Source organism: Mus musculus, chromosome 12 (assembly GCF_000001635.26).
Source record: "Mus musculus strain C57BL/6J chromosome 12, GRCm38.p6 C57BL/6J".
NCBI classification, from domain to species: domain Eukaryota; kingdom Metazoa; phylum Chordata; class Mammalia; order Rodentia; family Muridae; genus Mus; species Mus musculus.
Window position 1 is genome coordinate 27,286,979 of NC_000078.6, and position 144,179 is coordinate 27,431,157.

Here is a 144,179-nt window from a genome sequence, read left to right on the forward strand (position 1 = left end):
GAAGGAAGGGAGGGAGGGAGGGAGGGAGGGAGGGAGGGAGGGAGGAAGGAAGGAAAGAAGGAAGGAAGGAAAGAAAGAAGGAAGGAAGGAAGAAAAGAAAGAAAGAGAAAGAAAGAAAGAAAGAAAGAAAGAAAGAAAGAAAGAAAGAAAGAAAGAAAGAAAGAAAGAAAGAAAGAAAGAAAGAAAGGGAGAAAGAAAGAAAGGGAGAAAGAAAGAAAGAGAAAGAGAGAGAGAAAGAAAAAAGGGAGAGATAGACCAATGAGTGAGAAAGGTCAGAGGAAAAGGAAAGATGGCAAGTCTGATAACCTGTATTTGCTCTCCAAACCACCATGATAAAAGGAGAGAAACACCTCCCACAAGTTGATCACCCAATGTATATTATGGCTGTGTGCACGCCCCCCCCACACACACAGAGTATAAATAAATGAATAAATACATTAAAAAAATGAATGAAGCCATGCCATTTGTAGGAAGATTGATGAAACTGGGGGTTATCACATTCACTGAAAGAAGGCTAATTCAGAAATATGAGTAATGCATTGTTCTTTTCCTTATATGTAAAACCTAGGTTTTAGATAGATAGGAATCCGCAGTACATGTAGCATGAAGTAGAGGGGTCAGTTTGGGAAGAAGGCTTTAGCAGCTTAGAAAGCAGAACAGGGAAGACAATAGGCTGGGTATGGACATCACTCACACCACACTTGACAGAAGACTTCATGATGAAACCCAACTTGTAGTACAGTGGCTACAACCTAATGCTTTAATTACCGTATTATGAGATATATTTGGGGCTGAATCAACCATACCTGAGGAGTTCCTTCTCTGTGTTCTTCATGTATTCTGTCTGACCCTTTTGCACAAAACAGTAGAACCGATGCTCAGCCTCCTCAGCCACAGCTTGCAGGGGCACATAGGTGCAGAGGCACATAGGCACATACAGCTATACCAAATAGAAACCTTCCAGAACAGAAGCATTTCCAGCCTTACTCCACCAAGCCCTGATAGAGACAGAGAATTACTAAATGATATGGCAATGAAAGGAGCCACTCAATAATCCACCAAATGCCTTGGGAAACGTGGTAATTTCTCTCAGATGGATGAAGCCCAGCTAACCTGGGGGTCACTAAAGTAGTGGTGGTGAGAAGGAGAATTTCTCATCCTGGAAATTGAGGAAGAGCTGGATGAGGGGAAGCCGCCTGTCCATCCAGGTTTTGCCTCTATGAGTGTCATCACTAGGAATCCACTTTGCAGCTGGCCTGGGAACATTTCAGAGGTGAGCAACCTAACCTCTTTCCAGACTGCTCTAGGGGCATCCTTGAGGTCTATCAATGGACCATCAGGAGTCTGGAGTCATAGGGTGTGCTCTGTGCTCTGCCATGGTTCTTCCAAGGAGTCTCTCTTGGGAAATAAAATCTGGTTTTGGACCTTATTCTCTACAACTCAAAGGTTACACAAACCCCTGAATCACATCATTGGCCCATTAAAAACTCCTGGCTGAGAGCAGAGGCTCCTGGGAAGAAAAGCCACTTACTACCACTATAACTTGTTGTGGGACACAGGAACTCTCCCTGAACCCCAGTGATTGCCTCTGTGAACTACTGACGATATATCCTGTTTTTAAGTGCCTGAAATGTCAAGAGTCCTTATTTCAATCTCTATTACTCCAAAAACTTACTTGTAGCGTCATCTCTTCACATGGAATTGGAAGCAGGTTTCTGGACCCCAGGAATACCAACAAATCACAAGTCCTCAGTATAAACTAACATGTTTATCAATAACCTATGCACATCACCATGTACTTTTTTTTTCCTTTTTGTTGGTGGGGGGAGGGGGCACATGGTCTCTCTGTGTAGCATTGGCTAGCCTAGAACTCACTGAGACCAGGCTAGCCTTGAGTTTACAAAGCTCCAACAGTTTCTGCCTCCTGAGTGCTGAGATTAAAGGTGAACACCCCCACATCTATTTACCCATATTTTCAGTCTTCTCTTAAATGCTTACAATAGTAAATGCTATGTGAAACTCATGGCAATGCATGCTGTTCTAGATCGTTTAGACTAAGGACAGTAAGCGTCTGTAGTCTGGTTGGTAGTGACACATTTCTTTTTTCTGGAGCAACCTTCAACTGGCTGCGTCTACTGGAGCAGAAATCAAGGTTCTGGAGAGCAGGCTGTGTTTACTGTGGGTGAAAAGAAAGAGTCAAATATAGTCTCAATATAAAATGATAACATGAATATTATAATAGATTGTTGCCATGCAAAAAGGCATGCTTCTAAAGTGATGATCTTACAGGTAGAACAAATGTTTGTAATACCATTTTAATAAACTTGCATATCTGTAAACTCTAAACTTAGTCTTATGGTAGAAACAAGTCTGGAGCTAGGCTAAAACCTGTGGTTGGGGGACTTGAAAAGGAGAACAGTAGATGGGAAAAACAGGAGAAGGTGGAAAGGGGATGAGAAATGAGGGTTGCAGAGTGGTGTTCCTGGAAGACATGAATCCACATGTCTCTCCACCCAAGACAGGATGCAGAGGGAACCAGAGGAATGATGGCACCCAAGTCTATCTTAGTGAACCAGTGGATTTATTGGCTTACTTACAAGACCATGGGTGTCTCAGGGAAGCTTCCTCATCATAAAGGACATCCCAGCATTGATGATGGCGTGCAGAAGCTGAAACCCTGGAGCTCCCTCCCCAGACCTGCAGGAATTTTCACCAGTCTCCTGTCTCTGTCTACGGTTATTTCTCATATACCCTTGGGGAGGGGCCTTTCAAACCTCATAACATTCACAGCCTTGTACATTTTTGCTTACTCAGAGCACCACAGGAAAATGCCTTTATGTCAAGGCAGACAGACAGACAGATAGTTCCTGTCTTCCCTCAAATCCGCACATCTCTTAAGACAAGAGCCTGACAGTGACTGCCAGTCTCACATGGAAGTGCATAGAGGCTTCGGGCTGGCTGATACTTCTTGTGGAGGGAGGCTCCTGGCTCTCACCTTTCTCCAGAATCTCATGCCTGCTTATAGTTGTACCTACAAATGTCTTCTCTCTTCAAGGAAATCATGCTTTCAACTTTCAGTAAAGTATCCCCCACAGGCAAACAATGTTTACACTGACTGGAATTTTAAAAATGGCTTTTTCTCATTTTACATAGTGCCTGTGGAAGGCATCTTTATGTGCTAGGCCTGGCAGAGTGTGGCACCTACCCCTATCTGTTTTTAAAATGTAGAAATTCCCATTCTCAGGTCAGCTCTTCATTCTTTCTTTGTTTTTTGTTTTTTGGTTTTTTTTCCAAACAAGTACTTAGCTTCCTTCTGTACATTTGTCATTCAGGACACTCCCTGCACACAACACACACACACACACAAATACAATCACCAAGGCTTCTGCCATGGAGCTGCAGCCCAGCTCACACCAGTTTCCAAGGACAAGCTCTCAGGTGTATGCTTTGCAAGCAGAAAACCCCACTCAGTCACCGGGGATGCTTGCTTAAGGCAAACTTCAATCTTTTATATATATATAAAAAGAAAAAAAGGAAAGAAAGAAAGAAAAAAAGAAAGAAAAAAAAAGAAAAAAAGAAAAAAACTCAACGCTTGTTCATAATTTCTGTATGTTGAGGAGTGTTGGCAAATCTTTTGGAGTAATCAGTTCTAAGAAATTCAAACCCATCGCCTTACGTTAGCACAGTGTGTTTGCATTTTGTTTTGCTTTCTCAGCTTTCATATTATTTAAAAAAACACATGGTTTCTCTGATCCAAGGAGAAGCTATGTGGCTTGCCCTACTGATAAAATCAGGCTTAAATATAACTCCTTAATCTTTTCATTTGCAAATATTACAGATAACTGTTGATAAACGCAGGCTATGTGCTCTTGTCCCATGAAAAAATGAGCACTTTGTATTGTAGTCCAGCTTATTTGCCTCTATCACTTTTTACCCTACCCTAGCTATCCTACCTGCCTCAGTCATCAGAGCTAACAAGGCAGCGGGTGTTGTAGGTCAGTCTTGCACAGTACTTCTCTGAGCACCTTACCGCTCTGGGTCTTGCTTTTTGTAACGTACAAAATTAGAATAATGATAGACTCAGCTCAAAAATTGCAGAGGATTTTATTATAATTGTACGGTACCTAAAATATTGCTTGTAATTAAAAGTTAAACAAAGCAGAGCAGAAAACATTGGCTTCCTGTGTCCTTGCAGAGACCCAGTATGTTCCAGGTGTGGAGCATTCTGCCTAACTGGTGATGGGAGTGTGATCCAGTCTCCAGCTGACCACAGCAAGCCGGATCCCCAGGCCTTGACTCAGATCTTGTTAATTAAACAAAATTAATTTAAATCAATATCATTCAAATAAACCAACAAACTCTTTGCAACACCCTGTGAGTTGTAAGGAAAACCAATTGTATAAAAGAAAATATTCCATGCAGAAATCTGAAGGATGGAAATAACATAAGATAGGATGAACCAAATCTTCTCTCACACATCAAATACGCTACTCTTTTTACAGAACTCAGATCGGTCACTGTAAGGAGATGATTCTCAAAGAAGAGTTGAAAGGGTTCACATGGGTCCTGGTTTTCTTTCTAGTTGTTGGGATAAAATAACCTGACAACAGGCAACCCAGGGGAGAGGGGTTTATCTTAGCAGGGAATGCTGTACTTCTCATAGCAGAGAAGTCAAGACAACAGGAACTTAAAATGCAATTGATATTTGCCAGGCTCAGTCCACAACTCTCCTCACCCACCCAGCCCCAGTCACCACCTTGTCAGTCTCTCCCCGCCCCCGCCCCCCCCCCCACCGCACCAGTTCCTCCAGGCCTGTACATACACCTCTCCCTCCACTTGAACCAGTTCTCCCATGTACCCTGGCATGCCTGACAGGCTCCTACTTTACCCCAAGGACCAATTGCACAGATAAAGCTTTCCCCGCAAAGCGCCTGTCAGGCAGCCTGAAGCCTGCCATGCATGCATCCTCCAGACATCAGTGATAGGCACTGACAGGATGGTGGGAAGAAGCTGCCAGGGAAAGAGGGGCACTTTACTAATTACAGCATCCCTTGGCCCACGGACCTGAGCACCAGTCCAGATTGTCTGTAGAAAGTCTCCATCTTGCAGGTTATGCAAGCTGCAGCTTGTAGTTTTCTTAAAGCTTTTGCCCTATCTTCTTCAACCGGCATGCAAACTCACAAAGGAGAAAGAAGGCATGACCACCAGCTTCAAGGAAAACGGAATATGACAATCTTCTCTAAAAGATGTGCCCACAACATGTGTGTGCACATGTATGTACACATACATGTAGAGCCCAGGCGCTGATATTGGATGTCTTACTCTATTGCTTTCCACCTTAGTTTTTGAGACAGGGTCTCTCATTTAGTCTGAAACTCACCAGCTAGCTTAGACTGGGTGGTCAAAAAGCCCCAAGGGTCTCTAGTCTGGCTGGAGTTTCAGGTACACCCAGGTTTATACACAGGTTGTCGGGTTTATATGCTAGGCACTTTAGCAGTCTCTTCAGTTCCTAAATATGTCTGAAACATGAATGAGCTTTCTCCCCACTTGAAAGAGATAAGAGAGAGGGTAAGACAGAGATGCAGGGAGAGGTTAAGTCACTCCAACTTCAAAAAGCATAGCCACCCATCCATCTAAGAACTAAGATTGCACTTCTTTGATTCTCCAAATGTTGCATTTAGGGTTAAACACTCTAACCTAAGAAACAGCCCAGTGCAGCTCCAGGCTGAACATCCACCCTATTTGTAAGTGTGACCAGCATGGAGCCCTTGACAGGCATTTGCCATCATATGCTGTTTTCTGGCCTGTGTACTTGTAGGAACTCCGGAGAAGTCCTGGTGGGGGTGGTGATGCCTCTTAGATATGGCACACACAGACAGCAGTCCATATTTTATTTCATTGTAACAATGATTTGCCATGATTTTGTCTAGTGAGTTTTATATTCACTTATAATCTATGGGGGAAAAAAACATTAAAAAAATGAGGGGAAAAAGTTGCTAAAACAGTAAAACAAGATGTTGAGCTGGGCATGTGCCTCAGTGGTTAGAGCATTTGGTTAACATCTGTTAAAACATGGGTTTCACTCCCAACATCAGGAAGAAAGAAAGAAGGGTGGGTGGAGGGAGGCAAAATGTTGCAATTCAATTCTTACACCGGAAAATTTAATTAAAAAAAAAAAAAGTAAATCATGACTCAAAGCCAAGAGTTCTGATAACCCTTCCTCTTCCCTGAGAATCTGTGCACTGAGGCCTGGCCCCTTGTCTTTCCAAGCAGATAAGATTTACCCTGGGGTGGGGGTAGGGAAGGAAAATGCTGGGTCTATTGATTGCAATTAACTTTGCCACTGATGGCCGTGTGACTGCAGGGGAGCCACTGTGATTTAGCAAATGGGGTGAGACTCTGGGAGATTGATGGCAGTTGTCAATAGGATGGAGGGCTCTGGCCCAGAGGGTCACATAACTCCATTTTTCCCACTTTGAATGTAAAATTCTCTGGGAGCTGGAGAGCACAGTATTATGAGAAAGATAGGTGAGATCAATGCCTCTGATCAGATTCCTGTCCCTCAGGCCCTCTCCTGGGCCCACAGACAAAGCAAGGCTCCTTCATTGATGTTTAAAGTGCAGGGCCCAGATGCCTTTGCAAGTAAACATAATTGGAAATTCTGTTTGCTTCCTGCTTGATGCCCTTGTTCATTCCTGGCTCCTACTGACGGAGGTGTGGCTGTACCTTCTCCTTCTGCTTTGGCTCACAAAAGGAAATACCCGAGCAGGGTGCTCCAGGGGCTCTTTTGCATTATAGTTTCATCCAGTCCAGTGGATCCAAGTTCTGTCTTCTGGAAATAAAAGCAGAATCGGGGAACAGAACAAACTAAGTGTGGGCTCCTCTTCCTCCTCGCCTCTCAGATGCTCCGGTAATGGCTTGCTCCCTACTGATGAGCTCATGTGAAAGGCTTGCTCTTCCCACTGATTGAAGGATGTGACACAGAAGCACGAGAGCAAGGAGTGACAACAAAATATTAGTGTTGCAAAGGTGGGTGTGCACAAAGGGTGACAACGGGAAGCCTCGCAAGGTCGATGGATTCACCTCTAATTCAGTCAGCTCATTGGAATCCCCCCCAAGAAATCCCTGCAACAGGGCGCGGGAGTCCTGAGAAATCAATATGTTTTCTCAGGGACTTCAGGGTGCGCATAAATCATCATTTACATGACATATTTGTGCTAATAAATCTACCTTGAGGGGAGGCAAAGAAAGGGAACTGGTTAACAATGAACCATGGTTGTAAGGGGTAGGGAAAATAGGAGAGCCTGGGTTTCTATGGACACACAAATTTGTGTGTCTGCAGCCAGATTAGGAGTGTTTTCTTCCCTGAGGGACTGTGGCTGCTGGTCCTCTGCACAGATCTGCTGGAATGCAGCTTCCCTTCTGAGCGGGGAAGTCATGGGCTGCTCATGTGACAGAGGAGGACAAGGAGGTTCTGTGAGAGCTGTGTCTGTGGGTTCATTTGTTTTGGATTCTTCTCAATTACTTTTCCTAAAAGGACAAATGTAGGGCAAGTTTACTTAGTGGTTTGGATAGAAAAAGATGAGTGGGTGACTCAGTGAGTAAAAAGAAAAAAATTAAAAAAAAAAAAAGGAAGGAAAAAATGTCCTTTGCCTCCGTTAGGCTCAGTAGTGTCCAGGAGCACTTCTCACACGTCTGCAGGAGGGACAGCAGCCAAGAGTCTGATGAGCTGCTGACGTTTCAAAACATTGTCATAGCTAAGCACAGTGGTACACACCTGTCATTCCAGCTCTCAAGAAGCTGAGGCAGGGGGATGGCAAGTTGAGTGCCAAGCCTGGGCTTATAGTGAGATCCTGTTTTTAAAACTAAGGGATAGGTCCTGGAGAGACAGCCTGTCATGAAACCATGAGGATCTAGAACACATGGAAAACCTTGGTGTGGTAGCCTGCATTTGTAATCCCAATGCTGGAGTCACAGAAATAGGTGGATCCTGGGCCTTTCTGGCTAGCCAGCTCAGACTGTTTGGTGAAGCTCAGGCCAAGTGAGCTACCCACAAGGTGAGGCTGAAAAGAGAGCTCAGTGGGAAAACCATGTTTGACCTGAAAGCCTGGTGAATGAAGTTCAATGCTAGGAGCCCACCTAAAGATAAAAGGAAAGACCCACCCCCAAAGGGCTGTCCTCTAGCCTTAGCATGCACTCCCCCACATCCATCACATACACACCCAAAGTGCTAATAAAATAAAATAAAAGGTGGATGGCGTTCTGAAGAACAGCAGCAGAGGTCAGCTCGAACTTCCCTCCACATGCGTGTGCATATACCTGCACCCATCAAAATAAGAGTAAGGATACACCACACACACACACACACACACACACACACACACACACACACACACACAGGTCCAGGGAGACACACAACTTACAGCTCAGTGGTATGTATAGGACCCTGTGATCAGCCCCCCAGCACTTGGAAACCCAGCGAACAACAGCATCTTTCTAGATTTTTCTAGACGTTTGTGGTTTTTTAATCTCTTTGAAGAATAAATGTTATACTTTCTCACAAAACATTTAACATCAAAAAGCAAAGAATTGTTCAGAGAGAGGGTGAAATCCAGGTGACCACCTCTCAGGGTGACTTAAAGGATGAATTAGCAGATGTTCATTTTCATTGTCAATGTGACACAATCTAGAATCAGCTGAGAGGGGAACTGCAATGAGGGACTGTTTAGAGGAGGCTAGCCTGTCATCATGACAGAGATCATTTGATGATGGGAAGACCCACCCAATATGAACTGTACCATTCTAGAGTCTGAATCCTGAATTACCAGAAGAGGAACAAGCCAACTCAGTAGATTTGCAGGCATCCATTCATTTTCTCTCTGCTCTTAGCAATGGGTATGATGTGTCCCCTCCCTCAGAAATTCTACTGTTGGGACTTCCTGGATGTGCTCACTGTGTTGGACTGTAACGTGGACCTGAGTGAAAATAAGCCATTTCTCACTTAAGTCACTTTTGCACAAGCTTTTTGTTCTTTGTCTTGCTTTAACCACAGCAACATATTTACCTGAGGAAAACTTGCTCGTAGCCAATCATTTGGGAAATTCGAAGAGAAAAGGCAGAAATAGCAGAAATCCCTGTAACACCTGCATCCAGAGGGGGACAAAAGACATTTGTTGTTTGGGGTGGAATACATATGCTTCCCTGTACTTCTCTCTATCAGTGTGCATGAGAAATAAGTGACCTTCACACGCAGCAAATGAGCAAACCAAAGTCCTTTCCCTTTTGAGGTTCTGGGTCTTCTGCTGTCTACCTGTCCCTTTAACAAGGCATCTCTTAGAAGTTGGGATCACCACACCTCCCCCTTTACATGGGATCACAAAAGACCCTTCCCCTACAGCAGACCCAGAGCAAAGGCTGTGGTTGGCTAAGTGTGCCACTTGCCAGATTTTGTGCTAAATTTGGAATTAATAAAGTTTTCAAACGAGCTATTATTTTGTTATGGGGGTAGGGGTGGGGATATGCCTTGATACCATTTGCCCACATGTTTAAATTGTTTGGCTGCATAAAAAGCCAAGTTTTAAAATAAGAATTTTTTGGCAAGGCAGAATCTCTTGATAAAAAGCATGTGTTAAGAAGAGCAAAGCTGGAGTAGGAGGACATGTTTTCACTCTGGCTCTGAGGACAAATAATTTATCTTCAACTGAACTATAAATCAAGCCATGTTTGCCTAAAGAGAGCTGGGCCTGATTTTAGAAAATTATAAGATTCGATCAGACAATTATGTATAACCTGTGTTTTATATGTGCATGCATATATTCAGGAAAGGGTATATAAGTGTTCAGTATGTAAATGCAGATGAAACACACAAGACAAAACTCTTACATACAGAACTCAGTGGGACTAGAAACTAAAGCCAACTCCATGCGAACCTGAGACTTCTGCTCTTTTCTCATTGCTGTTTTTCCTTTCCAGCATTCTGCTTCTTGACTGGAAGGGAGAAGAAAGCCTGGAGACAGACATAGAATGAGCTCAGACCTTTGCCCTCCAGTGTGAACTAACCCGCAATCCCCAGAGCAGTAGAGGAAGTCCTGAGACATCTTCCTGCCACCCATGCTATAGAATACTGGGTACCCACATTCCTTGGCACCCTTTCCTCAAGATGACAAGGTTGGCCTCCCTATCTATCCTCTAACAACCAAGAGTAGTTATCACACCTTAGAGTCATCCATTCACTTAAAATGAACAGTGGATTATATAGGAAGAGTGAATTTTAACTTTAGGTGTATGTATTCAGTAGAAGCTTTTATGTGAGAAAAAAGACCCGGTCATATAGCCCAGCTGGGAGAGGGTTGATTGGCATGCATGAGACTCTAGGTATGCTCTCTGGCACATATAAAGCTGGGCATGGTGGTGCAAGTCTATAATCTCATCACAAAGAAGTTGGGAGGTGGAACCAGGAAGATCAGAAGTTCGAGGTCATCTTCAGCAAAACAATGAGTTTAAAGATAGCTTAAAGATAGCTAGCTACAAGAGATACAAAAACAGAACAAAACAAACAAAACAAAGAAAGAAAAGGATAAAGAAAAACCAAGGAAGGAAAGAAAGAGAAAGGGGGGCTATCTACATTTACCAAAGAAAAATCCCTGCACCTCTCAATTTCGTTACTTTAAATTTCACACACAAACAGGATGCTCACATAGAATGACAGAAACAAAGGAGTCTCCCGTCCATCACATCCTATTTCCGAATGCTGTGACAGCATCTAAATTTGAATCTATTTCTGTTGTTACGTACAGCAGTGTCCTGAACGGAAAAGGCCAGATTTGGAACAATCAAAGCCTGCTCAGTAAACGTGTGAAGCCCAGGTGCACAAGACAGATCAGGGGCCACAGACCTTTACTGGGCACTCCAGCAGCCCATGATATCTGTCCTTGTCCCAGTTTACCTTGGTTATCTGCTATTTGCAAGATGTGAAGAAAGAAAAGGGTCTGTAGATGATATCACTGAGCCAGCTGTCCTCACAGTGATGGATTTGGAGATTTTGATTTGGGGTATCTTTCTCTTAGCTGTCACATTGGTAGGGTAATGTGGCATGCCCAAGCCTTGGTTCAAGGATGTGGAAGTCATGTATTATCTAGCTGCAACACCCATGCCTGTGGCTTCATTGAGCCCTGAAGGTACCCACTGCAAGGCAGGAGACCACCTATGTGTTGAAGCTGAGCTCTGAAGAGGCTGTGAGGCTGATGTAGCTGAGACCTTATTATAGAACAGCTGATGGAGGGTAGATGAAGAGAGCCTCTAAATAAGGTCAATGCTCAAAGAAGATCAGAACATCAAGGAGATGAGAGATGGTAAGAATGGAATTCACTGGTAGGGAAAGCAGGTGAGCATCCATGGGAGTCTCTAAAAGAATAGTAGATATTGTTTTACCAACAGAAAGATAAGCATCACTGTCAAAGACAGAAACTGGTCTCAGAAAATTAAAAAAAAATGATGCAGTGTCTCCCATACCTTATTAGACTTTTTATCCATATCTGACTTTTTATGGTTTACTGGTTCTTGGGCCAGGGAGGGGCAGGGAATCAAGCCAGTGAGTGTCTTGTTGGCTAAATAGTTAATCAGATCCAAGGTAGAATGGCTTAGCACTAATGGGCATACCATGCCGAAGGCTCTGTGCAGCTGCAGGGACAACCTCTTGGTTCTTGGAGAAAGACACACCTGTGTGTGGTCACCGAGTTGCCCCAGCCCACTCTACACATTCAGCTTTCAATTTTATGTTGATTAATTCTCATTTCCGCATGGTCTGTATTTGCCAAAAGGATTCTTTGGTTAATTAGGGAAACAGGTTTAGGGGATAAAAATGCATGAACCAACAGAAAATAATTGCATGTGAGATACAAGGCTTTCACAACATCATCTGCTCACCCTCTCTCTGGATCTCTCCCTCCAGCAGCCTCTGCCAATGTCTGTCCACTGGGAAGCATATTTTCGAAGACAGAGAGTAATTAAGACATTTTTGGCGTTGAGTGGAAGTTCCTCATGAGTTTCATAGGCATCCCACATGGGCTTCAGACCCTCTACCAACACCTAGTAAGCTGGAAAGCCAAGCTAAAATTGCAGGGAAAAAAGCAGAGCCTTATAAAGCAGCCCAAAACTAACCATGTAGCTTAATCCTGCCACTTACAGGTGTTCCTCTGTGTGTGTTCTGGTTCCTGTGTGCACGTGCACATGATGTATGCACCCGTGTGAAGCCATAGGTCATTTTTTAGTCACCATCCACCTTACCTTTTTTTTTTTAAAGACTAGGTCTCTCACTGGCCTCGAACTGACCACTGAGACTAAGCTAACTAGCCAGAGAGCCTTAGCATCTGTCACTTCTCATAGATGGGGTTACCAGTGCAAACCAACATGTTTTAATTTTTTTAAAGATTTTTTTCTTTAAGATTTTTAAATTTTGTTTTAGATTTTAAATATTTATTTATTTGATTTTATGCATTTTTGTGTTTTGCCTGTGTGTGTGTGTGTGTGTGTGTGTGTGTGTGTGTGTGTGTGTGTGTGCACTCCTACACCATGGGCATGCCTAACACCCTCAGAGAACAGAAGAGGGAGTTGGATCCCCTGGAGCTAGCGTTACAGATGGTTATGAGCCACCATGAGATTCAAGGAATCATACCCAGGTCCCCTGGAAGAGCAGCCAGTGCTCATAACCATCTCTTCACCCTTTTTTTTTTAAAGTATGGGTTGTGAAGATAGAAGTTAGGTTCTCATGAATAGCAAGCACTACCCACTGTGCCAAGCCCTCCGTCAGCATAATCCTGTCCTTTCACAGAAGAACAAACTGAGGCAGCAGAGATCGATTGAGGAAATGCTGCTGAAGTAAAGTCTACAGAAGGGAGGTGAGGCAGGGCTTGGCTTCTAAAAGTCAGCTACTGCTCAATTAGACAGGAAAACTGCTCAAATTTTAATTCACAATTGTGGAGTATGATCATGGACATATAGTACTTATATAACTGTACATACATACATGCACATGAATATGTATATATGTATTTATATAAAATTAATATACATAAAATATGTTCAGTGTACTTAACAAAAGTAGTTAAATTACTAGTATATTACCCTCATACAAATCTCAACGATAATTGATGTGATATTAAGCTAGTTTGACAAGAACTAAAATCATTTTAAAGGTGGATTTAAAAAAATAAGAAAGAAAAAACACTGAAGAATCTTGAGCCACTTCAGTCTTCCCTATGTTTATTTATTCAACAGGCCTCCCATCAGGCTTCAGTTTGCTAACCATGAGGTAAGGTCAGATAAAGCAGAACTAAACCCACATTTAAGCCAGGGAAACCCAACACAGAAATAAAGCGTCATGAGGGTCATGGACCTTGGTGGTTTTGTCTGTTCACAAAGTGCTCAGTTTCTGAGGAAACCCCCAGGTCCCCAATACTGATATACAGAGATGATACACACACCTACTGCTTGCCACATACCAAACCTGCAATCCATCACTTATACCATCCTCCCTGAAGAAGCAGTGTGAGGCCTGGAAGAGGCAACGTGTAGTCTTAGAGAATTCAGAACTGCTACTGCTTGATGCCACAGTAACACTGGGGCTTAAGACTATGAAGGAGATGCTTCCCCAAGGAGAGGGAAAAAAACCCCACAAACTAATGGATGCAAGACTTTCAGTAACTTTCAGATAAGCTGCTGGAGCATTAGGTGGCAACATCAAGTCCTAAGCACTCAAAGTCCTCAGACGAACATACAGGTGTGTACCTCGATGACATCACAGAATTAGAAATTAAGATAGCTTTCAATATGGGAGGTTGTGGATAAGTCAACACCTAAAAACATAAGCAAGCTCTATGCAGTAATGCAAGGAACTTGGAGAGTGACTAGAGAGGTGAGGACAAGTGATCTTGAATTTTAACACATGGAGATGAAGATGTCAAGATTGGATGCTCCACCCTGTATCTCCCTTGCTTTCATAGTTAGATGAACATGTTGTGTCATCACCTCAGATGGGAAAAACACTATCACAAAGTTTTGGTGCTAAGATGATGGGTTTAGTGATTAAGTCAGGCTCCAGAGCAGTATTGAGATTCAACAAAGGAAAGGTTTGCATTGTCAACTGTTCTGATCATCTTCTGAATTACCATCAAGAGTGGTAAACCCAGTGCATTATTTTCCTAGTTTTTAAACCCACCTTTTGCTGAATGTCCCCTGTAGATATTCAGTCTTCATGGATGGTGGCAATGTCCTGGTAGGGGTCTCTTTTTAAAAGATCATTAATGAGAAATCACTGAGAAATTAGGACCTGAAATGCAAATTTTTCCAATTCTACATGGGTTAATAATCTGAAGTCTGCTAAAAAAAATCATGCTTTTGCAAATGGATTACACTTGTAAGGTGAGTCACAGACATTCCTACTAGGACCTCATCCTGTCCCCTTAGTTTTCACACTCAAGTCTCAGAGACAGGGGAAAGAAAAGAGCCTTGATGTCCCTTAGCTCTCAATTAGAAATCACAGGTCTTCCTGATTGATCTTGGTGAGGCTCATTGTCTTCCCAGCTGCTGTTCCTCATCTCTGCTAATATTTATCTCCTAACCACAAGGACTCAGAGCAGCTAGTGTGTGTTTCTAGGGACCGGCTTTCGGGTTGAGCACAGTAGCGCATGCCTGTCATACTAGGACTCAGGAAACAGAGGTAAGAGGGATTAAAGGCCATCCTTGATCTCAAAACATTGAGGTTAACTCAGGCCACATGGGACTCTTATCTCTTGATGAATTAATTAGTTCATTAATTAATCAATTAATAAATTAATGGTAGTCCTGAGTAGGTAACTCAGTGGAGAAAGTACTTGCCTTGTAATAACAAGGACCTGAGTTTGATCCCTCAGGATCTACATAAAAATGATTGTGCATGCTTGCAATCCTGCAGCTAAAGGTTAGGCTCAGGAGGATTTCTGAGGCTAGCTAGCTAGCCAGCCTAGACTAATTGGTGAACTCTGGGCTAGTGAGAGACCCTGTCTTATTGGAGGTAGATGGAGTTCCTGGGGGCCATACTGGAGATGGTTCTCTACACATCTGCACATAAGCCTGCACATGCATGAAGAGCATGCACAGAAACGTGCACGCACACATAAGCATTAAAAATGTAAGGAACTTACTTCCACGGGTGCTTGTCCGCATCCCCACCGTGGCCATGTCAAGAGCACACTTTCAAGGCTTTTTCATCAGCCCTGTTCTCCTGCACCCATCAGCTCCGCATTTCACCTGTGCACACCCTCAGGGCTGTGCACAGTAGCCATGGCTACTCTCTCTTCCTGGGCCAGGAGTCGTGATGACCCACAAGCCCATCATCAAAAGCAATTTGAGCAGGAACTCAAACAGGGCAGGAACCTGGGGGCAGGAGCTGATGCAGAGAACTTGGTGGGGTGCTGCTTACTGGCTTGTTCCACGTGGCTTGCTCAGTTTGATCTCTTATAGAACCCAGGACCATCAACACCACTCATAATGGCTGCACACTTCCCCATTAATCACAGACCCCTACCAGGACATTGCGACAATCCATGAAGACTGAATATCTACAGGGGACATCCAGCAAAAAGTGGGTTTAAAAACTAGGAAAATAATACACAGGCTTGCCCATAGCTAGATCTAAGGCTCCCTCCTCTCTGATGATTCTAGCTTGTGTCAAGTAGACATAAAACCTACCTGTACAGCACTATGCATAGTTATCTTGCTAACTGAGTTATATATAACTCTTTCAGCCGCAAGCATCCCTCCCACAGCTCTTACCTTAGACTCCTCCAGAGTATACCACTAACTGCTGTTAAGGCTTATATCCCACTTCCTTCTCAGCACACTCTGGCCCTTCTTACTGGTCATTCTCTGTGTTATTCGGCTCCAGTAAAAGTTCTCCATGACTTTATTATTTTCAAAGGCTTCCTTGTGTGACATCACAAGATCACCTGCAGGAAGGCGGCCTCCCAAAGCAGTTGCTTCACAGACATCCATGTGCACTCCTATAGTGATGGAAAGGGTCCCCACAGGTGACAAATATCTGCAGTTTGCATGCAGTACCTGAGAATTCATAGGTAACCTCTAAGGATAGTATGTCACCAAATTTGTCAGAGAGGTAGTTTTCATTAGTCCCATCAAACCACAGTCATTAAAGTTCCTAAGACTTATGGTGTTTGGCGAGGAGAAGCATGAATTCAGATCTTCTACATCTAGCCTAGGGGTCACTTGCTTCTGGGACGCCCCAGCTGAAGTAGTATTGCAAAGTCAGCCCTTTAAGTACTGAGTGGCAGGTCTCCTGGTCAGTTCAGACCCTCCCAGGAAGTCTCGGAACCTGTAGTTCTGAATCTGCTGGGGTCAGGGAGAGTCCCCGGAAAGCAGCCTGACCACACACTCAGGCAACACCAGATAAAAGGAAGTGTTGTTTGAATAAAGACTTGTGTCTGACGGCATAGAAACTGTGTGTTAGTGTCCATCTTAAACACCACTTGCTGTTGATAGGGACCCTCAGAGTTTGAAGTTGGAGCAAGCGCATGTACTCAGATGTGTTCTGATTCTATCTTAGTTTCCCCACTTAATCCACAGTTGTTAAATCTAACTTTGACATTCCCTCCTGCCTCAGAACAGTTACCTCAGCCAGTCCCATATAAACATCTCTCAGAACCATCTCTCAATTCAAGAGAATGTGGGTGGCAGGATAGCATTATTTTGACTCTTACCTTCACTGACTCTTAAATAAATTGCCTGCATCCTTTGGAAGAGAAGTTGTGGGTCCAGTCTCTGTAGTGAGCCAAGAACAGCAGACTTTGCACAGACAGTTCAGCATCTTAATTTACAGAGTGATCTGATGGATGAGAGGATGTGAATTCTCTGTCTCGGTTTCTTTCATCCTGAGACCCCCTAGGTTCAAGATGGTATGTCTCAACTAGGTTCAGCTCCCCAAATCCATTAATATGTTTTTAAATCACCGTGCACAGGCTCATAAGGTCTTTTTATAGCTTACTATGAAGGATTTTAGCTGTCTCCTCAATCCATTCCTAGTATTTCCACTTCTAAGTCCAAGGTTTAAAAGTGACTTTGAGAGCCAAAGGAAAACACAGTTAAGTCAAGATGAAAGAAAGGGAGAGATATGGCTCTGTAAATGTAAGGGGTCACCTGACCAAGGCTGGCAGGGCTGTCCTCACTTTACAGCCTTTCTGAAGGAGGAAAGAGGAGAGAATTCAACCACCAGCTTACATAGAAGTATTATACATGCTCGTGTACACTAAACACTGTGTTGAGAAGTCACTAGACAAAGTATGTGTGTGTCCATGTGAACATGCATGTGCATATGTGTATATGTATGTGTACATAGGTGTAAAATGTACACATGCATATGTTTGTTTGCACATGCATGTATAGATGTGTATATATTATACATGTACATGTATATGCATGTGTAAATGTGTCCACATGTGTTCTATATGTATACAGGAATGTTTATGAATGCATGGATGTAGATGTATAGGTATTGTATGTGTGTGTATTTGTGTGCGTATATGTTTGTGCTTATACATGTGTGTACAGGCCTGTGTAAGTGTACGTGTGCAATGTTTATGAGAAGGCATGTGGAGAAAACACTGTGGTCTGCTCTTATCAAGCTGTCCTTTAGCATGCAGCACTTACTGCGTGGTATATGGCTGGATTGCTGGCTTGTGACACCCACAGAAAGAACCATCAGTCATCAGCAAAGACAGGTCTCCAGCAGCAACGGCACTAGGAGGGAGGTGGACCCAGAGCATACCCAGCAGGCTGCCAGAAGCTGCCACTTCACTCAGCACCCATAGGAGCTCAGCCAGATAATTCAGAAGAGAGACAGAGACCTGCCATCTTCCTGAACACCATATACCCTGGTCTGGGTGTACCACAAGGTCAACATTGCTATTAATCCTGGCACTATGTAGCAGGACCCTCTGGCAGAGTGTGGGGGAAGGCACATGATTGACGTTTTGTGCTACTTCTAGGTAAGTGCTTCATGCATAAATGACCCAACCATCCCACAGCCATGAAAGGAGAGCTGAAGAGTGACTTCCACAGAAAATAAAACAGGAAATGAACACCAGGCTAATTTCTGACCAGAGTGGTTCCTTGCAAAAGCTGCTGTCTGGATGCTGTCATTTCCTGTGTGGATGTCTGTGGATGATCACAGAACCTTGACAGGCCCCAGTGAACCAAAAAAGAATCTTATGGTTGCCTAGACACAGAAATGAAAGGAGCTAGGCTGTAGCATAATGGTAGACTGTCTGGCATACACAAGGGGCTTGGTTCAATCCCCAATACCTAAAAAAATAAAAATAAAAAAAAATAAAAAAAAGAAGAAGCCAGGCATGGTGGTATGCACTTATAATCTCAGCACTCAGGAGGCTGAGGCAAAAGGATCATTATTACTTCAGGCTCAGCCTGGACCACAGTTACACCTTGTCTACCCTGACCCAACACTGCCCAGGCATACACACAAATGCACACATCTGCTGGGGGAGGGGAGTAAATATGGTTTGCTTGAGCTCACCCAGCCAGTCAGTGGTAAAAAGCACCTGAGATCTCTGCATTGCAGCTGTTTTCCCAAGGTCACTGTAAACCACATCTCAGCTTTATCTGCACCATGAACCATAGTATGAATTCAGCAAGCACTCAGTAAACACTTGGAAATAAATAGTATCTGCAAGGGTAGATGCATATATGGGTAATATAAAGAAAATGGAGTTGCAAGGCTTGCAAAATCTTAAAATTTACAAAACCTATCTCAAATAAAAGAAGAACTTTAGCTAAATATTATTCTCTTCAAGTCATCTGAGGCAACTAGGCAATGGACATTAGCCTTCCCTCCCTTTCATGTCTGGCCGACCTTTGGTGTTTCCCACATCAGTCCATAAAAGACTTCACAAACAGTGGTAAAAAGTGTAAGACAAGGCTGAAAAACAAAACAAAAACAAAACAAAACAAAAAAAACAGTCTGTAAAGTGTTTGCCAACCCCAACTGGCCTGGGATAGTCTAGCTGGTAAAATATGTGAAGACCTGAATTCAATGCCCTGGGCTGAGAAGATGCTTCCTGTAGTAAAATGCCTGTCACCGGAACAAGAGAACTTGAGTTGAATCTCTGGGACCAGAGAGATGGCTCTGATGGTAAAATGCTTAAAAGAAGGGAATGAAGACCCAAATTCAATCCCTGATAGTCACATAAAGAGCTAAGTGTGGTACCCTGTGCCTGTAATCCCAGTGCTTGGGAGGCAAAAAGATGATCCTCGATGTGTAGTGGGGTAGTAATTAGTTCTTCATTTCTCCCTTCCATCTACAAATGTTCCTTCAGCAAAGAATTTCTGTGTACTTACAATGTTCTGATGTGAATTCTAGGTATATAATGGTGGCCAGAACCTTAAGAACCTGTCCTCCTGTGGGTCTCACCAACCAACCAGAGTCATGCCTATGAAAAGTAGTGTTGAGAATTTCATTATTCAAAAAAAGTCAGACACTGGGAATAGCCCAGTGTCTGCCACTGCACTGACAGATGACAGTCACAACCTACATGACAGTAAGACTATGGTCAGCCGTAAGTCAAAGGCTTTCTTGGACCCAGGAAAACCTTAGCGACATCATAGTAGGTGCAACAAGCCTGTTGCCAAAGGGGGAGGTGTTAGATGTGTTCCTTCGAGGTACTTAGAGCATCACAGTGAGAGAGTAGGATGTCAAACGCAAGTGACTCCCTGGAGAAAGGAGTGGTTATTTGGTACTTCAGGGGTGTGAACTGAATGTGATATAGAAGGAATGGTTGAGATGGAAGGTGATGATGTTTGCAGCACACTTCCTATAGGAGTGGGATGCTTTTCTTGTTCTGCCTCTGCAAGGGCTAAAGAATGCCACAGGTCTCACCTCAAGTTCAAGTGAGAGCAAATGTCAAAGTCTGGATTTGAATCATGAATGTCCTCTGCATAATGTTAACTCCTCCCCAACTCTGCCTCTTTGACTGCAAGGATTCTCTTCAGACAGAGAAACAAACCAGAGAGCATCTACCTGCCTCTGTCTGATGTGTGGCTGGCATCAGCCTCATCCCTGACAACCATCTTTGACTTGTGAGGTTAACATCAGGGCAAAAGAACATGTGGACAGTGTTAGAAAATGCTGGGCTCAAAGGTCACTAACAACTCCCAGATAAATCCCCCTGGAATCTCCCTGGTGTAAGGAATGGGAGAAGATTCACCCCTTGCTCACTTTAGTTCAGGATCGCATTTTCTTACTTTGTAAAATGGCAGCTATTTATTTAAACAAAAATTTCTGCTAAAAAATATGTATAAAATTTAGAGATAAAACAAAACAACTGAAAGTCTCAAAAAGGCCTTTTCTTTGGCAATAATTTCTAGAGCTTAAACGTGCAGAATGCCAGGCTTTGGGACTGGCTACCAGCATTCAGAGTCAAGGCTATAGGATCTGTGCGGATCAATTTAAAATTTCATTTGAGACCAGGGGTGACAGAAGCAACATTAACAGGTGGAAAGTTCTGGACACTGTAAAGCAATACGATTCACAAGTAAATCTTGGCACTATGGGATGTGAGGAGCTAGGGCTTGGCTTGGCCTGGGGGGGGGGGGGAGTGACAATCCAACAGGTTGAATTTTTTTTACCCAGACTCAACCAACCTGGTCTTGAAGCTGGGCTCTTATCAAGTCACCATGAGATGCTCCCGTGATGGCTGGTATACTCCCAGCCCCTCCTCTGTGAAGGTGTCTGCATCAGCAGCTTAGCTTCTAAGCTAAGCTTGCTAAGGTCTCTGCTGAAGCAAAGCAAAGAAGCAATGGGGTTTCTAGTCACTCTCCTTCTCTGAGAACAAACACCTTGGTTCTATTGGTCATCTCATTTCTAACAAATTCAGCAAAGCACAAGCTCTGTCACCAGCTACATTTAGCAGCTTGGGCAAAGAGATAACTAAGAAAAAGCCATGACAACTCTAAGCTGAGAGAAACCAGAATGGACCCAGAAAGATGGACAAAAGCTCTTTAAAAAACATTTTCCTTGTACTGGTAGTTTAGCTCAGTTGTAGAGTGCCTGTTCTGCATGCACGAAGCCCTGGTTTGGTCCCTTGCATTCACAGACTGGGGGTAAGGGCTCATGCTTACGATTCTAGTGTGTTGTAGGTGGAGGCAGGAAGATCAGAATTCAAGGTCATTTATCATCGCCTATGGTTTGAGACCAGCCTGGGATTAATGAATCATTCTCTCTCTCTCTCTCTCTCTCTCTCTCTCTCTCTCTCTCTCTCTCTCTCTCTCTCTCTCTCTCTTTCACACACACACACACACACACATTTTAGAGCTCTGAAGTTTCTGCTGACTAAAATGGACATTCACTTGTATAAACAGTGTATATAGGTTTAGCCAACTGTTGATACATAAATGAATTGTAGGTAACATGCCAAGCAAGAGAAGACTGTGTTTAGCTGCCATGCTGATATCTGTCCTACCTCAGAGAAGCCAGCCACTGTCTGTGAGGCTGACTGGTGGATGGCTCTGAAACTGGCTCTATCCTGGCATTGCTCGTCTTTGGGAATCAGCTGTTCTTTTCTACCTGGCACGGGGTTGTTCTCCACACTCCTCAGGGAACATGGAGAGAACTGAAGGAGAGCCAAGTAGTGGCCTGGTCAGAGCTGTGGAATCACTGACTTTGACAAATATGCCATCCCTGGGTGGGGTGAGATGGGGGCTCTTTCTCAGTGAAACTTCAAGGGGTCCCCTTGTACCTGGCACTGAACAGAGAGACTGAAATGAAGTTCTCTCAGCTTTGAGTATCCTGGGAATTGGCCACTGGGTTTTCCCGTTCAGCCCAGCTACATTTCTGTGCTTTACCCCTAAGATGTAATCCTCCAAGGGTAGTGCCACATGCTGGTGTTCATGAAAAGGCAAGTTGATTCTTACTCTACAAGAGAATGAATCATGAGTTTGATGTTGTTCCCCAGCTTCCCCAGAAAGCACTTGATAGAGCGTTCAAAGCTGAGAACCTGCCCCTAAACACCACACTCTGCTTTTGCCTGACTCCAGATAGCTCAGCTTGTCCTTGGACATCACAGGCAGGTGTGCTTCCTGAAAAGCCTGTGGCTACCCAGGCTTTCCTGCCCTGGGGACATCCCCTCAGGCATACTATCCTTCTTGGCACCCTTTGCTTTGAACTTTATAGAGAGCTCTGATGAGGTCCCTATCCATAAAAGACTAATTTATTTGAAACTCCCTTTCCTCCCAGACCTAGCCAGGGCACATTCCCTGGCAAGTGGGAAAGCTTTCAGAGTGACCCTTTGACCTCTGTTGCTGTTATTTCTGGGTAGGTTATAAAAGTTTGTTGGGTTAATAACAAAATATGTTAATTTTCTGCATTTAAATAACTTTAAGGATAGTCTAAGGTATGGCATGCTTAGAATTCAATAGATGAGGCAAAATCCTCATTTAGCTTTCAACAGGGAAGAGGGGAAGGTACAGACAGAGAAACGGACAGTCAGGAAGGATGAGGAGGAGAACACAGGAGGAGAAGGGGAGGGGAGAAAGAGGATGAGACAAAGGAGGGTGAGGTGAAGAAAAGGGGGAAGTGAGGAAGAGGGGAAGAAAAGGAAGAAGATGGAGAGAGGAGGCGAGGGAGGTAAGGAGGAAGAGGAGAGGAAAGAGGAGGAAAAGGAAAAGGAAGGGAAGGAAGAGAAAACAACCCCTAGTGTGGCTAATCAATGGAGCCACTCCAATAGGCACAGCAGGCTGCTCCTCCACTTTGATAATCGGTCACCTGCCTAGAAGCAAAGAGACAGAGTGAGCACTCAGGTTCACAGGGCTAATAAACCACTGAAGCCAGAAACCCAGAAGACAGCTTTCAAACCCAGCTAGGTACGTATGAGAATGCTTCTCCAGGCCAGCCTTCTACTAAGCACAGGTTTGAATGAGGTTTAAGATAAGCTACTTGAGAGTCACTGTGTCCATCTGACTCTAGAGCTCTATCCAAACTGTAGGAAGCCTTCATGGTGAAATGCCCCCAGGGCATGTCCACTCTTTGTTTATAAAGCAAGCCAGCTGCACAGAAACACTGATCCACCCACCTGGCATTAATATCTGTCTTCTGAAACCGTGGTGTCTGTGGCAAGCAAGCCTTTCCTATGTGCTGCAGCTGTCCTTCCGTACTTACACTGCAGTCTAAGCTTCCAAGAGCTGAGGACGTGTGACCTCTTGTTGTCCACACTCCAATCCCACATCACAGAAAAGGAAAATCTAAAGAGCTCAAGGCTCTGAAAGGTCCCTTGAGTCCTAGGACCACCCAGTGCGGACGAATACAGATGGCCACGCCCAGGCTCCTTGGAGGCTGCTCCTCCAGGTTGACAGAAGACTCTTCCCAGTGCAGGAATGCTCCTGAGATAGGATTACTGTGCTCATCCATGACTTCCTAGTAAATCTTTGTCCCGGGGACCCTCCCACCTTACCTGAGCCATGGACCCAACAAGTTATCTTGAGCACCAGAGACCACTGCCTGAGACTCAGCACAGCAAGCCCTGGTGGACCCTCATCACTGGGATCCAAAGGCGTGGGTTCTCCAGGTCTCCAGGAGTGGGGGTTGCGGGGGGGGGGAAGAGTTAGGAGGAAACTTTACACTGCTAATGACTAGTTTCATTGTTAATAATAACATTCCCATGCATAGTTGTCTATATTTGAATAGTGAGATAGGAAAGACTGTTAGAGGATGAAACAAAGCCTTGTGTTGGACCGACAATGACAGTGCGGAAAGGCTCTGTTTGCAAAATCTCCCCGGGGGCTCGGTGGAGGGAGGTGGCGCGCAGAGGTACTTGAAGCCTGGGTTTCCGTGGGTGTGCTTACATACCAGGAGTCTAACCACTGAAGGAGCTTTACCCCGGTGGAGAGGAAGATGAAAACCCTCACATCTTGTTTTGGCTTGTGCGCGCCCAGGGAGGGTGGGGATTTGGGAAAGAAAGCCTGCATTTATGCTCAGCCTGACCGTGATTTACAGCAACTGACAAGCCAGCCCGAATCCAGCCCTGATCTACCCAACTCACAGCTCTAGCTATGCAATGGAGAAGCGTTACCTGACAGAGGCCTCTGAAGGTAACAGCAGCTTCCCTTCCCAGAATTCCCTGGAGCAAGGAGAAGCGGAGCTGGAGAAGTTCTGAGCCCATGGAGAGGGTATATCCTGGAAGTGGGGAGACAGCGCAGCACCGGTGTTCCAGAAGGTCCTTAGCTGAGCCAGATTAGCTACACAGACATTGCTGTCTGGAACTTTCTTTCACACATGGGGACTTAAAAACTGTGTCTGCAAGAATTCTGACAAATTTCCCGAAGCACAGCAAAGTGTGCTGTTATCTACTGGTGGCAAAGAACTAGATTTTAGAATTCTGGGAAAAGAAAGACTCTTTTCTGGCATATGAGAACTGGAACTTGGCTTGGGTGGCCCTAGAGTGCAGTTGCCTAGCTTGGACAAGAGCAGAACTAGCCCCTCCCCCGTCTTCCTGAAGGAAACAAAAAAGCTGAAGAAAGGGAGAAGGAGGAGGGGAGACTGAAGTGCTGCAAACTGGGGTCAGAATGGCCAGGCTGACAGAAAAGGGTCCAGAACAGACTAGGGCTCTAGAGGAGTCTTGTGTAGGAGACACCGCTGAGCTTGGTAGCAAGTTAAGAGTGTGGTATGACCTATTTAAAGATGAGGTGTCAACTGGTGGCTGGGCTCCTGGAGCTTTAATGGTAGTGTGTGACAGGTCTGGGTAATGGGAGAGGAGGTGGGTGCGTTTTACTTTGAGAGACCAGCAGTAGAAAGAACGGGGCAAAGTTTGTGTGTAGGGTTAGGAAGCCTTTGAGAAATCCAAAAGGACGGGCCACTGGCTGTTTGCCTCTGGAACCAGGAAGACTTAGGAGTGAGGTCCAGCCACTTAGGAAGATAGCCTGAGGCAGAATCCCAATAAAAGCTACTTCTAAAAGACCCTACAGAAAACAAAGCAGGAAGCCCAAGGGGACAGTGCTTGATAAGCAGGGGAGGGGTGGGAGGAAAAGCTAACCTTGAGGCAACCAGTGGAATGCTAATGGCTTCTAAAAAACAAGGCTCTCTAAGTTCCCTGGAGGTCAGGTATGCAGAGACACCCCCAGAGTACTTAGTGGCTGAAATCAAAAGCCTGAAGAAGGGACCAGAGAGAAGGTGGGAATGAGCCTCCTGGGTGCTTAGAGTTCGTTTCCTGTTTGCAGACGTGTCCCGGCTTAATGACGGGAAAAAGCCAGCAGCACAGGGAGGACACAGCAGCTCAGGGAGAGCGGCTAAGATTTTAGGAAGCAGCGATCAGCCAGCCAAGGGTCCAGTAGCGGAAGCTGGGCAGCGGGTGGGCCTGAGAGCTGAAAGAAGAACTCAGATGAAGACCAGTTTGCAGTTTCTGAGCCAACAGGAGGGCAGAAACTACCCCAGGGGTTCCCGGGCCTGTGACAAAAAGCTGAAGATCCTCCTGGATGTTTGGAGCCTGATTGCTGGCCCCACAGGTGAACACAACGGACTGTATTTTTGCATAAAAGTTAAGAGCCACTCTGTGAAACTAGGGCGAGCTGCCAGAAACTTCCAGGCAACTCTGGAAGTAGGAGCCAGGCTCATCATTAGATTTAGATTCTAAGGACTTTTCTTTTTATTTGTAGTGACTTTTTTTTTTTTCTGAGTCAAATTTCCACAATATCATAAAAAGTCCATTTTCAAAAGCTGTTTCTTGGTCTTGTCTCTTTATTTTTAACTCTGTCAGACAGGAGGATGCCAGGGTGCTTATGTGCTTAGTGACTGGCTAGTGTAGTCTACTTGGCAAGCTACAGGTCTTACTGAGAAACTCTGCTTCCAAAACAAGAAAAATGGCTTCCAAAGATGGAAACCGAAGATTGACCTCTGGCCTCTATTCACATACATGTGTAATAAACACACTTAAGAACATGTACACACACACACACACACACACAAACATTTTCAAATATCCTCTCGCTAAGTCGGTTCAACCAGAAGCCAGAAGAGATGCTCTGGAGGAGCTGGCCGTGTGGTGGTGATGTCATTAGTGATACCGAGAAACCCCCGAGAAGCAGCCCAGCTCAGAAGGCTTTGGAAGCCACAACTTCCTTACACTGATTTGTAATTGCACCCCGCCCCCGAATCCCGAGCCCCAGCATGCTTTTCTCCTTGAAGGTTGGCACTAGGAGCTATTCTGGATAGGATCCCAACACTTGTCACCAGTGGAAAGTTAGATTCATGCCAAGATGGCACCAAGCATAGAGAGGGCAATTTCTATGTGAGAAGTTGCTGTGCCACAGGGTAAGTTTTTGTGTTTCACATTTCAGATTGTGGGACATTCATGGCACTTATTGTCAACTGTCAACACTCATCAATGATTCTGCTTTGATTAGTAAGCTCTTAAGCATAGATTTTTCGTGTGTGTGTGTGTGTGTGTGTGTGTGTGTGTAGAATGAATGCTAGCTTGTGTTGGACTATTTTACTCAAGAATACCTTTCAAGGTTGTATATTTTATGGACATTTTGAGGATAAGTGAGACAAGCACAACTTTCTTGTGGGGTGAGTGAACTCGCCTTGTCTGCCATAGGGAAAGAACTGAGCACATACCCTTCCAGGCAATCCTGACTTTCACCCTTTCTCCTTCCTGGTCACTTTCTTTTCATCCCTGAGGCTGTTGAGCACAAATGAGGTTCAGACATAGCCTTTGTTTCCCAGGGCTTGGGAATTAATAAGAAAAATCACATTATTAGGATAGATAGAAAATGAAGGAAATCTTTATTGATCCTTATAGAATAGTTCATGTTTCATAACTACCCACGGACAACTGCCTAGTGTACCCTTACTACCTCAGTCCCCACCTGACAACCAAGAAGCCCAACCCCCACCAAGTCTGACAAGCCTAGGAGTTTCTAATGGCAATGACCATGGTTTCTCAGCAGCATCCTGCCTTCCTTGCCTTAGTTCATTGAGCTCTTCAAGTGACCTTGCCAATTAAAGACAACCCTCCTCATTTTTACAGTGGTGACCTGAATTCTTAATTCTTAATATTTGGTTGAGTCACAGCGTTACCTGGGAAGCCTACTGCCTCTAAATTCACACAATCCTCTAGTCTGGGCCCCTAACCCTGTTGCTATAGCCATACTGTTTGGAAGTAGATGGTGATGGAATATCTAATCTGTCCTCTACTTCAAATTTGGAGCTTTTGGTTACTGCTGCACATGGAAGGACTGATTCTTAAATGCATGAGTTAATTAATGAATGAATACACACATGCATGTATATCAATGCATGCATGAGTGAATTTATTTCAAAATAAAACACATAGAGTTTGTTACAGAGGCTTAAGCCTGTAATCCTAGCCCTTGGAAAGTAGGGATGATACTATTGGGTTTGAGGCCAGCATGGGCCATATAGAGAAATCTGGCCTCATAAAATAAATGAAAGCATAAATAAAATACTAAAAATTCAGTAAAAGTAAAAATTGTATGAATATTCCCATTCTGATGCACTCCTATAGCTCATGAGGAAAGGTCCTTTCTGGTGAATAAGGAACTTGAGCAAATCTTAAAACATGGACAAAAGATAAACAACAAAGACTGGCACTTAAGACAAGATCTCAAAGACTTTACATCTCCCTGTCAGACAACAAAATGCTGGACTAACTGGTTATTTTCCTTTTCCTTCTTCATAATATGTATGAGACTAGCTGAGTAGCCACAAGGACAAAAATAAACAAATGATTTCTCACCCAACTCGAAGGACAAATTCCACCTAAATCAGAGATTTCAATTATATGTCCTGCAACAGTTTGCTTTCTGTAATTGAGACAAATGCCATGACCACAAGCATCGCATCTTGTAGACCAAAGGGTGTATTCAGCTTACAGCTTACAGTTCATCATCAAGAGGGGCCATGGCAGAAACACAGAGCAGGAGCCTGAAGCAGAACCCAATAGAGGAACTCTGCTTTCCAGCTTTCTCACATTCAGCAGCTATTTTTATGACACAGCCCAGGCCCACCTGCCCAGGGGTTGAGCTGCCCCCAGTGAGGTTGGTTATTGAGCATCAATTAGCAATCAAGAAATGCCCCACAGCCATGGACATGCCCACAGGACAAGCTGGTGAAGGCAATTCCTCAATTAAGAATCCCTCTTCCCAGATGTGTCAAGCTGACAACCACAATTAGCCATTATGCATACCAATGGTTCCCAACCTGTGAGACCCCTTTGGCAAATTGCTACCCCCCCAATTATTTACATTATGATTCATAACAGTATTAAAATTATAGTTATGAAGCAGTAGTGAAAATAATCTTATGGTTGAGGTCACCACAACATGAGGAACTGTCTTAAAGGGCCATGTAATAGGAAGGTTGAAAATCACTGGAATATATATATACATACATATATATATATATATATATATATATATATATATATGTATGTATATATATACACACACACACATATACATATATGTGTATATGTACATATATTCCAGTATATACATATTTATATATATGTATGTAAACATACATATTTATATATGTAAACATACATATATATGTAAATATGTATGTTTACATAATTCTATTAGATGTGTTAGATATTGGGTTTCAGTGATTATTTTTTCTTTAAAAAAAAATCATCACAAATGATTCTGTGTTACAGAAACATATTTTCCATACTGTATTTGTTATTTGTTGAGCACATTTACTGATATCTCCTTACATACTTGATTTGGCATAGCTATATAAAAATATAAGATCCACATATGTGTGGAAATAAATGATACTTTTGATCGTCTTGAAGCACACTTGATTTGCTTAATATGATTATTTCTAGTTTCACTCATTCTTCTAAAAAGAGCATGACTCTGTCTTTCTGGCAGAAAACATTCCATTGTGTGTGTATACCTCATTTTCTTTATCTATTGCCTCTGATGGTGGATACCAACATTGGTTCCATAGCTCAGGTTTTCAAAGGTTCTTCAATAAACACTGACGACATGGAGTCCTTAGGTTACACATTCAGAAGTGGTATATCTGGTATGGTAGCTAGTCGTATGTCAACTTGACACAAAATAGAGTCATCTGACTAAAAAGGGAACCTTAATTGAGAAGACGCCTCTATAAGATCTGGCTGTTGGACATTTTCTTAATTAGTGATTGAAGGGGAGGACCCAGACCATTGTGGGTAGTGCCATTCCTGGACTGGTTGTTCTGGGTTTTATTAAAAGCAGGCTGAGCAAGCTATGGGGAGCAAGCCAGTAAGCAGCACCCCTCCATGGCCTCATCATCAGCTCCTGCCTCCAGGTTCCAGCACTCTTTGAGTTCCTGTCCTGACTTCCTCAAGGAAAAGACTAGGATATGGAAATGTAAGTCAGATAAACCCTTTCCTTTCCAACTTGCTCCTTTGGTCATGGTGTTATGTTGCAGCAATAGAAACCCTAACTATGACAATCTGGTCAATCTGTACAATTTTCATTAAAGTTAGCAAAGTAGTTTTTAAAGAATTACTTTGTGAACAACTTTGTTTCTCCCAATTTGGTGAGTGTGATAGTTCCACACTAGGGAAGACTTTTAAAAGTGTGTGTGAAGAAGGAGACCATATGCTAACTAATTTCTGTAGTCCCAGCTTTCAGTAAGGTCTGAATTCATGACCGGCCTAAGTCATCAAGTTATACAATGGAACCTTGACTCAAGGTAAACAAACAAGCAATCACAGGACTTTGAGTTCTCCTGTACAAGGTGAATATGAGTGTTTCCTTTTGTTCTTCTATGGCATTACACCACAATGCCTCTGGACTGAGTCCATTCCTGACTATACACTTAGTTATTGTTAATTGTAAAGAGGGATCAGTCTGTAACAATGCCTGACTTATAAACTTAACTTTTATTTGAGGTGTGTATCTTGTGGTCTTGTGTGTGTGTGGTGTGGTGTGTGTGTGTGCGTGTGGTGTGTGTGTATGTGTGTATGTGAGAGAGAGAGAGAGAGAGGGGGGGGGAGAGGGAGAGAGAGAGAGTTAGTTCATAGTCTATACAGGGTTTGGTAGGTTGGTACTGCCCAGAGAAATCTACTAGGGTCTTGGAATTCATCCCCTGGGCTCAGGGAACCAGGGAAGTCAGCACTTTCCTAGGCCAACAGGTATCTCAGAAGTTTGTTTTCTCTGGGTCCTAGTAGTCCAGGAGAAAGGAGTTTCTGGGGGCTTTCTGGTCATCTGTTCTGAACCCTACTTGTCAGCAATGTCATGCCTGCCTTAGCCTTCATCTTCACTTGGCCTGTACCCTGTGTAAGTAGTATCTATGCCCCAAGGGTGTCATTCAGATTAATTTCAGGGGTTTCCCCCATGATCTCAACTTCCCTCCATCATTTTCCAATACCCATTTACAAATATGGTTGCAATCCCAGATCGTGGGAAGATCTCAACATGTATTTGATGAGGAGACACACCTGCTCCAGACAACCCTGTGTTGTGTGGAGTTTTGCCCTGTTCCACCAGAGCAGAGGTGCACCCTTGCCAGACAGGACTGCTTCTGAGTTGTAGCTGTGCAGCTTTTAGGCTCATTTTGAGTTGAGTTCACTCATTCTGTGATTCTTGCCCCACTTTGGGAGTTCTCCTTGAAGGGAGACATGGAGGACAATGTATGCTGGATTTCTGTACTCAGGGCTTCAAAAGAAAAGCACAGGACCAAGGTCCTCTCTTCCCATTGATGACTGACTAGGCCATCCTCTGCTATATATGCAGCTGGAGCCATGAGTCTCACCATGCGTTTTCTTTGGTTGGTGGTTTAGTCCAAGGAGCTCTGGGGGGGTACTGGTTAGTTCATATTGTTGTTCTTCCTATGGGGCTGCAAACCCCTTCAGCTCCTTAGGTCCTTTCTCTAGCTCTGGGAATGCCAGGGCCAGGAAGCAGGAGTGGGTGGGTTGGTAAGCAGGGGCAGGAGAGAGGGGATAGGAGGAGGGTGTTTTTTCCGGAGGGAAAACCAGGAACCGGAATAACATTTGAAATGTAAATAAAGAAATTATCCAAATTAAGAAAGAAAGAAAGAAAGAAAGAGAGAGAGAGAGAGAGAGAGAGGGAGGGAAGGAGGGAGGGAGGGAGGGAGGGAGGGAGGGAGGAAGAAAGAACATAAAAGCACAAGAGAAAAGTTACTGGAAGGTTTTGGCTGTGTGTGATAGTGTCCAGTGGAAGGTGGGAGATTATGAGTTCCAATTCACTCTGAGCTACACAATAAGACCTTTTTTAAAAATTAAATTTAAAAAGGGGGGATGGAGGGATAAGAGGAGTAGAAGGAGGAGGAGCAGGAGACCATAATGGTCTTGAGTCTTTTAATCTTCTGTGTGACACTCTACTTTGTCTTATATCCCTCTTTGACTTCAAGTGAGCTCAATTCCCATTATGCTGTAGAAAGCCAGAAGTGAAGGGCTTATCTCAAAAGCTGGAAGAATTCCTGGTGCTGGAGTTAAAGAGTTTGCAGCTCACATGGGCACTAAGTTACCTCCTTTACGGAACGACCAAGTGCCCGCAGGGACCTGCTATGAGCCAGTGCCCCTTAGAAGAGGATTCCCATAGGTCCTCCTTCCAAGGGTTCGATCTATGGGTTACTATTCACATGATCCCTTGAGTGACTCATACTTTTAGCATTTAAACAAAAGAAGCAAGTGCCAGTTTATTCTCCTTAAGATGGCTTTTCATGGCCTGAGACTCTTTGGAGAGAGAGGTAACTGCCTCCATCCTTCTCTGTTCTCAGGTCTCAAGGTATGTTTCCTGAGACTTAAAGGCAAGCATCCTGGTCTTACTGGGCAGCGACTCTTCTCAGTGACAGAGACCGAACCCAAAGGGAAGCAAGGCTTTCTCAATCAGGCCCAGGGAGATGCCACAGTGTGATTCTTCAAAGCACTGCACATGTAATTATGAACTAGGGACTTTCACCCCAGTCATCTGCCGGCCCTAAGTCCTGTGCCCTTCTTCAGACTTAACACATCTCTGGAAAAGACAAGGCAGGCATCTGGGAGAGTGAAGAATGACATCATTGCCCTTCTTGGTCCTTGATCACAGCTTGATCTCAATATGACTGACATGTTAGTCACCTTTTAAATATTCAACTCAGTGGCCTTCAATAGTTTAGAGTGCATGCAAGTGTCACCGCTATCTAATTTACAGCTCTTCATCACCTCCAGAGGAACCCTGCATCTACAGGCAAACACTCCCCTGATTGGGGAGTAAAGAGGCAGACTTGTTTGGGAGACCAGACCCACTTACATGTTGAAAGCTATGCTGGGTGAACAGACACTGAATACACTAACTTAGGGATGCTCTGGAGAACTCACTTGGTGTTAAAGGAAACACAGTGACTTTTCTTTGGTTTTGTTGAAATTCAGCTCCTGACAGAGCAAACAGGGGAGGGAAGATTTGAAGCCCACTCAGTGAGTCTTCTCATGCCTCTGGTAACTGAGGGCTCCCAGAGAAACAAACAAAACCTACTGGGAGTGCTAAGTTCCCCAGGCTCAGCTGCTTCAGCACCAGCCTTCTTTGGAGCACCAAGCCTATTAACATAGGCTACTTGGTAATTTCACCAATGGATAACAGAGTTTGGAGATGTGGTTAAGTGGTACAAAGGATGAGGGGCTTCTGAAAATGTGAGTCAGCCTGGAGCATGGCACAAAGTTTGACTTTTTCACTGCCCTGCATCCCACTGAATTAGATTAGGACTTAGATATGTATTTCCCTGTGGTGGTCTCAGTTAGCCTATGATTCAGCACAGGTCTGCTACTGTCAAACCCACAGCCATTCTCATTTTCAATATGCATTGTCAATTTCCAGGAAAGCCATGCCACCCTAAGCCCCTCAAAGGAAAGTACAAACACATGATAAGAACCCTGCCCTCAAGGAGGGTCATAGTGACACCGTCACTTTGGGGCTGGTGCAGAGGTCTGGGGAAGAAGCCACATGTCCCAGTAAGCACAGAGAATGGATAACAGAGACTAGAGGGCAACTGAGTCCTGGAAGGATCTGTAGGTTGAGAGGAGGAAGAAGTGATTTCCTCCTAGCTGACTTTACTCCTCACTAGATGCACATGCATACACACCCATGCAAATGTGCACACACACACTCATATACTCACACAAGCACACATACACAGACACTTGTACACACTCACACAACTAACAAAATACCTCTTGTTACTAAGCACTGGCTTCTGCTACGTGTTCAACTAATGTTCCCCACCCTGCATGCTTTCTTAAACAGGAAGAGGTATATCACTATCCCCTATGTACTCAGAGTAACTGACACAGGCAGCTAGCATGAAGCTAGTATGAGCATGTCCGGCTTTCAGTATCTGCATCCTTAAGCAGGTTCCTGAGTGTTCTGACTTGGGAAGTGTGACATTTCTTTGTGCCTATTTATATTTTATTAACATGCACCTGATAGGTGGCACTTGCAGGACACCGGAGCAGTGCAAACCATAATAGTCCTGAGAAATAATCTATTCTTTGTTTATAGAGGACTTAAAATGTATAAACAATTGGTATACCTTCCTTACTCTGAGTTGCAAAGGGCCTTGCATTTATCCATGAGCATGGCAAACACCTGTGTGAAGGATGGGAAGGATTCCATTCCATTTCCAGGGCCTCAGAGGCATGCGGAACACCACAGCTTTCCTCTCCTCTTATGAGCAATGCAACACTCAGAAGCTTGAACAGAGAACTTAGTGCTGTGCAAAAGGCCCTGGGATAACACTTGGCACTAGTCTCTAAGAAGTCCCAAGGTTTCTGCAGAATGGGGCAGTATCTGACACTCCCTCTGCCTTCATATGCATGCATCTTCACTAAGACTAGAAACCATGACAAAGCCAGAGGCTCAGGCCTTGCAGGGGGTCCTCTGCACCCATTCAAAAGCCTTTAGCCCCTCTTGAATGCCTTTAAGGGGTGGAGAAAGTACCCTAGGCTACACAGGGCAAAGGTTCTTAGCTTAGAGCCTGACACCAGCTCCCACAGACAGGATCTTGTGAAGACACCTTTTCTCCCTTAGGTTTTGCTTTTACTTTTATTTGTTTGTGATGCTGGAGACCCAAGGCCCAACCCCAGGAAAACCTCTTAGCCTCAGCTGCTTCCCTAGGCCATTCTCTTTCCTAAGTTTGTTTGTTTGTTTGTCTTCTCTTCTTGATTCCATTTTTTATTTTGTAGGATTCCCTCTACTAAGGAAGAAGTGGCTGATTCACTTTCCAGTGGGGCCACTGCTGGGTGCCCCTGCTTCCCACTGTGGAGGGCTTACTGCCAAGTTACCACCTTGATGCTGATAGATGCCTCCATTTTTCTCACTTCCCCTTGATGTTTTTGCCTATGCAATGCTTTTTTTCCTCAACAACATTCCCCAAAGACCAACTGTTCTCTCTTGGTTAAGTGGAAATTCTGCAGATGGAAGACAATGCAGGGGGATTATAGACTACTAGGAGAGTGTTGCTGTGGAGCTGAGGAAAACACTTGGAGGTGAGAAACCTGCAATTTTCCCTTTCCTCTAACCTGATAATCTAGAGGAAGACAAGGTCCCAGGGTTGTTTAATCTCACAGCCTGACAGGATGCAGCCTGGGGACAGGTGTAGTAGCCATTTCAGATACAGGTGACTAAAGCATCCTCCTATCTTCCCCTAGAGCCAGTGGAGGGCTCGGTGGAGTCACAGTCGAGACTATGACTCATACAAAGTCCTGAAAGCACAGATTTGACAAACTGGTCACCATTTTCTGGTAGCAAACCTGCCACCAAGTAATATGAGAGCTATACTGCATTATGTTGCAGAAGATCTAAAAAATTTTTCGTATTCACATTAACATAAGGCTTGGTTCTACCCATACCTTTCTTCTTAGAAAGTAGATCCCTGGCCCACAGAGGTCATTGAGTCCCTCTAGAGACAGAATTACATGTGGTTGTGAGCCTCCAGACATGGGGAAGATAGTGATTGTTCTCAGCAGCCCTGGACTGGACCACATGACTACTCTCAGCCAATGCTGGGGAGGCATGGCACTGAAGTACCTGGGCCAGCATCAGTCCTGGGCTTTGGACTGTGTGACTATTACCTCAATAAGCAGGAGTGCCCTAGTAATGCCCTAGTCTCTGAAGTGATAAATGAGGGAGAGAACAAGCAGTCAGCCTTTCTATTGGGGGCACTGAGAATACCAATGTATGATGACTCTGGTTTTCCTGTATTCTGGGTAGTTTTTCTTGTCAACCTGATCCAAACTAAAGTCACTTGAGAAGAAGAACTTTAGAAGAATTTAAATGGCTGTCATTAGCTAACTGGTGGGGGTACATGCTATTAATCCTAGGACTCAGGAGGTAGAGATAGGCAGATCTCTGATTTCAAGGTCAACCTGGTCTACAAAGTAAGTTTGAAGACAGCCAGAGCTACACAGAGAAAACCTGTTTCAAAAAAAAGCCACCATTTCAAAAGAGAGAAAAGAAATCATGTAGAAAAGAGTAATAGGTAAATACTATATCATAAGAAATGTGACCAGGGCTATACTCCATCTCTCTGTGATAGGGTTTATTTGTTCTTGGATCTGCGTCTCTGGACGCTGTGAAGTTTTTCTTATCCAACCTTTTGAAGTGCTGAGGTGAGGACAGAAGTGGTTGGACCAGGGTCCAACCACTTCTACCTGGGTGAAGCTCTCTCTCATCTGCGTACTCTACAGTCTATTCCTGTGACTCCTCAGTCAGAGCTTGCATGTAGACTCGGAAGGACCTGCACTGAAGGTGACAGTCAGTCCCAGGCCCCTGTCACAAAAGTTCATGGGTTCTTGTGTCCTGAGACAAAGGATTATACCAGGAACATATGGTAAGACAATGAAAACAGAGACGGTTTATTAAGAAACAGAAAACACCTTTTTCTTTTTCTTTTAAGTTTTTAATTTTGTTTTTATTTTTCTAATTGTTTTATTTATTTACATTCCAAATGTTGCCCCCTTTCCGGGTACCCCCTCCAAAAGTTTTTCACCTCATCCCTCCTCCCCTTTGCCTCTGAGGGGGTACTCCCTTACCCACCCTTGTTACTCACCCACCCCCACTTTTCCCTCCCCCTCCCCTTCCTTGTAACCCCCTTCCCAGGGCATCAAGTCTCCACAGGATTAGGCATATCCTCTCCCACTGAGGCCAGGAAAGAGAAAACACTTTTAAGATGGGAGTAAGTTACTGAGCAGGGAAATGTATTTGCTCAAAAGCTCTGGGGACAAGCCTCATGTGATGCATGGTTCGCTGTATGTAGAGAATGAGTTTCTGCTCTTTCTTTGACAACTGACTTCTTATTAGCAATGTTTTCATCTTGAGGTGGCTCTAGTTTTACCTCTGTGTTCTCTGAAGTGAGTGCCTAGGTACAGCAGCCTGGCTGACTCTTATCAGAGTAGGTGCTTCATCTTCCCCCAAGCCCAGAATCTGTTCCCTAGAGAATGTGTGTCACTAGTTAACAGGGAGCATTATGCAATGGTTTCAATGTGGGGTCCTGAGCCCCACACATCACTCTCTCCAAGCTCTTAGTATTTCACTAGTTCCTGTTTGATAATAAAGAGAGTAACAGGCTCTCCAGCCCACGGAAGAGCCTTTCTCTCCAATTCTATTACCATGGTTACTGCTGTGTTCCCAGGCACATTACCATGTCTGGTCACTGGGAGGAAGAGGAAAAGGAGACCATATAAGTGGGTAAGGACACAAGTGTACAGGAACCTGTGGAAGCCAAAGGAGGGCATTGGGTTCTTCTGGAGATAGAAGATACATGTGGTTGTGAACTTCCAGATATGGGTGCTAGAAACCAACCTCAACCAACTCTGGAAGAGCCGCAAGTCCTCTTAGCCACTAAACTACCTCTCCAGCTCTGACACCCACATTTCATAGTTCCTGATTCTGAACATCTAATTGTGTGATTTTTTTTTTTTTTGGTTTTGACCTCATTATTTCCAGTAGTCTAAAATTCTCTACAGTGTAAACCTATAAAAACTATTAATGTACACATAGAAATGCTTATTCAATGATACCTCACATAATAAAGAAGGTTTTCTGCACGATTACTGATCTTAGTAAATTTCCAGAAGGGTTTGGAAGAAGATCTTCTACACCTTTTTCATGGATATATTAGAAAGCTGGTATAGAGCCCGGGAAATAACAGCATACACCACATATGTACAACCTCAGACACAGACACTTAGAAGTGGCATCTACCTGTTTGTGGGTTTATTCTTTCCACCTTGGCGGCTTCCTCCTCCTTCTTCCAGAAGAGGACCCACACCTGACTCACCCTATGTAAACTAAAATTCAAAGATCCTGGTCCATGAGAAGACTCTCTCCCACATTGAGTTCAGAAGCGAGGAGGAAGCCCTGTCATGGAGAGTGGGAACAATGGTGGCCCATTTCAGTGTTCACAGCTGCAAGAGTGTCAGAAGAGTACCCCAATGTAGCTGCCTGGGTGGCCACTGAGAGCTGTTTGCTCAAGCACTCATTGGTTTGGTGGTACTGGCTTTGACCCAACTTCCTTCTTCCTCTCTATTTGCAAGCCAGGTTCTGTACGTTGCTGACCATCAGCTGCCTGATGAATGTGTCTTCTAGTCTCTAACTGGAGATAATTTCCACTGCAGCTGAGGACATGGAGGTAGGGAGTGTGGTGCTGGAAGACAGGGCATTCAGTTCAGCTCCAGACATGATCATGGGATTCATGAGCTCCAGGACTACAGACATGCATGTGCGGAAGCCGCTGGTCTAGACGATGAAGAAATAGCTTTCCGCTTAGGAAGCCCGAGTCCATTAGTGAACTCTGTTAGTAGGTCAAGAAGAGTAATGGCTAGTAAATATTTTATTAGCATCGTTTGAATCTTACTAATGGGAAAGCCAAATATTTCAGAGAGTCCTATTCAGCATGACTCTATTCCCTAGCATAGGGTGCTTGCTGTTTCCCAGGATCTGGAGGAATACTCAAGAGATGTCCAAGGAGAATTATATGGACATCCGGGATGTCCACTTGTCTGCTGTTAACCACCATTTGCTCCTACCATGGCCAGCCCCCATCGTGCACCCACTGCTAACCATCTAACTATGGAGTATAGCACATTTATGACTATACTAATATGTTAATGTTTTTCCATGTTAGAAATTAAATAAATGACTTTCGCCAGGGTGTTTTTAAAAGTTAAGTACTCTAGTACATTAAATATAATAATAAGACTCATTACACAATGTCTTTCATTCTGAAGATTATTAAACCCTTTACAAACCAAAGGAAAAATAACCAACCATAATAGCAACAAAGATATAGTGCTCACAGATGCTCTATTGATCATGGGAATAGAGCACAATACAAAGCAATGGTGCTTTCAGTGGGGAAAAAGTCAAGCTTAAATTACCAGAAAACAAACAAACTAACTAACTAACAAAAAACAGTAAACTCCTAATTTTTCCTTCCAATTGATAAGACTGGGTGATCGTGTTTCAAGAGCTGGCTGTATAGAGATGAGAGCCCAACAAGCTGGGAGAAAAGGAAAGCATGCCAGAGGGCATGTTAGTAGGAGTAGTGGCCAAGTTTCCCCTCCCTCATTATCTAAAAACTATTTCTTCTCACAGTACAGCAAACTGAGGTCCACAGCGCCAGCAACACAGAATCACATACAATGGGATGCTCATGAATTGTCTTGCCTGTGTGTCACTCATTAGTATCAGCCCTCTCAGAAAGGAAACCTGTTCTCTGTTTCTCTGAGATTGACTCCTTTGATGGTAAGAGGTGATTCCAACATTTAACAGCATATCTATTTAACCCTCAACAGCTGGTCAGAAGTTCAAATCTTCTGTGTGCAAAGGCAGTACAATGATCCTGGGCATAAATGCCTGTGATCCCAATACTTGGGAAGCCAAGGCAGGAGAATTGTCATGAGTTAGAGGACAGCTTGGGTTATGTAGTGAGTTCCAGACATCCATGGGCAATACTGTGTCTCAAAATAAATACAAGTAAATAAGTACATAAGAAGTTTGTTATTGAATCATCTCCTTCCCCCAGAACTACATAAAATACATTCTGGGCAGTAGCTAGGGAGTAAAATATTTAGCTAGCACACCCATATACGTAAGACCAGCATATTATTAAAGTTGTGAATCTGAAAGAGATCATGCAATCATGTAAAAATAAAATGACTGGGAAAGATGGCATCTAGAGTCAAGAATCTTCTTTAAAGATGAGCAACTAGGAACCATGTTTGCTGAACAGAAAGATGAGAGGGAGACCCTGACACTGAACACATTCCATCGGGGTTTATACAGGAGAGGTGAGCGGGACTCAGAAGCAGGGCTTGCAGGAGAGCATGCTCATCACTTCTCACGCCTCTCCTCCAGCCCTGCACTAAGTACAGAGAATTACGAAGAGAGACAGATGGGCCCCAAGACCTTCCCATCTTTGCTAATAACTGATTTTCATTTAATTATTTTTTTCATATGCAAAGCTCTAGATCAGATCGTGTGGTCTCTATCTTGAACTTGGACTGTGCAGTTTGCCTCTCGGTTCTCTGAAGCGAGGCTGGTTCTTGATTGGGTCTAGTTTAAGCGAGAAGGCCCAGCTTCCTGGGGGCAGCTGCACTGGCATGTCCATTTCTTTGGGAACTACTTTGACACCATTGTCACTCGCATAGAGTGTCATTAACATCTAACCACTTTGATATACAACATTCTTCCCCTGTTCCTACTGGCTCTTCTGTATGTCAGTATTGACTGATTTTGAGGTGACTCCCACTTTAATCATTTCTACTTAGGAAAAAAACATTCCCTTTACATTGTGTGCAGACTAGCTCTTCATATTATTATAATTTAAAAATCTGTTCCCTAGAATTTAGGTAGGAAAAATTATTTTTAAATATTATCTTATGTGTATGGTTGTTTTGCCTACATTTATGTATGTGCAAAATGTGCTGGGTACCCTCAGACATCAGAAGAGGTACTTTCTGGAACTAGAGTTACTGATGGTTATGAGCCATTCTGTGGTTCTGGGAGTTGAACCCAGCCTTCAGGAAGAGCAGCCAGAGCTCTTAACAGCTCAGTGATTGCTTCATCCCTGTGATTGTTACTCTATCTATCTATCTATCTATCTATCTATCTATCTATCTATCTATCTATCTATCTATCTATCTATCTATCTATCTATTTTTGCTTTGTTGTCTCTATTGAAACAAAATGGAATATAGTCTGCTTTTTTTTTTCCTGTATAAGAAGGCCCAGAATCCACATTCTCTATCCCAAACTGGATTTCCGCCTTTATTATCTTTTTCGAGGACCCAGTTTTAGGACCTCTTATCATGCATCTTCAATTCTAATGTAGTTTAAGTTAGTAGGTGTCCAAAAGCTTTAAGAATGTTAATTAATCAACACTCATAGGAAATAAGAATTATGATTTGCATTTTATAGAAGGTTAAGAAGCTGTCTTAGTGTTTTACTGCTTTGAACAGACACTATGACCAAGGCAACTCTTATAAGGACAACATTTAATTGGGGCTGGCTTACAGGTTAAGAGATTCAGTCTAGAATCATCAAGAGGGGAGCATGGTAGCATCCAGGGAGGCATGGTACAGGAGGAGCTAAGAAGTCTACATCTTCATCTGCAGGCCTCTAAGAAAAGACTAATTTCCAGGCAGCTAGGACTAGGGTCTTTAAAGCCCATTCCCAGAGTGACACATACCTACTCCAACAAGGTCACATTTCCTGTAATGCCATTCCCTGGCCCAAGCATATACAAAATATTACAGAAGCCAAACACAAAAGACTGTAGTGATACTAGCTCTGGGACACTGTGAAACTATTGGTATGTGTTACAACATCAGAACTGGACAGAAGACAGTGTCCATGTCTACTTTGTAGATGAGAAATGCCCAGTTCAGAATCTCTGTGAATATTCAAGAACTGCCCCCTCGTTCCCTGGCCCTATCCAGTTTCCTGTTGCCAATAGTGTCACTCAGCCAAATAGCAATAGGATGATCCAGGCGTGGAATAGTTATTGTTTGATTTCTAACTCTCCCACTGTATCCCCACTCTATAGATGTCCAGGCTGAGGATGGGATGGGCAAAAAGAGGCTATAGAAGTAGGAATCCTTTACAAAGCACAAGTGTTCTGGGGCACAGAGAAAGCTAGGCTCCAACTGCAGCGTTTCCTGTCTCCCAACTCCGCAGCTTTCAGTGCTCATCCTGTGGGCCAGGAAGCAAACTAATTGCAGTTCTGGGGCCTTTGACCCTTGCAGGGTGCTTGCTAGCCTTATTCCTGTTCCTAGTCAAGGTCGCCTCTCCTCTCTGCAGCCCAGCTCTTTATGTCATATGGCCACTGCTGATATGTCCCTCAAACTGCCTCATCTGACCAGAGCCCCAAAGGTAAGATATGCACTCCAGAAACAATGGCAGAAGTGGGGCACAGCCAACATGCATGGTGCATCCGCTTATGTGAGTGCTCGTGTATATTAATAGAAGTGTCACTGGGTGAGTCAGAGAAACTGTGCTTTGATACAATGTAGGTCTGTAGGATTCCTCCCTAATTTAGGGCCCTGGTTTGTAGAAGCTTTGCGACTCAGCTGGACACACTGAGAGGATGCATCCGTGTGAGCCCTTCCCCTAAACACTCCGGAAGGCTATGGAGAAAGCAGGTCTACATATCGGTTCATTTGTTTTTGTCTGGAAGCCAGAGTCCTCCCTCAAGGAGTGTCAGTGTCTCTGTAAATGATGGGTCATGCTTTTGTTTCTTCAAATAGAGAAACTTGGCAACTGAAATAGCAATACAGAAAGAAAGTCATGTCAAAATAGAGAAGGGCTGTAGCTTCGTTGGTATGCAGGTTAACATACCTGGGCTATTGATTAGTAATTGATGTGGGAGGTACAGCTCACTGGAGGGTGGTGTCAGCCCTGAGCAGGTAGATCTGGGCTGTATAAGAGAGCATGCTAGGCAAGCCAGTAACCAGCATTCCTTATGGTTTCTACTTCAAGCTTCTACCTTGAGGCACCTTGGTTTCCCTAGCTGGAAGAATATAAAATGTAAGCAGAAATAAACCTTTTCCTCCTCGACTTGCATTTTGGTTATAGCATTTATAGTAACAACAGAATATAAGCTGGAACCGTTGATCTACTATGTAGCTGGCATGCATGGGGCCCTGAATTCCATCCCGATGAACCAGGAGTGGTAGTACTCAGCTAAGTCAGGAAATGGAGATGGAAGCTCAAGGACTTCTACAGCCACACAGGGATCCAGACCAGCCACCAGCTACATGAAACCTCATCCTCAAAGAAGGCGAATCCAAAGAATCATATCAAATTTGAGCTCGATAATTTGCTGACCTGGGGAGCCACATTCCTGCTATCCTGTCTTGTGATATTCATGGCTATAGCTCTGTCAGGGCACAGCAACTGGGGGCTTCAAACCCACAGACTTGCTCAAAGCAACAAAACCAGAACCTGTGGCCACAGAGTGTTGAGGTGGATCTTCAACATAGTGCTGAGGGTGGATCTTCTGGTAATGGCTAACTTCCTCCATGCAGAGGATGTTGTCTCTAGTGTGTTCATTTCTGCACCTGGGGTGTGAGAGCTGTTAATACCTGCAAACCAGCACTTATTGTAAATATATAGTGGCCATTCTTATTGTGCTGAAAGGAATCTTAGGGTAGCCTGCTTTGATCACCAACTCTCTAATCCAGGACAAAGTAAACTATCTGATCTTGTACAGCCAAACTGGTAGCTCAGCAGGATTGAGGGCCATTCTACCAAATGTCACCTGGTATTCCTTATAGAATACAGAAAGTAGGATTTCTCCTCCCTTCTGAATGGAGGCCTCTCACCTTACCTCACTAATTACCTTGCCTCAGATCTTTCCTTCAAAGTTTGTGAGCAGGCATTTCCAACAAGGATGTTATTTTTATTATTATTCTTTTAAGTATGCACAAGTAAGATGATTGATCCAATGAAGACGTGTTAGGAAAGGGCTGTGTCTTTCCTGTCTTTAGCCAGAGTTATATGACAGGAAATGAAGCGAATGAGCACAGTGCCTTCCTTCAACAGACTCCTCAGACCAAGCTTCCGAAGATGCCCACAACCTCTCTGAAGACCACTGCAGTGCAAGGGACTTTCCCAGTCATCAAGGCATGCTCTTTCCATGAAGTTGCTCACAGATTTCAAAGGCTAATGTTCAGAAGTTTTGTCACGATGGAGTTGTTTAAAGATGTTCAAACATTATTTCTGACTCTAGCTTTTTAAAGGTCCTCTACGTCTCCATGCTTTATTGACAGATAGCTGCAGAGGTTCATGCTGCTGCTTCTGTCCCTCCACGGAGTATCAGAAGGACTACTCTCCACTCTCTGTAATGAGTTACCATACAGGCCCTGAATACTGACACCCCACTCATTCCACGGTGGATTTAGAGATCTTGGTTATTTTTTTTAAGCCGGTGAATGGAACCATCAGACATTACTGAAACCTAAAACTATGGCTGAAAACCCACTGTACAAGGGAGAGCAGACTCCTGCCCCTGCATTTAACTGCATATAGTTAGTTGCTCTTTGCCCCCTTATGAGGAAAGAAATACAAAGAAGTCAGAGATGCTCAGCTCTTCCCTGTTGTCAGGCTCTGAGCCCAAACCAGGAGTCTTGTTTCTGTCTCTTTTTGACTGGTTTTGTAGCTCAGTTATCCACACCTACCTATCTTTCCAGTACCCTGGTTCTGGGGAGCTTGTGGGAATCCCATTATTCTCCCTGTCCACTTGGTGGGTTTGGTGCATAGGTTTGGGGTGCAGGCCAGTGAGTCTGGGCAGCCAGCACACTACAGTCCTACCCCCGCCCCGCCCCCAGGACTGACTTTGGCGGGAGCTCCAGGAGAAGCTGCCACTGGAGGATCTCGTGTTCCTGAATGACCCTTTAGGTTAGAAAGAAGAACAGTTAAAACCACCTTCTTCGGGGTTGGGGATTTAGCTCAGTGGTAAAGTGCTTGCCTAGCAAGCCCAAGGCCCTGGGTTCGGTCCTCAGCTCCGGAAAAAAGAGAAAAAGAGAAAAAAAAAAAAGAAAAAGAAAAAAAAAAACCACCTTCTTCAGACTGTGGAGTGTATGCTCCTAACGCTGCAGGTCACCTTAGGCTCTCACTCCCAGCTGTACCGAGGCCCCAAGATCACAGGCTCAAGACTTGGCCTGCACCCACATGATCTAATCAGAAAGAGCCAAAGACACTAAGTCCAGGCTTCTCTTCACACCATCCCTTCAGCAGTCCTCTGCCACCGCCTCTTCTACCCTATGGATGTTGGGGTTACTGACTACACCTCTCTCCTCCCTGACCCCCTTTTCTTAACCAGAATGCAATCAAATATTATTCTCCTTGCATCTTATATTCACCTTTCTATGAGTAACTCTCTTAATCCATCTTCTCTTTACCCTAGTGCAGAACACTGTCTCACTGTATCCTAGGTGGTGGTGGACCTACAGTCTGGATCAGTTCTAGGAAGCATCCATTGTTTCAGGCTACTCCTCCTCCCCAAGGCCCTCTACCCACTCCATACAGACACCCTATAACTCCTGGTCCACTAGGCTCAAACTCTCAATTTCAATAAACTCTTTGAACCAGTCTAGCTGTCTCTGCAAACCCACTGGATTGAACTCTGGTCTATATGAAGATGAAGACTGCCTGCTCAGGAGAAGTCCCCAGGCACCAGACAGAAGAAAATGTTCACCCTATCTGATTACAAATCAAAAGGCTCTAGAGCTTGGACCAAACATAATTGTGTTAGGAAAGCATTCCTGAGGGAAGAGCAGTTCGGCAAAGTGGTCTCCCCAGAACTCAGTTCTGCTTAGAACTGGGAGGTGAATGACTGAGGACAGGATTTCATACTTTCCTGCTTTCTTGTAAATGACAGGATGAGCCCGACTGGAGCTTTTTCTGATGACTTAGCCTCTCTAGCATTGAAGCCTGAGTTTCACAATATGACACAACACAGAGATGAGCTGGGGATGATTTGAATTCAGATGCGTATCTCAACGCTCAACACAAGGCAGTCTCTGGCTGTGAGCTCTTTGAATGCTTTCTATACTGTCCCTGTGAAATTAACCTTTCTTTTTTCTTTTTTACCTTTCTTACTCCCCTTCCTTCCTCTTTCTCTTTCTTCATCTCTTCACATTCCTTGTGACTCTGGCTTCATGTTCTCAACTCACCCCTCTACATGTCTACTTATACTTATAACCTATGTGTTTAGCAAACTAAAAACCAAACTCTCAGGAGGGAAGGAGGAACAAACAGTATTTGAGGAGTTCGTTGTGTTGATGCCACTCTTTGAAACCTAGAGGTACAGGGGAAGCCAGGCGGTTGAGCACTTGGGTGGAGAAATTTCTAGAATAGGAAGCAATAAAGGTTCTGTCTGAGCAGAAAGCTTAGCAGTCATTCCAGTTGGTTTGTTGATTACGCACCATAGTTGTGTGTGTGTGTGTGTGTGTGTGTGTGATATGTGTGGCAGGGACAGAGAACAGCTTTGTAAAGCTGGTTCTCTCCTTTCTGTGGATTCTGAGGATTAAACCCCACTCAGGCACAGCAAATGCCTTTAACTCTGTGAACCACCTCGAAGTCCCCAAAAATGTCTCAAGGAGGAAGTGTCTCATAAACAAATCTAAAATGTAAAGAGGGCAGCCCAATATCCAGTTTGTGAGTGCAGGAAAACTTAGTGTGAGTTTTGGTAACTCCCTCCGTGTACTCCCCGGTGTGTTAGGTGTGTTACCTGCCTTCCTAGTGCTTCAGCTGCTTAAACTCCATGTACATCTTCTCAAGGATCCCGGGAAAAATATGGCTATAGATGTATGGCCACATATATGGGGAAAGATGAACAACTCAGGTTCTTCCAAACCTGGAACTATAATCAGCTGTGGTGACCAGTAAGGACACAGGAATCCCTTTGCCTTTCTTTATGACAGCAAGGCCTGTGTACATGTTTGCTGGACTAAGGACAAAGAAAGCTGATGTCACACGCCATACCCACTACCAGGCCTCATTCTGGGGGGCTTCCATTGATATCTTAGTGCAAACTGCACCCCCCAAGGGAGTGGATTCATTTTTGCTTGATTATATTGCCATTCAAAGCAAAAATTAAGTGTGTATGTGTGGAGTGAATTAACAGATGCCTAGTGAACTTCAAGAGCTAGCAGTGACCTCAGCCTAACTAAAGGGTGGCGTCAAGGGGGCTCCCCCTTGTCCGGGACTTTGCTCTGTCTAACTGTAGGCTCGGGATGCTTCTTGGATGATTTCTCTGCTTTCTCCACTCTTCTTGGTGTCTGGACTCTGACATTTCAGGTTACAGTCTTCCCTTCCTACTTCCTCCCCATTTCCCCAACTCAACCCTGGCCAGCAAAGCACCAACTTTTGAGTTGTTTGTCCTCACCCTCAACTCTTGGGCCCAGAACAGAGCAGCTTCGCTCCAGAGGCAGGTAGCCAGCAAGCCTTCTCTCTGGGGTCCCAGGAAGGAGGGGCATTTGTTCAAGGAGGAGGTAGAGAATGGAAGGTCCTTCAGGCAGGGGTGTATGAAGTCAGAAAGACAGCTGGTTGAGCTTCCTAGAAAAGGGGATCCAAAGGGTCTGACTTGAATCTGGCGCCTACTATCTTCAGATTGACTTGACTGGTTCTCCTGCCGCTGCCTTCCCAAGTGTTAGGATTGCAGGCAAGTGATATCATGCCCAGTTTATGCAATGTTGGGGACCAAACCAAGAATGTTGTGTACATCAGGCAAACACCATAGCAAATGAGCTGCATCCCCATCCCTGAGGGACCACATTGTCTGATGACTATATGCCACCCCTTAGATTCAGTGCAGCTGTGTGTTCACAGGTCACCATAAACTTTGTCCTGGGCCCTAGCAGATAATGTACAACATGGCAGAATGTTTCCCTGGGACCTCGTTCTTTTCCTGTTGACCCTGGAGTATTAAAAGAAATAATTCTATTGAAATTAGTGCTTTGACTGATGTCAAAAATTGGATTGGCTACCTCAAGTTCACCAAGTTCCTCAATTCTTGTAATTGTTTACACTCTGGTAGGGAGGGGGCTTTCCCAGCTGTAGTTACCAGCCAATTTCAAAGTTGGTACAGTGGTTATGTGAAGGAATAGTCATGGTGTGTGACAGGCAATCCCCACCCACCCTGCAGTACATTCTACATCTGCTGGGAGATTTTATCGTGTTCAAAAGCATAGGGAAAAAAAAAGTCTTATCAATAGAAATTTAGCCAGAAATGTCAATGAATTTATTTGTTGAATTCTTACAAAAAAAACATCTACTTTAAGATGAAAGGCTGTATGTAGTCTATCTTGTTTTCTTTCAAAATAAAAGTCAAATCCTATGAAAGGGTGACACCCTTTGAAAGTCATCTATGAAGTAAAAATGTCTTATATAAAAACCAGAGAGCTGTCCAACACATGGAGCTGGGTATTTGTTCTTTTGCTTAAAGTTGACATTGGTCTTACCAGGGGCCCAGAAGTGGGTGTGTGAGCCACGCATGTGAGTGTGTAAGCCGTGCCCATAGAGATCCGTCATGATACGACACAGATGTTTCTACAAAACCAAATTTAATTAATATGCAACAAACACTCACCATGTAAACACATCTTTAAAAAAATCTGATAATAATTCCAAGGACCACTTACAGGCTTTCATAAAAACATCTTATAGCAAGAGTTTCAATACAGAATGGTTTCTATGTCAAAATACATTTACAATGTAAATTGCTTATAGAGGGGGAAAAAAAAAGACACTGAGGAATGGAGTTTGCTGGCATTGGATTCAACATCAGCAACTGCCCCTGAATAATCCCTTCATCCTCTAACTCTGACAAACAGGCTAACCTACCCCTCTATACTTTGCCTATGCTTTTTATTTACTCTATTGGCCAGTTAAAAATACCAAGACACGATCACCATGCTTATTCCACTGTGGGCAGCTCGCAGCCTGCCCTAAGCATCACTTCCTGAGGGCCCCAGTCCTGCCCAAGCTGTGGGTCCTGGTTGGATGCTGAGACACCAAGACTTTTCAAATCTCTCAGCTTCGAGACAACACTTTAGGAGTCACACAGTAGTTACCCAATGCAAAGTGGGAAAGATAAACAAAAAACAAAACAAAACAAAACAAAACAAAAAATCAAAAACAAAACAAAAAAGTCACATAAAAGCCACATGTGGAGATTGATCACACGATTTTTATTGGTCTTTTGAACAAATGTATTCCTCTGTGAAAAACTCCTGCAAAAAGAGACATTGGAGTGTATGAATTCAACCCTGAGCATTAACACTGCATTCCAAGGAGGGCGGTCACGAAGCTGGTTTGATTGAAGCACAAAGCACAAGCCACTGATACTCTCTTGTGTGATCAGGTTTTTACAAAAAAATACATAGTTTTCAATAAATAATGCTTAATTTTACAACTTTGATACAGCAACGTCATACAGTTTCAACACACTACACTCTGCATGCTAGATAACCTCTACCAGAAGACATGACTTCACCATGCATTTGCTGCCCTAGTGCTACGGGACACTTACGTAGTCCCCCAGCGCACTGCCTCAGGTAGCTTCTCCTTCTCTCTGTCTGACAGCAACAGGTCCTGCGCTGGCATGCAAACTCTATAAAAGTCCCCCCATAACCCACTCAGACTTCTAAACAAAAGGGCTTTCCAGCTATTCCTCTCCCAAACCTGGAGCAGCTGTGAAAGTTGCTTTTTTTTTTTTTTCCTTTTTTCTTTTTCTTTTTTTCTCGGCCTTGGAAAACAGAACACTTGTTAACAGTGCCATGCTGATAACTACTCTCAGACTTCAGGTGGCTCTGTCCCGGGAAACAAAGCATCACGGGATGGGTTGCCACGACCACTAGGTGTCCCATACCTGAGACACAGGCCTCCGTTTCAAAACAGTCCATTCAAACAAGGGTGTTACAGAACAAATGGGAACAACTGATACCCACAACATATGTACAAGAGCAAAAGTAGACAAAGTGGGGAGTCCATGACAATGGCATAGGACGCTTCTCCCTGTGTGATTCAGGGGACGAGGCATAAGGTTTTTGAACACAAGCTGGGTGAAGAGAAATGGGATCGAGGGCCCTTTGTCAATATCCATTTGATCAAAATTCTTTTTACGCTATGTCTTGATTATTTCCAGTCGTTCTGTTTTTGAAGGGGAGGGGAATGTAATGTGCCTACTAAACTTAAGTGTCACGTTTTTTTTTGTTGTTGTTTTTTTTTTTAAAATCTCTTTGAGGACCCTGGAGGAAATCCTATGTTCAAATGCATTTTCAAACTTGTCCTATTGCTTTGTTTGGTCTTTTTTTTTTTTTTTTTCACAGAAGAGACTACATAAAAGAAGTTTGATCAAACAGTGAGGCTGGAGCCTCCACATGGGCACATCCAGGTTGCCTAGTGGCCGACTGCTCATCAGGAGGCACACCTCAGCTCCTACCTATTGCTCTTTGTGGCTGTGGTGAACTGTGTTTGTCAAGTGCCGGCAACCGGAAGTTCCCAGTGTGTGGAAACCACCCTGTCTGGGCACAGGCAGACAGGCACTGGGTCTTCAAAGAATATCGCTATCCAAGAAAATTATTACTTCTATACATGGAACGTTATGAGTGGATTTCCCTTTGTACGCCATGCTATATTTTATGCACGTTTTGTGCTTTTATTGAGTATAAAAATAGGTCTCCTTTAAAATTCTGTTTAAGTTCACTAAAAAACTACTTGTTTGTGAAATTCTCTTATAAACTCACTGCATCCACATGGAATAGATAAACTAATCAGGCAGCTAACGCATCTAGGTAGTGTTAAAAAAAAAGAAGAAGAAGAAGACGATGGGAAAAAAATGAAGGTGTGTTAGGAGTTGGGAGTTGGGGAAAGGGAGGCAGCAGTAAAGGAATGAATGGGAAGTGGCTTGGCTTCAGTACTTTTATACTGTGGTGGAAAACATAAGCAACACACAAAGGGGGCATGAAAAACCCCAAACCAAAACCTGAGTTGTTATCAAAGAGCAAAAAATGTTGAGCTCATCAAACCCAAAGAGATATGGCAGGATAAATCAATAGGAATGGACAGTGAGAAAGAATTGATAATCAAAATAAGCCAACTCTCAGAGAAACACGTCAAGAATCGTTACATGGAGACGTTTACTTTGGGGACTTATGAATTCCTGTTCGGACACATGTAAGGCTCAGTCCTGTCGTGCTTGCAGGCCACAGGCTATACAAAGGGTATCTGAAACTGACATTCCTAATGAAGTTTTTTTTTTTTTATATATAAAATTTGGCCCTTAGAATAACTGAGAAATATCCTGAAAAACCTTCCCTGAAACTGTAATAAACAAAGTTTCTTTATCTACTGATAAAATCGACAACTCAGTAAGCTAGTTTCGCTGGTCTTCCTACATAAGAAAAAAGCACAAATATAGTTGCCTCAGAAATCTGTTAAAAGCAGAGAACCTTGCAGGAAAAAGAGTATAAAGATTCTAGAAATGAGAGAGTACAAGAAAACCTCTCTTCCAAGTGTCCACAAAGATACATATGCCCATTAGGAGAAAACAGTGAGACTATACAGAATACCCCATCAGAGAATAAGAAAGCCGAGTGATGGAGTATATTTCTATTGAATGACTACTTGAAAATTGAGCAACTTATTTGCCTTATTTCCCAGATTCCTTGGGCAAAACTCATTTGAATTCTGAAGTGAAGAACAAATGTTCATTTCTTACACTGTTCTAGTATCAAGATGATTGTGGTTTCAATTCCCAGAGAAAAAAAGTAGACCTTGCCTTTTGATTTTTTTTTCTCTCAAAACAACTAAGTCAGATCCTGACTGCTAAGAGCATGCATATTTAAATCACTTCCCCTCCATTAACATTAAAAAGAACCATCCAGGCCCAAAAGAGCTGCAATGATTTTTTTTTTCTAGCTAAAGGCTAATCATTCTACAAATAATTTGCCCAGTGACCGTAGTCATTCATAACATGTATTTGCAAAGCACACTTTAAGCACACTGCCTTTCATTCGTATTATCTTTTTAATAAGGATGCATATCGAGAATGTAGAAACTGGAAATTATTTCCACAGCTTAAAGAATAAGAGAACGCTGGTTCAGGTGTTTTTGTTTTTTTGTTTCTTCAAAGATGGAAATCTCGCCAAAAAAAAATGCACTCGAGTCTGTGAACTAGGTACAGGAGCAGGGTACCCAACCGGCTAGACTGCTATGCACACAACGCCCACGCCCACGTTACCATTTTAAGATACTGTCAATGCTCAGTTAAAAATAAGACTTACTTAGGAGGAAAAAAAATGCAGCTAACCTTTTATTGAAGCCTGGCCAGTAGCTGGAATACCTTGTGTATTAGACATTCAATAGAGTTCACTGGGAATGGTCTTCACAATGCATTCGTCGAAACCGCTTTAAATATTGTTAAAAGCGCATTCAAGCGCCTTTCCTGAGTTCTAACTGGGATTTAAAAAAAAAAAAAAAAAAAAAAAAAGAAAGAAAGAAAAGATTTCTTTTTTTCCTGATCTCCAACCAAGAACTGTCTCTTCTTTTCCTACCAAGAAACTCGGCCACATAATTTTAAAATACAAATTGCAGCTATGCTTCCATTCTGAAGCCAGATCCTCACTCCTTTTCTAATTTATTTAAAAGTTCCTTCCTCACCATGGAAAACGCCCGACGGGAAACGGGAACACATGCAAATGTTAAGAACTCAAGACACTCAGAATGCCTTTTCCTTAGGCTTCAGAATCTGTCCCCAGTAAACCGCTGGTGAAATTATTCGCGGCTTAAAGGTCCCCGCGTGGCTCACAGCAGGGCGCTGTGGGGGAGGGGTGGGCGAGGGAAGCCCGAAAAAGCCACACCGGGTCGCCGCCCCACCCACGCGCTATGAGATCGCGCTGCTCCGTGAGGGCGAGCTCTCTATCTGCAGTGCCTGTCTTGCGTGGGGCACCGACCTGGATCCCTACTGGTCAAGTCCCCGCGGTCAGCGCCCGCGCCGTAATGGTTTCTGTGGGTCTAGAGTCGGGCTGTTGGGCACCGAGTTTCAATTCACTGCTGAAGGGCTCCTCGGTCGCGTGCGTCGCGGCCCTGGGGAGTTGGGCTTGCGCGCGGGACACCACGAGGGACAAGCTGGCGGGGGGGAGGGGGCAGTGGGGGAGGGGAGGGCTGGACCGGGCCCCTGGAGGCAAATGCTCCATCAAAGAAACCAAAGCCATCCTGCACCGTGAAGGCGGCTCTAGGCGCATTTGCTTTCCTCGTGCCCCACCCGCGTGGATAACGCTGAAGGGCGCGGCCCTCTCCACTCGTATCTCATTGAGCGCGCGCGCGCGCGCGCAGCGATGCCGCCCGCGGATGGGGGTGGAGATTTAAAAAAAAAAAAAAAAACCAACAACAACAGAAAAAACCCAAAGCCAGAAGCGGAGGCCTAGCCCTGTGGACACTAGCTCCAGACTCGCCAGGCACGGACCAGCGCGAAGCCCACGGCGGGGATGGAGACGCAGGGCGGGGTGAGAAGGGAGGACACCGGGCTGCAACCTATGGCAGCCTAAGGGCTCCAAAAAGCGGCATCCGCCCTCCGCCACCCGCGTCCGCTGCGCGGTGAACACGCGGCTCCCGGGAGAGACTAAGGGCCATGCGAGCTTCTATCCGATCCTGCTGATTTATTAAAATCAAGACACAGACTTCAGCACACACAAAAAAACCCAAAAACCCCGGCGGTGACTTCGACAGTGCATTGAGTCTGCTTCGCCACCATTTGCTACTAAATATGCAATGGTCTGTTTATTTAATTATATTGCACAAAATGAGAAAATTTTAAACTATGTGCCTTTCCTTTTTCTTTTTGATAAAAATCGCGTATCCAGTTTCAAACCTTCTGTCTGGGGCCCCGTCCACACATCACAGCGATGAGATACATAGGTCCTACTATGATACAGTACATACAGTCTTAAACTAAGAACAGCTCTGAGGTCTAGGTCACCATTTTCAATAAATCTTTACCTACAAATATTGAACAAATCTCTACTATAGCTGTACAAAAAAGTTTGCTTTTTTTTTTAAACCACAAGGCCTTTAGATGCAAGGATTACTTTTAAATTTTTAATCCTTTTAAACCAGGACATAACGTACCAACATATTTGCATGCTAAAAAAACAAACAAAAAAGAAAAACAAAAACAAGAAGAGAAAAAAAGAAAAAGAAATCAAAAGGGAAGAAGTGCCTGAAAGTCTTACTGAAAAAACACAGCAAGATTGTTCCCTTTTCACTGTACAAAAATACGCCTGAAAATATATTAATTTTTAAAAAAGATTGAGGTCTGTTATGTATCAAAAATGTTTCAATACCTTTTTGTACTGAGGTCTAGGCTGTAAGGTATTCAATCAAGGAGGTATAAGGGAACGAGTTACCAAAAAAAGGTTGCCAAGTAGAAATCACATTTGTAAAACCATAAACAATTTGATCTGAAAAGTAAACTCTGGTCTTAAGTCAGTTCACAGTTATGATTTTTGTAAGCGTTTGTACAGACTGCATTTTTTCAAGCTCCCTGCAGTTTAAGAAATCGGATGCATAGAAGACATCAGCTTTCTCCCTCCAAAAAAGAAAATAAAATAAAAAGGTTGCAATGGTCCCTTTTTGTGTTTTTCTTTTTTTAAATCACCAGTTCCTTTTTAAATCTCTTAAGAAAAAAAAATCAACTCCCTAGAGTAACAGTTGTGCCGTCTAAAGGGTCCTCTGCCGATGTCTTTCAGACTTCAAAGAGCCACAAGCTTCAAACAGCGCCTTCCGGAGCGGGGCCTCCTCCCCTCCCCCGCCCGGTCCCCTCTGCCTTTGTTGCAATCACGAATTTCAGGAAAAAGAAATAGAAATTACAAAACACGTTTTTTTACGGGTGGGGAAAAAATCACAACTCCAGACTAGGTGTGCAACTACCTTGAGACACGATAAAGGACGGGAAGAGTGGGGAGACCAAAAAATTTTTTAAAAATAAAAATTAAAAAAAAAACTTGGAAAATCTGTTTAAAACTACTCATTTCACTTTAACTCCAACAACATTTCATCACCGTTTCCAATTTCTCAGCGCCACATCTCTCTGACCATGAGCATCTTCTCCCCCTCCCCCCACCATCCTCTTTATCCTGACCGCCACGACTGCCTCCCGAGGAGCCCTGCGCCTCTCAATACGTGAACACCAGGTCGGAGAAGTTCGCCTCCAGCCAGTCCCCCGCGATCATCTCGCTCAGCTCCGGCGTGCAGTAGTCGGGGAACTCGAAGTGGGAACCCAGGCTGCCCTCGCTGAAGGAATCCAGGTCCTTATCCACCAGCGACAGGGACAGGTTCCCCGCCGCTCCCGCGCCCAGTGGCTGCTCGCAGGCGCTGTGCGCGCCCTGGGAGAAATTCAAGCTCAGGTCGAACATGAGGTCGTCTGCATCCTCGGCGCCGCTGCCGCTGCTGCTGCCGCTGGATGAGGAGGTGGACACGCAGCGGGAGGACGCGGGCGACAGCGCGGGAGGCGCGGGCGGAGGCTGCTGCTTGGTGATGTTCTTGAAGCTGTAGTAGAGCCGGCCGCCCGCGCGCACTTCGTCGTACAGGCTCGCGCCCTCGGGGGACTCGGCGGCACTGCTGAGCGTGGGGCTGGCGGGGACCTTGGCCACGCTGTAGCGCCTCAGCAGCTGAGGGGGTTGCTGCTGCGTCGGCGGCGGCAGCAGGTGCGAGTGCGCGGGCTCGTCGTCGTCGTCGTCAGCGTCCGGCTTGGGCCGTAGCTGCAGCTCGTCATCTTCGTCGTCGTCTTCATCGTCGTCGTCCAGGAAGACGCACTTGGCTGCCTTGCCCGCGGCGCAGTCCCCCGGCTGCGCCGCCTTGCCCGCGCCCGCCTTGCCCGCAGGCGCCTTGAGCTTGGCGCACTTCTTGCCGGGGCCCTTGGCTGCCTTGGCGCCCGCCGCGCTCTTGTCGGGGCTCTGGCCCGCGCTGGGCTTGGCCGCTGGGTCCGTCTTGGGCTTTTTGCGCGGCCGGTACTTGTAGTCGGGATAATCAGCCATGTGCTTGAGGCGCAGGCGCTCCGCCTCCCTGATGAACGGGATCTTCTCGCTGTCCTTCAGCATCTTCCAGCGCTTGCCCAGCCTCTTGGAGATCTCGGCGTTGTGCATGTCGGGCGACTGCTCCATGATCTTCCTGCGCTCGATCTTGGACCACACCATGAAGGCGTTCATGGGCCGTTTGATGTGGCCCGACGCCGTCTTGCACCAGTCCGGGTCGCTCTCGTCCAGGGCCACCGGGCTGCACGCCATGAACTCGCCCTCCTCGGTGTCCAGCGCGTCCCGGGGCAGGTTGCTCTCGGCTTCCGAGCTCTCGGCCTGCTGCACCATGGTCCGCGGCGGGGCTGGGCGCTCGGTCTCCTGCGCGGGCGCCCCTCCCCCTCCCGCCCCTCCACCTTCTCCGGCAAGTTGCAAAGTCCTTGGCCGCGCGCGTCCGCGGCTGCCCCCCTCCCCCCCGGCCCCGTTCCCTGCTGCGTCGGCGGCTGCGGCGGCGACCGGAGAGGAGGCGGCGGCGGCCCGGGACCCGCGCTCTCTCTCTCACTCGCTTGATTTCTCGCTCTCTCACTCCTGGCAGCCGCCGCAAGCGCCGGACCCCAAGCACTCCCAGGCGCGCGCGCTTCTTCTGCAAAAAGTTGAGGGCTCTCTCTCAACTCGTTATCAGGGTGTCATATGGGTGACATCACTACTCCCACCAGCCAATGGCTGGTCCCGACTCCGCCTATCTCCCGTTATTAACCACGGGCCCCACCTCCAGCCCCGCCTCCTGGCCAGTTTGCAAAGATGGGGGGCGGGGGGAGTTGTCTAGAAATATGTTATTTTTTCAAAAGAAATCCGCGAGTGCGCACAGCTGCGCGTGTCCCCCGGGCGGATGCAGGACGGAGCGAGAGACGCCAGCGCGGACTCAAGGGCGCGGGACGATGGACTGAACCCCAGTGCAGATGCACCCACCCGGGCACCGCGAGTGGGTGCCCCTGCTCATCCTGGGCGCGTCGCGCCCTAAACCCGCGCGCGATCGCGCTGCGCCGCTATCCAGCAGAAGGTGGCGCTTCGACACCGCGCGGCACCGTGCACGTGGGCTCATCCTCCGGTTCTTTTTCTCCCTCTTTCTAGAGCCCGGTCGCCGGGCCCTCCCTCCCCCCCTCCCCGCGCACCCGCAGGGTTTTGTCCCGTCTCTCCCCCTCTCGTTTTCCCTCCTGGATCGCGCGCATCTGCCGGTTCGGCTGGAGTAACGGTCTTCGGAGACCGCCGTGTCCGGGCGGCTCCGGAGCGGTTCGGAAAGGAGTTCACGGATTCAGGCCGGATCGGTGAAACAGCCCGGGACTCAGCATCGCCGCCCCTCCCCCACTTTCTACTCCATAGGCCTCCCCAACTCCCCGCGTCCCGCCTCCTCTGTCCATCACCTACGCCCTCCTCCCCTGCAGCTCGGTCCTGAAACCCTAGCTCTGCCTCCCAGCACGCACCTTCTGGGTCATTTGCTATTTTAACCCAACGGTACAAACCAAAGCTAAAATGAAGTGCACTCTCGTTTAAAGCGAAGATATTTCTTATTTGCCTGCTAAGGCTGCCGCTGGAGCGGTGGCTCCTGCCTACTGGTTTTGCCGGGCTCCTTGGAAACTCGCTTCTCTTTGTGTTGTCTCTTACCCACCTATGGCTCTTCTGAGGACAATGAAACGAAGCCTTTCTGCTTTCTGTTTAACGTGGCTGCTCACCCTGTTTTCCTCATACCTACCCACTGTCAGTTCTGGGGGCTGGTTCTTAAGATCTACAGCCCCTCACCCCACCCGGAGTTGCTCACCCGAGAAATCGGCCGCCCGGGACTAGTGGAATTATCTAAACATATTTCCTTTCAGGTTGGTGTACTGCACAGGGTACTACACTTCTCATCTCCCACACATCCCCACTCCGGACATAGAATGGTGCCAGGTCTTCATAGGCCATTTTATTTTTAAAAAGGGGGGAGGGGTCCCTGTATTTCACCCTTATCGTATTCACCCCAAAGAAAAGCACCGATCCAAGCACGTGTATTATTGAAGTTAACCTCAGTCTTAATAATGTTGGCATTTTATTTTAATGTTTAAGGCTATTGGAACCTAAAAAATTTACATACTGGTTAACCTGATGTCTGGAGATGTAGAAAAACCCATGTGGAGTGTAAAAATCCATCTTTGAGGCAAACCAGACATTCTCTCTTGTTTTCCTCTTAGCTGCCTGATTTCCCAGCAATGGGGACATCAGGCAAGGGTGGGGTGGGGCCAGCGAGTCCCCATCACAAGGGAAATCTACACTCTAAATACAGGGAGCTATTTCATCTCAGCTTCCAATTGTCAGGCATGGGGGTATATACTGTCATTCTTATTATTTCTTTTATTTTCTTGGCATCTCCCCTTCCACATCCCTCTCTGGCCTGTTTCGGTTGTTGGTTTGTTTTGTTTAGAGACAGGATCTTACTCTACACACCTCAGGCTAGTCTCGAACTCATTTCACCTCAAGAGCTACCTCTTGTGACCATCTGCCATCTTATTATACAGTAACAGAAAACGTGTTTGAAAATCTTTGGCAGTTTAAATTCTGCACCTAGTTTTGCTACGTTCCTGATATGAAATTGTGCACAGCTTCAGAAGATGAATGACCTCAGGAGAGGCAGACAGAGTCAGTGTGTGTGTGTGTGTGTGTGTGTGTGTGTGTGTGTGTGTGTGTGTGTGTGTGTGTGTTTTCCCAGAGGGCAGTAGCGCTCCTGGGGGTGGCGGATACCAGTCAAAATCACACAGAACTTGTGTTCAAAGATTAAAGAGTCATTTGTTGGAGAAAGAGGATCCCAAATAAGAGGGCTGCATTTTGCTGTGGGAGTCCAGAGGCCTTGCTGGGTCCTTTAGTAAACAGTTGCAGAGATTGGGGGTTCCGGAAGGCAGCTGGAGGAGCAGGCTTGAGAGCAAGTCTTGCTGTCTTCTCATTTAGGAAGGCTTTCACAAAAGATCAGGTAGATTGATATTCTATAATAGTGGTCTACCCACAGGTTTTTTTTTTTTTTTTTTTTTTTTTTTTTTGTCATCCCTAGTTATTCAAGGACTGGGAATGAAAGAAAAAAAGATTAGAAAAATCTGTAAACATCTTTTATTTTTCTAATTATATTGTATACACTTTATTCTTTCCTAAGAGAAAAATCTAAGTCTAACTTTTCTTTTAAAAAGAAAGAAGAAAGGGAATGTGTTTGAAGCCCTACACGATGCTTACAGGAACAGCATACACTTTTCTAAAAGAAAAATCAGATTATTAACAACAGCAGGAGTAAACTACTGAAAGGACTGTTGACTAAGAATTACTTAGCCTTTAGTAGTTTTTATCTTTTATTTGGTAAAATGAAAATGTTTCTGCTGTTTTTTGAACTACAGAGTGTAATCCAGGTACACTCCATTTCATATCCAATACACACTTCCTTTCTCTGCCCATGGCTGAGGTATGTGGTTTTCCTGTTAGGGATACACATTGCTGAGTACATAATTAACTCTCAGAGTCTTAATGGTCACATTTGTCTGGGCCCCCCATGACTATACTTTTATAATTATAACTTATCTTTCTCTTTTAGCACGAATACTAACATATAAAAGATATTTTACAAAATCATTTAAAGTTTAAAACATCAGAATAAATATAAAATATTCCTTTTCTTCTCAAAAACGTAATTGATTATACAGATAAATCTTACAATCATTCCTGGTTAAACAGTTGACTCATTTAACTAATGGAAACATGAAGTCACTTCCCCCTTCTCAGTCTTTTAAAACAAATAAACTAACCAGTACATTGACCTTCTTTTTTCCTTCATCTTTTCTCCCTAAACAAGTTGTTCTGTTGTGGCTGTGTCCTTACAAATGTCCCTCAGAGGTGTCTGTGGACATAGATTGGACTCCCTCTACCTTGGGTACAACACGAACACAAGCACTGAGTGTGTATGCACACCACACTTGAACAGAATGAGACTGAGAAGCCGCTTCGGACTCTTCACCTGATCCTCATGTTCACACATGCTGAAAGGCTAAGGCTTCTCACAGATTATACTATAGATGTAAGATCTGACTGAAGGACTGTAAATACAAGTCTCTCTGCTCTGTTCTTCCTCCCACCCCCCACAGGCATGTATATACAGGCACATAAACACATTTGTATGCACACACACATGTATGTATATACACATATATATTCAAATACACATACACACAGGCAGGCATTCACACATTGCATGCACACACATGCATACACACACACACACACACACACACACACACACACACACACACACACACACATACACACACACCCCACTCTATGGATATCATGTAGGGGAACTACATAGTGCACAGCATTTTCAAGCCAGCTCTTTTCACACAGCAAGCTGTAGATAAGGCCATTAGTGTTTGCATTTTCACACCCACTGGTTCTCTGCTGTCTGGATGTGGCACAGCCTCAGGACATCCTGAGGACATCCTGGCTGCTCCCAACAAGGTTGGGCGTGGTGAGTAGATCTACTGCAAATACCTTGTGCAAGTGTGGTGGGGGAGGGTGCAGGAGGAGGGGGAAGGGATACATGTGTGTGTATAAAATAGATTGGGGAGAGACTTTTACTGACCACCTCAGGGGTTTGGTTAACACATAAGAAGTTAAATTGGTAATGTTTGTATTAAGAGGCTGAGAAGGGGGAGTGTCTCCTAAACGTGTGTGTCTTGGTGATGCTGTTGTAATATAGTACTTCATAATGAAAGCATTCTCTTAAGTTGCTGAAGTTTGTAAGGCCTAGTATGCTCCCAAAAGGAGGGCCTCTGAGCTAAAGGAGTGGGGAGGGAAGAGGGCCCCTGCATATTATGCTAATTCTTCCTTGGGGATGGAGAGGCAGGCTAGGCAAACCTCAGAGCCAGAGTCTATGAGGGACCTTAGAGGGCTGATCCCCCTCCCAGGAATGTGGTCCTTGAGCACGGATCTCCTTTTGACACAGTGTCTTTGCATTGTGTATGAAAGAAAATACACATACTTTTGAACATGATTGTGACTGTGATTGTGTGTGAGAGCACGGGTGGCCTGTGTGTGCACAAGTGGAACTCATAAAGAAACAGCTTTGAAGGCATAAACTGAAGTTCACCAGACCAGATTTCTTTAAGCCTGAATTCTATTCACTCAGTCATTCTTCAGACAGCAAAAGAGTCTGTGCTCTTAGCAGTGAGTGTGTCATTGTGGGTAAAGACCAAGACGGGGCACGGACACTGGAAAAGAAGTGGCCTTGTACTGCCCTTGGACTAGGTGGCTTACTTGCAGAGAGAAGGCGCTTCTTGCTATGGGTGGGAAGCTATACATTGCTGTACCAAGGATGACAAAAACATTTGCTGGCTGAGGGGCAGAGGAAGGAAGACAGCAAGGGGGTTGATCTCTTGTCACCTTAGGCTACTGTGTACAGAGGGAAAAAGAGACAGTTTGGGGGGAGACCATCATGAGATGTTTCCGAGGTCACTCCTGTCTGAATTGTTAAATAAAGTCTATGAGCTAGTAAGACTTTTTTATTTTTTATTTTCTTACATTTATTTGTTTGCTGTGGCTATACAACGCCAGAAAACAACTTTTGGTGGTCTGCTCTTCTCCTACCATGTGGGATTAGAGGCTTGAACTCAGATTCTCAAACTTAGCAGCAAGTGCCTTTACACATTGAGCCATCTTGATGGCCCCAATTCCTGTCTTTAGTATTTCATACTTTTTTTTAATTTCATACTTTTAATACTAGGAAAAATATTCTAATTAAATTGTAAGGAGGAAGCATTATTTTTGTGACATTCTCTGCATCATGGATATTGCATGTTTTCGGACAGGGCTACCTAATTGTGGCATTGGTGTTTGAATGTTGTTTACTGCTTCAACTTCTGTCCCACTTAGATGTGGCAAACATTTATTTCTCTGGAATCCCCGTGACAGGCAGGCTCCACCCCTCCACCTCTGCTGGGTTCTAGCACTGGCTCCTATCTATGCTACCTCTTTCTGACTCCTAGACCAGCAAATTTGAGTTGCTAGGAAGAGAATGGGGCCCCAATGCTCCTCAGAACCCAGGTTGAAGTTCAGTTCACTTGTGTTGAGTATCTCTAACCAGGAGTAGTGATGGCTAAGTGGCTGGAAGTACAAACCCACAGCAGCATGGGCCTCATTCCTATAGTGGGGATCCCTGAAGCTCTTCATAGTAGCTTGGTTCGCATGTCTACAACGGCACACTTATTACACAGAATTCCCTACTCGACCCCTTAAAAGGGCTGTACTATGGTCTCTTTCCTCTCTGTTAATTTGATTTAGGTCCTTGCTCACCACCCTCTGCTGTCTACTCTGTTAACTGTCCTTCAGGCCAGCTCTAGACAGACCCAGTCATTCTATCTCCAGGTGAAGTTGTGTTTCTTTTCTCCATGGGGACTCACCTTTATCCATTTCCTCTTGAGTTGGGATCAAAAACACTATCAGTTCAAGAGTAGCTATAGGCCAAACCTTTGTGGTTGGCGAAGGAAGATTAAAGTAGAAAGGAGAGACCTGGAGACATTCAAGTTCAAGTGAAAATTCTCATTGCCTAATAGTGGAGTTTACTTCTACTTGTCCTCGTGACGGCTCCTTTTGGAATGAAATTTCCATTCCAGGCCCATCCCATAGTGCTATTTAGGGATAGGTAACATGTTTGGGTGCACAGATTCTGCACTGAAGGGCAGTATTGCTTAAAAGATCACGTGTGCCTTGAGTGTATCTGAATCTGATCTAGACAGACAGGTGAAAAATCTGGATGTGGAGGCAATTCTGCACCTGTGAAGACACCTGACATGCTAGGATGAGGTGGGTCTGTGTATCAAGCATGTGAAGAGGAAATGAACCTTTGCCATGAGACCAAGAACAGTGAGGGATGGAGTCTTGCCCCTCCACAACAACAATGCTGCCATTTGCACTCTCAGAAGGTGACCTCATATGCTGGTGGTGAGTTGTAAGATCATTTTGTGAGTCAAGTCCAATGGGACTGAAGGAATTTGGACACACGGAGATATACATGGAAGGAATCTGATAGGAAGAGATGTGGGAGAACACAACTGTTTAAAAGTCAAAGGCACAAAGACCTAGAGACCTAGACCACCCCAACTCTTAAGCTATAAGGAATCTGCTCTACCTCCAGCTTGATTAGGTTTCTAGTTTTCAAGGCTTGGAGATGAGATAGTTCTTATTGTCCAAGTTCTAGAATAATCTGACAGAAGAAGTTCTTTAATTGAAGTTCCCTCCATGCTAATCTTTGCATGTGTCTTCAATCCAGCAACCATCTTATTGATACCTCAGTTTTCTCCAGATTACGTTAGCCTATGTAAAATTGACAAAGACCTAACCAGTGCAGCTTCTAGGATGTACCTATGAGAGAAAACACACCATACTCTTGTTTCTGAGTTATTTTGCTTAATATGATCTCTAGTTGCATCTGTTTTCCTGCAAATGAAATAATCCATCTACTGCCAAAAAAAAAAAAAAACCTTTGGTGTGTATACACCACATTTTCTTTATCCACCTCTTTATTGATAGACACCTAGGCAGGTCCATAGCCCATGTGTTGGACAGTTCTATAGTTAAACATTGATGTGCAAGGATCTCTGTGGTACATTGACTTTGAGTCTTCAGGGTAAATGTCTAAAAGGCTCTTGTTGGCTTGTATAGTTTCACTTGTTAACAGCACTTCTGGGAAGAGGAAACCTTGAAGAATTTCCTCCATTAGATTGACATGGCAGCATTTCTATAAGGCACTTTCTTGATTGCTAATTGATGTAGGAGCCCACTACCCCTCTGTGGGTAATACCATCTCTAGACAGGTAGCCCTAGGCTTTATGAAAAAGCAAGCTGAACAGAAGCTTAAAAACAAGCATTAGGCACTGCTGTTACACAGCCTCTGCTTGAGTGTCTGCCTTGGCTTCCTTTGATGGTATGCTGTCACCAGTAAGATGAAACAAACCCTTTCCTCTTCAAGTTTCTTTTGGGGGACATTTCATCACATCAACAGAAAGCCAACTAGGGTGCTGCATCATATGATAGATCTGTATCAGGTTCTTTGAGACATGGGCACACCAACTTCCACAGTGGCTGGACTAGTTTACATTCCCATTGCTTCCATTGCTGTAGTAACCTCCCACCCCCACCCCAGTAACCTATCCAGAGATAGAAGAGTAAACCCTGCAGCACTGTCCTCTAGTAAAATGTTTTGCAAGAATTTCTGCTTAGCCACTCCAGCCATCTTTGTGAGTGTAGGCATTGATATGGGAAGGTCCTGTTAGCACAGAGGAAATCAGCATCACTATGTCTAGTTGTCACAGCTTCAAAGAGCATAGGCGTTATAGTGTCATTTGGGAGGTTTGGGGTCTTAGGGAAAAGTTTGATGAGAACTGAAAAAACAATTTCCGTGTCACTCAGGCCAAAGTGCACACTTGTACCATGGCCTCTTCTTGCTCTTTCCTCTGAGGACTATGGGCAAGGACTCAGCCTTTTTATTCTAACTTTTTTTTAAAATCTCTCTGTGCCTGCACTCTTTATGTGTGCAAGTGTGTGTGTCACTGCACACACATGGAAGTCAGAGGATGATCTCAGGTGTGAGTTCTCACTACCTTGCTTGAAACATAACCTCTTTGTTGTTCATCACTGAGGTTAGCCAACATAGGAGCTTCTGGGACTCTGCTGTCTCTACCTCTCATCTCACAGTAGGATTGCTGGAGTTATAGATGCATGCTACTGTATCCAGTATTATGTGGGTTCTGGGGATCCAAACGTTGACTCTAAGATTGTGTGGCAAATGCTTGACCTACCCAACTGTCTCTCTGATCCAGCACCTGGTTTAGGAAATCCTATCTTCCAACCATTCCTCATTGCAGGAAGAACTTAGTGTTGTGTCAGTCCTTAGTCACTGCATGTGTACCTTAGTTCCAACTATCATCATGTTGACACTCCAGTTTCTCCAGAGATCAAATCTACATAGTTGGCCCCACCCAAGTCAGGATCATGGATGCCAGGGATGTGCCTGGAGCCGGAGGACTATGCAGGAAGTTCCTCTCAGTTATTTATAAAGATCTGTTTCAGGCCTGAGATACTTCCATACAATGAAGTTCCTCTTGCCCAGCTCCCTAGTGAATTTTGGAGGCAGGAAAAGGAGACAAAAATGGAAGACAATTGGTGTGAATTTCAGTTTGCAGACACTGTGAGCACAGGTGTTAGGGGTGGAATCCCTGGAACATGGCGTCCAGTGGAGAAGTCATTGCTTTCATTGGGCTCCTTTGAAGGAGGAGCATCATTTTCCATTGGCCCTACCAAGGAGGTGAGTGCTTCCCCTGTCCCTGGGGGATATTCTTTTTCCCCCTCTCTCACAGGCATAGCACACTGCCCAAGACCTACTTACTGGTTGTCCTTTACCTTGAACTTGGCTGAAACTGTATTTTCCCACGGGACTTAGTTTGGTGCTCTCAGTATCTCACCAGTGTTATTGTGAATTGATCCCAGCTGGTTTTTGTTATTGTTAGTGGTGCATGACTTCTCTCTCTCTCTCTCTCTCTCTCTCTCTCTCCCTTCTTCCCTCCCTTCCTCCTTCCCTCTCCCTCTCTTTCTTTCTGGCATGGAGAATTGAGTGCACCACAAGATGTTTCGTGTGTCACCACTGATGTATTTTTTCTACTGCTGCACCTTTATTTTCTTTCTCTGAAGGATAAGTTTAACCCAGTGATTTCTCCTTATAAAACAAGGCTCTGGGAGCCCCTAAGACTATACAAATCTGCACAAGTCTGTGTATTTGTACACGTAATTATAAATGTGAGGGTGTTTGAAGAGAACACAAAGCAAGTGTTATGCTCTGTAGTGGGTGGATGCTTCTATAAATAGGATAGAGCATGAGGGCAGGGAAGCTGGTACCCATAGATGCTCTGCCCTGCTTCCCTGGACCAGGCAATAAGGCAGACCAGTGAGTTAATACAGAAATCCTGACCTTAGGGAGGCAATAGATCTTCTCATACTAATGGTGTTCTGTTTTGTTTTGTTTTGTTTTGTTTTGTTTTGTTTTGTTTTGTTTTGTTTGTTTTTCAGTTCTCTCATTCTGTCCTGTGGGGAAGTATATCCTTTACCCATGCATATTTGGTATTTTCCTCAGGATTTAAATGTGATGTTCCTAAATGCATATGGTATGCCTATATTTAACCTCTTGCAGGCAGAGGACAAGAGGGTATTTAATAGCATTCTGGGTGAATGAATGGCTGCACAAGTATAATGCTGGGTGTCTAATTTTGGATCTAACTGTGAAGAATAAGATCTAGGGTATAAAAGGAAAGGCATTTGCAGTATTTCCTGGGCATGTATTTCCTTGCTCAGCCACCTCAGGGGAAGTTTATTGTGTCAATGCTAATCACAACAATTCTATAGAATAATACTATGTCCCGTACCAAAATGGTCTGAGAACTGCTTGTACAACATACTGAAGTCGAAACACGTGTAAGATTGTATATATGTATATACACATATCTCTCCTCCCCCACTGAAACAGATAGCATCTAAATCTACGTATATCTTCCAGAAGAGCAAACCAGAGCCATGAAAACTCTCCCATGCTAAGAAATTCTCAGCCTGAAGTCTGAAGACACTTTGTAATCAATTAGCTGCCTGCTGCCCTGTGCAGATGAGCCCACATCTCATTCCCTCTGCAATACTCTTTACTAGTTGTGTGGACATACTTAGGGATGTAGGCTCTGCTTTCCAGGATGTGCTATCAACCAAAAGCTGTTGACACTTTGATACATGCTGCACTCTGAAGCATAAGGTCTACTGTAGGACAATTAGCCCAGAAAAATCCAGCCAAAAGCTTTAACATTGTGACTCAGAGTCTCCAATTGTTAAATCTCAGGACTGAGGACCAGGCATGCAGTCCCTAGGGGACATCTTTGTTTCTATGTTGTCCAAATGGCTGAATACTTTGTACCTGTGTCTAAGGGTTCTGTGAGACTCATATCATCCATAACATTATTTTTAAACATTATGATTATAAAATAGCATCACAGACATGTGCTGTAGCACTGGGTAACAGGAGATGAATCTAGGAATAGTGGGGTTTGGGACATTTCCTCTGGATTTGTTTGTGCTGCATAGGGAATCGGTTTTCTAATTTATCTAGGGAGTAGAAAGCAAGGAGATGTACCACGGAAGTCCATCCTGCTGTCTCACCTTAGGGAAAATGTTCTTGAGTGGTTAGGAGCCTAGCTGAAGTTCAGCCATAAACTTCCAGTGGTATGGGATTCTAGATGCGAGTGATGGCTACATAGTCAGTGGTGCCTCTGGGGTCTGTGTCCCATCAGGCAGCATCTGCAGGTACACAGCAGGCTGAATAGGCACTTGGCTGGTACCCCACGTTTTCATTCACATTGTTTATGCTGATGGTAGAGTTCTGCACCATCAGCTACATCACAGACTGCCAGTCAGCGGGAGACAATACATAAAGAAGAGAAGAAATGAAGGAAGGCCTCTTCTAGGAAAACTAGGCCTTCAGTGGTAGCTTTTTCCTTCAACTAAACTTAGGGGTCTACAAAACATAACACAATGCCAAGCTTTGCAAAACGTCACTTTTCTCCACGTCTGACTTTCTGTTCTCCCCTTCCACAGAAGCTGAGAAGAGTTGTGAGGGTGTAAACTGGGACATCTGATTTAACTGGATCTTACAACAACAGCAACAACAACAATAATTTTGTGATTATTACTATGTGTGTTCGATGGGTATGGGTTCTAGAGTGCCATAGCATGCATAGGGAGTCAGAGGACACATATGTGGAGTCTGTACTCTCCTTCCATGCTAACATGGGTTCTGAAGATTGAACTCAGGTCTTCAGGTTTACATGGTGTGTTTACCAACAGAGTCATCTCAATGGCTCCTAAGGTTTATCTCTGTCTAAAGACTTAGAATGAAGACCAACTGAGACATCCGGACTCAAGGACTAAACAGTTATCAGATGCTTGGCCTTTTTGATGGCCATCTCCTGATAGCCATCACTGGATGATGGACCATAGCCTGTGAGCTACTTTAATAAATCCAATTTTGATATATGCAGAATCATTCCAGCAGTTTTGTTCCTCTTGAGGACCCCAACTAATACAACCACTAAATAGACATTGAGCTAAAGTAGGAGGCCTTCTCATCATTAAAACCCTGAACAAACTGACTAGAATAGCACAGATGTTTAACTAGCTTAGAATGAATGAATGAATGAATGGATGGATGAATAAAAGTAAGCAAGCAAGCAAGCAAGCAAGAAAGAAAGATATTGATTCACCCAGCTGGAAAGAGCCATCCATGATACATAAACATGTGTTTGCAACTCATGAACCTGGTTGTTGTTTCTCCTCAGAATGTAAAAAATATCCCCTTTCATTAAATAATCTAGATTCTTGAACAAATTTCATTACACTGACTTAGTGAAAAGAGAGCCATTGCAAGTAAGATTGACTCTTAATGGAATTATATTGATAAGGAGACTAGTGGGCTGGCTAAGCAGATAAAAGATTTTACTGCTTGCAGACCTGGGTTCATCTCCCAGCTCACAACCCCTTATAGCTTTATCTTCAATATTCTTTTCTGGCTTCCAGAAACACCTGCACTCAGGTGCATATAATCATAGGCACACACACACTTAAAAAAATAATAAAACAACCTGCATCTCTTAAGGTAAAGTCAAGGAGGATGTCCAAAAGCTTAAGATTGTCCTTGGCTCTGTAGATCCAGGAAAGATCTCTCAAGTCAGATGTGGTGGCACACACCTTTTACCCCTTTATTCAAGAGGCAGGTAGATCTCTGTGAATTTGAGGCAAATCTGGTTTACATAATGAGTTCTAGGCAAGCCAAAGCTACATATCAAGATCTTGTTGGAAAGAAGGGAAAGGAGGAAGGGAGGAAGGGAGGAAGGGAGGAAGGGAGGAAGGGAGGAAGGGAGGAAGGAAGGAAGGAAGGAAGGAAGGAAGGAAGGAAGGAAGGAAGGAAGGAAGGAAGGAAGGAAGGAAGGAAGGAGGAAGGAAGGAAAAAAGTCTCCAAACCGACACTGGGATACCATTCTGTGTCTAATGTGTCCATTTTCTAAATCAGACACAAGGCCTGCATGTCTGAACACAATATTCTTTTTAACTGGATTTCCTGGTTTTTGAGTATGACTATGTGGCCCAGTGGAGCCAAAGCTTGCATACTTCTTGGTGAGTTCTGAGTGCTTTGTACTGTGTCAGGCAGTGACACACTCATAGAAGAGAAACATGCCTGGTCATCCTCACTCCTCCCTGAAGTCATCATCACACAGAACAGAGCCAGTCCTCACTCATCCTAGCATCTTTCTCACAACCTGAATCCTAACGAAGAACAAGAACACAGCCAAAGCCAAGTAGCATCTAATTACATCATCAGTTGTTGCTGTGGCTGACCCTGGGAAGGTCACATAATTGCTTTTGTGTCTCCTCCCCACCTACAGAGTAGGAAGGATAAAAGCCTTAGCTTTCTCCTTGCTGATCTAGGGACTAAGCTGACAACTCCTTGGAATAGTGTTGTGATGTCTGACCTGGCATGGAGATGCAGGGCTGCACTTCAAAAGATCTTTTAATTAGGCTAAACTCCGTGATACATGTATCTGTATGCTTCCATCTGTATGCTTCCTCTTGTCTGTACATTTTATTTATACACACACACACACACACACACACACACACACACACACACACACACACACACACAGGAGACCACAGGCAAATGTGTGACAAAGACAGGCAGAGAAAGAGTTGAAAGGTGTGCTACTGTGTATAGTGAATGTGTCTGCACCTGTGTATGTGATCCTGCATGTGTGTGTTCCTGTACTGTGTGTGCTCCTGTGTGTGTACATGGATGCTCCTATATGTGTGCTATTGTGTGTATGTACTCCCACATATGTGTTGTGTGCTACTGTGTGTATGTGCTATGTTCCTGTGTGTAATTTGTGTGTATGCGTTATTGTATGTATGTGTGTGTGCCCATGTGCAGTATGTGCTCCTGTGCTGTGTGTGTGCTACTGTATTCATGTGTGTTGTGTTCACATGTGTGTTAACTATAGGCACATGAATATATAGGGCAGAGGACAACCTTGGCTCTTGGTCCTCAGCTTCTGTTTTGTTTGAGACAAGCATTTTTGTTGTTGTCCACAGATGTGTACACCCAAGTAGTTGGCCCACTGGCTTCTGGGATTCTCTTGTCTCTGCCTCCCGCTAATCCTCCTACTAATGCCATATAGTGTCTACTTTTATCTTGATTCTGGAGATTTGAACTCAGGCCCCGATGCTTTTGAGCAAATAGTTTTACTTACTGAGTGATCTCTCCAGCATAGACATTGCCTGAAGAATCAACATTTACCACGGATGGTAAATCTCACACACTTCAAGTTCTTTCCTTAGGGCTCAGATGACCTGGGTATTCGTGGACAATGAGGCTGAGGGGCTGCTTCGGTTAATTCTCAAGAGAGTGTGCCACGGGACCTGTGTAGACCATACCATACTGTAAGATCAAGAAATACACACATGACATATTGCAGAGACACATGTCTCTGAGTGCACATCTCAGTGCAGGAAAACAACGTGACTTCATTAGAATGAAGTGCAAAAGCCTGTTTCCACTACAGCCTCGAGTTACTGCTCAAGGGCAAATCTTCATGCCAACGTTCACACATGCATCACCACCTTTCTATCTCAGGGATTGCTGGCATGACAGCACTATAGAGAGAAAAAAATATATATCTAAATGAGGACTCTCATTTTAATGAGGAAAAATGATTTATCTGCACTTTCAACAGGCAGCCCCACACTGCCATTATTTGAGAGTCAGACAAGCAGGTTTCACTTTAGCAGAGCCAGTAGGGTGATGTTGATTTAGGTGAAGACTGAATGCGAATGCATCTTGCAAAGACTCCACTGGGAGTTCCTAGCAGCCTCTGTCTGTTTCACACACACACACACCCAGCAAGGGTGGCCCTGCATTAGCCAGCTGCCCGTTCAGCCAAGGCACTAGGAAAGGACTCGCTGGACTCCAGAGCCACCTGCCTGCTCTGAGGCTCTCCAGAGTCCCTGGTGGATTAGGCTTCTGCCGCTGCATTATGGTTTTGCTTCTGCAGCTGCCTCCTCCCTGGCCCATTCTGCCATCCTAAGTGTCGGCCTAGCCACCTGCGGTGCCACCTTATCCTTGCTGGCCAGAGCCAGCAGGTACTCCTCAGCAGGCAGCAGGCGCTGTGGCTGCAGGTGTGAGAGGCCAGGTGTTCCATGAACCTTGGCACCTCTGCATGCAGAAGGAGCCAGGGGGAAGAAAGAGGCTGTGAACGGCAGAGCTGGCGGCTGGCCAGGCTTCCCCTGGCATGTCAGCCGTCTGACAAAGCCAGGCTCCTGCCAGAGCAGCAGGCAGGAAGCCCGGTTGCCCAGGGCCATCGATCAAGCAGTAAATAGATGCACCTTGTAGGGGTCCCAACCCCCAATCCTTGAGGCTGCGAGTCCCCTGACCTATTGTGTAGTTCCTCCCTGCCTTGAAATAAGCCCTTCAAGTTAAAATGTGGCCTTCCACTAGCAACATGGACACCATCTGGTTGTTGCTTATAAATGCAGAATCCTGACCTCTGTTCTCAGCTAGCAGTAGCAATGACAATGGCAAAGTCAACAACATGATGAAGACACAGGTGATCACATGTCTAACCCCACGCTACCTTTCCCAAGCCTCTATGGTCTAGGCCCAACCTCTTCTCACCTTAAAGGCTTCCTGCATTCTGGTTATGCTCAGGATTGAGACAATAGGGTTCTGAAGAAGGGCCAGAGGAATCTCCTCTTCTCGGAAAGTCCTGAGGTAGCTGCCTAAGGAGGAATTATCTTGGCAGGGAGCTTCATTTTTTTTCAAATAGAATTCGAGTGGCTGACACACTGCATATTAAACATGAAAAACCGAACAGAGACAAGACCTGGAAGCTCTAAAAAGAGGGAGAGAGGCTAGAACGAGCCAATGGAAAGCCTGGCAAGGCCTTCAAGAGGCTGAAGCAGGAGGATTGTTGTGAGTTCAAGGCCAAATCCTTGGTGACATCTTGTCTTCTGTAAAAGCAAAAGCAGAGTTGAGTGGCTCTTCACAGAACATCCCTTCATGAGGTCCTCTCAGTGGAAGGAAGCGGACCACTTGGGTTCCTAGGAGGTGGAAGTGGGAGGTATCCAAGGCAAAAAGGCTGAGAATCCTGTCATAGTTCACGGTGTCTACAGCTTAAAAAACGGATCAGATACATTTGCAGAGTGTGCTACTGTAATAACCTGATATGGAGAATTACAGCCCTGTAGAATTCCTTTATGCAATTCTATGCTTAAGAAAAGCAGCCCCCAGGTAGCTTAAAAACAAGTGATATCATCCTGTAGAGTACCCATTTCTCTTCTCTCCTTCAGGCAAGTTGAGGCTGTGCAGTCCTTCAGTCAACAGGAACCTCAGAGCTGATGCTTACAAGGGTTAAGACTGAACTCTATGAAAAAGCCAGAAATGCAGTTCTTCCAAGTTGGCCCTCTGGAGAAGACCACACTGGGTCAGTGCTGGAGGCCTTGCCTCTCCAGTTTCTGTGAGTAGTCTTTACTGTTATGTATTTATTTACTTATTTATATGTTTGCGTGTATAGGTCTTGCCTGCATGTATGTTTGTGTACTGCACATACCCTGGTGTCTGAGAAGATCGGAAGAGGACATTGATCTCTTGGAACTGGGGTCGTGGATGCTTGTGAACCATGGTGTGGGTGCTGAGAACAGAACCCGGGCCTTCTGGAAGACCAGCTGGTGCTCTTATTGATTGGGTCATCTTTCCAGCCCCTGCATGCCTTGATTTGAAACACCTACATGTCAACTTAATCCTTCCTCATGGATGGAAAGATGATTTTCAAAATATTTTAAATCATTTTGTGTTAGTTGCAAATCCAATAAACATCCCCAAGTGGCCATCACCTGCCTCTGCTTATAGCTCTGAACTTTGTCATCGCATAAGTGATTGTGAGAAAAACTCACAGATGCCACATAAGAAACTACTTTTTCTTTTTTTCCAAAATAGTATTTTTATTGATTCCTTGCGCATTTTACCTCATATATCCTGATCATATTCATTTCCCAGTCTTCCCTGTCTGTCCCTCCTTTTTCTAACCTCCCCCTCCAACATCAACAACAACAACAACAACCAAGTCCAATTTGTGTTATTCAAATACTTAGTGGAACATGGTTACATTCCCAGTGGCCCACTTCTAAAGAAAATTGAGTCTTTCTCCACCTGCACCCATACCCAAGCCACTTCTAAAATCAGGTTTGTGGATTTCTTCTCTGGTGATTTTGGTACTTTATAATCCTGCCTAAACAGAAAAGAAATTGTTACCAGGAAGCACAAACTGAAGTTCCCAAGGAAGAGCTGTGCATCGCTGGTAATGGTCCAGAGATGCCCAGGCCCTTCCTAAGCTGGACTACACTGCCATGACCACAGGGGATGGTGAATTTAAAGGAAGAAGTCCTTAGGGCCGACTGTGTATCTGCTTCTTCTCATTTGTCCCTATTTTACAACTAGTTACCAGGCATTTTGAAAGTGAGAAAACTGAGACTTGGGGTAAGCTCATTGTATATGTCATGGAACAATGGTGTGTGCAGCCATACTGGACTTGCCTGGCTGGAGAGCCTGCATTTCATTCTAATAAGCACTGGAAGGCTGGGAGGTCCCTGATACAATCTCTAGTACAGTAGCATTTTGAATAGCTTGATTCCCCCTGGAAGGATTTTACTACCTGGAGGGAGACTGAGAGGAGGCAGGTTGTTCTGTTCCATGGAAGGAGCCACAAGCAGGCTCAAGGAAAGTTTCAAAAAGCTAACAGTGTGTGGTCCTGGGTTTGAAGTGGGGTAGGGTAGGGTTTCATTGGAGTGGGAAGTAGGCTGAATGCTTTGTGTGTAAGGAGATGCCCACTCTCAGTCAATTTGCTTTACAAAATCCTGAGTCATATGTCTACCAGAAAAAAAAATTTAATAAGTCTGTTGAGAAGAAAATCAAGGAATACTAGTAGGTCTGTCTGTCTGTCTTCTTCCCTGGTTCCCATCCTTCTTTCCTCTTTCCCTCTAACTTTCTTCTTTCTCTTTCTTTCTCCTTTTCTCTCTCTCTTTCCTCCTTTTCTCTCTTTGGCCCTTGTGCTCCCTCCATCCCTTCCTTTCTTTATCTTTCTATAGACCCCTCATCCTTTTCTCCCCTTTCCAATTGTTTTTCCTTCTTCCCTTCCTCCTTCTCCTCCTTACTTCTCCCTTTCTTCTGCTTTCCCTTTCTTCATTTCCCCCTCCTTCTTTCTTCTTTGTCCTCCTCCTGCCTAGTTTGCACTCTCTCCTCTAATGAATCCTGGGACCTGTGTGACTACTCAGGACTGGGCCTCAAACCTTTACTTTTTACCCTACAACTTTGCATCCTCAAAGGAGCCAAATGTCCAGTGGCATATCAAGATGCTGAGGACGCTAATGGCATTAACCTCACAAGAGGCTTTCCAGAAGTGAACCTGTATCCAACAGGAAGCTAGATATACTAACTTCATCAAAGTGAGTATGATCATTTGGTTTTTTTTTTGTTTTAATCTCCCTGTCAAGGGATTTGAAGACTGATTAAAATTTCTCAGGCACTGTTAAGGTTGCAAAACTGAACCACTATGGCTTCATCTTGAACTTGAAAGCATGATTCATTCTTATAGAAGAACAGAAATATTGGATGTTACATATTCAAAGTCAAACGCCATGGTTTCTATCATCTGTCCAAGGTCAGGGACCATGAATTCTATCATCTGTCCAAGATCAAGGGCCATGGATTCTAGGGACTATTCAAGTCAAGGGTCACCGATTCTAGAATGTGTCCAAGCCAAGGTCACAGGTTCTATACTCTTCCCAATGCCAAGAGTTATGGATTCCATAGTCTTTTCAATGCTAAGAGCTGTGATTCTATGCTTGGTCCAAGGCCTGGGCCATGGATTCTATGCTCTGTCCAAGGCCAGGGCCTGCTTTCTACATCTTCCACTTCTTTTTATTGGTAGGAGGGGCCTCAGTTCATTACATATGAATCCATTCATGAGTTGTGAATTTTGATCTGCTGTTTTAGCAATCCATTTGAAGTCAAGTCTACATGAGAACACTTGCCAATCCAGAAAACCTCTTAATGCAACAACAGAGAGAGCAGACCTGAGCAGTCATTCCCAGCACTGTGTATGACAGGAGAAGGAACTCAGCAAGGAACTTCACTGTGTAGCCACACCCAAGTCAAGAATCTGTGTAAGACACAGTTAGGTTTAAAGAACATCAAAGTTGTTGGATAAAATTCTCTATAAGCAGGGTCACCAGGAAGGCCCAACAGATAAGGACACTTGCCACCAAGCCTGGAAACCTGAATTGATACCTGGGTTCCACATGACAGGTGGGCAGAACCAACACCATGAGTTGTCCTCTGAACACCACAGAAGTGACAGTAGTATGAATGCACCCATACATAGATCAATGCACTCATCACACGCGTGTGTGTATGCACATACTCACACACACACACACACACACACACACACACACACACACACACGCATGCACGCATGCATATGTGTGCACACACAAATAAATAAGTAAATATGTTAAAACCTATAAGCTGATAGTATCTTGCAGAAAGAGACTTATTTTAGGTTATTTTCTATTGCATTTAGTCATAGTTGGTAAACTGAAGCTGAAGAACACATGCAGACTTTGGGGTCTCTGATAAGCTGAGACGAACAAATAATGATGTCTTCCTTTAGCAAACAGAAAGATGCTGGTCTGGGTCCAGCCCTGACTTGCTTTATTTCTCTGTGAATTTTCTCTCAGCTAACTAGGTTCTCCTGGTAAGGTTTTTTTTTGTTTGTTTGTTTGTTTGTTTTTCTGATTTAAGTCATTTGAAGTGGGAAGAGACACTTTTAATCTGGATCTTTTGGGGTGGGAAGATTCACCTTTTTGCTGAAAGTTTATATAAAGGACACGGAAGAAGGAAGCTCCCACTCTTTGCCTGATTGTCCTTACTCTTACTGGCAAGTCCTTTCCTTCACTAGCATTAGTGCCTACTTCTTTAGGACTCTGATGTATACTGAAGAGCAGCTGAGACATCCAGTCTCATGGACTGAACAACTACTCAATTCTTGGACCTTCCCTTGATAGATAGTCATTGCTAGACTAGCTGCACCATAGCCTGTATGCTATCTTAATAAATCCTAAATATATACATGTACATTCTATAAGTTCTGTTTCTGTATTAGTTAGTATTCTATTGCTGTGAAGAGACACCATGACCCCAGTACCTCTTATAAAGGAAAACATTTAATTGGGACTGGCTTACAGTTCAGAGGTTTAGTCCATTATCAGTATGGTTGGCAGCATAGCAGCCCCTAGGCAGAAATGGTACTGGAGAAGTAGCTGAGAGCTATGTTCTGATTCACTGGCTGAGCGAGAATCTAGGTTTGGCATGAGGATTTGAAGACTCGAAGCATACGTCCATTGACATATTTCTTTCAACAAGTCCCCCCCCCCACCTCTCCTAATCCTTTCCAATAGTGTCACTCCCTGTGAACAATCAACCAAATCTCTGAGCCAATGGGGACCATTCTTATTCAAACCTCTAGGGAATTCTGACTAATACAGGTCCTGAACATGTTGACTAATGGTCAAAGCCCATCCACCTCGATCTCTTAGAACCATCATCTGTCTGGGTTTTTCCTGCTTGCAGTCAGGGGATAAGCCTCATTTCCACCTTGAACCTCATTTCTACCTCTTCTCTCTACCCAGAGCAGAGGTGATTAGAAGAGGGAAACCCCATCTTGCTCAGCACCATCTCCTAGACCACTTATTTCCAGTGTTGTAGTTGACCTAAGTTCTTAAAACTTGAAGCTAGGAGAGTAGCCAGCTATTTCCTTTCTCATACCAGAGGCTGGGTATAGAGAACACTCCACTTGCAGATGGTAAGAGAAGCAGTCACAGGAGCAGGGATAAATATCAGTGATATATTGGGCATTGTATACAATCCGAGAAGTGTGAGAGTTCACACCCCAAGAAGATTGGCATCTTTCATCATACTATGTTCATAGTGAAGGTATCATTCTTTTGTGTGTATGTAGTGTGTGTGTGTATGCATATATAACTGTGTATGAAGGCCAGAGGTCAACATTGGGTCTCTTCTTCAATCACTATTTTTTGAGACAGGCTTCCTTATGGAAACCAGAGCTCGCTGATTGGATAGACTATTTGGCCAGCAGTCCTCAGGATTTTGCTGTTATCCAACCCTTGGGGCTGCAGTTAAAAAAAACGTGCAGTACTCCAAGGCCTATAATTGTATGTGTTCTATGGAAGCAAACCTACCTATGTCACAACAACTACTATGTCACTAACTGAGCTATCTCTGTGGTCCCATGATTTCAGTCTCATATATATTAGAGCAGTATACCCTCTCCTCTCATGCCATCTCTCTCTGTCTCTGTCTGTCTGTTTCTCTCTCTGCATTACTTTATGAACTTCATATGTCTAGGGTAATGCTCATTACATTGCAATTATATATTGGGTAAGTGAATAATTTTTCTGAGTATTTTAAAACAGTCTCCAAATAATACCCCCAAGCTCTCCCCCTTTTTGTGCCCAGTGTGTTTTTCTCTTTGTTTGGGTGTGTGATATACAGCATGGACCTCAACTGTCCTCACACATTTCTGTGGGCATCTGTGCTCCGAGGATGCAGGCAGACAGATGCTAGTATGCGCCGCACAAATGGTTGTCTGCAGGCACTGGGTATAAATCAGACTGTTGAGCCTGGAGTCAGTTCAGTACACGCATATTACACTATTGAAGATTTGCTGATTAAATCACCCAAGCCGAAAACAGTTACAGTAATCCCAGCCTCCAATTGGATTCCGGTGTCACGGCAAATCACTCGTGTGCTCTGAGCTCATTTAAGCCTGGGAAATAAACATCGCGGGAGAGTTGTTTGCGGTCTGTACCGCTTTACTGCTCAGTCCTTGCATTCATCATCGTGTCGAGCCAATTGCACATCCGAACGCCATTAAATAATGTTGTTGAATAGGCTTTCTTCCTCTGCACAATTGACTATAATGTGACCTAATAGATTGTGTTAATACTCCAATGGAAAGACTCTCTATTTTTCTTTTTCTTTTACTTCATGAGAGATGGGTGCTGTGGAGGGCTGAGAAATACTCTTGCAAACTATGGGATGAAAAGAATGGGCCAACATGACTGGAAAGCCCATTGAAAGTGCTAACAAAGACTATAAGGACAGGGAAGCACCCTGATAGTCCCCACTTGGACAAATAGTAGACTCAGGGTGGGGAAGTTGGGCTGTACTGTGGCTACTGTTAGAGCAGTCCACTTCAGTGACATTTCTGGGCTCTTGTAACCTTAAAATGAGAGGTACAGTCTGATTCCTGAGACTTTATGGGCAAGAAATTCACAGGTTCCCTACTTGGTGATAGCCAGAGTGTGGCGGTTTGAGTGAAAATGCCCCCCTCCCCATAGGCTCATAGGAAGAAGCATTATTTGGGGGGTGTGGCCTTGTTGGGAGAGGTGTGACCTTGTTGGTGGAAGTGTGCCATTGGAGACCTGCTTTAAGGTTTTTAGAAGCCCATCTCTTTCTTCCTGCTGCCTAGCAATCCAGATATAGAACTCTGAGCTACGTTTCCAGTGCCACATCTGCTTGTGTGCTGCCATGCTTTCTGCCACGATCACAATGAACTCTGAAACTGTAAGCCAGCCACCATGAAACATTTTCCTTTATAGGAGCTGCTGTGGTCATGGCATCTCTTCGCAGTAATAATACACTAAGAGCTGGAGGTAACCTGGAATCACCTTGGAAAGCTTTGGCCCTGGGATGCAGACAGAGTTACTGGGCAAGGCATAGACTTATGGGCAGATAAAAATCGCTTTCTTACTGTTACTTCCCCATGATGGGGACATCCCCCTGGAATGTTCTTTGATCACTGAATGAGACCTAGAGGAGAGGGTTGCTCTCTGATGTGAAGCTTATTCATGACAGGCAAAGCCTAGTCCTGAGTGTGGGTGTAGATTATTTTGCTGTTAGATTTCATGCTTGAACTGCTGTGTCAGAAGGGACGTTATCAAAGTCACCCTCGTTTTAGGAATCAAGGCAATCTCAAAAACAGAGAGCCCCGCAAGTGGCCCTGACATCATTTCTCTGGAGCCTGAGGGTTTTGGCAAGTCCATGTGTAATGTGGGAATCACTGATGGTAAGGAAACAGAACGTGTGCTGCTGTTACCTAGTTATACTTCTATTGCTGTGATAAAATACCCTGGCAGAAGGATTTATCTGGGGCTTATGGTTACAGAGGGTTAGAATCCATGATGAAGGAGGGAAGGCACGGTGGCAGGCAGGCAGCTGGATTGGCAGTGAGAGTGTGCTTTTTTGTTGTTGCTTTTTTTTTTTTTTTGAGAAGGGGGTTGGGGTGGGGTGGATGGGGAGGGTTCTTTGTGTAACCGTGGCTGTCCTAATGCACTCTTTAGACCAAGTTGGCCTTGGACTCTACCTGTCTCTGCTTCTGCCTCTGGAGTGCTAGTAGTAAAGGCATGCACCACCACTACCTGGTAGAAACACACATTTTGAGTTGGAAGCAGAAGGCAGAGCATATTCTGGAAGTGATGGCCTTTGAAGCTTCAAAGCTCACCCCTATTGACACACCTTCTTCAACAAGGCCACACCTCCTAATCCTTCCCAAACAGTTTAACCAATGGGGAGCTATGTATTCAAACATATGAGCCTATGGAGCTATTCTCATTCAAACTACCTCATCTAGCTTCTTGGAATATCCATAATGAATGCATACAATGCATAATACAATAAAATAAATATAGACAATAAAGAAGGAAAAATATGACATTAGAGTGCTATAAACTAATAAAATATAGTGGAAAAAAGAAAATAGAATCAGGCAGGTGAGATGGCTCAGTGGGTAAATGACCCTACCAACAAGCTTGATTATTCAAGTCCGATCCCAGAATCGACAGGGTGTAAGACAACTGACTTCTACAGATTACCCTCTGGTTTCCACTTGTACACTATAGCATGGGCTCAAATGAATGTACACACATTCCACCCACTAAAATGTAATAAAATATAAAAAGGCAGAATTAATCATGCATATTACTCAATTTGGAAGCTAAAGTAGACAGAATATTAACATATGAGAATCTAAGAGACTATATAATGCCAGAAAGTAATAAAAAACATGAAAATTAAACATGAAGAAAAAAGCAAAATAAAAATATGTCTGATATATTTACATATATATTGTCTAAGAATGAAATGCAAGGAAAATTTGCATGTCACATCTATTTACATACAATTCTTCATATGTTTATAGTAGTGCTATTAAATAAATGATACTCAGTGAATTTCTGAACCATCTGTCAGGATGAAAACTCTGAAGGAAAATTCTTCACAGAGCTGTAGGTAGTACCACCCCAGAATGTTTCGATTTGACACTCTATGAAATTCTATGCATTCTCATGAAGAATTTTAATATGCAGAAATGATATGCATCTTTTAATTTTTAGTTTATGTGCTGGAAAGTTTTATGTCAAGTTGACACAAGGAACAGTCACCTGAGGGGAGAGAAACAGCAATTAGAAAACACCTCCATAACATCAGGCTATAGGCAAGCATTTTCTTAATTAGTGATGAATAGGAAAAGGCCCATCCCACTGTGGGTTCTATAAGAAGGTAGGCTGAGCAAGCCTTGATGAGCAAGTCGGTAAGCAGCACTTCTCTATGTTCTCTGTATCACCTCTGCCTCCAGGTTCCTGCCCTGATTGATTTCTTATACTGACTTCTTTCCACGATGAACAGTGATATGGAAGTATAAACCAAATAAACCTTTTTTTCCCCCTCCAAGTTGCTTTGGTTAAGGCATTTCATCACAGCAATAGAAACCCTAACCAAGGTAAGGTGGAACAAGTATAGTGGAGCATTGCTGTGATGATCATGTTATTTTGAGGCGGATTGTGGAAGACCTTTGGAGCTTTGGGCTACAAAAGCTATTGAATGTTGAGAGCTCAGTGAGCTGTTCTTTAGGAATTTGGAAGATAAGAATATTGAAGGCAGTGCAGACAATACAGGGCTGGCATTTAAGTTTTAGAAAGAAGCAAGGCTCTTTCTTACCTTGCCATTTGTGTGAAGAATCTGTGTGCGTCAGCTGGGGGTGAAGAATCAGCTCTGATTAACAAGAGACCAGAACCACTATAGGAAAACCTTTGCTTTGCTGGAACAACTGATGCTGGTTAGCTGGAGTTACGAAATTAACATCGATTAAGAAGAGACCAGCATTGTTGAGATGAAATCTTCTGGAAACTGTTTCCTCAGGGTCAGCACACAGAATCCGTGTTCCTGAAGAGGCCAAGGTTCTACCTTGTGCTGACAGCCAAACTTAATAGTGTAAGAGTCACCTCCAGGTGGTACCAATTTTAAAGGTCTGGAGGGGTCATGGAGAGTAGCTGAGGCTTGGCACTGTGTGGTAGCGCTGGAGTCCCTGAAGAGAGCCCAGGAGAGGCTAATGGTGAAAATACAGCCCAGTTGCAACAAGGGAGCCCAGCAATTTTGGAGATCCCAATTCCATGGAATGACCACAAAGAAGAGCAGCAACTGTGGAGTGGAACCAGCTGAAACCTAGAAGACAAGCTGTGTGTGTGTTGCAGAGGACAGAGCCAGAGAAGTGACCCAAGCTCCTTGGTGGAGCCCAGAAACTTGTGAGTGAATCCCAGGTAACTGAGCATTGTGTTTTAGTGTTTGGGATTGATTTTGTTTTGTTCACATTGTGAGTGTGCCCTGATTCCTCCCTCAGGAAGTAAGAAAGTATTTAGCTTAATTTTGATTTTTATGGGAACCCACAGTTGAGAGAATTTGAACTGCTAAAAGAGATTTGGAGTTTTAAAGAGATGGGATAGTTTAAAGGGACTGAACTTTTAATATATTCGATTTTGTAGAATATGTGAGACTCTTAAAATTATTTTTAAATATATTTTTATTTTATGTGTATTGGTGTTTTGCCTGTATCGGTGTCTGTGTGAGGCTGTCAGACCCCTTGTAACTGGAGCTGTAGACAGTTTTTGAGCTGCCATGTGAGTACTGGGAAGTGAATGCGAGTTCTCTGGAAGAACAGCCAGTGCTCTTATCCCCTGAGCTACCTCTTCAGCCCCCTATTTTCTTTTTAAATATGTGATCTTGGAGATGCATAAGAAAGGAAAAGTTCTGGCTTGATGGTGGTGTGGTTGTGTGTTAAGTTCCCAAGGCATCAATTCTGCTTGCTAGTTTTATGTCAACTTGACATAAGCTAGAGTCATCTGAGGGAAGAGACTCTCAGCTGAGAAAATATCCCTAGAAGACTGGGCTACAAGTACACCTGTAGACATTTTCTTACTCAGTGATTGGTTAAAGAGGGGCCAGCCCATCGAGGATGGTGACATCTCTGGGCTGGTGGTCCCCGGGTTATAGGAAAGCAGACCGAGCAAACCACGATGAGCAGGTCAGTAAGCCACATTTCTCCATGGCCTCTGGAAGCCTCTGCATTGGTTTCTGCCATGTTTGTGTTCCTACTCTGACTTCCTTTAATGATAAACACTGATTTGGAAGTTTAAGCCAAATAAACCCTTTCGTCTCCCAATTGGCTTTGGTCAGGGTGTTTCAACACAGTAATAGAAACCATGACTAAGACAGTTAAATTTCATATTTGAACACTAACATTGCTGAATGTATAGTTTTGAAGAAATGTGTTTTGATGGAAGCCAGTCTTAGGTAGATAAATTCAAGCACTGTAAGAGGTTAGAGAGAAGTAGACAGGGATAGGAGGGCACTGGGATGGTATTTCAGTTGATTGACAGTCAAGGCTTGCAAAGTAGGGGATTCCCCTCACCAGAGTGAAAAGGGTATGCCTCGACTAGATGGCATGCAAGGTTACACAGCTGACCTGAGGTTTTTGGTGTAGACATCTGAGAAATCGAGATGTGTCATCCTGGAGTGGGGAAGAATTGTGTCAAAATGTATTCATGTGAACTTCTTTTTACCATTAGGAGGGACTTGACAGGCTAAATGGTGGGGTGTACACTGGTAGTGTACTTGCCTGATATGTCCAAAGTCCCAGGCTCAGTCTCTAGAACCTGGGTGGGCAGAGACAGGGAATGAAAAACAAACCTTATTTTATAATAAACTTTATACCACAATAGGAAACTGAAGCCCAAGTGGCATAACATATCACTCACAGCAAGGCTTAAAAACTGTAGGGCTTCAGCCACAGAAAAAGATGCATTTGTCCAAATATGTGGGCTTTGGCTTTGTGACTAAGTAGCTCTGTTTTTCATGGGAGGTGCACAGCTTAAGGAGAGATTTCTATGTGCCATTCATATCTTCTCTAGCCATTTTCCACAATGGCAGTCTGCTGCTGTAGTTAGGAGCTAGAATAGAATTTCAGTATTTAGGTTGTATAATTGTAGAATTTAGGGGAGCGTCAATTGAAGGAGCTTTAAAAAAAGAGCAAATTAAGATAAACATTTTGGTATCAACTATTGAAGACCATTAGAGGCATGTTTACTGTGCATTACTTTAGGGAGAAATAAGGGAGAGTGCTCATTCATGGGGACCTCTTTGGATCCTTCAAAGAGGCATGAACTTGGGGTATATCTCTGAGACTAGGGGTTTTGTTTTGCTGCATTGTCCTCTTTCTTTGTCCAAAAAAAGAGCTGGTGATAGTAAATACTTTGTATGCATCTAGCTTCTAGGAGAACTGATGTAAAATCTGCCCCATGTTATGCAACTAAGACCCTGCATGTTCCAGAACTAGGAAGCTGTGGAGATACTAGAATGGGGGTAGGGGACATAGATACAACAGTGACATCTTAGCTCTCCCAAATATAAACAATAAATAAGGAAGATGTTTATGTTGTTATTGTTGTTGTTGTGGTGGTGGTGGTGGTGGTAGTAATGGTGCATGCATGCATATATATGTGTGTGTGGGTTTACTTATGTATCCACAGGTCAATGTTGAATATCCTGTTTTGTCTCTCTCCATTTTAGTTTTTGAGACAAAGTTTCACACTGAACCTGATGCTCATTGGTTTAGGCTAAACTGGTTAGCCAGTTAGCTCCAGAGATCTGCCTACTTCTGTTCCCCCAGTGACAATATTAAAGGGCAATACTGCCATGCCCAGCTTTTGTGTGGGTTCTGGACATGGAAATTAGCTCTTCATGCTTGTGCACCATTTTACCCAGTGAGACCCCCACCCCACCTTTCCAACTTCATAGTCCTGTTGTTTGTATTTGAGAAGGAAATGCATCCTGCTCTGCTGTGTCTGTGGACCTATGCCGGGCCCTGACAGATTACCCTTCTACAGGCAGTAGAGACTCATCAGCAGATGAGTATCCCTCAGAGGTGACATTTTGGACTCAACACTGTGCCTTTCAGCATGAATAAAGGCTAAGAACCTGGAGCACGCATGATGATATTGATTAGGGGTTTGTGGCATTTTCCAAAGAGCAAATACAAGTTCAGAACACATGGCACTTTTCTTTCTTTCTTCTTCTTCTTCTTTTTTTTTTTTTTTAATAAAGGAGGCGTGTAGAGACTTCCTTTCCTGGAATTTAATTTCTCAATTTATGTATTTAAGTTTGGCACCTAATTGGCCTCTCTGAAGTCAAGGCTATAAATACCTGACATTGTGACAAGTACCCTATGGAGTTGTAGCAAAGGAGACAGAGTGAACAAGCTTGCCTGAAGAACAAGGGCTTGGGAAGGACTCCAAAGACAGGGAGCCCTGGCAGTGTACCCGGAACAGGAACAGTATGAAGTATATGTGGGTCAGGATGGAAGGTATAAGGTTGAGATGAGAGTGTGGGTGAGTGAGGATATATGGTCAAGAGTAGAGAGGGGAATGCATGAATCAAATGTTTTGGCCAGAAACAAACACCTGAGAGAGACAGCTCAAGGAAGAAAATCTCAGAGGCTCAATCCATATTTGGTTGGGTCAGAACAGCATGAACAAGGGCATGGCAAAGAAATACTGCTGAACGCATGGCAGACAAGAAGCAGAGGGAACAAGAGGGGATGGAAGGGTGGGGTACAAGTTTCAAAGACACCCTCTCCAGTGACTGGCATCCTCCAAATCTGCACCGTATGCAGTCTCACCACCTTACAACTATCTAGTTTAAAATCTGAATTCACCACTGAATTGACCAGGATGAGTATGGAGCCCTTCCAATCCAATCGCTACTTCTGCTGAGTGCTTGTGCCGAAGACTTCTCCTTCAGTACATGCGGTTTTTAGGGGATACTACAGTCTAGACTGTAACAGCAAGAAAACGGCTACAGGAGCCAGGTAGGACAGAAATCAGAGATTGGATGACCACAGTGGATGGTTCCATAGGAAGATACAGACAGCATGGGATGCTTTGTCCTTGTGTCTATAACTTCTGTGTCTGTGGTAACGCCTTGAAAACCAATTTTGAATCAGTTTTGTGTACAGACAAGTACAGATGGAAGTAATAGAAAGAGACCTCTAATTATGGCTAGTATTCCTCCATACATTTTACTTACAGATGCTCTAGCTTAGGTGTGTGTGTGTGTGTGTGTGTGTGTGTGTGTGTGTGTGCGCGCGCGCGCGTGTGTGTTTGTATTTAGGTACAAATGTGTCTAAAGAACAGAATTCAACTTTGGGTGCCATTCCTCAAGACACCTTGCTCTTTAGAAACAGGGTCTTTAACTGGTCTGGAACATATCGATTAAGTTAGGCTGTCTGGCCAGAGAATCCCAGGAATTATCCTGCCTCTGCCTTGCTAGGGCTGGGTTATAAACTCATACCAACATGGCTAGACTTTTTTAAAAGTTGGGTCCTGGGGATCCTCATTCTTGTAAGTGGACACATTACTGACTCCACTATCTCCCCATCCTCTAATTTATTTTTTATTCAACTTGGGGTGGGCAGATAGAATTCTGATCCTTATTTCAATCCTTGGACATATTCAGGAGTTTTATTTTCCCAGAGTGAAATAGGCTGTAAATTTTGAGTTACTGGAGCTGGAATGGGCTCCATAGGATGTGCATAACGATGACCGTCAGTTTTGGGGGCTGTGGGAACCCTACAGAACACATTTCTGAGCTGGATTTCATGAGGTTCTCTTGTGGATAAAACTATGCTTTCATTTGAAGGGCTGTTGATTCTGTCTGCTTCCTAATTTGTTTGGAAGGTATGCTAAATCCCCATTTGCCCCGAATGTGAGTAGTCATTCTTTCATTCAGTGAATGTGGGCTTCCAGGGCTTTCTAAGGGTAAGGTGTTATAAAAGACATCATTTATCTATGACTAGGTTCCTATCTATTTTTTACCTTTGAAATAATAATAATAATTTAATAATAATAATAATTTACCTTTGAAATTCCTATTGCAGCGTAGACATGGCCACTGTGTTCCTAGGGAGATTACAGATGGAGGAAATCTGGGTTCCTAAATTCCTGGGAGTTCACACACCCGTCCTCCCACGCAGAGTAAGATATAGCACAGCATGGCCCCAGCCAGAAATAGCTCCAGGCTCTGCATTCCTCCCTGATATTTAGAAACAGCAGTTGTGAGAACTGTCTGTGGTCAATATAGCCCCATTGATACTCCATTTTCTCCTGCTATGATGATGATAGCAATCATTTCCTAAAGTTTATTTTCTAATTAGCTAGTACAATTTCATTTAAATGAGCCCAAATCCTATGACCTAAGGATAATTACTGTCAATAGTTTAGTTTCTTTTTTTTAATTTATTTTTTATTAGATATTTTCCTTATATACATTTCAAATTTCAAATGCTATCCAGAAAGTTCCCTGTACCCTCCCCCTGTCCTGCTCCCCTATCCACCCACTCTTGCTTCTTGGCCCTGGCGTTCCCCTGTACTGGGGCATATAAAGTTTGCGTGTCCAATGGGCCTCTCTTTCCAGTGATGGCCGACTAGGCCATCTTTTGATGCATATGCAGCTATAGACATGAGCTCTAGGGGTACTGGTTAGTTCATATTGTTGTTCCACCTATAGGGGTTGCAGACCTCTTCAGCTCCTTGGGTGCTTTCTCTAGCTTCTCCATTGGGGGCCCTCAATGTGTTCCATCTTATAGATGACTGTGAGCAACCACTTCTATATTTGACAGGCACTGGCCTCATACGAGACAGCTATACCAGGGTCCCTTCAGCAAAATTTTGCTGGCATATGCAATAGTGTCTGGGTTTGGTGGCTGATTATGGGATGGATCCCCGGGTGGGATAGTCTCTGGATAGTTCATCCTTTGATTTTAGTTCTAAACTTTTTCTCTGTAACACCTTTCATGGGTATTTTGTTCCCTATTCTAAAGAGTAACGAAGTATCCACCCATTGGTTTTCCCTCTTCTTGATTTTCTTGTGTTTTGCAAATTGTATTTTGGGAGTTATATGTTTCTGGGCTAATATCCACTTAATAGTGAATGCATATCTAATGACTTCTTTTGTGATTGAGTTACCTCACTAAGGATGATATCCTCCAGATACATCCATTTGTCCAAGAATTTCATAAATTCATTCTTTTTAATAGCTGAGTAGTACTCCATTGTGTAAATTTACCACATTTTCTGTATCCATTCTTCTGTTGCGAGACATCTGGGTTCTTCCAGCTTCTGGCTATTTATTATACATAAGGCTGCTATGAACATACTTGAGCATGTGTTCTTCTTACCAGTTGGAACTTCTTCTGGGTATATGCCCAGGAGAGGTATTGCTGGATCTTCTGTTAGTATTATGTACAATTTTCTGAGGAACTGCCAGACTGATTTCCAGAGTGGTTGTACAAGCTTGCAATCCCACCAACAATGGAGGAGTGTTCCTCTTTCTCCACATCCTCGCCAGCATCTGCTGTCACCTGGATTTTTGATCTTAGCCATTCTGACTGGTGTGAGATGGAATCTCAAGGTTGTTTTGATTTGCATTTCCCTGATGATTAAGGATGTTGAACATTTTTTCAGGTGCTTCTCAGCTGTTCGGTATTCCTCAGGTGAGAATTCTTTGTTTAGCTCTGTACCCCATTTTTAATAGGGTTATTTGAATTTCTGGAGTCCAGCTTCTTGAGCTCTTTGTATATATTGGATATTAGTCCCCTCGGGTTGGGGTGGGAAGAAAGCCTTGACTTTGGGTCCCAGGCTTAGGTCACACCCTTTGTAAGATTGGAGGTCTCCAAAGGAGGGAATCTCAAGACACTATGAATGCTAATTATGGCAAAGTTGATGGAGAGTAGGGCCAAGTTATGAGGGGAAGAGGTCAAGGTCACACTGTCCAGCCTGACGTGGAATAGAAAGGTCCCTAAATGTAGATGGGTAAAAGTTGGCATGGCTGTGGGTACCTAATTCTATGTCCTTCATGATTTCAGTCCATTCAGGAGGCTGACTGTACTCTGAGCTGACCCTCCCCTTTGTCGAAGCACATATAAAGGCTGATGTGGTACTTGGAGGGAACAGGATTCTTAAGAGTTTTAGGAATAAGAGAAGCACAAAGCTGAAGTCTAGCATTGAAGCCTTGGCTTTTTTTTTACTCTGACTTTCTTTTCTCTGAGCTATCTTGGAGCTGTGACTGAAAGACAGCATGCAAGGAGCCTGGGCTCTAATGTGCTCATTAGACAGGGGTATGGCAGAAGCTAGCCTCTAGGACCCACTGGTTACAACTTCTCTCTAGAGTGGCCAGTCTGCAATGTTTTCCTCCCTGCTTTGAAATAGTCTCCCACCCCACCCTTGCCACACCCTTGCCTACTTGGGTCTTCACACTGTCACTTCCTCTCTCGGGGAATGGAAGCCCTGCCACTTGTCCTGTCAGTGAGTCACACCCCAGCCACACTCTTGTCTACTTTGCAGGGATGACTTTTTCTAATCGCAGATATCCATTTCCGCTCTCTGTGAAGAATCTTCGAGGTTAGACACAGAAGCCTGATGTCTCCTGAGAGTCATTTTGCCCATTTGCTAAAAATGACCTCAAATATTTGGTATATGTCTTGAATGTAACCCAGCCCTCTGGTCCTATCCCAAGGGTCACAACTGGATGATTTCAACTAATTATTCATATGCTAGTGTGGGCAAAAACAAGCCAGTGTTGGCTGAGTGGGAATTCCCCTTCCATAAGTGAGTTATGAGGATAGATTTCTGTGCTTCGATATGTCCCTTATAAAGATGGGAGCTATCTATATTGTTCTTTATTTTACCTTGAAGACCTAACTGTATCTAGAAATGGTTGGGTGCCATTAAACATTTGCTTATCTCTTTGAGTGAAGAATAGAAATTAGATCTAACTTCTAGCCTCAAGAAGTATTGTGCATGTGTATGGCCCAGTCATGACTGGAAAATATGTACCTATTTACCCACATATGCTTTATAGCAGAGAGACAGGAAGCTGTGTCCTCTGTGTCTACCCTAGGGGCAACAGGGCTCCCAAGGTGGAGGTTTGAATCAGAAGGGCACCCATCTACTTCCTATGCCTATTTTGTTTCCTTGGAGCATGACTGTCTCTGACTAGGACTCTGTTGCCTGCCTTTGTATCCTTTTCCTCCAGCTGGGCTGCCTGGTCTGGCCTCAGTGGGAGAGGATGCACATAGTCCTGATGAGACTTGATGTGCCAAAGCTGGGGCAGGGGTGCTTCTCTTCTCTGAGAAGAAGGGGAAGGGGGAGTGGGAAAAGGAGGGTGGGACTGAGAAAAGAGGAGAGAGGGGGGACTTCAATTGGGATGTAAAGTCAACAAACAAACAGACAAACAAATTTAAAAAAATGGCACCCATAGGCTTATGTATTTGAATGTGCCGTTACTTCTGAGATGCTGAGTACCAGCAGTGGGCAGAGGCTTCCTGCTAGCTGCACAGTGCATGCCACATTGTGGACATCAACTAGGGCACATTGTCTTTCCCATCATGCCTGCCCAATGCTTATCTGTGTCCTGAGTGGGATAGAAACATTTTACGTGCAGTAGCCATCACAGTCCACGTTGTGACTTTGCTTGGCTATGGGTAAGTGTCCTGTGAGTATTTAGGGAAGGGCAAGGTTAACTAGGAGGGTCAGTAGGTTTAGAATGATGGCCTGTGTTTGAACTTAAACTTTCAGTTATGATGCATTTTTCTAGGATGAACCCTCATTGTTAGGCTGAGCAGCATCTGTGGTTTTACTCTGTCTGTGGCATTACAGAGCTGAGAGATTCCTATTCTCTTTCCACTGATTCAGGAAATTGTTGGTCACCATATAAGATACAAATAAAAATGCTGTCTCTATAACCACTTTCTCTGAAAATTTAGAAAAATGCATGCATAAAGTTTCTCACAGTCTTTTTAATTTTGTCTTAAGCTCCACGTTTGTTTGTGAACTCTTTGTTTCCTGTAGGGCATTTTGTATGATTTTTTTTTTCTGTCTCATTCACAGATCTTTTTTTTTTTTCCACACAAAGAAACCAGAACTCTTTTTTTTCTTTTTTTATTAATAAGGTATTTTCTTCATTTACATTTCCAATGCTATCCCATAAGTCCCCCAAACCTCCCCCTTACTCCCCTCCCCCCTCCCACTTCTTGGCCCTGGCATTCCCCTGTACTGAGGCATATAAAGTTTACAAGACCAATGGGCCTCTCTTTCCACTGATGGCCGACTAGGTCATCTTCTGATACATATGCAGCTAGAGACATGAGCTCTGGGGGGTACTGGTTAGTTCATATTGTTGTTCCACCTATAGGGTTGCAGATCCCTTTAGCTCCTTGGGTACTTTCTCTAGCTCCTCCATTGGGGGCCCCGTGATCCATCCAATAGCTGACTGTGAGCATCCACTTATGTGTTTGCTAGGTCCCAGCATAGCCTCACAAGAGACAGCTATATCAGGGTCCTTTCAGCAACATCTTGCTAGTGTGTGCAATGGTGTCAGCGTTTCGGGGCTGATTATGGGATAGATCCCTGGATATGGCAGTCTCTAGATGGTCCATCCTTTCATCTCAGCTCCAATCTTTGTCTCTGTAACTCCTTCCATGGGTGTTTTGTTCCCAATTCTAAGAAGGAGCAAAGTGTCCATACTTTCGTTTTCGTTCTTCTTGAATTTCATGTGTTTTGCAGGTTGTATCTTGTATTTTGGGTATTCTAAGTTTCTGGGCTAATAACCACTTATCAGTGAGAACATATCATGTGAGTTCTTTTGTGATTGTGTTACCTCACTAAGGATGATACCTTCCAGGTCCATCAATTTTCCCAGGAATTTCATAAATTCATTCTTTTTAATAGCTGAGTCGTACTCCATTGTGTAAATGTACCACATTTTCTGTATCCATTACTCTGTTGAGGGGCATCTGGGTTCTTTCCAGCTTCTGGATATTATAAATAAGGCTGCTATGAACATAGTGGAGCATATGTCCTTCTTACCGGTTGGAACATCTTCTGGATATATGCCCAAGACAGGTATTGCTGGATCCTCCAGTAGTACTATGTTCAGTTTTTCTGAGGAACCGCCAGACTGATTTCCAGAGTGGTTGTACAAGCTTGCAATTCCACCAACAATGGAGGAGTGTTCCTCTTTCTCCACATCCTCGCCAGCATCTACTGTCACCTGTGTTTTTGATCTTAGCCATTCTGACTGGTGTGAGGTGGAATCTCAGGGTTGTTTTGATTTGCATTTCCCTAATGATTAAGAATGCTGAACATTTTTTCAGGTGCTTCTCAGCCATTCAGTATTCCTCAGGTGAGAATTCTTTGTTTAGCTCTGAGCCCCATTTTTAAATGGGGTTATTTGAATTTCTGGAGTCCACCTTCTTGAGTTCTTCATATATATTGGATATTAGTCCCCTATCTGATTTAGGATAGGTAAAGATACTTTCCCAATATGTTGGTGGCCTTTTTGTCTTATTGACAGTGTCTTTTGCCTTACAGAAGCTTTGCAATTTTATGAGGTCCCATTTGTCGATTCTCGATCTTACAGCACAAGCCATTGCTGTTCTGTTTAGGAATTTTTCCCCTGTTCCCATATCTTCGAGGCTTTTCCCCACTTTCTTCTCTATAAGTTTCAGTGTCTCTGGTTTTATGTGGAGTTCCTTGATCCACTTAGATTTGACCTTAGTACAAGGAGATAGGAATGGATCAATTCGCATTCTTCTACCTGATAACCGCTCATTCACAGATCTTTTCTTCAGCTATTTCCATACAGTCAAGTAGTCACTGAATTGGGAATTCTCTGCATTGTACTTTTCCGTTTCAGGAGACTTCCTGGTTTTCTTTTCACTCACACTGATCCTTATTTTGGACAGAATTTTCTTTCTGAGATCACTTCAAGCCTGCCATGACTTTATGTGTCATAAGAAGGGTCACTGTGGAAGACGTTTCTGGGATTATTCTGTAGCTGGGCCCTCGATGGAGCCACCTCTTCCTGTTGCTTTGCTGCTTCTCTGCAGTTATCATTTTCTCTGATGGTGCTCATCATCCTTCTCTCACCGTGGGTTCTTCCTTTCTCTGGGTGGGTGCTGAAGGCAATCGCCCTTCAGAGCAACCAGGACTGTGTGTGTGTTTCCCCAGGCAGTGCAGCATCAGCCTCACTGTAAGTGACCTTCACAACTGGAGATTTTCAGATTATAAATTCCCACCGCTGCTTCCATCTCCCCTCACTTCTCTCAGCTCTGAGAACTTCCTGCTGAGACATGAGATGGTGAGGGCAGTGAGCTTATTTTTGGTCTACCCTTGCTACAATGTTATGGCTCCTCTGGGCTCTTGTTTTCAGAGGGAAAGCTGTCTTTAATGTGTTCATGTTGATTCCGACTTCAGTTTCTACATTTTTTTTTAAATCACCCTATAAGGTGTTACAATTTTAAACCCCTACATACTGCTTCTGTCAGTTTCCCAAGCTCAGGGAGAACTCTGCCTTCAGCTTACTGTTGCAGAATTAAGGCATCACTTTTTTTTTTTCTATACCCATTTTGGTTTATAACACCTGTACAGGTCAAAGGGCAACTTTTAGGTGTCAGTTTTCTCCTTTCACCAAGTGAGTTCTGGTGCTCTAACCAGGGTCATTGGACTTAGTGGCAATGTCCTTACATACTGTAGGGAGCCATCTTCCTCCCAAACAGGCAATCATATTTCTTTTTATAAGTATCCAGAAACAATTGTGTGGACTCAAATATCTTCCAAAGCTTTGACTTCTCCATTTGATGGCTCCTAGGAAAACAAAGGCTCAGGTCAATGCTACTGAGGACACAAAGAGAAAGCTGTAGCTGGATGTATGAGACTTGTACACCAGTAGCTGTTTACTGTGGCTCTGCCACTCAAGGGGACCTTTCATTTTCATGTCGCTGGACCTCTGATGTCAGTATTGACTTCCTATTTTCCAAAAGTCCTTTCTCGTTAGGGAGACATTCCTATACTGAATAGATTTTATTTTACCTGGACTGAGGCCTGGAGGAAAAGGCTTATGGACTCTGTACTAAGGAAGAACACCCACAAAAGCCTCAGTCAATCCTTGGGGTGCTATGTTTGGCTGGCGTACTGCCCTTCACCTCTTTCCAGCCAGCAAGGCACACAGACTCAGTTATACAGGATCCTAGAAGACTACTCTTGTGGATCTGTAAACACGGGCTGCTGGAAAGTTCACAGGCCTTTTTGATTCTCATAGTCTTCGCTCGGGAATAGGGAGAAAAATCTTATGGATAGTGCTTAGGAGAGAATCAAATAGAATGTTGTCCATGGTTGCTTTCTACTAATTGTCAAGTAGGTTATTCAAATTGGTGTATGCTCATTGCATCTATACCTATTCCATTTGGTTCCAAAAGAGGTACCATACCCGACAGGAAGAACTTGTTGAATGTAAGTGAGTCATGGCAGTGTGCAGAAAGGATGAATTAGTTGGTGTCCACGTAATACTTTGTCCCCAGCACATAGAACAGAGTCTAGACAAGCACATGATGTACACAATGATATCTGTTAAATCAAAGACATGATTAAGCAAGAAAGGTAAACACACCAGATATCAGGGTGGCTTTAGAAGGGAAATTCATGTGTGCTGAGAGATTGCTTAGAGCAGGCAGCTTATTTTAGCTCAGTGTCTGTGCTTGTCAATTTAGCATACAACATATAGCAGATTGGGTGGCCTGAATATCACCTTCTTTTATTATTTCTTGCATCCATTTCCATTATTTTGTATGGTTACTAAGGTTGGTTGAGTAAGCCCCAGTCTGCCTCAAGACCCAATCTGGATTTATTATTCCATGGAACCAGCCTACACAGTTGGACTTCAGGTTTATAAATGTGTGTTTTGGTTTTGTTTGTGGCCTTCATTCTGTGCTGAGTTGATGTGTTGATCATTTATCCTGTAGTTTCCAGTTCTGCATTCAGAGCACTTGGTTCTTCGTTTGTTTCACGTGTGTCTTGTTCTGGATTACAGACACTGGTATTCTCCCCATTCCAAAGCCTGGGAACTGAAGTTCATAGATTTCATAGTCATTAAGCTAAACATATAAAGATGAGAAGGGATTCACTTTGAAGCCCATATATATGCTATATGCTACAATTTGCTACCTCCTCTGTCCACAGCTATGAAACACACACACACACACACACACACACACACACACACACACACACACCCCAATCTATCATCTATCCACCCATCTGTCAATCAATCAATCTGTCTGTCTATCTATCTAATACCTATCAATCTATCACATATCTCTCTCTCTCTCTCTCTCTCTCTCTCTCTATATATATATATATATATATATATATATATATGAGAGAGAGAGAGAGAGAGAGAGAGAGAGAGAGAGAGAGAGAGAGAGAGAGAGAGAGAGAGAGAGAGAGAGAGAGAGAGAGAGAGAGAGAGAGAGAGAGAGAGAGAGAGAGAGAGAGAGAGAGAGAGAGAGAGAGAGAGAGAGAGAGAGAGAGAGAGAGAGAGAGAGAGAGAGAGAGAGAGAGAGAGAGAGAGAGAGAGAGAGAGAGAGAGAGAGAGAGAGAGAGAGAGAGAGATTGATTCTCAGAAAGTATTTCAGAGAATCTCCTAGAAAGGCTTCTGATCACAGCAGTAATGGTTTCCAGGGACCTAATGTGGGCTCATCTGGAAGGATGAGTGACGAAATTAACCTTCCTTCCAGTTAGAGAAGCAATAAAGGAAAAAATTCTAATTGCCTGCATTAAATTCCTAGTAGAGTTTGAGCTATATGTGATATAGAGTCTGTACACTTCAAAAACAAAATAGATACTCCTGTAACACACTGTAGAAGGAAGGATCTAGAAGACCAATGGAAGCTGTCTGCTTTTTTAAATTTGTTTTATGAATGCCAAGAGAGGTATTCCTCTGATCATTTTATAAAGGAATAACATGTTTGATGTGTATAAGAGCCATGGTTCCTAAGTGTGTGACAGATCACAGGGATCAAAGAGCTTTTCTACTCATTCACATTTACTTTCAAGTATCTATAAACATGTAAACACTCCTGTTAAAATATAAGTAACATAGGCTTGAGAGAGAGAGAGAGAGAGAGAGAGAGAGAGAGAGAGAGAGAGAGATTCTAAGACAAGAATGAGACCTCCTTTTCAATGTCACCAGACACTTTTGAGACCCTACCCTATTTCTCAGTTAAATATTGTGTGCTCACAATGAGAAGCTTATTGGAGAAACAAGTATGGAATTACTAGCCCCAGGGTGGCACCAGGAACTGGAAACTCGGTAATGAGAGTAGTCCCTGGAGGAAGGGACCCAGGGGACAATACCAGCAAAAGCAGAGTGCTGGCAGAGTCTTAAATAGAGCACACATTTCTCCTCAAATCCCTGGATTGCCCACCCCACTTGCCTGGCCCTGTGATTTCTGCTATGCTTACATTTTTATCTGACATAATTTGGCAAGAGGAAAAGAAACAGTTTCATGAGGAATCCAGAAGACAGGGCCACAAATGTGTGCAAAGCTAGCTTTACATTAGATGGGGCCATGGATATGTATAAAAGTTTTACAGATGATAGGATCCCAGATACCTGCAAATGAAAGCTTTACAGGAGAAAGGGACATGGATGTGTGCAAACAGAAGCTTTACCTTATACACAATTTAGTGGACTAGCTTCTTCATGTTGAGTTGGCTTTCAGTGAAGCCATTTATTGAAAATTGACAAAGGGTCTTTTCCTGAGGTGTCTCACCCTGCTTCAGCTATGCCTAAGATGTCTGCAAGTGGTACCCACGCAGCTTGCACTCCAAAGGCCACTGTGGTTCTATCTTCTCTATCTTTGCTCCTCAGCTGTTTGGATGCTAAACACTGTTGGTCATGTCACCAAATGCCACCCCCTACCCCATGCCCTTGTCCTTTCATCCTCTTAGCAAGACATCACATCCAAGAACTTGCAAATGCTTAGTCACCTGTTTGTTAAAGTGGATCAGGTTGTAGATTTACATCTTTTTACATTTTGAAACCAGATGAGAACAAACCTTACGTCCATTTATTTGTTTGTTTATGAGAGAACTTCTTGCTATGCAGCCTAGACTAGCTTGGAACACTTTCTGTAGTCCAGATTGTCTTTGCCATCATCCTTCTGCCTCAGCTTCCTCAGGAATACTTTCAGTTTTTATTAATGGTGCCACTCTAGGAATGTTTTCTGTAGCTACAGTTGATTCCACTCACTGCTCAAACATCCTCCTTATTAAAGGCTCAGGCAGTGGTGAGTGTCTGAGCATGTGCTGTGAAGCACATACGTTAGCTGAAGAAGCCCTGTGGAGTCTGCACACCCTTCTTTATGTCAGTGAAGTCCACAACATTTATTTTTAGATGGGCCTATCATTTATATCATTTTCCTATGGAATCCAGCAAGCTTCATTAAAAAGGATTTTCAGGAACCATCCCTCTATCTTAATATACATCAAAATAGTTTTCATTACCTTGCAATATTTCTCAACCTCCCCAGCTCCATGTGTGTATAAGTTTGTGTGTTTGCATGTGTGTATGCATGTGTGCATGCATGTGTGTATGCATGTGTGTATGCATGTGTGTTTGCATGTGTGTATGCATGTGTGTATGCATGCTCTGGTGTGCTTGTGGAGGTCTTCCTTAAGTGACCACACTGTTGAGATTTCATCGCTCCCTGCCAGAGATAAAAGACACATTGTCCTGGTAGATGTTCTGATTTTGGTTCTTGCAAACTTTTTGCTCCCTCTTCTGCCATGTTCTCTAAGCCTTAAGTAAGGTGCTGTGTTGCAGGTGTCTCAGGTGAGGCTGGGCAACACATGGTCCCTAGTTCTCTACACTTTGAGCCATTATGACTTTCTGTAATATTCCCTGACTGCTACAGAAAGAAGTATCTCATTGATGAGGGGTAATAATGGCACACATCTGTGGGTGTACGTCTACGTACTTAGAACATAGGTAGGAATTCCTAATACTGGGAAGTTTAATAGTACCTAAAGTAGCTATGTCTTTCTTGGCTGATCACTGAAATTGAGACTAGGAAACTCTGTAGGCTGACACCCGAGGTAGTCACACTTCACTGCAGCTCACTGCAATCCCTTTCCTCTTGACAGCTACTTAGTTACCAATTTCACGCTTACATTTTTTCCTAAACATTATCTAAAGGACATGTATATTGATTTTTCTAGTGCCTATTACCTTCTTTCTTTATTTTTTCTTTATGCTTTTGGCTTGGAGGGATAGGATCTTATTGTATAACACAAGTGGACCTTGAATTTATTGTGTAGCCTAGGCTGAGGTCAAACTCACAGAACTTCTTCTGCCCTCAGTTCTGGGATGCTGAGTTAACAGGTCTGCACCACAAGTCTGAATTTTGTATTCATTTTGTTCTTGTTTTAATGTGGCTGACAATAACGTATTACCTTATTCTGGCTTTTTTCTATTATCCAAATTTTCTATTTCTTTGCAGGAAATGTTCTAAGCCACTTAATCTTCCATTGAGCTTGGTTTAGCTAAAACTAGACAAGTTAATCCTTAGGTTCACTCACCTGGGCTAGAGCCGCCGTAGAACGCATGTCTGTGCCAAGCCAAGCTCATCTGAGCCGTGTAATTCTCACCTTTCTCTCAGGAAAGCATTGATTTCTCCCCACAGGGAACCTCCTGATTTCAAATGGGCTCCTGACCTGCTCTGCATACTCAGCCTCAGTTGCACAAACATAGCTGCTTTTAAAAGATATTCCAACATGAAAAGTGCAATTTATTTCCACAAGCAAATCAATAACTCTCATATTTTAATTTTGAATGTTTTTTTAACCTAAGGGACCAGGGGAGTCCATCTTGCCTCTTGGGTTTCCTGAGCACAGCAAGCTCTGTCACTCAGCAGCTATCAGCGACCTAGAATGCTTTTGGTGTTTAGAGACCGGTCCACATCATTAGTTGCCCAAACTGAAAACGTGTCCCTGGATTAACCTGAGGAGGGGACTTTGAGACTGTGATCTACCAACTGCCCCAGTACAGGTTCGGAGCATTCATCTCCCAGGATGTGGCTGTTTACAGTGAACTGTAAGATTAACCCTTTCTCACTGTGAAGACTAAAACCTAGTTGAAAAATGCCAGAATACCTATGTGGAGCTTGGGTACACTGGCAGGACTCAAATATCAAAGGCCACCCTCCCCAACAACTCAAACAAAACAAAAACTGTACAGCTCTGATTGTCAAGTTGGAATTTGTAACCCGTGTAAAAGCTGTATTTAAAAGCTTGCTTTGACATGGATTCATTATGTTGAATTTTCCACTAATTACTGACATTTTCTTGAATGTGTGCATGTGGGAAGCATGGGGACGTGACTGCTCCCAGTTAAACGTGTAAGCAGTAACAAGCATATTATATGTTTTCTTTGCTTTTTGGTCACCCTAGGCTTCCTGAAAATGAGGCTTTTCCTTTTAGCATCTCAGTAGAGTGCTTTGTTTTCTATAACCAAATAAATGCATGCAAAGTAAAAGGGAAAATGTCCTGCATGTGTGTCCATGTACGTGTGAATGTGTGCATGTATTTGTGTATATGCATGCATGTGTGTGTGTGTGTGTTTGTGTTCATGTGTGAGTCTGTGTATGTATTTGTGTGAGGGCACATGTGTGTATTTGTTTTTATGCATGTGTGTGCATGTGTGAATGTATGTACGTGTGTGTACATGTGTATTGCATGTGTTTGTATCTGTGTGTATGTGTGCATTTTGTGTGTTCTCAACTGTGGAGTACTGTTGACTCATTTCATATAAATGGATTTCTCCTAGTTATATAGCCTTTCCAGCTAATGTGTGAGTAGCTGACTGAAGCTCAGGATGGCTTCTCTGGCATGGGAACTGGATCTCCGAACAATTCTACATCACATAGTTTGTAGACAAGGAGTTGGGGTCTTGAAAAAGGATACCCAAGGACCTGGAGGAACAAATCATTCAGAAAATTATCCTGAAATTCACTTTTAATCTTTGAAGACATGAAATGTAACTGTAATGGAGACTCTCAATGTACTTTTTTATTCGATGTTTGCTGCAGGGATTTTCCCAAGATCTACTTGCCAGATCCACCCGCACTCATATGATTTCTTGAAGGTAGTAAACTCACAGAGCACTGCTTCTTCTGGTTGGGCTTTGTCACTGGTCAAGTGAATGGTTTGGGAGGACCACTTGCCCCTTTAGGTGACAACATCTCCATAGCAACAGAGGAGACTCTCCATACATCCCCACTAGCTCCTGAGAGGAAAGAAGCTTTGTGTCTCAGCTTCCCTCCTGGAACTCAGTGCAGAGGTCAGCCTCCTGCTTGACTTGCTCTGTGCTATGTGCTGTTTGATTTTTAATCCTGTTCCCTTCCTGTTTCTAACCTAGTTATCTTGTTCTAACATTCCCAGTATATGCAGCTTACACTTGTTGAAAGAAATGCCCTTCTGGGATAAGACCCATGCTTAGCAGAGCTTCACATGAACAGAATTCACAGTTGGGGAAGGATTTCAATGCATTCCATCTTAGCCAGCACCAACGGAGGCAGCACAGGCAGATGCAGTGAGGCTGCTCCGGGGCTCTCCAACCCTGAAACAGAGACCACAGGAAGAGTCAGGCCAGACTCATAAACAAGGCCAATGGTCCTCTTTCACCAGAATTTGAGCTAATTGCTTCTGACAGTTCTGCACTTGGCCAAAGCCATAGACTGAAGGTAGATTTCTTCACAAAGTTCACAACATCACAAATCTTTTAGTTTTGTAGTCTTCCGATATTTACCATAAACAACTGCCCCCTTTCAGGGTTTGTTCCCTCCCACATTTTGGGTGACTCAGAAATTCTGCTTCAGGTTCTAGAATGGCTGGTCCACCCTCCCCATTTCAGCTACCATTTCTTCCAACAGGACTTTTATGTTGCCTTTCACATACATAAAATCATTCTTTTTTAAATAAACATCTTGGATTTACTTTTGTGTGTGTATATATAATATGTGTGTGTATGTATGTAAAATCTTATTACAGATGAAGATATTGAAGGTACATTAAAGAATCATTTTAAAACAAGGCAAAGCTAGAACACGAAGGCCTACAATGTGACATCATAAGCCTACAACTTTAATACTCCACGAGTCATTCAATACCAAGGTTTCTGTGGTTTATACAAAGCTAACCTATAAATTTTGGCCGAAAATGGTAAGATCCTGTGGAAAGAATATGGACTCTGCTGGCAAAAGTAAACAGACAGAAAATTCTTCCCAGCAACACAGGAATGTCTCCCCAGGCACAGCAAGTCACCCCCAGTCTTCGCTCCCTGCTCTGTGGAATGATAATGATAATCCTTGAAGAATGTGTGCTTGCTCACTTGTTCTCTCTCTCTCTCTCTCTCTCTCTCTCTCTCTCTCTATCTCTCTCTCTCTCTGTCTTTCCGTCTTTCTCTCTCTCCCTCCCTATGTGTGTGTCTCCATGCTGTCTGTTCTTTACCCTTGGCTGTTTTGCAGGGGAGAGGAAAGCAGGGCATGGCTGTGGTCGGAATCAGTGCTACAAACCCAGACAGGAAATCAGTAATCCTTTCATTTCCTTCCCGGGGCTGTCCTGTAAAGAGTTCTTATCACTATATGAGAAAGACCTACACCAGGGACTCAAACTCAAGGACTTAAAAACTCAAGGGGAATTTGTCAGTGTCCCAGCCAGGAACCTGACTAAAAGAGGAACAGGATCACCTCAGAACATCTGTTGTTCTACTTCCCTGAGCCTCCACATCTTTATTTACTATTCAAAAGAGATTAAGAAGAGCAGAGTTCAAATATTCTCTCTGCTTGTCTTCAACCCTGGACTCAAAATACACTCACTGAAACCCAGTTACACACCAGTGGTTATACTGGGGTCACTAATTGTATAGAAGAAATACAGGACATGAGTCTAAGATGGCCACCAAGAACACCCATTCGTTCTTTCATCAGACACTCACAGAGGGTAGAACATACCATGAGCTGGTGATGTGAGACCCAAGGGAGAAAGTCCCAGGCTTTGCCCTTCAAAGCTCACATGCCATCCAAGGAGACAGAATAAAGACAAAAAGGAAATGAGGTAACAGGCTTGTAATTTCAACACATGGGAGAGAGAGGGGAGGATTTCAAGTTTGAAACCAGCCTGGATTACACAGTGAAATACTAGCTAAACAAAGTAAAAACAGAATGGAATCAGTGTCCAGAGAAGCTAGTTGTGAAAAAGCAGTGCATTGTGGGAAGAAAATGCAATGCATTGTGGGGTTTGTTGTACATGTCATATAGGTATAACAGAGGTAAAAACTTACAGAAACATGAAATTATGTCATCATAAAATCTTATATTATATATTAAGCTATGATGAGTTGGGGGAACACAATTAAAATAGTAGATGAATCACTAAACGGGAAACCACCATCACTAATCAGCAATTTATGGAGATAAAAAGCAAACTTTAAAACATTCCAATCTAGGTTTTTAAAACAGCAAACAACTTTGTTTAATAATTGGGGAGCAGGGCAGGGGGAGGGTATAGGGGCTTTGGGTATAGCATTTGAAATGTAAATGAAGAAAATATCTAATAAAAAATGCCTTAAAAAATAAAGGAGGAAATCTTAGAATAAACCAAAACAATTGAGATGGAGGAGTTGATCTCAACCTTATCAATAGCTGTGGGGACTTTCCATAGTCTGCTAAATTCTCTCTCTCTTTTTACTGTCAGTCAGGGAACAAGGCACAGGCATTTAGTAATGAACACTGTTATTGGCTATACAGAAGATACATGCAAAGTAGATGACAGAGGCCAATCCAGCAAGAAGATACTGGTGCTGCGTGTGTTCCCAGATAATAGGCACAAAGGAAAAAGACTTAGACAAATAAAATTACTGCTGTACTCACCAACTTTTTTCCTTTGGAAATGGATAGAAGCAGAACACAGAGAGCCACTGAGAAGACAAAGCTTAGCCACCTTTGTGTACTAGGCCTGTCCGCAACCTCCCATCCAACAAACATGAAATATGGTTCTTTCAAGCATTCCCATGAATGCTATCACACAGTCCGTAAAAATTACCTGCCCTGCATGCTGAAGCCTTTAGACTACATGGGACATGGTTTTTTTTTTTTTTTTGTATTATTGCAATGGTTTTATTCTTTTTTGGGGGGGGTATTTATTTCATTTACATTTCCAGTGCTATCCCAAAAGTCCCCCACACGCTCCCCCACCCACTCCCCCACCCACCCACTCTCACTTCTTGGCCCTTGCGTTCCCCTGTACTGAGGCATGTAAAGTTTGCACAACCAATGGGCCTCTCTTTCCACTGATGGCCGACTAGGCCATCTTCTGATACATATGCAGCTAGAGACAGGAGCTGGGGGGAGGGGGGGGCCGGTATTGGTTAGTTCATATTGTTGTTCCACCTATAGGATTGCAGATCCCTTCAGCTCCTTGGGGACATGTTCTTTAAACATCGGCTATATTCCACTAAAGTCCAAGGACAGAGAGGTTCCTGAATATTTCTGGTTATTTTTACTTATGATTTTTTTTAAAATTTATTCTTCTTCTTCCCTCTCTCTCCTTATACCTCCCCCTCTGCAGATACTCTCCTGCAGAGTTCAGACAATACTGGACATTTAGTTCCTTCCCTCTACCTTTATATAGGTTCCGTAAATCAAACTCCGGCTCAGTGAACCTTCTACCGACCCCCAACCATTTTTAAGTGGCATGCTCCTAAAAATACTGGAGCCAAAGGGGGGGAAAATCACAAAGTTACAAAATATTTCACAGTGAAGAAAAATGAAAATGAATAGAAAGGAATAGGAGAGCTGAGCAGCCCAGAAATTGCTCTGGAGGGATTGGGTCTAGAGCCCAAGTGTGTACTGTAAGCCCCAGAAGTTCTATTCATGCCTAGAAAATAACATTGACTTTGCTTCTAACCCTCCTGTATGCTTTAAATGTCTCTAGATCCTGCTAAGAAGTAACAACAGAAAACTGTGCCTTGCAAGGTCAGCACAGACAGTTAATGCATTGATTTGCAATTAGTTGGTTTAACACAAGAATGCCTAGGCACAGGGTGGGGGGGGGTACCCCAAGGGAGAAGTTAGGGCAAGGACTGAAGGAGCTGAAGGGCTTTGCAACAACAATATCAATCAAACAGACCCCTCCCTCCAAGCTCCCAGGGACTGAACCACCAACCAAAGAGTATACATGGAGGGACCCATGGCTCTAGCTGCATATGTAGCAGAGGATGGCCTTGTAGGGCATCAATGGGAGGAGAGGCCCTTGGTCCAGTGGAGGCTCAATACCCCACTATAGGGGAATGCTAGGGCGCTGAAGCAGTAGTGGGTGGGCAGATGGGGGAGCTTCCTCACATCAGCAAGGGAAGGGGGAGGGGGATAGGAGATTTGTGGAGGGGAAACTGGGAAGGGTGATGACATTTAAAATAATAAATAAAGTAACCAATAAGAAATGAAAAAAATTAGTGATGAGTGAAAAAAAAGAAAAAGAAAAGAGAAAATGCAGAGGCAAAGGCTATTTGTACATCGAAGTCATAGAATAGTTTAAGTAGAAAAAAAAGTCATGCTAGTACATCCTTATGTTAGAAAGATCCCAAGTGAATGCACTTGTAGTGATTCGTTGCCTCTTGTAAGGCAAGTGTCATCCTGTCTTTAAATATACGTTGTAACAGGGAGGGGAAGACTCATCCTGGATTGGCCTCACTGATAATTCTCTCCTTCCTGTACCCAAAGCCAACGCTGCTGCTGCTGCTGCTGGTGGTGGTGGTGGTGATAAATAAAATGGAAAAGAAATCTGGAGATATTTTTGGACCCCTCTGCAGTGACTTGAGACCTTCCAGTGGTATGAGCACCCTGGTGAGTCACTCAAGCCCCAGGACCCACACAGTTGCTCTCTGTGTAGGAGACCTGGCTTTTGAGTGTTGCTTCCGCTGTGGCTATACTTGCCCTGCCCTGCCCTTCCCTGACACCTGCCCTCTGCAGAGGCGGCTGGCTGTGTCACAGGGCCACGCCCTTAGCTGGGCTGCACCCTGGAGCCTGGAGTCACTCTGGTGTCCTGCAGGGCCAGGGTGGCCTCCTCATCCTGGGCAGGAATTCTCCCCCACCCAGGACAGCTCTGCAGCTGTTGCTCTGCATACCTGGCATGCTTCCTCCAGGGCAACTGCTGGGCCCTGACCCAGAGGCTCTGCTTGGCTTCTTGGCTGTTTCTGTCAAGCAAGTCCCAGGTAGCCAAGGTGCAGGAGAAAGGGTGATAACTGTGCACAGATACCACGGAAGACTCTACAGTCTCAGAGGGATTAGTGTCAAGAGAATGACCTTGTCTCAGCAAGCTTGGCTGTTCAAGTCTGGACTCAAAGGACCAGTCCTGTACAACTGATACGAGCGAAGCACAAGAATGATAATCCCAGACACCGTGACTTTGTGACTGTGACCCCAAGCCACTCTCCACCTGTCCAGTCTGTGCCCTTCACAGTCAAAGGCTACTGTGAGTGCAGTTTTCCCGATAGACTTACTGACCAAGGGCATCGGCATCCACAACAAAAAGAAGCAATTCTGATTCATTCTTATTTTAACACATTTATTTCGTAAGTGAACATCCAGACAATCCAGTCAGTGAACCCAAGTATAGCAGTATACAGTTTAAAAATTATCTTCTCAAATGTTCACTTCTTAACTACCAGAGAGAATAGACTCATTTCTTTATTCATCCATTTATGTACTGAGACAAGGTCTCATGGAGCCCTAAGCGACCCCCCAAAACCCCTATGTATTTGAGGATTATTCTGGTCTTTGGAGCCCCTGATACCACCTAGTATTACAGTACGGGGACCACCATTCCTGTTGTTTTTGATGTTTTTCTTTGTTTGTTTGCTTTAATATGGCGGTGTGGAGAGTTGAATCCAGGGCTTCTTGCATGTCAGGCAAGTCTACTCCTGAGCCATACTCTCAGTCCTCCTAGTTTGAAAACTGTGGTGAAGTTTACTATCTTAGCTCTAGTGATTTTCCAGGGCACAGTGCAGCAACCCCCTGAACAGCTCCAGCTAGGAAACCGTCCCTGATACACGGCTCTGGACCTCTTCTGCAAGCCTGACACTGCCAAAATCCTTCACTTCCTCCCCTCCTCCCCCCAGGCATCCCCAGATGCCTCCCTCCTGCACCCTCTGTAAATCTGACTCTTCAGACAGCAGCAAGAAGCGCCACATAGAAACAGTTGCCAGAGCTGTCTGCTGAGCATTGTGGTAGGTGTGAACACCCGTCTTTAATATACTGACTCTCTGCACAGTAAGGATTTAGAGGCAGTTCATGAACTTTTGGGTGTCTGAGGCAAGTCCTAAACAGAGTGGAATTGCATAACCTCAGGGCCTCGGGGTTTCTCTTTGTGAGAACGCCTCTTTATTCAGTTTGCTCTTTTTAATTTCTGTCACAACACTAATCTATATTATATAGGAGAAGAACAAAACGTCTTGATGATTGGGACACGTACTCTGAGCAGCTAGTCCCAGGGCCCCACCATGCTGTCTAGAAGGCTTGTCTGGAGCAGCTCTCATCTGTGACTCAAGCTAAGACACTCACCCAGCTGAGAGCTGATACTTGTTGCTGTTTAGTGGTTCCTAGACAACCTCACCTGCTACCAACATTTCACAGGACTCTGTAATCCCAGCAACCTTTGTTTTTTTTTTTTTTTTTAGTACAACATACATTTTCCTTTTCTCCACCCCTCCCTCCCTTTCAGAGGAAGGCAGAGGTATGTTTTCAGTCTTATGATTCTGTGTGTTTTCAATCAGGTAGATACACATTTTACCTCTCGACCTCTGTCTTCAGACAAGATACCTTTCTTCCTGTGGATTGACTATCCAGGAACTGATCAGACTTCACTGTTTCTAGAATCTCCTTCGCAGGTTTCTTGCTTTTGTTTGCTTCCTCTTCTGTAATTGAGGGTTTTTGTTTTTGTTTTTGTTTTTCTTCTTCATTTTACTGATTGCACAATTTGTGCAATTTTGGGTGAATGGGTGAAAATTCTATGTTAAAAATAAACTTCTCACGACATATCAAAGATATGATGTCTTTTTATCATCAAACAATGCTAATGAGAAATCTGTCACATTTCCATCTACACACTATCTAGTTGATTCTCTCTGTTTTGGGGCTTTTTCCTTCCTACCCCAAGTCTCTGCTGCTCTTGTCTTCAGGGTGTTGGGGTTTTGACCTTGATTACATTTTGGACTCCGATCATTTCCCAAGCCTAAGAAGGTCCTTCTGACTCTTCAGCTATTTTATTGTCCTGTTATTTCTTAAAATGGTTTCTTGTAGTCTTTGGAGTAGAAACCCCTGTTTGCTGATGGTTCTCCTGTGTTGATCTTGGCTGAGTTTTCTTTTATATTTTCAGTCTAAGTTCTGGAAATTTAAAAATTTTTTATTTCAAGTCCTTTGACTATCAACTAAGAAGCATTGCTATATCATGTTGTTTCAGGAGCTTTCTGTGTGTGTATGTGTTTGAGTGTGCATGAATGTACGTGTGCATTTGTGTGTATGCACATGAATATGTATGTATGTATGTGTGTGTTTATGTACATTTGTATGTGTATAAACATGCATATGTAGAAAGCAAAGGTCAATTTTAGATTTAGTTTTTCTTTAGATGCCACCCACCTTTGTTTTGAGATAGGTCCTCTTACTGAGCCTGGGACTCACCTAGTAGGCGTGGCTGGCTGGTCAGAGAGTCCCAGGGATCCTTGTGTTTTTGCCTTCCCAGCACTGGGGTTACAATCACATTACCATACTCTGCTCTTTATGTAGACGCTCAGGAGGAGACTGAGCCTTGTACCTGTGTAGTAAGTGTGTCACTGTGTTTACCCTCCAGTCCTCGACCTCAGTTGCTTCTGTTGAACAGCTGTGTCCCAAACTGATGATGTCATATTCTTTCTGAACAAGGGGAGTTTCACTGAATGGTGTCTTTAGGAAAAAGTGAGTTGTTTTGAAACTGCAAATATGAAGTCAGATGTAATCCAGAAATATGAGGTAAGAACTCAAGTCCCCTTCACATATACACACTGCCTAATAAGGATGCCTGGGTTATTAGAGAACATAGACTGTACAGATTTTGTATAATGAGTCAACTTTTCGATGTAGGCTTGAGTAAGTCACATTATCCTTTAAATGTCAGATTCAAATGAATGAAAAATCTCATTTTCAATGTTACAAGATTACTATATTATGTTATGTTATATTTTATTATATAGCATATATAGCATAGTACATGATATCAGGAAAGGCTTGATGACTGCATTCTGTAACATTTAAGACCATCCTGTACTAGACAAGGGTGAGCAGCCACAGAGCTCCTCTCCAGTGCCCTGTGTACTCCAGTGAATGGTTAGCCTTGTGACAATATTAGCACCCTTTCCCTCCACCTGTTCTACCTCTTTTCCATGTTGATGTCATCCAGGCACAGGGCCCTCTATCAGATGATGTGGAACACAGAGTAGAATAGTTCTGGTGGGGAGTATGGAGCTGGGACAGAAAGAAGTGAAGGATAAAGAGGAGGGGACTAACAGAGGTCCCGAAACACTCAGCGTACACATGATTAGTCAAGTTTCTCAGCAAACAGAAGCAATAAGATACTCTACAGCAGGGTGTCTTTGTTTCTCTGCTGTTCTTGTGACAACACCGTGACCAAAATCAACCTGGGGAGGGAGGTGTTTATTTGACTCATACTTCCAGGTCATGATCTATCACTGAGAAAAGTCAGGGCAGGAACTTAAGGCAGGAGCCTGGAGTTCAGAACTGTGGAGGAATTCTGCTTGCTGTCTTGCTTACAGGTTTTCTCTTAGTTGGGTTTCTCATAAAGCCAATAATGTTCCCTGTTTAGGAAGGGTGCTGGGTACTCTTGTATCAATTAATGATTAAGACAATCCCTTATAGGCATGTGCATAAGCCAATGTGATCTAGGTAATGCTTGTTAGATGAGTGTCAAGTTGACAATTAAATTTAGCTAGAATATAAAGCATATTTTTTTTTAAAAATGAGAACATTTTTCTCATGAGCATTATTCAAAGTTCCCAAGACCAGGGATCTAGTATAAGCCATGTCACCAGGTAAGACCACTTACTTAGGCATCAGTCTCAGGTCTTTGCCTAGCATAAAGACTGCCAGGTAAAGGTTTTTGAGGTCCAGCATGCTATATTCCTCTTAAAAGATTTATACTATCTTCTCTTACACAGAGTGTGAAATAAGGTGAATATTCACTGTACAGATCAGGATAATACCATATATGGTTTCAATTTATGTGGTTTCAAGAGTCCAGGGCATATTAAAATATTCCTCTTTAAGCATGACTTATTCTTTGAGAATTTCTTACATGTATGCACTGTAGTCCTACCATGTTCAGATACACTCTGCTTTGTAACTTCTCCCAGAACCTCCAACATGCTTCCCTCTAACTTTCAGCTTCATGTCCTAAAACAAACAAACCAAACATCTACTGAGTCTAATTATTGCTGTCCATATATGAATGCACATCCACTGGAGCATGGGCACGTCCCTAAAGAAAACTAATTCTTCCTCTTTACATTCTTCTCCTCCACATCAACTGTCAATTAGTTCTTGAGCTAGGAGCTCGTATACTTTTTTACCCGCTCCATGCTGGAATGTTGACTGGCTTGATATTTTTTTTTTCAGATGTTGCACAGGTAGCCACAGTTACTGCAATCTCAGTACAATGGTCCAGTCATGTCCAGAAGACATGTTTTTGCTTTAACCCTCCTTAGCCTCTGTTCTTTAGAGTCTTTCAGTCTGCATGTGTATAATAAATACTCCATGAGTCTTGAATAGCACATGATATAGGTATCCCATTTTTGTGCCTGATAGACACTGATTCTCTGTACTTTGACCAGTTGAAGGCACTCAGCTTTTAAAAGGCAAGTGAAAAAATGCCTGGGTTTCATATAATTCAGAATAAATCAAACCCATTAAAAAGAACTGCCAGGAATGTTTAAATCTATGATTTTGTAGAATTGAATTTCTGGGGGGAAAATCTATAAGGAACAACAGCATTCAAATTCCATTCCCTTCCCTTCCAAGGAGGCCTGCCAGGCACCAGGAACATCCAGGCCTGAAGGGGTCCTAGGAAGAGCCAGGTTAGACTACATCTTGCCTAGCCCCTGTTTTCCAGGTTCACCTGGGGTATATCAAGCAGAAGTGAGCTTCACCCTGTCCTATAAGCTCCGTTGCCAGGCCCACAGCTCTGCCTCTTGTCCTAAGGAAGCCTTCGAGACCCCAGGAACATTCAGTTCCACCTGGAACACAACCAGCAGAGATGAGCAGAGTATTGTTTCCTGAGCTCCATTGTCAAGTCCAAGATTCTGCCTGCTTCCAGGAAGAGTCCTGTCAACATCAGGATCATCCAACCAATACCTGGGAAAACCAGATGGCTAAAGACCAGAATAAGAACACAACCAACAAGAATCAGGGCAATATGGTACCACCAGAGCCCAGCTATCCTTCCATAGAAAACCCTGGATATCCTAACAGAGTCAATGCTTAAGAAGATGACCTTAAAGTCAATCTTATAAAGATGATAGAGGCATTTAAAAGACAGAATGAGTAAATTCCTTAAAGAAATATGCCAAAGTAAAATTTAAAAAGCGAAGGAAGTGAATAAAACTGTTCAAGATCTGAAAATGGAAATAGAAGCAATAATGAAAACACAATCGGATGGAATCCTGGAGATGGAAAGCCAAGGGAAGAGAACAAGATGGAAACTCACAAGCATTACCAACAGAGTACAAGAGATGGAAGAGAGAATCTCAGGTGTAGAAGATACAATTGAAACAATATATACATTAGTCAAAGAAAATGTTAAATCTAAAAAATTCCTGACATAAAATATCTAAGAAATCTGGGATACTATGAGAAGATCAAACCTAAAAATAATAGGAATAGAAGAATAAGACTAACCACCAAGGCCCAGAAAATATATTCAACAAAATCATAGAAGAAAAGTTCTTCAACCTAAAGAAAGAGATACCTATACACAGACAATAAGCTTATGGAACATCAAATAGATTGGGCCATAAAAGAATATCCTCTTGCCACATAACGACTAGAACACTAAAAGTAGAGAACAAAGAAATAATATTAAAAGCTGCAAGGGGAAAAGGTTAAATAACATATAAAGGCAGCCAACTTTTCAACAGAGACTCTAAAAGCCAGAAGTGCTAGGGCAGGTATCTTGAAGATCCAAAAAGACCACAGATGTCAGCCCAGACTACTAAACCCAGCAAAATGTTTAATCATCAAGATGGATAAAATAAGATAGCCTATGACAAATCCAAATTTAGACAATATCTATCCATAAACCCAACCCTACAAAGATTCTAGAAGAATCACTGTAATCAAAAGTAGCTAACTACATCCAAGAGAACACAGAAGATAAATCATTGCACACAACCCAAAGAAGGGAATCTCTCTCTCTCTCCCTCTCCCTCTCCCTCTCCCTCTCTCTCTCTCTCTCTCTCTCTCTCTCTCTCTCTCTCTCTCATATTCTACTACCACCAACATTAAAATAACAAAGATTAATAATTATTAGTCATTAATACCTCTCAATATCAATAGATTAAATTATCCAGTAAAAAGATGCAGGCTAATAGAATGGATGTAAAAACAGGATCCAACGTTCTGCTGCATACAAGAAACATACCTAAGCAAAAGATAAAATTACCTCAAAATAACTAACTAGAAAAACATTTTTAAAGCAAACAGACCCAAGAAACAAGCTGGAGTAGCCATTCTAATGTCTAATAAAATAGATTTTCAGCCAAAATTAGTCAAAAGAGATGGAAAAGAACACTTTATACTCATCAAAGGAAAAATACACCAAGATAACAATCTTGAATATAATTCTGGACATATATACCCAAAATACAAGGGCACCCACATTGGTAAAAGAAACTTTACTAAAGCTTAAATATTAATATTGTGATTTAAATACTACTACTACTACTACCACCACTACTACTACCACTACTACTACTGCCACTGCCACTGCCACTGCCACTGCCACTACTACTACTAAAAATACTAGACCTGCTTTGTATAAATAATAATCCGGCTAAGAATGAAATTAGGGAAACAACCCCCTTCACAATAGCCACAAATAATATAAAATATATCGGTGTAACTAACCAAGCATGTGAAAGACATGTACGGCAAAAACTCCAAGTCTCTGAAGTAAGATACTGAAGAAGATATCCGAAAATGAAAAGCTGTTCCATGCTCATGGATTGTTAGGGTTAACATAGTAAAAATAGCCACTGTGACCAAAAGCAATCTACAGATTCAATACAATTCCTACAAAAATTCCAACACGATTCTTCACAGACTTTGTAAGAACAATTTTCAACTTCATATGGAAAAACAAAAAAACCCAGGATAGCTAAAACAATCCTGTACAATAAAATAACATCTGGATTTCAAGCTGTACTAGAGAGCAATAATGATAAAAACTGCATGGCATTGGCATAGAAACAGACAGGTTGCTCAATGGAGCAGAACCAAAGACCCAGAAATAAACCAAACACCTACAGACACTTGAATTTTGATAAAGATAACAAAACCAAACTAAACACCTATCTTGAGGTGCTAGTCCACCCTTCAACACTTCCTTCTCAGACCATTTCCCGTGGTGTAGACATTGTTGGATACTCACATATAGTTTCTTTCTCCCTGTCTCTTCATTCCATAAGGACTCCACTCTGCTATGCCCTGCTTTTGATCCAGATATATTGACTTTTTTTTAAATGACAAAAGGTGGATTGGTCTTTCTTTAGGAAGTGGTGATTGTTTCTGTCATTTCTGATCCTCCACAATGAACAAAGAGAACATGATGCTATGATGCTATTTCTTGGAAGCGTGACTAGTCATATTTCCTTCTTATGTCAAGCTTTAGCCATCTTCTGTCTGTCAGAATGCACAACTTGGTCTTCTCCGATATCAGCCACACCCCTGGCTGGTCTTGGCTTTGACAGTCACCTCTGTACTTTTCCTTGCTTGCTTTTTAGTGTTGACAGTATCCTCTCCTCTTTTTGCAGCTTTGGATGGGAAAGAGACTTCAATATCAACATAGCCTTGACCAGTGGGATTATTAGTCAAGCACTCCTAGTCTTGGATGTAGATGATGAGATGGCACAGGACAGGAATGGCAGAGGTAGGGCCGGTCTGAGGGGAAGAGGTCACACAGAAATCAACAAGCTGTCAGTGAAGGTAAATTTTATTCCACTGAGTTAAGGCTTGCTCAGGACTGTGCAAACATTACTTCTTTTCCAGAAAGATAAGAGAAGAAGACCCACCTTCCTTGGAGGATACAGACTCTTTCAATTTGTTGAAGGCTGGAAGAGAACAATGGCACAGCCAATGATCTTTCCCAAGTTGAGACTGAACTCTAATCTTTTCTGACCTCCTCCTCCCAGTTTCCAGGTTTTGAGACTTAACTGGGGTTCCCAGTTTCCCAGGCCTCAGACTTAGACAGGAAATGAACCTCTAGCTTCCCTGGGTGTAGGGTATAGGTGATCTGTTGCAGGACCTCCAAGCCTCCGAAGTCATGGAAGCCTTGCCTTAGAATGCATCACACTCCGTTTGTGTATGTTCCCCTTTGTTTCCCGCCCTGCATATCTCTCTCCATCCTGCAGGATTATGTGGAAAGCCCAGGGCTGCTCATGAGGTTTCTAGCCTTTTGCATCTTAGGCGGTACTGCACACAGCCCCAGCTCGTTCCTCTCTCCAGGCTCGAATGCACTTTTCTATTTAGTCTGTTGCAGTTCTGAGACTTTTAGGTCATTGTGTCAGCATGGATTTGCTTCATTAGAAATGCCCCCAAATAGTCTCTAAATTTGCTGTACCAATTCGTGTTCCTAGTAGTGACATCAGAGAGCGGCCATGACTGTAGCTCACAGTTTCTTTGATTTGTGTTTGTTCTGTGCTTCTGGAGCAGACTCTCACTGTTGTGCTTCACATTTTTAGGGCATGAGAAATTGTGAACTGAGACTCTGGCTGCATCTTGCTGATATTTGAGTTTCCCTGTCTGTTTATGCTTTCTAGTTCTGGTGTTTATCTTGCTGGTTGTGGCACTTCCTCGAGGTTCCAGTTGTTTATTTCTTTACGGTTTAAGAGTTGCAAATACGTTCACTCTGGAGCATGTCCTAAAACTCTGTTTATGATGCTAAATTTTAATAGAACCCAAATGACCATCCTTCTATTTAAGTTTTGGGTTCTGCTTTGTCTTTTTAATTTTTGCAAATAAGTTCTTACTATATGGCTTAGGATGGGCTTGAACTCTCTTTTTTTTTTTCTTTCCATTTTTTATTAGGTATTTAGCTCATTTACATTTCCAATGCTATACCAAAAGTCCCCCATACCCACCCACCCCCACTCCCCTACCCGCCCACTCCCCCTTTTTGGCCCTGGCGTTCCCCTGTTCTGGGGCATATAAAGTTTGTGTGTCCAATGGGCCTCTCTTTCCAGTGATGGCCGACTAGGCCATCTTTTGATACATATGCAGCTAGAGTCAAGAGCTCCGGGGTACTGGTTAGTTCATAATGTTGATCCACCTATAGGGTTGCAGATCCCTTTAGCTCCTTGGGTACTTTCTCTAGCTCCTCCATTGGGAGCCCTGTGATCCATCCATTAGCTGACTGTGGGCATCCACTTCTGTGTTTGCTAGGCCCCGGCATAGTCTCACAAGAGACAGCTACATCTGGGTCCTTTCGATAAAATCTTGCTAGTGTATGCAATGGTGTCAGCGTTTGGATGCTGATTATGGGGTGGATCCCTGGATAAGGCAGTCTCTACATGGTCCACCCTTTAATCTCAGCTCCAAACTCCGTCTCTGTAACTCCTTCCAAGGGTGTTTTGTTCCCACTTCTAAGGAGGGGCATAGTGTCCACACTTCAGTCTTCATTTTTCTTGAGTTTCATTTGTTTAGGAAATTGTATCTTATATCTTGGGTATCCTAGGTTTTGGGCTAATATCCACTTATCAGTGAGTACATATTGTGTGAGTTCCTTTGTGAATGTGTTACCTCACTCAGGATGATGCCCTCCAGGTCCATCCATTTGGCTAGGAATTTCATAAATTCATTCTTTTTAATAGCTGAGTAGTACTCCATTGTGTAGATGTACCACATTTTCTGTATCCATTCCTCTGTTGAGGGGCATCTGGGTTCTTTCCAGCTTCTGGCTATTATAAATAATGCTGCTATGAACATAGTGGAGCATGTGTCCTTCTTACCAGTTGGGGCATCTTCTGGATATATGCCCAGGAGAGGTATTGCTGGATCCTCCGGTAGTACTATGTCCAATTTTCTGAGGAACCGCCAGACGGATTTCCAGAGTGGTTGTACAAGCCTGCAATCCCACCAACAATGGAGGAGTGTTCCTCTTTCTCCACATCCTCGCCAGCATCTGCTGTCACCTGAATTTTTGATCTTAGACATTCTGACTGGTGTGAGGTGGAATCTTAGGGTTGTTTTGATTTGCATTTCCCTGATGATTAAGGATGTTGAACATTTTTTCAGGTGCTTCTCTGCCATTCGGTATTCCTCAGGTGAGAATTCTTTGTTCAGTTCTGAGCCCCATTTTTTAATGGGGTTGTTTGATTTTCTGAAGTCCACCTTCTTGAGTTCTTTATATATGTTGGATATTAGTCCCCTATCTGATTTAGGATAGGTAAAGATCCTTTCCCAATCTGTTGGTGGTCTCTTTGTCTTATTGACGGTGTCTTTTGCCTTGCAGAAACTTTGGAGTTTCATTAGGTCCCATTTGTCAATTCTCGATCTTACAGCACAAGCCATTGCTGTTCTGTTCAGGAATTTTTCCCCTGTGCCCATATCTTCAAGGCTTTTCCCCACTTTCTCCTCTATAAGTTTAAGTGTCTCTGGTTTTATGTGAAGTTCTTTGATCCATTTAGATTTGACCTTAGTACAAGGAGATAAGTATGGATCGATTCGCATTCTTCTACATGATAACAACCAGTTGTGCCAGCACCATTTGTTGAAAATGCTGTCTTTCTTCCACTGGATGGTTTTAGCTCCCTTGTCGAAGATCAAGTGACCATAGGTGTGTGGGTTCATTTCTGGGTCTTCAATTCTATTCCATTGGTCTACTTGTCTGTCTCTATACCAGTACCATGCAGTTTTTACCACAATTGCTCTGTAGTAAAGCTTTAGGTCCGGCATGGTGATTCCACCAGAGGTTCTTTTATCCTTGAGAAGAGTTTTTGCTATCCTAGGTTTTTTGTTATTCCAGATGAATTTGCAAATTGCTCCTTCTAATTCATTGAAGAATTGAGTTGGAATTTTGATGGGGATTGCATTGAATCTGTAGATTGCTTTTGGCAAGATAGCCATTTTTACAATATTGATCCTGCCAATCCATGAGCATGGGAGATCTTTCCATCTTCTGAGATCTTCTTTAATTTCTTTCTTCAGAGACTTGAAGTTTTTATCATACAGATCTTTCACTTCCTTAGTTAGAGTCACGCCGAGATATTTTATATTATTTGTGACTATTGAGAAGGGTGTTGTTTCCCTAATTTCTTTCTCAGCCTGTTTATTCTTTGTGTAGAGAAAGGCCATTGACTTGTTTGAGTTAATTTTATATCCAGCTACTTCACCGAAGCTGTTTATCAGGTTTAGGAGTTCTCTGGTGGAATTTTTAGGGTCACTTATATATACTATCATATCATCTGCAAAAAGTGATATTTTGACTTCCTCCTTTCCAATTTGTATCCCCTTGATCTCCTTTTGTTGTCGAATTGCTCTGGCTAATACTTCAAGTACTATGTTGAAAAGGTAGGGAGAAAGTGGGCAGCCTTGTCTAGTCCCTGATTTTAGTGGGATTGCTTCCAGCTTCTCTCCATTTACTTTGATGTTGGCTACTGGTTTGCTGTAGATTGCTTTTATCATGTTTAGGTATGGGCCTTGAATTCCTGATCTTTCCAGAACTTTTATCATGAATGGGTGTTGGATCTTGTCAAATGCTTTTTCTGCATCCAACGAGATGATCATGTGGTTTTTGTCTTTGAGTTTGTTTATATAGTGGATTACATTGATGGATTTTCGTATATTAAACCATCCCTGCATCCCTGGAATAAAACCTACTTGGTCAGGATGGATGATTGCTTTAATGTGATCTTGGATTCGGTTAGCGAGAATTTTATTGAGGATTTTTGCATCGATATTCATAAGAGAAATTGGTCTGAAGTTCTCTATCTTTGTTGGATCTTTCTGTGGTTTAGGTATCAGAGTAATAGTGGCTTCATAAAATGAGTTGGGTAGAGTACTTTCTACTTCTATCTTGTGAAAAAGTTTGTGCAGAACTGGAATTAGATCTTCTTTGAAGGTCCGATAGAACTCTGCACTAAACCCGTCTGGTCCTGGGCTTTTTTTGGCTGGGAGACTATTTATAACTGCTTCTATTTCTTTAGGGGATATGGGACTGTTTAGAAGGTCAACTTGATCCTGATTCAACTTTGGTACCTGGTATCTGTCCAGAAATTTGTCCATTTCGTCCAGGTTTTCCAGTTTTGTTGAGTATAGCCTTTTGTAGAAGGATCTGATGGTGTTTTGGATTTCTTCAGGATCTGTTGTTATGTCTCCCTTTTCAGTTCTGATTTTGTTAATTAGGATTTTGTCTCTGTGCCCTCTAGTGAGTCTAGCTAAGGGTTTATCTATCTTGTTGATTTTCTCAAAGAACCAACTCCTCGTTTGGTTAATTCTTTGAATAGTTCTTCTTGTTTCCACTTGGTTGATTTCACCCCTGAGTTTGATTATTTCCTGCTGTCTACTCCTCTTGGGTGAATTTGCTTCCTTTTTTTCTAGAGCTTTTAGATGTGTTGTCAAGCTGCTAGTATGTGCTCTCTCCCATTTCTTCATGGAGGCACTCAGAGCTATGAGTTTCCCTCTTAGAAATGCTTTCATTGTGTCCCAAAGGTTTGGGTACGTTGTGGCTTCATTTTCATTAAACTCTAAAAAGTCTTTAATTTCTTTCTTTATTCCTTCCTTGACCAAGGTATCATTGAGAAGAGTGTTGTTCAGTTTCCACGTGAGTGTTGGCTTTCTGTTATTTTTTTTGTTATTGAAGATCAGCCTTAGTGCATGGTGATCTGATAGGATACATGGGACAATTTGAATATTTTTGAATCTGTTGAGGCCTGTTTTGTGACCTCTTATGTGGTCAATTTTGGAGAAGGTACCATGAGGTGCTGAGAAGAAGGTATATCCTTTTGTTTTAGGATAAAATGTTCTGTAGATATCTGTCAGATCCATTTGTTTCATCACTTCTGTTAGTTTCAGTGTGTCCCTGTTTAGTTTCTGTTTCCATGATCTGTCCATTGGTGAAAGTGGTGTGTTGAAGTCTCCCACTATTATTGTGTGAGGTGCAATGTGTGCTTTGAGCTTTACTAAAGTTTCTTTAATGAATGTGGCTGCCCTTGTATTTGGCGCATAGATATTCAGAATTGAGAGTTCCTCTTGGAGGATTTTACCTTTGATGAGAACAAAGTGCCCCTCCTTGTCTTTTTTGATGACTTTGGGTTGGAAGTCAATCTTATCAGATATTAGGATGGCTACTCCAGCTTGTTTCTTCATACCATTTGCTTGGAAAATTGTTTTCCAGCCTTTTATTCTGAGGTAGTGTTTATCTTTTTCTCTGAGATGTGTCTCCTGTAAACAGCAAAATGTTGGGTCTTGTTTGTGTAGCCAGTTTGTTAGTCTATGTCTTTTTATTGGGGAGTTGAGACCATTGATGTTAAGAGATATTAAGGAAAAGTAATTGTTGCTTCCTGTTATTTTTGTTGTTAAAGTTGGCATTCTGTTCTTGTGGCTGTCTTCTTTTAGGTTTGTTGAGGGATTACCTTCTTGTTTTTTCAAGGGCATTGTTCCCGTTCTTGTATTGGTTTTTTTCTGTTATTACCCTTTGAAGGGCTGGATTCGTGGAGAGATAATGTGAGAATTTGGTTTTGTCGTGGAATACTTTGGTTTCTCCATCTATGGTAATTGAGAGTTTGGCTGGGTATAGTAGCCTGGGCTGGAATTTGTGTTCTTTTAGTGTCTGTATAACATCTGTCCAGGCTCTTCTGGCTTTCATAGTCTCTGGTGAAAAATCTGGTGTAATTCTGATAGGCTTGCCTTTGTATGTTACTTGACCTTTTTCCCTTACCGCTTTTAGTATTCTATCTTTATTTAGTGCATTTGTTGTTCTGATTATTATGTGTCGGGAGGAATTTCTTTTCTGGTCCAGTCTATTTGGAGTTCTGTAGGCTTCTTGTATGTTCATAGGTATCTCTTTCTTTATATTTGGGAAGTTTTCTTCAATAATTTTGTTGAAGATGTTTGCTGGTCCTTTGAGTTGAAAATCTTCATTCTCATCCACTCCTATTATCCGTAGGTTTGGTCTTCTCATTGTGTCCTGGATTTCCTGGATATTTTGAGTTAGGATCTTTTTGCATTTTCCATTTTCTTTGATTGTTGTGCCGATGTTCTCTATGGAATCTTCTGCACCTGAGATTCTCTCTTCCATCTCTTGTATTCTGTTGCTGATGCTCAAATCTATGGTTCCAGATTTCTTTCCTAGGGTTTCTATCTCCAGTGTTGCCTCACTTTGAGTTTTCTTTATTGTTTCTACTTCCCTTTTTAGGTCTAGTATGGTTTTGTTCATTTCCATCACCTGTTTGTATGTTTTTTCCTCTTTTTCTGTAAGGACTTCTGCCTGTTTGATTGTGTTTTCCTGTTTTTCTTTAAGGACTTGTAACTCTTTAGCAGTGTTCTCCTGTATTTCTTTAAGTGATTTATTAAAGTCCTTCTTGATGTCCTCTACCATCATCATGAGATATGCTTTTAAATCTAGGTCTAGGTTTTCGGGTGTGTTGGGGTGCCCTGGACTGGGCGAAGTGGGAGTACTGAGTTCTGATGATGGTGAGTGGTCTTGGTTCCTGTTAGTAGGATTCCTACGTTTACCTTTCGCCATCTGGTAATCTCTGGAGTTAGTAGTTATAGTTGACTCTGTTTAGAGATTGTTCTTCTGGTGATTCTGTTACCGTCTCTCAGCAGACCTGGGAGACAGATTCTCTCCTCTGAGTTTCAGTGCTCAGAGCACTCTCTGCTGGCAAGCTCTCTTACAGGGAAGGTGCGCAGATATCTTGTTTTTGGACCTCCTCCTGGTCGAAGAAGAAGGCCCAAAACAGGGCCTCTCTCAGAAGCTGTGTTGCTTTGGCAGTTCCCAGAAGCTGTCAGCTTCTGTGGTGCAGACTCTCACCTGTGCAGACTAAAATCCTAAGTTCCAGGGAGTCCTGGAACCAAGATGGTGACCGCTGCTCCTGAGGCCGAGGCCGTCTCCCGAGCCAGGTGGACACCTGTCCTCTGGTCCGGATGGTGGCCGGTTATCTGCGGCCCGCCCAGGCTGCTGCCTCAGCGGCTCTGTGCTTCTGCCCGTCCCAGAAGCTGTCCGGTTCTCTGGCGCACCCTCTAACCTGTTCAGACTAATTTCCTAAGTTCTGCTGAGTCCCGGAACCAAGATGGCGACCGCTGCTGCTGAGGCTGAGGTCGCCTCCCAAGCCAGGCGGACACCTGTCCTCTGGTCCGGATGGTGGCCGGTTATCTGCGGCCCGCCCAGGCTGCTGCCTCAGCGGCTCTGTGCTTCCGCCCGTCCCAGAAGCTGTCCGGTTCTCTGGTGCACCCTCTAACCTGTTCAGACTAATTTCCTAGGTCCCGCGGAGTCCCGGAACCCAGATGGCGACCGCTGCTGCTGAGGCTGAGGTCCGGGCTTGAACTCTCAATTACCTTGATTGCACCTTCTAAATGTTGTGAGTACAGATGAGTACTGCTAGATTTATACATTGCAATGTGTGTGTGTGTGTGTGTGTGTGTGTGTGTGTGTGTGTGTGAGTGAGAGATTCTGTTTGTCTATCTATATGTAAGTACAATTCCGTCTTTGAGAATTTCATGAATGTATACAATGTATTTGACCCTATCCACCTCCCACCCCCATTTTCTCCTCCAACTCCTTGAGACCTTCCCTTGCCTCCTCCTTCTCCTAGGAAATCTATGTATAGATATGTCTGACTGCATTCAAAGGCTTTTTGCCTGCTGTATTTTGAAGTTTTCTTTTTTTTTTAAGAAAAAGCTAATATATTCCAGCAGTTATAAAGATGTTCTAGATTTTTAAGCATGTTTTAAAAACCTTTGTCTTTCAAATGTAAAATTAAAACTCTTAAAATATATAGCTGTGCTTGACTATGACCTGTCTATTAACCCAGCACAGTATGAGAGGCAGACTGCCAGTGTAGCTCCAAGTTCAGAAGACACCCTGCCTTTTTTTGTTTGTGTTTTGTTTTTTGAGGCAGAGTTTTTCTGTCTAGCCCTGGATCTCTTGGAATTCACTTTATAGAGCAGGCTGGCCTTGAACTCAGATCCAGCTGCCTGACTCCAGAGTGCTGGGTTCAAAGGTATGTGCCAACACTGCCTGGCTGAGACATCCTGTCTCAGGAAGTAGGATAGAGAGTGATAGGGCAGGGCACTGGGTACCATCCTCTAGCTTCCAAGCACAAGCAGATGTATGGACATCTGCACATACTACAATTATATCATATTCACATACAAATATATATACATGCACACACATGTACATATACATGTGCACACATACATACATATATACACACCCATGTATACATGCATGCATATATATGCACACATGCATATACATATACACATATACACCCATGCACACATATATATGTGTGTGTGTATATGTACATACATACACTTCTGTGCTCTCACACATATGCATACCCATGCATGCACACAAACATGCACACAACCACTCATATGCATATCCATGTATACACTCATGCATGTACTTATGTACATACACATCCATGCATATATATGCACATATATACATTTCTATGCTGTCACACACATATGCACCCATGAATATACACACACACATGCATTTATACCTATGTACACACACATGCGTATACATACACCCATGCATACATACATGTGCGCATGCCTATAAATACACACATATACACCTGTGCACATATATGTACATACATACATTTTGGTAGTCTCACATACATAACCATTTATGCATACACATATACATGTACACAGACCCATGCACACACAAACTCCTGTGCATACACACATGTACATATACACATTCAGACATCTACATATATATATGCACACAGGATTTATTTTATATGGCTATCTCAGCACTCCTGCACTTCCTTTGTGATTTCATTCGCTCTCCATCATTGGAGAGCCCTTCTTCCGTGTCCTAGGGATGTCACGGACAGTTACATGCAGTTTTCCCTGAAACATAGTAGTCTATTATGCACCTCAGCTGTCCTTGAGGCCAATCCATCCTCCATTTCCAGGCTGGACCTGGGGGTCTTCTTCCTCATGACCAGCTCTCTTCATGTCCTCAAGTCTGAGCAGTCATGCTCAACGATCCTTTGTGTTTCCCCTCAGTGGTGATATCCTATATCCAGCTGTCATGAGAACCACAGAGAGTTATAAAAGCAGCAATGTCCTGTATTAACCATGCTATTGCAGACCCTGGGCAGGCTGGGTCAGTAGCTCTGCCTCATTCTGTCTAGTGTGTAACATGGAGGAACAGGGCTTCCTTCACAGTTTATCCATGAGGCTTAACATATGAGCATGTGGATGTGTACACACGTGTGTCAGAACATACAATGTTAGTATAAATCATTGTTCCTTTCCTGTGCCAAGTAGGGCTTCAAGTATCCATTGTTACAATACATTATGAACTTGCATAAGGCAAGCAGCTACAAGCCAGTCTGGCCCTCCTTGGCAAGGTTCACAACGAAGGGCCATCTGTCTGGTTTTGATGCCTGTTCTGGAAGAGGTGGGGTGACACAATGCTCAGAACTGACTTTCCTGGGTTTGAGTGTCTAGAGGGATGCCCCATGTTCACCGGGTCTTGTCTACAGCATGCCCCTGCTTATCCTGAATCCTCAGAGGCTGAGCTGCAGTGTGCCCCACAGTGGGGAGAGCCAGGACAGCAGCACACACCACGCAGCCATGAGCTTGCCAACTGGAGTGTGACCCAGAGCCACTCTGTAGATGTGTTGCGATTGTCTCCCCAGCTGTTCTCATCAGGGTAATTAATGTAATTAACAATCAAGGCTTTAATTAGAGATGCTTAATGAGAGACACTTAGAATTATCACCCCAAAGTGATCTGAAGAAACAGGGAACTTCTACAGAGTGTCTGATCAGTACTTCCTATGTAGCACTTTATTTAACTTTTGTGGCAATTCTTCAGTATCAATACTATGGTTAAGAACATTTTCACAGACACCTTAAGGATGAAGATTTTCATCGTATTCTAAGACTACCTTTCCCACAAGCCCTAGACTGAAGAACAGGGCCTCCTCGTCATCTAGTACTGATTGAATCTTTCTCTCTCTTCCTCTGACTCTCATTTATCTCTACCTCCATCCCATTTGTCTCTCTCCTTGTATCCCTCTTTTATCTCTGTATCTCTATCCCCGTGTCTCTAATCTCTCTCTTTCTCTCTCTCTCTCTCTCTCTCTCTCTCTCTCTCTCTCTCTCTCTCTCTCTCTCTCTGTCTTCCATGTGAGCAGATAACACGAGGATTGTCATTAGTAAAGGAAGGAGCAGCCACTAAGAACTAAGGCTGAATTTCTAAAACTGTATTTATTTACTTGTGTATGGTGGGGTGCTGTTGCTGCTGCTGTTGCTGCTGCTGGTGGTGCTGGTAGTGGTGGTGCTGGTGTTGGTGGTGTGTAGTATGGCCATGACACAGTAAGTATATAAAAGTCAAAGACAATTTTCAGTTGGCAGCCATCTCTTTCCATCATGTAGTAACAGGGGCTGAGCTCAGGTCTTTATGCCTGTTAGCAATTGCCTATACCACCTGAGCCATCTCACTTACCCTGGGCTAGAATGTTAAACTTGTTCTTGAGGCATGAGGAAGCACTAGGTCAAAATCTGTGGCTAAGACCATCTACTCTATGATATTTTGTTTTAGCAATACAAACTGCAGAAGGGTCCTCCCTTTTTGGCATGTTGTCTACTAAAGTCCTTGGTGTCTAGATCTTCAGGTCTTAGAAACTTAGCTAATGGCTTCATCAACCTGCCATACATTCTAGGACCTAAAGGCATATTCAGGAACTATGTTATGTAGAATACATATCTGCTTTGTGTAGCATATGTATCTGCTTCCTTGGGTGCCTCCGAGCTTAGTGAGCCCAAAGCAAAACCAGAGCATCCATGAGTCCCTTCTCATGTCAGGACATTGGGGTCACATTGCTTTCTTTACAGTCACACTTAAACCTACACACAAAATAGACATGGGCCTACTGTGAGCAACGTGAGCTAGTCTCTCTCCTGTGGGATGTTCAGGGGTGTGAACACCCTGGAAATATGAAAAAATGATACTAAAAATCACTCCTTTATCCTAGCTTTCTTTGGAATTTTCTGATCATTTGAAAGTTTCAGCACTTCCTTGGTTTTAAGAAACTAGAATTTGTAAGTGTTTAAGGAACTTCATCCAAAGACAAATTTGAGCACATCTTCATTGGGTTAAAATAAAAGTAGAAAGAAAAAAAATCACGCTTATAAGATTTTTTTTCTTATTTCCATTTTTCTACCTATGACAGAATCATCTCATATCCTAGAAGGAATCCTAAAATATGGTCGTGGTTAGAAAAAGACACAGTTCATATCTAATTTCTAAATTCTTAGAAGTTAGAAGCTTTTAAGTTTGGATTTATGGAATCTTAGATCTAATCTTAATAAAGCTTTTCATAAGCTACCAGATCCTGTCTTATCAGATCGAGCATGTTTGAGCTCTGACCATTTCTGATGGAGAAGGATTGTAGTGGAGCCAGGGTCTCTGAGGTTGAGGTATGGCTGTATGGTGGGAGGTGGCCTCATGAGATGCAGTTCAGCCTGTGACCTTGGGCTCAGAGCAGGAACTGGCAGAGACGAACCCACTGAAAACAGAACCATGTTGTAAAAGTGTAGACGGGCTTGCCTGTGATCTTTCATGGGGTTGACGTCTACAGCAGAGAGCAGTGACCTTGCTTCACTCTCTTCCTGTTCTTAACTAGTAACAGACACAGTCACCTGGGAGCCTCAGGAAGAAGGGGTTGGGGGAGGGGAAGCCACCTCCACAGTGCTTTCCATGGGGCTGACTGACTGCAGCTCAAAGACAGTGTTCCCTTCTGAGGTGTTTAGACACAGCAGCCCTAGCATAGTAGATGTTTTATTTTCAGTTTCACAAAATGATTGTGTGTGTGTGCGTGTGTGTCTGTGTGTGTGTGTGATCTCCAAACTCTTCCAGCTCATGAGAATTCTGTGTATTTTTCTTTTCTTCTGAAAACAATGACTTTAAGGCAATGCCTCTCAATTAGCTCTATTCCAGTGGAGTGGACAAGCCTGGGCTGCTTTTATGGGCTTCCCTTTCCGGACCCCATGAAACCCTGGTTGAGGATGTCTGCATCAATCATCTTGGCTTTTTCTCAAACATAGACCCAGGGAAGGCTCGTGTAGGGAGATCCTTGACCTTGGTTGCTCTCTGTCTTACATTGAAGAACCCTATACAGTAGATGCAGCCATTCTTATTTCAAAAGTAAATTTTACTAAGATCTGAGAGTAGATGTTCCTTCTCCAACAGTTTCTACCTATGCTTACATCTGTTAGAGGCCAATAAGAACTGTTGCTAGAATGCTAACAGTGTGTAGTGGAGATTAGCTGGAGGCATATTTTCGAGTTAGGCAGCATCCCTATCTCATAGAGATATTGCCATCACTTAGATAGTGGGGGGTCACTGTCTGAATTTAAACTCCTCTTTTTCTGCTGGAGGCAATCTCCTGCCTTCCTTGTTGTTTGCATAGCAGATACCCTGCTGGCCCCACATCTCCGCAGTTGTCCCTGAAGATCTTCAAGGAAAACTGTTTCACAGTCCAGTTCCTACAACTTTGGCCCAATCCCAAAGGTCTCACACAAGACCTCCATACATGTGGGGTGCCCGAAAGAGCATCAGTATGTCAGGAGACAGATGCTGAGTAGACTGGACCTTGAGGAGGGGTTCAACTGTGCTTGACAGCCTCTCCCCTCCCCTTATGCAGACTCTTTCCTCTTTGTTCCCTTTTAAAACCTTCCTTGCCAAGTTCCTTCAGCTGGATCCTCAGATTGTACCCAATCACCAAGATCCTTCTCTATCTCTAACAGCTTTTCCTGCTCTTGGCATCCAAGGGTGCAGAATGGGACCAAGTTCTACTATACAGCATAGAAAGGAAAGACCATTTTTTCTCTCTCTCTCTCTCTTTTTTTAATTTGTTGGTTCAAGTCTTTTGTGCATTGGAGAATATCATGAATTTTAATTTTGTTTTTCTCAGCTACAGGCCAGATAGACCTTTGCTGGTACAGTCAAAGCCACAAAGCAAAGGGAGGTGTTTTCTTGCTGGTGTTAATGGCAGCTAGCTCCAGGGAGAAGCATCTGGCATACAGCTGAAGTCAAGGCCAGCAGGGCAGGAAGTACATGAAGTCACATAGTGATTGTCATCAAGGTGACTGTCTGAGTCCTCTGCTCAGCAAAGCCCTCGATGGTCTCTGGAGCTGGGATGTTATCCCCTGGTCCATACAGTGTATGGGGGGAGTTGCAATTCCTCTTCAAAATCAATTCTCCCAGAATTTCCTAAGCAAGAGGTCAGTGGCTGTTGATCCAGGGTCTGGGGACAGAAGATGAAGGGCTGCTTTGTCCATGAAAATGCATGTGCTACTCTTTGTTGGCGGATGCAGCATTTTCTGATTGTATCCAGACAGGTCACATCAGGGGTACTCTACATATCTGGAGCATCCTTGCCTGTCTAGATGTACTTTCCTCCTTGCTCTTTTCTCTCCCTTTCCCCTTCTTCTCTTCCTTTCCTTATTCTCCTTTTTCCATTTGTTCTCCTCCACTTCCTGTCCTCCCCTTCCTCCCTCTATTCTTTATCCAATAATGTGAGAACATACCATTTCTGGTTTCAAAGGAGAAACTTTGTTCACAGCCAAAGTCAAATGTGCAGCTCTTGCTCATGAGATTAAGTGAGTAGAGACCCTGGCCTTCTGTTCCTAGAAAGGCTTTGGTTAAGGTGAGAATGGTCACCATAGAGGAAGATGAAATGGGGCCATGAGAGCCTGTGCATTTCACAGCAGCCTGTTCAGCAAAGACTAAATTAATTCTATGTCTTATGTGATTCCTGTATGTGTTCTTATAATTACCATTGCAGTCTATAGTTTTAAATGATGGTGTGTTCTGGTTCATGGTGTAAACGGAGGATGCACTCTTTCTGACCAAACTCACCTGTTACTGGGTGTCTCTGTCTGTATGTCTGTATCTCTTTCTCTATGTGTATATCTAATATGTGGATGTGCATACATGTGTACAGATGCCTATGTGTGCTCATTTGTACAGACCCATGTGTATAGCCTAGATATGAAGAATAATGTCTTCCTCAGACACTCTCACCTTAGTTTTCCACACAGGCTCTCACACTGAACCTGGGGACCCTCTGTTTCAGCTACACTGGCTGGGCAGCAACCTTCCTCCAGAGTCTGCCCATCTCTTTCTGCCTAGATCATCAGGGCAATAGGCCTATGCTTCCAAATCTGGCTTTTTATACTGGCACTGGAGATCTGAACTCGAGTCCTCATGTACAGTAGGCGCTTTACTCCCTGAGCCATATCTTTAGTCCTAGACTTCACATTTCCTGCCAGCCATGATTTCTGCTACTTCTCTATGCATTCTTCTTCCATACTTTTTTCAGGTTGGGCTTTCTCTTCTATAAAATCTGCAGGGGAAAAAAGAGGTCTTTGTGTTTCCAAGCTGTGTAAGAACACCAGTGTGATGGTTGGGGTTCCGTCTAATCCATTGCCTTGACCACTCAGCCATGACTACTTTGTTTGTTTGATTTTGAGATAGGGCCTTTCTGTGCTACCCTGGCTATCCTGAAACTTGATGCAGTTCAGGCTGTCTTAGAACTCACATGACCTACCCTTCCTCTGCCTTTTGAGTCCTGTGATTGAAGGCATATAGTTCTTTTATTAAATAAACCGAGCTTCTGACTGCTTCTCTTAAGTCATTTTAAAGTGTCTAGACTTCCAAACATCTCTATTGAATCACTTCCTGTGCCTCGTTCATATAGATGGCATCTTCTTCAAACCTTACCATCCAATCACTTTCTATGTTCCACTCACATACATGGAGTTTGCCCAGACAGGGGTAGGAATGGCTGTTGATCATGGGGTAACTGACCTGTCCCTTCTGTTGCTCCTGTGTTGCTTGCTTTCCTGAACTCTTAGACTCTGACATTTAGCTGCCCCATGCTCTGCTAACTACTCAAGGTTCACAGCCACCAGAACCATATTCCATCTTCTTGTGCCAGCACTAAACCCTGGAAATGTCTGAGCAGAGGGAGCTGTGAATCCTTGTTTGGTCTACTCTCTATCTTTTCCTGGGACTATGGAGATACAGGAAGAGGTTTGGGGTGGGCCCAGGTACAGCATGGGTAGGTCTACGTGCAGGACTGAGTTTTGCGACTGAACTGTCAGCATCAGGTATATTGCCCCTGTCTGACAACATATTTATGATGTAGCCAGAAGTACCAGCCTATGTAGATTTTAATTGCTATACTTTAAAAGTATTAAGTGTGTATTAATTACTTTTCTATTGCTGTGACAAAACAACATGATCAGGGTAACTTATACAAGTGTGAGTTTATCTTGAACTTATGGTTCTAGAGAGTAAAAAGTTCTTCACCATTATTGCATTAGGGAAACATGGCAGTCATCACCAAGTTTGGCAGCAGGAGCTGAAAGCTCACATCCACCATAAGCAGAAAGCAGATACAACACACTGGAAATGGCCGATGGCTTTGAAACCTCAGAGCCCACTCCTGACCTTCCTCCACCAAGGCTGAGTTACAACCTAACTCTTACCCACCCCAAACAGTCTCACCAGCAGGGACCAAGTATTCCAATGTCCAAGCATCTTGAAGGAACCTCCTTCACATCACCATGGAGGGGGATCTGAATGTCAAGCTGGCCTAAAGGAGATGTAGCTAGATGATTTCTGGAGAAAGATAGATGTCCTGTCACTAAGCATGGTGGCAAGGGCATGGTTGGGGTGATGGTGGTAAGACAAAATCTTTAAGCATCAACTGTCAGAACAATATATGCTGAACAGCATGAAGCTGGTTAAAGGACAATTTGAGGTACCCTGGCTCTCTGGTAGTGAAGCCCCTGAGCCAACATGACCTGCACAATGGCACAGCCACTATCATTTAACCCTTATGACCTCATGTGGAGCCATAGAAATGCAGTTTTATTCCTGCTTGCAGAGTTTTAATGATATTGCCCAAAATGTCATGAATGATATATTTTTGAGAAATGAAATTTCACTGGAATGTTTTATTATCTAAAACACTTAGGCTTACACTGTGGATTTTCAATTTTGATGGTCGCTCAGATTTTTCTTTTTGTTCTTTTTTAAAAATATTTTTTATTACGTATTTTCCTAAATTACATTTCCAATGCTATCCCAAAAGTCCCCCATATCCTCCCCCCCCCACTTCCCTACACACCCATTCCCATTTTTTTGGCCCTGGCGTTCCCCTGTACTGGGGTATATAAAGTTTGTGTGTCCAATGGGCCTCTCTTTCCAGTGATGGCCGACTAGGCCATCTTTTGATACATATGCAGCTAGAGTCCAGAGCTCCGGGGTACTGGTTAGTTCATAATGTTGTTCCACCTATAGGGTTGCAGATCCCTTTAGCTCCTTGGATACTTTCTCTAGCTCCTCCATTGGGAGCCTTGTGATCCATCCAATAGCTGACTGTGAGCATCCACTTCTGTGTTTACTAGGCCCTGGCATAGTCTCACATGAGACAGCTATATCTGGGTCCTTTCAGCAAAATCTTGCTGGTGTATGCAATGGTGTCAGCGTTTGGAAGCTGATTATGGGGTGGATCCCTGGATATGGCAGTCTCTAGATGGTCCATCCTTTCGTCACAGCTCCAAACTTTGTCTCTGTAATTCCTTCCATGGGCGTTTTGTTCCCAATTCTAAGAAGGGGCACAGTGTCCACACTTTGGTCTTCATTCTTCTTGAGTTTCATGCGTTTAGCAAGTTGTATCTTATATCTTCGGTATCCTAAGTTTTGGGCTAATATCCACTTATCAGTGAGTACATATTGTGTGAGTTCCTTTGTGATTGTGTTACCTCACTCAGGATGATGCCCTCCAGGTCCATCCATTTGGCTAGGAATTTCATAAATTCATCCTTTTTAATATCTGAGTAGTACTCCATTGTGTAAATGTACCACATTTTCTGTATCCATTCCTCTGTTGAGGGGCATCTGGGTTCTTTCCAGCTTCTGGCTATTATAAATAAGGCTGCTATGAACATAGTGGAGCATGTGTCCTTCTTACCGGTTGGAACATCTTCTGGATATATGCCCAGGAGAGGTATTGCTGGATCCTCCAGTAGTACTATGTCCAATTTTCTGAGGAACCGCCAGACTGATTTCCAGAGTGGTTGTACAAGCTTGTAATCCCACCAACAATGGAGGAGTGTTCCTCTTTCTCCACGTCCTCGCCAGCATCTGCTGTCACCTGAATTTTTGATCTTAGCCATTCTGACTGGTGTGAGGTGGAATCTCAGGGTTGTTTTGATTTGCATTTCCCTGATGATTAAGGATGTTGAACATTTTTTCAGGTGCTTCTCTGCCATTCGGTATTCCTCGGGTGAGAATTCTTTGTTCAGTTCTGAGCCCCATTTTTTAATGGGGTTATTTGATTTTCTGGAGTCCACCTTCTTGAGTTCTTTATATATATTGGATATTAGTCCCCTATCTGATCTAGGATAGGTAAAGATCCTTTCCCAATCTGTTGGTGGTCTTTTTGTCTTACTGACGGTGTCTTTTGCCTTGCAGAAGCTTTGCAGTTTCATGAGGTCCCATTTGTCAATTCTTGATCTTACAGCGCAAGCCATTGCTGTTCCATTCAGGAATTTTTCCCCTGTGCCCATATCTTCAAGGCTTTTCCCCACTTTCTCCTCTATAAGTTTCAGTGTCTCTGGTTTTATGTTCTTACTTGATTATCTTGTATCATAGTTAGATAACCAAGCTCTGGTGTGATCTCAGCTAGAATATTTATGAAAAGTTGTTGATTTCATGTTTAAAGCTGAAATTAAAGGTTTGTTAAAATCCATGTTTGAACCAAATATTTTAGTTTGTTTTTGTTTTGTTTTCTAAATCTAGTGGGATGGCTTTAGGATTCCAGAGACATGAAGATACATCTTTCTGGCTCACAAGAGAATTCCCATAGCAGGAGTCACAGGGTTTGGATGTACCAGAAGTGGAAAGAGGTTCTGTTTCGACATAGATTCTCCCTGGTGCATGCTGTCTAGGTGCCCCTGCCTTAGGGAGACACATGGCATACACCATGACAGGACACCTTTCTAAAACAAAATAGGGATCAGAGTCAGCATCAGAATCAAGCTCCTGAAGTTTCATTTTCTCTTCCTGACCCTATACTAGACGTAGGCTGTTCCAAACTTAAGGTCAATTATTTGGAATATTTTTCCATGATAGAATATTATGCATGTCTTTTCTGAGGTTGCACAAAAAAAAAGCAGTTGGACTGACATCCATGCAGATTCAGTAGGGCAACAGTCTGGAAAGTTCTCTGTTTGAGGTACTGTCTCTAAGGCCATAGTTTGTGTGACTGTGTGAGTGTGTGGTGTGTAAGCGGTGTGTGTGTGTGTGTGTGTATTCTGAAATGTCTTCACTGCCACAATGAAGCAACCTGGATATTAGCCATAAATAAAACCATGCATGGAACTTTATTACCGACCCACAGAGCAGTATTGAGAAATCACAAAGGATTGACTGGGTTATGTTTCATATCATACAAACATCATCCATTAAAGAAATCACACGGAGATAAAAGAGTGAGGAATGTATTTCCAGAATCTTTACGCATGTCTATTTGGAACTTATGAGCTTGGGCCAACTCGGGCCCAAGCTCAGCAGCAGATAAAGGGACAGAGAAATGGTAAGACAGACTCCGTTCCCACAAGATGCTCAGTCTGGAGGGGAGGAAGGGGAACATGTGTTACCATGCAGTCTGTTAGTCACCATCTGGAGATCTGTGTAGTTTGCTAGGGTGCAGCAGGAGTGGGTGAATGGGGAAGCTGTGTGGGGAGACTTGAGTGGAGTTTTCAGACTGGAGCGAGACGCCAGTGATGGAGCAGGCATATAGAATGGCTCTGGTATAGGCAAGGGAGTTGAATGCATGGGACAGATAGTTTGCCTGCCTGAAAGAGGACAGAAACATGTGCAAAGAAGTATTACCAACAACGGGAAAATAGACAGCAGCTCTTGTGGGTTCTACTGAGCAGATCTCCTGCCTTGAAGTCCCTGGAAAACTGTCATCTAGAATACGCAAAACTAGGCATAACTACTATTTATTTATGTATGTATTTGTATTTTATTTGTGTGCATCCATCTGTGTATGCATGTGGGGGCTGGAGAACAACTTTGGATGTTGTTCCCAAGGATACTGTCTACTATATTCTGAGACAGGCTCTAGATGTGATTGACTAGTATGCTCTCTAAATACGCTTGTCTCTGTCTGCCTAGTGCTGCGATTTCAAGTGTGTCCTTACAACAACTGATGTTTTTATGTGGGTTCTGTGGATCAAAATCAGGGCCTCATCTTTGAAAGGCAAGGGTTTTACCAATTTGTTGTGTCCGGCCAGCAGACCACAACCTGGGTTCTAGCCTGGAAAGGCATTTTGGAAACCTGGAATAGAAGAGGGGCTAGGTGGCGAGAGAAAAGAATGTAGCCAAGACAGTTACTCTGATCAAAGCTCAAATTTTATTGTTACGACACTAGTTATGAAGGAAAGGGGAGGGGACCCGATTCCCGCCGAATAATCTCAGGTCCAGTAGAAAGGTGCACGTGTGTGGCTCCTCAGGTTCCAGCAGTGGGCGTGGCAGAACGAATGAGCAGGAAGCTCCACCCCGAGCAAGCAGGTTTCAGGCTGGGGGAGGGGAGACTACATCTCCTCCCTTTTATTAACAAAATTTAAAAAAAGAAAAAGCTGGCCTGAGGGGGGGAAAATTATCTATGTTCAATAGTTCTGCCTGGAATCTAGGGCTAAAGAAAAAACTTGCTTTCATGGGATTCCTTAACTTTTCTTATGGTAAACTGTATAAGGCTAAGACTGTCCTTTCTTATCTTAGTGAACAACTAACTGAAAAGCCTGGAGCTGTAGGCTCTGACTTTATAATGCTAATTAGTACTTGGTTGGTAACTTTCTAGTTGAATTTTAAGTAGGGCGTTGGAACTCTGGCTAAGTTTGACTGAACAAATGTGAAATACACTATAATAACACTAAGTTGATATTTCTCCGCTTTTTTGGATGATAGGTGGGAAACAGGGAGAAGGAGTTCGACCGGCTCTTGTAGTACAAGGCCAATTGGCTTTTTTATTTGGGTGGGAGGCAGTGAAGGGCTTGCCCTTTCAATAGTACGTCTCCAATCTCTCTCCCCCCTATTAATTAAGTTAAATAAGGCAACGTTTAACTGAGGTGATCAAATGATTTTCTCATCCGTAGATGAGTGGGCTTTTAACCTTGGCTTGGGTGGACATGGACCCGATTCCTCCCGTGGGTACTGGTAAAACCCACACATGTGGCTCTCGGTATCTTTTGGGGAGGCAAGGTAGAGCCGGAAAATATTTTTTATTTTTAACCAAAATATGATACCAACCTCTTTTAAACCGGGTTTATCTCACAGGAAACTCAGAAATGGTCAAGCTGGACCTTCCCTTGCAGTAGTTCTGCACCAAGCGGTGCCCATACTGAATTTGTACAATCACAAACCAGTATGCACAGTTCTGAGTGCTGTGCAGCTCCTAAAGGAGAATTATCAACCTCAGAATTAGCAAAGCCTAAGCAAGAATTATGTCGTTAGTAACACCACGATTTGTGGCTAAAATAGGAGCTGGAAGTCGTTCCTCCTCATCCCTGTTTTTTCCACAGCCTATTGACACCTTGCAGTAACAGCAAGGGTGAAAAGCCAGAGGTCAGCTAAGGGACTAAGCCTGTCTATCAAAATAAAAACCAATCTTTATTAATATAGAAATATCTACTTTTCTAGCCCTCTTGGTAAACCTAATTTTTAACTCAGACTGAAAGCCACATGCTGGAAATGTCCTTGGAAAGGAGATAACAGCAGCCACCTATGTGCTCTAGGGGGGCGGGGATGCACATCCACTGGTCCGCCTAGAATGTTGATTTACCTGCTTGAAAGACAAAATCTTGAAAGACAGTGAGAAAGTAGGAAAGCAGAACTTCTTTTGGGGAACTCTAGGTACTTTATTTAAATGCAAACTGTAAAGCTGAGGCTAGTCTCCGGCCTCCTGTCGGGAGCTGGCTCAGAGAGTAGCTTTTTTCGAGCCTGAGTCCTCAAGCCGACTTTTAAGCAAAAGAGGAATTTTAGTCCTCAAGGTGATACTTTAGAAGATTTAGAATCTGTGTTTATCTAACAAATTAATTTATCTGGCAGCCACTGCGCTCTATCTTCATCTCGTGAAAAAACACAAACTGAGTCTCTACCCCAAATTAGAACTGGATCTGGACCCTTCCATTTGTTAGTCAGGGGGTATTAAGTGACCAATTGCTCTTTAATAGCTTTTTCTACTAGCTGTAAGGCCAGCAATCCTTCTGAGGTTAGGGATCTAGGGGAAGTGGGGGATGTGCTCTGAATTAACTTGCTAGGTAATTTAGAATATAGGAATCTCTAACATTGGACTGAATATTAGGACCAGTCTAAGATTGAGTTAGAATGGCTGGTCACACTGAAGAAAGGAGAAAAATCATTATGACTCTATTAAATGACTAATTTTACTAAGTCTGAATATACAGTCTTTGATGTACTATTGTCATAAAGTTAAAAGGCTAGAAGCTAGTCTAAACTGGAAAAATGACAAGTAAGGATGGATTTAAAACATGAATTTAATTTAGTTTTTTAGTCAATTAAGTCAGGACATGAGTCAACTTACCTACCAGCTCATCACACGAATTTACTAATATGCTTCTGCAGCGTTCTGTGGAGAAAACCTGTTTTTCTCTTTTCTAATAAGGTAGTTGTTTTAGGATTAATCTATAAGCCAATAAGTAGATCCCTTTAAGATACTATAAAGCATTTATTAAACTCTTTGACATTAAAATATTAGATTTTGAAAATAAAGGTAAGACTTAGATAGTGTGCATGGGAATGCACTAAATAGCATGCACGGGGATACAATTTCTCTCTTTTTTGTCTTTTAAGAAGTTAAAGTTTTAAAATTTTATAATACCTAAACTTTTGAATTAATAACTAGTTGACAAAACATTTTAAATACATGGCTGTAAAGGGGCAGTGACTAATTGCACTTTCAATCAATTTTCTTAAGGAGCGGTTGTAACTAGAAGGCTTGCAAAGTTATTAAGAGTCACATGTGCATAATTTATTTATTTATTAACTAGAAATATGCATAAGCAATTGTAAATTTGAGAATAGTATCTGAGGGATGAACAATTTAAGCAATTGCGAGCTCAGAGATATGGCATTGACTATTAATATACAAATTAAGGTTTGATTGTTCAGCATTTTAAAACACCATCTACAGCACACAACTAGATTATTTGTGCTGGAACAGGGAAAACTGTGTCTTAAGACTCCGCCCCACAGAAGCTAGTTGGGCCCACGTGGGCCAACGATTGGCTGGGAGGATGAGAAAAATGACTTTACAATAATGTTTTCTTTTTGGCCAAAGAATTGTTTTGGGCACAACCAATTTTTAATTACCAATTAATAACAATTATAAAAGCTTTATTTTTTGTAGAAACTTTTGTAGTAAACTAAAACCCTAAGTAATAAAAGGATATTGTCTCTGAATCTTTTGGGTGAGAGCAAGGATTTAAGGTAAACTTTAAGAAGCATTAGTTAATAAAATACTTTTCACTTAAGAAACAATATACACTGAAAGATTAAAACTCTTGGCTTCTTGTATAGAAGCAGAAACAATAAAATTTTTTCTTACATAATGTAAAGTTACATTAGCCATACCTAGAGGCAGAATTTTCTAGTGATTACAGTTCACTAGAAGCAAAACTCTTTGAATTTAAGCATTATTTTAAACATCTGAATAGATCTGTAACACTGTTAAAAAGAATTTCTCTTGAACACAGGGAAAAATCTTTCTCAGGCACTGTTTGCAAAACAAAAGAAAAGCCACAAGCCGCTCTGGGGCTGCCCAGAGCCCTGCATTGACTCAAACGTAAAATACTTTTTAATCTGAGCATCCTGGCCCTCTTGTAATAAGGACCGATTCTAGAGAAACAATATAACTGTCTACGCCTCTAAATTATGATACTCTTTCTTAAGATGACTTACAGTTAAAACGTTCTTCACAACTTTAGTGTTGTGAAAAAATTGCCCGTACTGCAGTTTCCTGCCAGGCAGCAACTATAACCAAACTGTTTGTCTAATCTATTTACAAAGACAAACATAACTAGATAACTCTGTCACAGTTTTGTATGAAGTGAGCTGTATGAGCGCTCTCATAAGATGATTACTCTTGTAATTATCTTAATTACAGTATACAGGTGAATTAAAGATCTTAAATTTGAAATCAAACTGCAAGCTGCAGTCAATGGAACAATAGCAGTTTTAACCATAATTTTTAAGTTTTTGTGCAAGGTTAGGATAATACCTATAACCTTGGGAAAGCAAAACCCAAGTTTAAAACAATTTATTATCTTTAAAATCAATATTAGAAGCATTACTATCATATTACGAAGTTTGGATGTCAATTAATACCTATGAATACCTATTAAAGCAAGCTTTAATGCTTTAATAAAGAGGCATTGCTTTAAATCTTATTTTAAATTTTACTATTTAGGATACGAACCACATTAATTATTACCTAAACTAGAAATATCTTTAGAGACCCAGCCTCTTGGGCTGCCTTATGCCATGTGTCGGAAGGACTCTAAACTTGAGTTATCAAATTTAACACTAACCATCTGTAGCAATGTAACAATTATTAATCTTAACCAACAACTTATGAGCTGATTGTGAAAACACTCAGAGCACATTACCAATAAAAAAGAACCAAATGAAGCAGTTACATTTAGACCAATCAGAGAATAATAATTTTTGTAGCTACAATCATAAAATAAAAAACACTTTACCATTGTCAAACACATTAATCATGAACCATTTATTAGCTTTTTTACTCTGAAACTTAGAGGCTGTGCACTCTCCCTTATTTCCTAAAACGAACAGTTTTTCCAGCAGGGGCCCTCTCGCCACGTGTCTGATTCCTGGCTGAAACACGTGGCAGCTCTCGGCTTTGCAGATAAAGTTTTTTATACCATCTTTATTATCCAACACAAAACATAGAACATTCATTCATACAGACTGGACACGAACATACATGAATTGAACACAAGAACAGATTGGTGCACCGGACATTAGACAAGACACAAAAGGGAACAGAGTACTCCTGCTATAAGGCCCAGAGAGATATTTCTCTCTGCTTTTTGGGACATTTTCCTCCCTTATGATGCATTTTTTATTAACTGGGGCAATCCGCCTATTCCTTTTAATAAACCCTTTCTTTTCTCACACCTCATGTAGCTTCGGAGAGCTACGGCCAACCGCCTATTACCCAGCTCCTCACTGCTGAACCTAAGTGAACCAGCGCTCGGGTTTAACGCTGTCTCAGCTTAGCCCATACCTTCTCCGGTATGAATTTCCCTTATCCTTTATTTTATGGAGCTCCGAACCAGCAGCGTCTCTTCCAAAAATCCTTTGCCGTTTCTCAGTTCCGCGTTGGTTCGCCAATTGTTGTGTCCGGCCAGCAGACCACAACCTGGGTTCTAGCCTGGAAAGGCATTTTGGAAACCTGGAAGAGAAGAGGGGCTAGGTGGCGAGAGAAAAGAATGTAGCCAAGACAGTTACTCTGATCAAAGCTCAAATTTTATTGTTGCGACACTAGTTATGAAGGAAAGGGGAGGGGACCCGATTCCCGCCGAATAATCTCAGGTCCAGTAGAAAGGTGCACGTGTGTGGCTTCTCAGGTTCCAGCAGTGGGCGTGGCAGAACGAATGAGCAGGAAGCTCCACCCCGAGCAAGCAGGTTTCAGGCTGGGGGAGGGGAGACTACACCAATTGAGCTATATTCCCAGCCCCTGGAGATCTCTTTTTGATTGTGTTTCTCAAAATCACATAATAACAGCCCCTGGCTACACAGATAGGGAGGCCTTCCCACCTTTTCTGCTGTCAACCATGGATAGAGTGTTCTGTGCTATGCATACCACTCCACAAGAATGTGAATTCTGTGTCTGTCCAGCACAGGAGCATGCGCCACACATGGGTACTGGAAACTTGAAGAAAGGCTAATGTAACTGCACACTTGACTTTTAATTATATCCCATTCAATCATTTAAGTGTAAATAGCCACATATAATTAGTGGTTACTGTGCTAGACATTACAAAATACATTTCAAGTGCATTACCTAACCCCAGCTCTGCCAATTTTTATTATATTCTCCTCTACATTATCTTGTCACTGTTTGCCTAATCGTTATTGACAAAAAAAAAAAAACCATGTTTAGAAAGCTCAGAGGGTTCCTGAGTTACCTGTTCTGATATGGCCTGTGCCTCCTCGCATTTTTCTGCAAACGGTGCAAGGTTTGGGACATCTACCATGAGGAGGCATAATGAGGCACATTTAAAGGACTTGAGATTTTATACAAAGTTGTGTGTAAGTGCCCATGGGTGAATGAATGTGCAGGTTGTAACAACCTAGCAATGCATAATATCAGAGCATTAGTTAATTCAGAAAGACCCATCTTGACAGTCGGCTGGGATTTTGGACTGTATAAAATAAGAAAGTGAGCTGAGCACTAATATGAATTTATCTCTCTACTTCCTGATTGTAGATGCTTCAACTTTCTGCCACTATGCTTTACCTGGCCATAGTAGCCTGTACCCATTTACTGTAAGCCCGGATCAACCCTATTCCCCTTGCAATTATTAGTTCTGCAGGTGAACACCTAGAGGAAATGAATGGATGCTTAGGTCAATGACAGTGCAAACCCAAATCTTACAAAGCATTTTCTGTGATGGGCAATGACGTTGAAAAGGATCAGGAAGAGAGTTCTAGGAAGACTGTTGACACTCCACCTTGTTTATCCTTCTGAGCCTGGGCACCACAGCCAGTGTTGGGTCTGTGTTTCCGGCCAAGAAGCCCATTCTCTGGTTTCTTAACTCATCTCCCCAGCTACTGATGGGAGATGCAAAGCATCTTGAAATCAGTCAGATGCTTAGATGAAAGTGTCAGTTATGTCCTAAAGTTCACCCAATTGATGATAATTGTCCTAAACAGCTGGTTCACACATGTCTTTAAACACTGCCCACTGGGATTACCACTATCCTCTGCCTATGTAGACTCCATGGATCTACTTCTACATTTTATCTGCATTTCCTATCTTCCAATCTAATGCAATTCTATCTATGAACAGGCTCCACCTATTCAGATAGCACTTGGAGGAAGAAATGTTGAACTCTGGGAGTCAATACTCATGGATATGTTCACTCCTGTTGCTCTAGGCATAGATGTTACTGAAAAGATCTGAGTGTGAGATTATTTGGGAGGTACTTTTATGGATAAGATGTTGCTGGGAACAGAGCCAGTAAAGGAGTCTACCAGGGAAGTTAACTCGGCCTGGTTCCATTTGGGGAGATATGAGTACCAGTGTAGACTGTATCTTAATGTTCATTTACTACAGTTACAAGGAACTGGGATAGATGCAGTCATTTGTTCAAGGGGCACTATATCAGTAAATGTTACCTTGACACTTCAAGCCTATACCCAGGCAGAGAAAATTGTTCTTACAGAGGACACAGTTTGAGTACCAGAATCCACAGGTTGACTCACAGCAATCTGTAACTTTAGTTCCAGGGGACTTGACACCCTCTTCTGGCCTCCAAGACAAATATATATGCACATGATACTTCTTTTAATTAGGGTTTTATTGATGTGAAGAGATATCATGACCAGGCCAACTGTTATAAAGGAAAACATTTAATTGGGTCTGGCTTACAGTTTCAGAGATTCAGTCTATTATCATCATGGTGGGAGCATGGCAGCATGCAGGCAGACATGGTGCTAGAGGAGACATCTTGATCCAAAGGCAGTAACAGAAGACTGTGCCTGAATGTAGCTTGAGCATAGGAGACCTACCAGGCCACCCTAATAGTGGCATATTCCAACAAGACCATACCTCCTAATAGTACTACTCAACACAAGCCAAGAATTCAAACACCTAACTCGATGAGACAATACCTACTCAAACCACCACAGTATGCACGCATACATGCAGGCAAAACATCCATACACACACAATATGATAAAAATAAAAAATATGTTTTATAATAGTAGATTCTAGTGATTTGATATGGCTTATGCTTAAGTATTTGAGGACTGGTAATGTGACTGGGTTCTGACACTGGCACTGAGTCGTCAGCATCATATGGCCTTGAGCAAATACTTGGCATTTCTGAGCCTTGATTTCCCAGCATACTATGGAATTGAGGAACTTCATTGATGACAACAGTGACCGCACTGTCACTGTTCAGTGCTAACTAAAGATGCTGCACATGTGTTGAGTGCTGACAACCTGTTTCTTACCCTGGAAGGAAAGTCTTCCTATAGAATGTTAGTCTCCTTCTCAGTTCTGCTCCAGAAGTCTCTGGGCATGGACATGTGCCCTGAACTTTGCTGGTTGCCTCAGGCTCAATAATAGCTGGAAAAAAAAAACCTTGCCTGGTTTGGCTCAATGATGAAACTACAACTTGATTTTGGAGGTAATATTCATTGCTTTCAAAGGTGAGTCACTTGCCGTTTTGCATGTGGATCAGTATAAATCCCCTGCTCCAAGGCTTTTGTTTGAGACTAATAATTTTTAAAGAACACTGAATACCTCCCGGAACCACAAGAAATACATCTAGCAATTCATCAACAGGATGTCTTGGCAAACGTAGATTAGTTTGAACCTGAGCTAGAGTTTGGACAATGGTAGTATTTTAGCCCTTGTATGGGGAGGTAGGAGAGGCATGGGGAAAGGATGGATGCCCTTGGCGTAAATAGTTAAATCCTCTCAAGCAGGTCCACAATGACAAGTGAGTCCCTTCTACCCTGCCCCTCTCCAGCAGTGAAGCATACCATCCAGACTCACTTTACTTGTGAAAACAAACAATAAACAAACAAAACCCAACTTGGTAAACAGCACAGACCTGGTCTACAAATACAAGGTAAATTCCAGTAGAAGGGGTGTGAACTTTGAGTTCCCTTCATTTAATCTGGGTGAGAAGGTCTCAGCCACTTGCAACAGGAAAGCATTTTAACCTTGGGTGTCTTCCAGGCTTGTAAAGAAGATGGGCCTCCCAGCTACATTCCAGTTCTGTCTCTCACTAGTTGAACAAGATAACTTATCTTTTTATCTTGATTTTTTATATATAAAAGAGAACGAAAACATCAACTTTACACGATTATTGTGAGGCTTAGCAGTATCTTGTAAAAATCTTGGCACAGACTTTGTGCTTAATAAATTTCAGGCATCTCTGTGCCTTTCAGACATTTCTTCTGAGTTAGCCAGCATCCCAGAACTTCCACATGTCTATAGTCAACTTTACTTACTGCCTCACGAATGAGGCGTTCCCCCCCTGATTTTCCCTTTGGAATCCTTATGTTTATAGTTTCCATCTAGCTTTTAGAGGGACTTTTGAGTTTTGATTCTCTTTCTTTTAGCTCTTTCAATTATTTCATTGTCTATAGCCAAAACCAACTGGTCTACCTTCACTGTATCATTGACACATATAGATGGTTGTGAATTTTCCAAAGCCTCAGTTCATACAGCTTCAGGAAAAGCACACCTTTAACTCTAAGAGTGCCAAGCTAGGAAGATTGCTGAGAAAATGGTAATATTAGTTTAGAGACTTAGAAGAAAATAAAATAACATTTGAGCCCATCAAAGAATGAAATAAAGTCAAACCCCCAGAAACCCTGAAAGAGAGTTGACTAATGAATTCACTTACAGAGTTTTTTCTGAAGCATAAATTTCTTAAATATAATTTTAGCAAAGATTACCCCAGATAAATATATTTTCAAAACATGCTAAGCTTTAACCTTTGCCCGATTATCTACAAAAGAACAGTAAGTATAACAACCTAAGACACAAGCTCTTCTTCGATTTATTTTCCTGGAGTTTTTGATATGAAATCACAGTTTAAACTCTCAAAGGCTACTCAAGACAAGGAAGCTAAACCTAGACTTACCATCAAGCTGGGGTGGATACCTTTCCAAAGGCTGTGAGTGTCTTAACTCTTACAGGAAGGGACATTTCTCAACACCGCTAAGAAACACATGTCAATTGCAGAGTCAAGATCCTAGTCACTTTTCCCCAAAATTATTTACTGGTTGCATAAATCTCATATTATTTATGAAATGCTCTCTGATTATATCTGAAGGCATGACAATCTAGTCAGCACAGTGTATATTATACTTTATTGTTTCTGTGGTAAAACATCATGGCCCAGGCAGCTTAGAGAAGAAAGAATTTATTTTAGTTGATGACTTAAGAGGAATAAGAGTCCATTATGTTGAAATTTCAGGGCAACAAGTGGCAGACATAGCTTCAGGAGCAGAAGGCTGAGAGGACATATCATCAAACACAAGCAGGGAGAGAACTGAAAGTGGCTGGAGGCTTTAAATCTCAAAGCCTGGCACCAGGATACCAGTGACATAATTCCTCCAGCAAAGGCGAACCACCTAAACCTCCCCAAATAGTACAGCCAACGGGGAGCCAAATGTTCAAACACCTGAGACTATGAGGGCCAGTCTCAGCAAACCACCATATATGCTGACCTAACTACTGTTTTCAATCTTATCATGCTATAGGGTCAGAAAGGTTCTGAACTTCTGCCAGTAACCCAGTGCCAAGAAAATAATATTTTCTCACTATTTCTGAAGTATACAAGTTAGGAAAAACAGCTGCATGATTCAAGAATGCCTCCCAATGTATGCCTCATCAATTATCTGTGTGAACCCAGATCTTCCACCAGATCTGAAAAATACAGCATAGAAAGAACCAATAATATTTTTAAACAAAAATGTTCTAAGAGTCTAGGTACATGCAGCTCAGTGCTCAAACACTAAGCTTGTGTGAAGTCATGGCTCTGCTCCCCTCAAAGGGGAAAAAAAATCACAAGAGAAAATTAATTAACTTAGTCAGCTCAGTTCCACATAGTCATTTCTTGCTCTGCTTTCAGTTTTACTAGCATTTCTTGAGGATAGAATTTCCACTAGTGTTTTGGAAGACGTTCACTCCCCAATCCATTGGTACCGTCTCACTTAGGATTCTTCACAGGTTTGTTTTTTTTTTTTTTTTTTTGTAATCCTCCTAAAAGACATAGCTCTTTAAGGCCAGAGGTGACCACAGAAGATTTCTGGATATATAACAATAAAGCAATTAATTGGACAATGAAATAGGAAGTGGCCATGCTATATAGATCATATGGGTGTTCTAGTTCATGACAACAGTTAGCAAGAAAATGTGATGACATCTGTCCCTCTGCATTCCCACAAATCCTGCCTGATAAACATACTGTGAAAAGTCCCAAATATCCTTGTCATTTGAGAATGAGGCTACCCAACATTTTAAGTCATCTGCATAGAATTATAAAACATAGTTACTGTAAAGCCACAGTTACTGCTACTATGTCTCCAGGTTCACTGGATTCCTTCCCTCTTACAGAAATGGGTGTAATCAATAGCCAGAGATTGCTAAGTCACTTACCAAGTCATAAATTAACTCCATTCAACTTTGATGTTGTTTAGTTCTGTACTCCAGTCTGTAATTAACAATACCTTTCAAAATTTTAGCAACCTGAGTTGAAACACTCATTATAAATCATTGTGCTTGCCTTCCTCATTAATTTTGGGTGCAAATTCTCAGGAAGGAACCACATTGCATACATGCAGCAACACCATATTTCTGTAGCAGCATCCTTCACATTTGTATAATAGGATTGATTCTAAATGGTTACTCCACACTGTCAGCAAGAGGACTATGGCTTTCGAGAGCTCTTGAGACTAGGTGAGTTGGAGAGTTCCTGTCTGGGACTGAATAAGCTTGATATTCACAGAGGAGGCTGTGGTGCATTTATGCTGTGATCTGAAGACTACAGAGTTTTGATGTGAAATGTGAAAGTTAGGGAGCAATTACTTGTGACTGTGTAACTAGAAGCTGTAGCAATCTAGAAAGGTTCGTTATGTAGCTTCTATATCCTGATTTTTCTATCCCTAAATAATCTTATTTTTTTGTGGGGATTAAAAGCTCTAAGTGTGCTGTTGTGAGGTTGAGAATGTTCGAGGGTGTCTGTCTACAGTATGACATTGTGAACAGCACTGCTTCCCAGCAGTAAGACAATGTGTGTACTGTACACTCCATCTGAGCATCCTAGAACATTCTGAGTTTACATGTGCATCTGTAAGTGAATTTTCCTCCAGATTTCTAAGAGTAGGATTGTGTCTAAGACTTTCCTGTTGCTTTGATAAAACACCAGGACCAAAAGCCACTGATGGATGGAACAATCATTTTGGCATATGGTTCTAGAGAGCTAGGCCACAATGGCAGGGAGGCCTGGCTACAAGTGGCTGGGACAAGAAGCTAAGGGGTTACATCTTCATTTATACATAAGAAGTGAAATGAAGCTAAAAACACCCAAAGTCCACCTGCCTGACCCCTTTGATGTATTTCCTCCAGAAAGGCTCTATCTCATAAAGATTCCATGACCTCCCCATACAGTACCACCAACTGGGGAACAAGTGTTCAAACACCAGATCCCAAAGGGGGACATTTCTCATTCAAACTACCACAGAGGATAACTTAGTTCTTTTATTTTGTCAGACACTGTGTGAGTTCTGAATTGCAAGCATACCCTCTACCTTTCCTGGTGTGCATGCATGTTCATGGGGATGTGTCCACGCGTGATAGAGTTGAGTATGGTGAGATTTGACATAAGGTATTGTGGAGGCTATGTGCCTGGCTGTGGTATTCAGTTGAGTAAAATAGACAAATGTGCATGCTAGAGCAAAGGATCTGAACCTGTGGGTAACAAGCCTTTGGGGGGATTTGCATATTAGATATCCTGCATATTAGATATTTATATTATGATTTGTGGCAGTATCAAAATTACCATTATGAAGTAAGTACTAACAAAATAATTTTATGGGTGAGAGGTCAACACAACACGAGGAACTGTATTAAGGGTCACAGCATTAGGAGGGTTGAAAACCACTGTGCTAGACGAATCCATCGTTCCCTGTGACATGAATGCACAGG

General features: G+C 43.2%; 1 protein-coding gene and 2 long non-coding RNA genes across 3 annotated transcripts; 1 reads left to right on the forward strand and 2 right to left on the reverse strand.

The window, feature by feature from the left end:
- Positions 1 to 4,812: 4,812 nt before the first annotated feature.
- Positions 4,813 to 28,357, reverse strand: Gm52005. Its single transcript, XR_003950271.1, has 4 exons — positions 24,126 to 28,357; positions 9,930 to 10,006; positions 9,065 to 9,143; positions 4,813 to 6,832 (listed from the first exon to the last, which is right to left on the reverse strand). It is a non-coding gene; the product is annotated as a predicted gene, 52005 (long non-coding RNA).
- An 18,932-nt stretch (positions 28,358 to 47,289) lies between these two features.
- Positions 47,290 to 55,740, reverse strand: Sox11 (SRY (sex determining region Y)-box 11). The gene has a single exon (NM_009234.6). The coding sequence runs from the start codon at positions 55,428 to 55,430 to the stop codon at positions 54,243 to 54,245; it is 1,188 nt and encodes a 395-aa protein (NP_033260.4). The 5' UTR covers positions 55,431 to 55,740; the 3' UTR covers positions 47,290 to 54,242.
- A 2,435-nt stretch (positions 55,741 to 58,175) lies between these two features.
- On the forward strand, positions 58,176 to 72,103 carry Gm30855. The gene is made up of 3 exons (XR_381385.4): positions 58,176 to 64,443; positions 71,565 to 71,698; positions 71,789 to 72,103. It is a non-coding gene; the product is annotated as a predicted gene, 30855 (long non-coding RNA).
- Positions 72,104 to 144,179: the final 72,076 nt, after the last annotated feature.

Bases quoted from the DNA above. Each gene is read 5' to 3' on its own strand.
- Sox11 (NM_009234.6), bottom strand. From the start codon at position 55,430: ATGGTGCAGCAGGCCGAGAGCTCGGAAGCCGAGAGCAACCTGCCCCGG.